The 144,179-nt window shown below is 40.6% G+C and overlaps 1 protein-coding gene across 8 annotated transcripts; it reads left to right on the top strand.

Moving 5' to 3' along the window:
• Window positions 1-70,208: 70,208 nt before the first annotated feature.
• CPEB2 (cytoplasmic polyadenylation element binding protein 2) lies at window positions 70,209-139,042 on the top strand. 8 transcript variants are annotated; one of them, XM_089524781.1, is made up of 13 exons: window positions 70,209-70,814; window positions 81,223-81,513; window positions 92,856-92,946; window positions 97,178-97,261; window positions 102,835-102,885; window positions 107,355-107,378; window positions 116,613-116,783; window positions 119,135-119,224; window positions 124,754-124,872; window positions 126,423-126,537; window positions 127,886-128,067; window positions 134,820-134,937; window positions 136,678-139,042. In XM_089524781.1, the coding sequence occupies exons 1-13, from the start codon at window positions 70,209-70,211 to the stop codon at window positions 136,749-136,751; spliced, it is 2,016 nt and encodes a 671-aa protein (XP_089380907.1). In that variant the 3' UTR covers window positions 136,752-139,042. The 8 variants fall into 8 exon arrangements, with proteins under 8 accessions (XP_089380907.1, XP_089380905.1, XP_089380904.1 ...); XM_089524779.1 differs by lacking the exon at window positions 136,678-139,042 and having other exon boundaries at window positions 81,223-81,504; window positions 134,820-136,159; XM_089524778.1 differs by lacking the exon at window positions 136,678-139,042 and having other exon boundaries at window positions 134,820-136,159.
• Window positions 139,043-144,179: the final 5,137 nt, after the last annotated feature.

Below are 144,179 nucleotides of genomic sequence, written 5' to 3'. Positions count from 1 at the left end.
AAAGAGCTAACCATTTGCTGACTTTTCATGACCATCTGGCCCCCACCAAAATATCTACTACCTGGCCACCTCTTTCTGATAAATGACAATGACAGGGCCAGCCCTGCCTAGAAGACACCAATCTGCTTTCATCACCATCAGAGGTCTTGCACACATACACACATAGACACACCATAGCGAGTGATATTTTGCAGATATAGGATAATTATTAGTCATCTATGCCACAGGTGTGCAGGCTTTTTGTACATTTTGCTATGTAAGAAATAGTCAACCTCCACCCTTGCTGAAATCACCTTCAAAGCCAGAAGTAGGAGCAGGTAATTTAGTTTCCATGGCAATGCAGTTCTGGACCATTCTCGGGCAGAAGCTGCCAACTATGACAAATGGTAGGCACCGTTTCTTCTTATGTGAACAGCTATTCCACTGGAATTGAAATGAGATTGCCAAATTCACTTTCCTCGGGATCCAAGCGAGGGTCAAAAGCTAAGGTTACATTAACTGTAGCTTTCCTTTTTTAAACAAATGGAGATTTAAGCTATCCCATTATGGAATACAACACATGGAATTAGAGATTTCAACAAACTCCATAAGAGAGGCATCAAATGTTTGAATTGATTTATATCAGGCATTTCTAAAATTTGTTGTATTTATGCATTATGATCCATTTCTTGCTCTTTCCCTTAGGACGAAAAATACAGTTTTAAACACTGCAGTCTTTCATACCATTTCTTTTTATAAATCTGCAATTACTACAAGTAATCTTTGGAATAAGAATTCATTTCTACCTCTGGGACAGGATCACAGTGCATGGTCTAGAGGGAGGGTTAACATGGTTTTTGGAAGTTTTTGACAGTTCACAGCAAGTATTAATAATACAGTTATCATTTTCCATATCCCATTTAATTCTCATGTAACTGTGAATATAGCAGTCTATGCATTTCAGCAAGTGGACTTTAATCCACTAAAATGCATACTCATATAAATCTGAAAAAAACCAGAAGTTGATAGCTTGAGTTTTTGTAGACTTCAGCCTGCTTCTTCAGGTGCATGCCTCTGAGTATTATGAACTAACAAAATATTAGGCTGCAGTTGTCACAAAGAAACTGCAGGGGTACCTTTACTGCTCTTACAAAGCCTCTGAGCAGACTGAGCCCTGGATTTTTCATATATCTTGAAAGTCTGCATACTGTTGCATAGGTTCAGTTTAGTGTGTTTAATAAGTATGAGCAGTTATATAACATTTTATGCAGATCACATACTCTACTGTCCTACCCTACTACCTCTATCCATTATCATCAATACATAAAGACTTACAACATAGTCCTGTGCATATTTACTCTGAAAGAAGTAGAGTGGGGCTCACTGCCAAGTAACCATGGATAAGACTGTAGCTTTAATTCTTAGTTTCATTTTATTGTTATTGTTGACCCTCCTTATCTATGGATTCTTTATCTATGAATTTAACCATCCACAGCTTGAATATATATATGTATATATATTCCAAAAATCAAGCTTTGATTTTGTCATTTTATACAAGAGCCACTATTTTACTACGCCATTTTAGTATCACAAGGGAATCTGGTACCAAATCCCAGTGGATACGAAGGACCAACTGTATGTCCATCTGTAAAGTGCCAAGTACATTAGCTGTCCATTAGCTACTGAGCCTCAGAATCAGAATGGCTAGCAGAATGCTTTTCAGTATACATTTTCTCAGCCAAACCTGGGATCCTCACTGGAGGCCTTTTTGGTTGTTCTTCAGCTAAAAGAAAACTGTCATGTAAGATCACATGTGATTCAGTTTTGTCAAGCTTAAAATGCCTGTTCAAAATTGAATTTTTGACACAGGCCAGTATAAATGTATTTACTTCTCTACATTGATTTTACATTATACAACATATACATCTTAGTGCAAACTGGGTAGAAATTTTATTATGCCAAGGGGTATATAAGTCTTACAATTAAATTTGAAAATAATAAAATAATAAAACAAAACCTAGACATACTATATTGTCTGATGCTGATGTGTGCTTTCAAGTTGTTTCAGACTTATGGCAACCCTAAGAAGGCCCTGTCATGGGGTTTTCTGGGCAGGATTTGTTCTGAGTGGGTTTGCATTTGCCTTTCTCTGAGGCTGAGAGAGTGTAACTTGCCCAAGATCACCCAGTGGGTTTCCATGGCTGAGCAGGAATTCAAACCCTGTTCTGAAGTGATCGTTCAGTGCTCAAACCATGACACCATGCTAACTCTTTCTATTTTGCCACTGTACACACACACACACACGGTGTTATGGGTGTGCATGCACATGCATGCAGAGAGAGAAAGAGAGAGAGCACTACTATAAATAATAAACAAAATCTCCCCAAAGAATTCCTGGACTGTATCCTGGAAACTTCATGGGAATGCATCAAAATATTTTTATTCCACTACATCTTTAATCTGTAAGGCATTTGGAGCCAATATTGTTTTGTTTTGTTCACAAATGTTGCCTTCTATGTTAAGAGTGATGATTTATTGCTTTATATATACATATTGCGTTGGCAAACTTAGTGGCACTATTAGAAATTGGAGTATAAATTTGGAAGAAAGAAAATGAACAATAATATGAGATGTCCTTGCATAAAGAGGTCTTTCTTACAGTCCTTATCGGGACTGAGTGTTCTACAAGAAGTTGGATAGCCGTCAGTTGGACTCTGTCCACCAGAAAGTCTTTTATACTACCCACTTTCATTTCAAAAGCAGCCACAATCCTAATGGCTGTGATCCGAATGGAAAAGATTTTAAACTGTATATGTTGTTTCAACACCTGATCAACAAGTGACTGTGCTCTAGTGTCACAAGAGCACAGATGGAAAAGAAGGAGGCATCAGTCTCAATAACCATCTGAATGCAAATGAACAACAGCTATTTAACAACTGATGCCAATTAGAAGTCTCAATACCACCAATCACTGTTTGATGGAAACTTTCAGTAGTGGTTGCAATGAATCATAAGAGACAATGTATGTTTCTTCCCTATGCTTTTTAACCACTGTGGATAATTGAAAAATGTTAACAAACTGGAAGAGGAGAATGCACAGAATTCACAACAATGAGGAAATAGAGATGGAGGGGCTAATTTAAAAACTTAAAAATACAAAAATGCTTAACCAACAAAATGAATACCAGTAAAGTTGTATAATGGAGCTCAGTATAATGGCGATTAGATAGAGCACAGGAATACTGGCCAAAAACAGATTTGAAAAACTTCCCTTGAACTTAGGTGGACTAAATATTAAGAACAATTGTCAGTTTTATTTTCTGACAAGGCTGCACAAATAATTATTTTCCCACAGACACAAGGTTTCCAGTCATGTATTTGGCTAATGAAAATACCAATTTTTAACTGGGTTAAAATGATATGTGTGTCCCCTCACCTCAATGTTCTTTCTTTATCCCCACCACCAATGCATTTTCTGTTTCATCGATCCTTCTACAGTCTTTAGAAATTCTTTTGCCCCTCTCACTACAATATTACTTCTCCTCACCCCTCATTCCTTTTTCCCACTCATTTTTCTTTCCATCCCTTCAGTCATTGTTCAGCCTTTCTCTGCCTAACTCCAGATCATCCTTACAAGGCACCAGGAGTATCCTCCTCCTCCTTCTCCCCATCTTCCATGTTATTTTTGCACAGAAAACAGCATTTTCTTTTCAGCAGAAAATGATGTATCCTGCATAGAAAATGCTGTACAAAATTCATATGTGCAGAAAATGTTGGCCAAGATTTTAGATCAGCTACTAGGGCTGTGAGCAAGTGGAGAGGGAAAGACTTGTGAGGAGAACATATTGTTGTTAACTGCCCTGAAGTCAACCTCAACTCATGGTGACCCTATGGATTAGACATCTCCAAACCCCCCTGTCCTCTACTGTTCTGTTCAGATCCTGCAAGCTCAGGCCTGTGGCTTATTTGATTGAGTCTAATGATTTGCCATGTTGTTTCCCACTCTTTCTATTTTCTATTTTCTACTACCTCTACTGGCATCATTGTCTTTTCTAATGATTCAGGCCTTCCCATGATGGCTGGATGGCCCTCTGTCAGGGGTGCTTTGATTGTGAGTTCCTGCATGGCAGAGGGTTGGACTGGATGGCTCCTGTGGTCTCTTCCAATTCTATGATTCTTCTATGACTCTATGATGTGGCCAAATTATGATAGCCTCAGTTTAGTCATCCTGACATCCAAGAACAGTTCGGGTTTGATCTGTTCTAGAACCCATTTGTTTGCCTTTTGGCCATCCATGGTATCCTCAGCACTCTTCTCCAGCAGCACATTTCAAATTAGTTGATTTTATTTCTATTGGCCTTCTTCACTGTCCAGCTCTCACATCTATACATGGTGATGGAGAATACAACATCTTGGATGGTCCTCACTTTGGTATTCAAATTTATATCTTTTCACTTTAGGATCTGAGTCCAGTTCTTTCATAGCTGCTCTTCCCAATCCTAGACGTCTTCTAATTTCCTGACTGTAGTCTCCATCCTGATCAATATTTGATCCAAGGTATGGGAATTCTTTCAATTCTATTCTATTTCAGTTTTCTCATTATTTAGGATGAATTTTTGTAGATCTTCCATGGTCATTATTTTTGTTTTCTCAGAGGAACTTGGTACCTTCCTGATTGACCTCCTTCAGTAATTGCTCCAGGTCTTTCTTGGTTTTTGCTAACAGTATTGTGTCATCTGCATTTCGAAGGTTGTTACTCTTCTTTCCTCCACACTTCACTTCTCTTGCCTCTGAGTCTAAGCCTGCTGTGCATATGATATTTTCTGCACATAGGTTGAATAGGGTGATAGACTGTAGCCTTGCTTGGCCCTTTGCCAACTGGAAACCATTCTGTTTCTCCACATTCAGTTCTGACAGCATCCTTTTGTCCCAAGTACAGGTTATGCATCAGGACAATAAAATGTTGTGGGACTCCCATTTCTCTGAGAGCATTCCATAGCTTTTTGTGATCTTTGCAGTCAAAGGCTTTGCTATAGTTAATAATAATAATAATAATAATAATAATAATAATAATTTATTTCTATTTCCCACTTCTCCCTGCAGATCGAGGTGGGATTACAACAATCAACAAATTACAACAATAAAACATGTCAAATACTGTACATAGCTTAAAAATACATAGCATAAAAACAAAACGCATACAGATTTTCTCTGGTTTGCTCCATTATCCATTATATGTTTGCAATGTTTGCAATGTGATCCCTACTGCCTCTTCCTTTCCTACATCCAGCTTGCACCTCTGAGATTTCTCGCTCTATATATGTTAGTAATACTATATAATAATAAAAAATAACAGAATTAAAGAATGCCTGCAAGCCCTTTTACTCTGAGAAAGCAACTGGCTTCTCTTTTCAAAAATGGAAATGATTTTTTGATCAATTGAGGATCCAAATATCTCAAGAAAGATTTCCAACACTGGCATAAAGTTACTTTCTTTTAAAGAAGTCAGTTAGTAGTGCCATTTTATGTATTTCTACTCTGAAGTCAGCAACACTGAGTTTCTGAGACCTGAGCCCTCTTAATTATATTTTCCTTATTGTGATCCAACGATTCCAGGTAGTTCCAGTCAACAAAATGCATCAATACTCACCCAATATGTCTGGATAGTCTGTTGGCAGTGACAATATTTTTTTATAACCTGAGTCAAGTTTGCCTTCTTGGACTTTTATGACATTCACATAGCCCACAAGCTCCTGTTTCTATACAGTTGTTAATGAGGGTGAAAATGTACAGTTTATTCCATAGCATTTACTGAGGAGGCTGGGAGACATATTCTTTAATTAGGCATAATTATAATATGTGGTGGAGTATTTAGTATGTATTGTGACCTGAGGGTTACCCTTGGGCTGCAATCACACGCACCTTTACTTGGAAATATATCTAGTGAATCAGGCTCATTGCTCTTGGATCGCTATGCTTCCCACCAGTACACAGCATTCTATTAAAATGAGAATTATATTTAGGAAAGAATATTGTAATGCAGTCAAATACAAAAAAGAGCAAATCATTTGCCCACAGTAGTAACCGTTTGTCACATAGAAATGTGTATGTGTATATGAAATCATTCGTCCCCATCTGCTAGACAAGGATCAATGCTTTCCTTTCCCTTTGAATATAATGTGATTTTACGAAACAGTTGTATGCATGCATTTTGGTAGTACAGTTTATGGCTTGTTAGTAGGAAATTCTTTTCTCAGCTGCATTAGAAAGATAAAGAGCTAGTACTTATTCTAGTTACAGAATGTTAAAAAGTTCCTTTTCCAAATTTCAGTTTTACATAGAAGCTCTGCATAGCCTACACCTGCTGTTTGAAGATGCCAGTGAAATATGGCTCCCTGGTGTGTCTCGAGGAGTTGCATTTACAACTGCCTGCAGTCTACAGAATTTTGCTGTTCATACCTCCATCTTTTCTTTGGTATAAACTCAGACACTGAAAACCTCTTAAGCCAATAACTTAATTAAAGTTTGGGCATGCCTTTAGGCTTATGCAAGAGCTGTAGAATATAATAGAGGTGCATATAATATATGGCACGCAATCTATTCTTAAGCTGGTTGTGATGAAAAAGGAAAGTAGAGGCTGAACATTAGAGGTAAAGCAAATACTGGCATTCCATGCTGTGATGATTGCTAGATTCAGTGAGGAAAATTTCTGTTCTTGCAAATAAAGTGTTTTCAAAATGGAACCCAGAGACGTTTGACTGTGTAAGCCTTTATAGTCAAATGTAACAATAGTGTTTTATTGAAGCAGTCAGGTCAGTAAGACAGAGGCTGCTGAACTCCCACTGACTTCAGAGGTGATTGAAGCAATCTCAGAATTTTTGGAACTAATACTCAACCAAACATTTGACTTGCAAGAGAGGAAAAGTTATTTCTAGAAAGTAGAACAGAGGGAAAGGGCCCTATTCAAACAGGGAGAGACATTCTTTTAGTGGCATGTGCAAGTGTAGGTCCACCATATGCATGTGTATGTATTTGGATGGGGGGATCATTGGAGAGACTGGCATTTCCTCTCTCTGCAGTATCCAAAGCCCCTAGCCAGGACTCATGGTTGCAGGGACATAGCCAAGGGGGAGGGGGGTTCTTGGGGTCCGAACCCCCCCTTCCATTAGAAAAATGAATGGTGTGTGCTGCTGTGCCGCCACACTCAAGCCCCATTATAATGGTGGCACTTAGTCTGGACCCCCCCTTCCTAAAATCCTAGCTATGTCCCTGATGGTTGTGCTGTGATAGTCCCCCACTATGGCCATTCCATTGCTGGTAGGCAGTGAGGGGAATTGCAGAAGTGTCTGACTAAATTCCTATAGCCAAATGAAGACTGATAATGTATCTGCTGAGACATTTGGAGAACCCCAGTGGAACATGTCTTCAATCTGCATCTGGCAGTGGGAACATAGTCAGATGCTTCTTCAATTCCTGTCCCTCTCTACAACAACAACAGATTGGCTGTGGAGAGGGGCTGTTGCAGTGCAATGAGTCCTGAGATTGGGTAGGCCTTCCCAGAATAGTTCAATCTAATTTCTGTACTTTCCCTAATTTATGTAACCACTGCCTCTACTAGAAAACTGCTGTCATTTTAACAGGTTGGATTTTTAAACTGTATTGTATTTAATCCTGTTTTAAAGGGGGGGGGATCAGTATGAATTATTCCAATATATTCTAGTCATGTAAGCCTCCTTGATTGCTGCAGCAGAAAAGCAGGGTATAAGAATAAAGATTATTATTATTATTATTATTATTATTATTATTATATAAAGGCCATGAGTATAAATTGAAAATCTTTGAGGATGACATGGCTGTTATTTTAGATGACCCTGTATAGCTCAAGAGGCATTTTTCAGCAGGTGGGGAGGGGGGGAATAAAAAATGGCTAACCTACAAGGATTTACTGATTAAAGGAACAGTCAGAGATACAAGAATAAAATCAAGAGAAGGACTCAGTAAAGATAATGTTAAATTACACTGATTCCCATACATTCAAATAAAAAAGAAATTTGCTGAAGATGTGATGCAAGGAGGCTTTGAAGAAAAACCCAATCAACTAGATAAGATATTGTGGAAACCATACAAAAATAAAATTGTTCAAATGTACAAATTACTACTCTCGAGGGATCTAGAACAATAACTCATAAAAACATTGATGATAAAGTGGGCCTAAGATATTGAGCATAGTATACTATTTGAAAGATGGGAAAACGTGTGGTCTAAAACAAATAGATGTACAGCATTGCAAGGTCTAAAAGAAAATTATCTTAAAATTGCAAACAGGTGGTACCTCACTCATTGGAGACTGAACAAGATGTACCAAACAGAATCAGCTAAATGTTGGAAATGTCAAAAAGAAAATAGCACGCTCTAGCACAGGTGAAAAAATTGTGGTCAAAAATTCACAAAATTATACAAAAAATGCTTAAAGGAAACTTACCCCTCTCATCAGAACTTTATCTTTTAAATATGACATCAATACTAAAGAAGGATGAGGAATCCAAACATTGGAGCATATTACTAGATCTAATAATGGCAGCCATTTGACAATAGCTAGAAACTGGAAGACAAACGACTGCCCTCATTCTGAAGAATGGCTACAAAAATTCATGAGATGGGGGAAATGGACAGATTAACATACTGTATTTTCTGGCTTATAAGACTACTTTTTAACCCAGGAAAATCTTCTCAAAAGTCAGGGGTTGTCTTATACGCTGGGTGTCATCTTATAGGATGGGTTCTGAAACTTCCGAGCCGGACTGGAGAATCTGTGGTTGCCGCATATGGTGAGGGGAGCTCAAAAACGGCCGCGGCCACATTCCCTCCATATGTGGTGACCGTATGAAAGCAGCCAGAGCAGTGCTGTACAAGTACGGTAGAAGAAAATCTTGGAGACAGGGAGGGCTGGGCAGGCAGGGAGAGCTGACCAATCCAAGCAGGCTTTGTATACAATATGTTTTCCTGCTAAGTACCTGCATGTCATAAGCACTGGAATTAAAACTACCATATTGAAATCAAATCTGATGGGGTTTTTTAATTTTTATTTGGTGTGCGTTGGAAGAGGGGTAGTCTTATACAGCAAGTATATCCCAAACTCTATATTTTAACTGGAAAAGTTGGGGGTCATCTTATACGTCCAGTCGTCTTATACACCGGAAAATATGGTATTTATTGAAGGACAAACCAATACAAAAAGTTGAAAACGGATGGCAACCAGTTCTGAAATACTGGACAGATACTTGCAGAGTAAACAAAAATTTGATATAAAAGCTGACATTTAGTCGGAATTTTATTTTAAATTTGAGACACACCAAATTATAAATGAGGAAAATAAAAATAAAGGAGAGAGTTGATGATAACTGAGGGAAATTGGACAATAACAAGGGATTTTAGAAAAGAACTACATTTCACATAGAGACTATTTTGCTTTATTATTTTGTCATAAAGACTAGTGGTGAGAGATGAGTTTTGCATGTAAAAACATGGTTAGGTTAACTGAGATGAAACAAGTATGATTTGTATTGCTATGTAAAGGGAAGAAGAATGGGAAGCCAGAAAGAAGAAACCAGACTGAATATAAGGAAAAATAAGAATGTGTATACTGGTTTTGAAAATTTAAATAAAAAATTGAAACACCACCACCACCACCACCCCCGTCAAAAAAGGATTTCAGTATTGTCATAATGACCATAAGCCTATCTGAAATAACATTGAACTTAACACATACAGGACCAATCTTGAACCTGTTCCTTCATTTAAGAGTCAGGAATGGAATCCTATTGGTAGGTGAACTAGAAATGCTTCCTTTGTAGTGGTCAGATCATTGCCTGGTCTAACTAGACTTCCATCTGTCTGCAATCTCCGCAGGGGTGTTGAGCTATTTTCAGTCACCCACCCCAGAGATTAATGTATTCCTTCTAATATTTCTAGTACGATTTTCTACAGTCTTAGCCAGCAGTGCTATCAATTCAACAAAATGACATAACAAAAGAAATTCCCACTGAACCTAATGGGGTATTACATACCAGTTCATGTATCTAGGATTGCAGCTTCAGAAAGTCTAAATTAAGAAGAGATAAAATGCATCCCTCTATATGATGGATTACATCTCTTAGCTTTCCTTATCATTGGCTAGGCTGGCTGGTTATGATGGGAGGTGCAGTCAAACAACATTTGAAGCAACACCGTTAGCCACTCCTAGCTTAAGCAAAAAGGAAATCAACTTTGAGCTAAATTGTGAACATAATCATGAACCGCCATCCCCAATCATAATCCATAATGATGAACTGCAATTGGAATGGAGGGGGTTGATATTCATATTTTCACTGCAAAAATGGACATCATTCATTTTCATCGCTTCCACAAAAGTTCTGATGTTCCCTTTTTCTTTTCCAAAAGAGAAAGAAGCTATATAATTTATGACTGTGAACGAAGTCATTTTATGGTGTTTCTCCTTGTTGACAGAATGATTGGAATAAAACCACATTCTGTTGACAAAAGTGTGATGAAGGGCCTTTTGTGAATGTTATAGAGTGAGAAGTTTGACAAAATGCATTTTGCCGATGGGATGAAATAAAGGTTTAGACTAAATGAGTCTCGTCCATCTGCTGTGTGTACTAAGAATGATGTGTGGCATTTCAGAAAACCATTTTGTGGGATTCTGAGTGAATAGTCTTATTGAAATTATTTAGACATATAGAGTTAAGGGATATCAAAAGAAAAATATCAGTAGTATAAAGTGTTATATTGGAGTTTGAAAGAAAAAAATCCCTTAAAAACAGAGCTCTCCCAAGACACTTTGGAGCTCGGAGCAGAGCAGAAAATGATACTCTTTTAAAACCAAGATGCAGGATAGTAGGATAATAGGCTCCCAAAGCAGAAAATCCCACAAGCAACTCTTCCCTTATTGGAAACAAAATTGCAATACTAACGAAGTAAATAACTGATTATTTTCTGCCCTTTCATGGTACTTCCAATTTATGCCCTGAGGTATATGCCTCCCTTGAACAACCTTGAAAAATCCCCACCATTGCCACAGAATGCATTGTATTGCATTATAATTTTATTTTATATAAAATATTTTTTATATTTTTGACTTTATTTAATATGCATGTTAATTAGTGACTGAGGCTGCTCCATCTGCACAGTTCTGCCCAGGATACTGCTGCTCTACAGCAAAACCCTGTTTGAAAAGGCAGGGATATCCTCTATCAGCCATATAGTGGTTAGGGAAGACTCACAGTGCCCAGTCACAGTGTTTGCACTTCAAACAGTGGCTTGCAGCATACAACAGTTGTCCCCCTTCCTGATCTCCAGAGAATGTGCTGTCCCTAGTTGCTGCCCAGACACCCTGCATCCTCCCCTGGCCATTAAATGGATGAGGAAGAACATACCTGCTCTTTTCTACAAGCTTGTAGATAAGGGAAGTGTTCTGCAAGGAGCCAGATAGACAGATAAATCTATGGTCACCAGTTGTAAACACCCCCCTCACACACACACATACACACTTGTATGTAATCCTAGGTTAGGCACATGTATGCCATCAACAGCATTCTGGCCATAGTGTTATAGGTTGTTGTTGTTAACTGCCCTCGAGTCGATTTTGGCCCATGGTGATCCTGTGGATGAGACATCTGCAAGAACCCCTGTCCTCCACTGTTCTGCTTGGTTCCTGTAAACTCATACCCATGATTTTTGTGGGTTTTTCGGGCTCTGTGGCCATGTTCTAGAAGAGTTTATTCCTGACATTTTGCCAGCATCTGTGGCTGGCATCTTCAGATAAGATACCCATTACCTCCTTAATAGAGTCCATCAACCTAGCACGCAACCTTCCTCTATTTCTACTTTCCTCTACCAGCATTATTGTTTTTTTCTAATGAATCCTCCCTTCTTTTGATATGTGCAAAGTATGACAGCCTCAGTTTTGTCGACTTGGCTTCTAGGGAGATTTCTGGCTTGATTTGCTCTAAGACCTATTTGTTTGTATGTTTGTTTGGGTCATAGGACAGTGTTTAAATTCAAGGGAGTCAACTTTAAAAACAAACGTTTTGCAAAATTCCAAAGAAGTCTTATTGGTGAATGTTTCTCTGAGAATATGAAGAATAAAATGCCAATCTCTGTTTCAAAAGAGCTTGCAGTATATAAGAAAAAGACTATGGCAGGGTACAGACCACCCAAAAAGAGCGGTCTGCTGGCGCCTTATTTTGCTGCATGAGGGAGCTGTAGCGGACAAACGTGTGGCTCCCTTGCGCAGCAAAAAGAACGTGAAAAAGCAGGTTCTTTTTCCGGCGCACTTGTGATGCCCAAATGCGCCAATTGCACACTCGTGACATCACAAGTGGGCTGTGACATGTGGACGCTAAGTGTCTATCGTGTCAAAATGGCGGTGCTCATGTGTACAGGGTGCCGCCATTTTGATGTACAGAATACGTGCAACCCTAGCACGTATTCATTACGTGCTAAAAGGGCCTATAATAACAAGAAATACATAGCACCTGTCTAAACAAATGTTTCTGAGGGAGCAGCCCTTTTATGCTGCCTATCTAATCTTCTAGTGAATTTGCAATACAGAGTTACAGCATTTTGATATCTCTTTAATTGTCATGTCAGAATTCTGAAGCTACTTTGAATTCTTTGCTGAAGAGCTGTAGTCATCTACCCTGAAGTATAGCATTAAAGCTTTATAGAGCAGAAATCTGAGGACCTCATCATACTACCAATCCCAGGATTCTGTGCAAATTACTGTCACGGTGTACTGTGGATATACTTGTTACTTTTTCTCAATTGCCGATCAACAATGTAATTGCTTTGTACAGTATACCTGAGAAAACAAAATTACTTGCTGCTTAGTCACAGACAATATATAGATCCGTTTAGCATAAGGGTCAAATCCTGCAGATGCTTTTCAGAGACTGCCAGTCCTATGGACCCAATATCTGACCACCAGATCAAAGCTGACCAGAATGAAAAAATAGGCTTTCCTGAGGCTTTCAAGGTGAGACAGTATCTATAAAATAATTTCCCCTGATCCATTAAAGTCAGGAAGCAAGGAATACCACAGCGATGAAGCACAGCAAGACAGAGCAATTAAATTTTCCTTTCAGTCTATGGTACAAAAGCTGAAGACATAGCAATTTGGATATTCCTCTCCAGTTGAAATATTAAAACAAAATTAAAGCAAATCGCATGAATGTCATTACGACTTCCAAAATATGTGAATGATGATGGGCAAGGGTTATAATCCTGAGCATCTTTAAATATTGCCATATATGTCAGTAATAACTTCCCAGTGATGCGTTCTTTGACACTGGAAGAAGAAGGTTCTATACAGGAGACTTTTTGCACTTTAAGGGGGGGAAAATAGGAAAAAGCAACAAGATCAAACATTATTCTGACTGTCACTCGAAAATGTAAGGTTATACATGTAAAAATGAATGGCATATAAAAGTAGGGAAATGTTAAAAAGCAATCAGAGTGAAGTGTTATACATAAAATAACAAATTACATGCAAAAACTATGCTAATGGAACATTCAGGTTCAGATTCTAATTGCCCAAATGCAAGAAACTGATTGTTATGTTTCTCCTAGGCAATCATTGCTTGGGTCCTTGAAGATATTTGGAATTCTGTCTTCAGAATTGTACAGCATACAAAATAATATTGCATTCTATTAGAGACAGAAGGGAAATAAAGATGGAGGAAAGAAACTTTGTGTTCCATTTGTATTCTGTAATGACAATGCTAAAGGTAAAGGTAAAGATAGTCCCTTGACATGAGTATCTAATTGTAACCGATTGTAGAGGGCAATGCTCATCTCTGTTACTAAGCCAAAGAGCTACTGTTGTCTGAAGACAACTCCAGTGGTCATGTGGCCAGCATGACTGCACCAAATGCTGTTACCTTCCTACTGAAGTGGTACCTATTTATCGACTTGCATTTTTAAATGCTTTTGAACTGCTAGGTTGGCAGATGCTGTGAGTAGTGATAGCAACAGCAATAGCAAATACATTTCTATACCACTTATCAGTGCACTTAAGCACTCCCCAAGTGGTTTACAAAGCGTAAGCTAATTGTCTCCAACAATCTGGGTACTCATTTTATTGACCTCGGAAGGATGCAAGCCTGAGGCAAGCTTGAGCCCTGGCTGTTATTGAACTCACAACCTTATAATTTCTGAGTGAGTGGCTGCAGTACAGGCATTTAACCACTGCGCCACCAGGGCTCCTACATGATGGAGTTCATGTGGCACTCTGGTCTTGAACTGCCAACCTTCCGATCTTGCAATAGTCAGAACTGGCATCATAACCACTAAACTACCACAACTCCTAATGAAATGCTACATACATACATCATAAATACACTGGAGAAATTGGATTACGAAGAGTTAATTGTTTCTAAAAAGCCAAATGAAAACATATGCAACCACCACCCAATCATCCTCTTGTCTGTATTAATTTATTCTGACTATTACAAAGTTAATGGAGTTTGGACACGCCAGCTGAAAAGATTTTCAGAGCAGCCTTATCAGAGTGCTACAAATTATATCCAGGCTAAAAATACAATAAAAGTGCCATGGACAGAAAAGAGAGGTTTTCCCTTTCCACCTAACAAATGGTAACTTATCCTTCCCAGAGAGGTTATGAGAATGACCAACAGCACAGATGCTGTTGTACAGTATAAGCCTGAGTTCCACACAAGTTTCATTTGGAAAACATTGTCCTCACTTCCCTAGTAAGCCCCAACCAGCTGTTTTCAAAGCCAGGTTAGGAGACACCAGTTGAAATCCTATTGAAAGCCAGTGTAACATAATACTTTACTAACATACCTCTGCATAGAGAACTGAAGTGGACAGACTGGTGGGGAGATGCCAAAGCTGTGCCCACACAGCTTTGCAAAGTTAACATGGATGGTTGCACCAGACAGATTACTTGCCTCAAGAAATGTTGGGATTTATGCATATGTAAAGTCTCAATGAGATTCCTGCCAATACCTATCCCTCCCTCCCAAAGAAATCTGATCCAGAATGTCCTTTCTTCTCTTCTGGAGCAGCTCCTCTTCAAAACTCAGACTATTTCTTTACCTAAATCATCCTTTTCCACTGTGTTGTATAAAGGCAGGACAGAGAGGACCCTGCCTGCCTGCCTGCCTGCCTCCCTCCGGTGAATGTGAGGAATGGATGAGGGTGTAAGGGAGAAGCAAAAGCAAAGGGAGGTAAGACAAAACCAGAACTATGAATGCAACTGTACCATGCCTGGTGTGCAAGGATAAAGAGAACTACTAATGATCAGTGCAGAAAAATAGAAGAAACAACAAAAAAGGAAGAACAAGTGACCGCTTCCACAAAATCCAGGAACTCAAAGGGAAGTTCAAACCAAGAAAAAGAACTTACTACAAGATCAGGAAGAAATAAAAATATGTTGGAAGCAATATGCAGAAGATTTATACAAAAGAAAAACGAATGACACATACGAAGACAAACCTCAAATTCTAAAACGTGAGGTGGAAGCTACAATAAGAGAAATTGGGAAGAATAAATAACCAGGAATAGATAATATTCCAACTGAACTGCTATAATCTGCACAGAAAGACTCAACTCTAGTGTTAACTAATATATGTCAAAAATATGGAAAACAAAATGGTGGCCTATAAACTGGAAATAATCAATATAAATATAAATAATAAATAAAACTTATTTCTACCCTGCTTTTTGTGAAAACAATCAAAGTGGCTTACAATATTAAAAGAATACACCATATATACAAAATATCCCCCCTTTAAAAGAATTAAACAGTTTAAGGTTAAAAATACATGAACAATTAAAACAATAATGGTGAGCAGAATCATCAGATATATGTATATAAATAAAACTTTACATCCCCATCCACAAAAAAAAGGAGACAGAAAAGACTGCAGCAATTACATGATCATAGTATTAATTTCCCATGCAAGCAATCTCATGCTCAAAAATCTGCAGCACAGACTCCAGTCACAATGGAGAGATAAATCCCAAAGATGCAAGCGGGGTTAAGGAAAGGAGGAGGCATTAGGGACTACGTTGCTAACATACAATGGTTAATGGAGCATACCAGAAACAAATCAGCATGTGCTTTATAGACTCCAGCAAAACGTTTGACTGCATAGTTCATGAAAAGCTATGGATGACTTTTAAAGAAACGGGAGTGCCACCACAACTAATTGTCCTGATGAGAAATTTGTACTTAAGACAAGAGGCTGTTAGAACATAATATGGAGAATCAGAATAGTTGACAAAGGAATCAGGCAAGGTTGCATTCTATCAGCCTATTTATTTAACTTGTAAGCAGAAAATATCATACGAAGAGCAGGCTTGGACTCAGAAGAAAGAGGAGTGAACACTGGAAGAAGGAACATCAGCGTTCTAAGATATGCAGATGACATCATACTGTTAGTGGGAAAATCACAGACTTTAAACAATTACTAAGGAAGCTCAAAGAAGAAAGTGAAAGTGCAGGCTTACTTATTGCCGAACATAAAGAAAACAAAAAGCATAGAGGAACTACATACATTTAACATAGACAATAAGGAAACTGAAATAATCAAAAAAATCCCTTTTTTGGGGGGGTTCAAACACTGAACAGAATGGAGACTGCATTCAAGAAATCAGAAGAAGACTAGGAATGAGAAGGGCAGCTATGAAAGAACTAGACAAGATCCTAAAGAGTAAAAATATACAACTGAGCACTAATGTCATCCAAGGCATTGTATTCCCATCACCATGTACGGATGTGAGGGCTGGACAGTAAAGAAAGCAGATAGGAAGAAAATCAACTCATTCAAGATGTGGCTCTTGAGAAGAGTGCTGAGAAATACACAGACATCCAAAAAGACAAACAAATGGGTTCTAGAAGAGATCAAGCCTGAAATCTCCCTGGAAATTGAGATGATCAAACAGAGATTGTTGTCCTTTGGCCACATCATGAGAAGGCACGAATCATTAGAAAATATTTCTAGGAAAGATAGATGGTAACAGAAAGAGCGGAAGACCACACACCAGATGGATAGACTCAGGGAGATTATGGCCCTGAATTCAAGCAGAGCAGTTGAGGACAGGGGGTCTTGCAGATGTCTCATTCAGACAGTTGTCTTAAGTCAGAGTGGATTCAAGAGCAGTTAACAGCAACAAACAATAGAGCGAAGTAAATGGGATGCTTAAACTGCTTCTACCGTTTTCCAAACAGACAATCAATTTACAAAGCTCTCTATTGCTTTTTTAAAAAATTACCTACAATTAGAATGAAATAATAGAATCTTGTTCATTGTGGGGCTTTTGAAGAGTTTACACAGGAGGTATGATGGCATGATTTCATGCAGCCAGTCAGATTAGATTATGTGTCATGAAATCAAATCAAAGTTAGGGCAGAAAGCAGTTCTCCCACTCTGGAAATGCTGATGATAAAATTTGGCTTCACTTGACGTTTCAGTCAAACCAGAATGAAGGCAAGTATTTCTTCCCAGCCTTTGAATGAGGAAACACGTTCATAGTACACACCCACATCGCAACAGTCACCACTTCTGCGGAATTCACCACTTCTTTTGAAATGAATGGATTCAGTGCAAGTGTGAACGAAAATAGTTTTTTTGAGTCAAATGGATGAAGTGATTTAGCGCCAAACAGACATTCACACTATTCAAGCCATGATCGAACCTACCTGTTTCAATTTAATCCATTTTGTGTTCACATTCAGCAAAGGATTGATTCAACCTGGAGTCATCTCTCAGGGGTGACTGCATCACAGGAACCAAATCAAATAAACAGCACGTTCACACTTGCGCTGAATCAATTCATTTCAAAAGAAGCTGTGAAGTGCGCGGATCCTGGCACAAGTGCAAACAAGGATCACTTAAATCAGTTCAGATCAGTTTGAAAATCAATTTATTATGCAGTGGGAACAAGGCCATTTTTTAGTGGGAATGAGGCATAAGTGGGCTGGACAAATATTTAACATGACATTGTTTGGTATTTGAAACAATGAAAACTAGTTGAAAGCGGGGGGTGCAGATGGGGGGGAAATTCATAGCACTTACAAAACTAGTTCCATATTCTTTGAATTAGCTCTGACTTACTGTTGTCTTTGTCACCACAATAACATCCAAAACTACTGCAGAAAACCAATAGGTTTTGTACTGACTTGTCAAAAAGGCTGGAAGTCACTAACTCACTCACTAACAATATACAGTGGGCCCTTGGTATCCACTGGGATTTGGTTCCAGGACCCCTGTGGAAACCAAAGCTTGTATTATTCTCTTGTGGTATCCTAATAACCTGTGAAGAAAGGCTTATAAGATCCTGCCCACACATTTGTCTGACATTTTTGGATGGACCTTTGAAATGGCCCATCCACCTATCCTTTGCTGCATCATGATCCGTAGTGGATACCAATAATAATAATAATAATAATTATTATTATTATTATTATTTATATCCCGCCTTTCCCTTTCAAGGATCTAGGTGGGTAACAACAGTCCAATATAACATTTAAAAACAGTAGTAACATGATCCCAATGCCCTAGCCCTCCCTCCTTCTGCTAAAATACAAGTAAAACATCATACTATATAATAACAGTAGGAGTATCACACATTACACCCAGTTGCATAGAGAATGCAGTTAAAATTAGGAGCACAGGAAAATATTTAGAGGAGTGATCATAGGGAGAGGGTAGGTGAGCAGTTCAGGTTCTCATTTTGGAGGTTAGTCTGGGAAGGCTCACTGGAAGAGATCTGTCTTTATTGCCTTTTTAAAGGCCTCTAAAGATGTAATTTGGTGGATCTCCTCCAGCAGGTTGTTGCACATTTTCAGAGCGGCAGCTGAAAAGGTCTTCTGGGAAGTTGCCACCAGCCTGGTTTTCTTTGGCTGTAGTAGGTTCCTCCCAGAGGACCTGAGTGTGTGGGAAGGATTGTATGGGGGGAGGCATTCCCTCAAGTAGTCTGGCCCCAGGCCATGTAGGGCTTTATAGGTAATAACCAACACCTTCTATTGAGCCCAGAGCCTAATAGGCAGCCAATGTAGAGATTTTAAGATAGGTGTAATAGGGTCGTATTTCGATTTACCTACGACCAACCTGGCTGCCATATTTTGAATTAATTGCAGCTTCCAAACACGGCACAAGGGCTGCCCCATGTAGAGCGCATTACAGACATCAAGACTAGAGGTTAACAGTGAGTGTACAACCATTTCTAGGTTTGCCCGTTCCAGGTAGGGTCTCAGCTGGTGTATCAGCCGAAGTTGATAACAGGTGCTCCTGGCCGTCGCGTCAATCTGAGAAGTCAGCTGAAACGATGAATCCAGAAGTACCCCCAGACTGCGAACACAGTCCTTTAGGGGAAGTGTGACCCTGTCCAGGACTGATGAGCTTATCTCCATACCAGTTCAGGTTTACCTATAGCGAGTACCTTCATTTTGTTTGGATTCAGCTTAAGTCTATTTTCCCTCATCCAATCCATTACTGACCTCAGACAGTCATTCAGAGGGGAGATGCCTTCCTTGGTCACTGAAGCAGTCCAAAACATGGAGAAGCATATTTGGGTGCCATCAGCATACTGATAACACCCCGCCCCATGTATCCGGATGACCTCACCCAGCGGCTTCATGTAAATGTTAAACAGCATGGGAAACAGTACGGTGCCCTGAGGGACACCAGATACAAACTCTCTTTTAGAAGAGCAACTGTCTCCCAGCATCATCATCTGGAATCTACCCGAGAGATAGGAATGGAGCCACTGCAACGCAGAGCCCCCAGTTCCCAACTCTCTCAGGCGTTCCAGAAGGATACCATGGTCAATGGTATCGAAGGCTGCTGCAAGGTCCAAGAGCACCAATAGGTTCACACTTCCCCTGTCGATGCCCAGACAGAGATCCTAGACCAAGGCAACCAAGGCAGTCTCTGTATCCTGATCTGAACCCAGTTGGAAATGGATCAAGATAATCAGTGTCATCCAAGGCTGCAGCTGGTCAGCTTTGGGGGCCAGGAAGGATTTTTCTCCCCATGTTATTGTAGCATGGGATTTTTTCTCAGGGGTTTTCTCAGTGAGAAAGCCCCAGAGAATGCCAGATGTAGTGGTATTCCCTTGGGCTTTCTCCCCACAGCATATGGGACTGAGGCTTTGTATTAGCTTTTCCACTTTGTTTTTCTGATTTTAATTGTGCACTCCTCTGATCAGAAGTGTTCATTGCTTTCACTGCTTCATCACAAATGGTGGCTATGGAAGGGAAGAGGGGACATTGGACACAAGTTAAATTTGGGGGAGGAAAGCCCTGAGGTGGCTAGAGGTACAAAGTGTGTGTGGGAGCTTGCAGTTGGAGCAGATGTAAGTGATCTCACCTCCCACTGACCATGTGGGAATGCCATATAAACTGGATGTTGTAGGAAAGCCCTGACCAGAAGTTTACCAGATGTACACAGCTGGCAGCCCTACTTGGAGCATTTGCTGTTCTTGAAACCATTGTGCCTTGTGTCCCCCTCAACTTTACTTTATCTATATATTGTGTATATAAGGAACATGTTAGTTGTGACTATAACTGATTTATGATTATGTTATGTGCATTAAAATTGTGGCCATCATATTTACCCATACTATGGTGTTGGACCTCTCCATCTCAGTGCAACTACAGAAACAATTCTTGGTTTTGATCATTAAAAGGATATGGTTGAGAGTCCACAAGGGACCCAGAAACTCATAAATCATATTGGAGGTCACATGCTGGCCAGGGGCTAGATAATTCCCATTCTTGACAGGGAGTCCACTCTCACAAGATGTGATCATGGCAACAGGTTTAATACATCTCTGAAATGTGCTGCCGTAGGTATAATGATGGTATGTGTCTTCAAAGCAGGGTTTGGTCAATTCATGGAGGACAGAAATAATCACTGAACATTAGCCATAATATAAGATAATTAGGGGCTGTACAAACAGCCCCTTCTCCAGCCAGATCAGGGCCATGGCAACCACATACCACAGCACCGATCCAGCCTTTCCAAGGTACAAAAAGGAGCTGCAAAGGGTGTGATAGCCATGGTGTTGCAGCTATACAGTGCTCCTTGCAGATGCAGCACCAGAGAAGCACCATGATGCCACATGTCGTGTGGAGTAGCACACAGTGTCACAGAACCCTGAGGGGGGGGGTGGTATCGGGGCATGCATCATGTGGACATGACGCCCCGACTCCACCTCTAGGCCAGCCTTAATGGCCTGTCTGAAGAGCCCCTTAGCCTAAACGGAAGGTCCTGGTCCAGAGAAAATATAGCTTCAAATTCCAGTTGCCGGGAAGCAACAGTGAATAAGTACTTTTTACACTTGGCCAATGCATCTGTAACAAGCACACAATTGTCCTGATCCATTAAAGCTGGAGATAAAATTAGGGGTCTTTATTGCAAAAATAAGAAACAAGCATTCATACAGATGTCTCATCCAATTGCAAAAGTTCCTCCCTTTACAGTACAAAAACTGTTCATGTTCCAGCAGGAAAATAGGAAACAAGTACCTACAAACAAGAGACAGGTCTCCTAGGCATCACTTGCTACTTACTTGTAAAACCTATGACTCAGCAAAAGCAGCTTCTCCTGCAAACCAGCAAAACTGCCTTCCCTACATTGCATGCATTCTGTCAAGTACATAATTGTTATAAATACTATGCTGGATGTTTTGTTTAAAAATAAGATGTCTGTTTCTCTCTTTAATTGGTGCATCCCTCCACTCCCATTATTATTTTTTAATTAAAAGCTTTAAAAGTTATCCCAAAAAATGTATATTTTATCATTTAGAAGACATTTGATTCAGTTAGAAATCCAGCAATACAATATGCTGCCAAGCAGGTTGCTCTAGAATCTTAGCACTCTGTGTGCTTTCCTTGGAATGACTCTCCAGAAGTTCCTTCCAGCAATAATAACCTGTTTGGTTTCTTCTAAACTGTATCTTCAAAAACTATCTATTAATAGGGCAAGCCTCTGTCTCCCACAGAGTTCTGGTAGAACCAGCCTGTTGATTTCCTCTTTACCAACACCTATAACAAGAGGAACCACTGCAAAGCAAACAAAAAAATGGGCGGCTTTGTTGGTTCACTTTGTTTCTGAGTCACATAACAGAATTCTTGACTGCTGTTGTTTTCTACCCAATTCCACCACACCCGGCGAGTGTGAATGATTACATATTTTAGTGTAGGTATAACATTTTAATAGGACATGTAAAAGCCAACACACATAGACACAGGGCCTTTATACATACCTATAGTTCTAGATTGCCGTTTAGCTGCCAAGGCAACATCCTATGGAATTTCAGGATTTGTAGTTTGGTGAGGCAGCAAAGCTCATTAACTGAGAATCCAGTGTGCTCCTCCCTCTCTAAATTGGATGTTCCAAGATTCACCAAGGATGCTGCCATGGCAGTTAAAATGGAATCACAGCACTTTTATTGTGTGGTGTGAAAGGGCCCTTGCCTTCCAGTTCCCACGTTTAATCCAGGAACTGACAGATGATTTGAGTTTCAATGTTTTAGGAAAGATTGCTATTGGGACATGGCAGTTGTACTTTTGACATGCTTGCTTAAGGAAGTACCTGGTACTCCCTTATGCAAGGAGTTCAACAAGCCAACAACAACTACAACAACAACAATAGAGGAGGAGGAGGAGCTGTCCCCTAGTACTGCCTTAAGGTGCATCTATGTTGTAGACATAATGGAGTTTGACATACTTTGAATGTTATAACTCCATCCTACAGAATCCTGGGCTTTGCACTTTTCTGAGGCACCTGCATTCTTTGGCAGAGTTGGCAAAAAAAACTTGTAAAGCTACAGGATTGCATAGGATGGAGCTACAGCACTTAAAATGGTGTCAAACTGCATTATTCCTACAGTGTAGCTGCAACTTCAAACAGGCATCAGAATGTCCTAGCTGCCTCCACTGTTCCAGGGCATTCACATAAGGATCTCAACCTTCAATTTCTCACACCTGCACCCTATGAGAATGATAAGCTCATACATGGGTGCTCCACAAGATAGGCTTGCCCAGTGAGCAGTGCTGAAAGACATGTCCGTATTCTTTTCTCACACGTAAGAAGACTGGAAGAAAGCAAAACTGATCCGTTCAACAGTATTACATTAGACATGTTATTTGAAATTTTTATGACACAGTTGCTCTACACAGGGCAGTCTTCATTTTTTCATCATTGCTAAGCAATAACCATCAATCAGATGAAAGTGTATACCTTATGAAATTCATTTCATGTTTTGGATGTTTGATGGGTTGTCATATTACAGCCTAGAGATTTCCTGGTATTTTGACACTACTTGCAAAGCAGAACTGGATCCACTCAATGTTTCTCCTGATCATTTCTTTTGCCTCAGCCTCTGCCTGCTGTGCCAAGGAAGAATCAGAGAAAAGTTCAAAAAAAACTTCTTACATATTAAAAGCTGCACATAAATGGCTTCTGAATATCAAGCAAATATGGGGACTGTGTGTGTGCTGCTCAAGTATCTCTCCTCAAGATATAGGTAGGTAGGTAGGTAGGTAGGTAGGTAGGTAGGTAGGTAGAATCTTTATTACAGTCATAGACCAGAGCAAGTTAAAAAGGGGAAACAGAATAGAAGAAGGTAAAAAAAAAAAACCAGGGCGGGATACATACCGCCATTTAGCTTCCGCACCCCCCTAACCCTAGTACGTATCCTATACGTACAAGATGGCGGCGCCCCTTCCACATGGGCGCCGCCATCTTTGCGTATCGGACGCTGAGCGTCCGTATGCGTCGCGCCGCTTGTGACGTAGCAAGCGTGCCCCTGGCGCCTCGCTACGTCGCAAACGCGACGGTAAAAGAAGCTCCATTTTGGAGCTTCTTTTTCGGTCCGCGCGGGAGTCGGGCCGTCTGAAGGCTCCGGCTCCCCCGCGGACCTACTGGCGGCGGCGGCAGACCGCCGCAAAGCGGCGGTCTGTACCCCGCCCAGGTTAACAACAGTATTTAAAATATCTTTTCAGATTCCAGTATAGCAAGAGAAGATTGCTACTAGTCTAGTGCGCAGGTCATTGCCTGGCAAATTTTAATTGCAGTTACACAGAATCTGCCAAAATTGTACTGTATGTTGTATCAGGGTTGATGTCTGAAAGCAACAGAGAGTGTAAAATTGATTGGTGTTGTCCTTGGTATTTATGCAATAAAAGTGAAATAAGGCAGAGGCTGATGTCGCTGTAGTATGAGCACTGGAGGAATGTATGTTCTGTTGTTTCTATTTGGCCCGAGTCACAGGAGCATAGTCTGTCTGAGAAGGGGGTCTTCTTATATCAGCCTTTGAGGACAACTGAGGGGAGGGCATGACCTTGTGCCAAAGTTAAGAATCTCCAGTGTTTAGGTTCTTTGAGGTTTGCTAAGTATGCCATAGGTATGCCAAATATCTATTGGAATCACTAGCAATAAAAGTTGGGGTGCTTACTAGATCCAGTTGTCATTCTATATCTACCATGCCTTTGTTTGATAATTGCTTTAGCCGTATCATATCCCATGCTGAGCAGAAGATCTGGAGAGAAGCCCAGTGATTAAATTTTAGTCATCACTGTCTGTTTCCACATAGACTGGAAATCATCAATCAAGGTTAGTGGAGCAAGGCCAGTGGGAAAGAAGGATAGTTTAAGATAGTAGCTGAGTATAGTCACCCACACTCTGGCCTCCACTTTCATAAAGCCTGACTCCAGTCTCAGAGTTGCATTAGAGGCACATTTAAACCTCTGGGATATTTGTAGCATCCCATTTCAAAGCCCACCAGTTTTCCCCTCATTTATTTGTTACTATTTAAACATCTCGTGTAGTCTAGAGATTCTTAGTGTGGCACCCAAGGACATCATCCACTCCAGACGACGCAGGCCAAAACCTCAGAGGCAGGAATGGGCCCAATTCTGTCAAACCAGGTGTGGATTCAGTGGATCCAACCCGATCCCAGGGTGAACAGTCATTACCCCAGGGTAATTTGATCCCTGGTTTGACAGTTTCCTGGAAACTCTGAAGCAAACTGCAGCTGTTCAGGCACCCACCCCCGTATTCCTTACCTTGCCAGGAGTCATTGCCCTTACTCAGAAAAACCTTGCCACCACATCTGATGTAGAAACAAGACGCCTAGACTTGTGAGTGCAGCCAGGCACCCCATTTCTGCATTAGACATGGCAATGGATGACTTCTGAGTAGGAGCAATGGTGCAGTAATGTAAGAAGTGCACACAGATGGTGGGTAGTGCAAACACCTGTCCATCCCTTTGCTTATCTGGAGACCAACCCAGGTGAGAACCAGGGCCAGAACAGCATGGGCTCAGCCCCATGTTATTCCAGCCAATCTGCTCAGCCCCTCAGTAAGGGAAAATGGTTGTAGTTCAATTCTTGTTGACTACTTCATATTTATATTGACTGCATGTTGACAAAGAAGCATAGTAGGCTTGTGTTTTTCAAGGGAAGAATTGGAAGCTCAAAACATTTGCAGGGCTAATATCAGCGAGCTTGGTTACAGACTGGCTTGTCATAGGGCCTCAACAGACTGGCATAAAGACGGTCCCTAACCTTAAAACGTGCTGCTGGCATCATCATGGCGGCGTCTCATCCACATGGGTGCTGCCATATGACATCACGCACGTGCTGCATCCAAACGGTGCAGCGTGGGGCGTGACGTCTCCACGCTGCCCCAGGCTGCTTATGGCAGCCTGGCAGCAGCACACAAAGTAGCTCCAAAATGAAGCTTCTTTTCGGTGCACACATCATTAGTGTAGCAACCAAATGGCCACATCAATGATGCAGAGGGGAAAGGGGCCACCCCTTTCTCCTCTGTAGCACTGGCCCTGCTGGGGTGCACTGGGCACCTAAGGCACGAGGGCACCCCTTTTCCAGGCCAAAGGGGCATTTTGCCGCTGCTCTTTGGCCTGGAAAAATGCTGGATTGGGGCCACAGGGCTGCCGGTGAGCTTGCCCTGGCCCCAATCAGCATGAACAGGGAAGGCTGCAGGCTGCCCCTTTGGGGCGGTCTGTACTGCACCATAGTCAGCAACCAAGTATTAATGAAAAATATTAAATACTGATTATGCAGATCAAGTCTCAGTATTTGTGCAGTGCTATAATATGTTCATAAATATAAACTCCCATGTCCTTCAGAACCTTCCATAGTTTCGCCCCTGATCTATACAGTCGAATGCTTTGCTGAAGTCTGTAAAACACACTCTGATTTTCTTCTGTAACTCCTTGGTGTGCTCCATTAACTATTGTATATTAGCAATATGGTTCCTAATGCTTTTTACTTTCCTGAGCCCCACTTGCACCTCTGGGATTTCTCTCTCCAGGTATGGTTGGAGTCTATGGTGCAGAATTTTTAGCACAGTTTTGCTTGCATGTGAAATTAATGCTATGGACCTATAGTTGTTGTCTTTTGTGTCTCCTTTTGTGTGGATGGGGATGTATATTGATTGTTTTCACTCTGTAGTCCACCATTTTGTTTTCCATATTTATTTACATATATTAACACTAGCATTGACTTTGTGTGGATTTCAGCAGTTTGGTTGTGGATCAGTGCTGATTTTAGCAGTTTGATTTAGCAGTTTGGTTGATCTGTTTCTGGTAACTTATTTTTCCCAATTTCTTTCATTGCATCTTCCAGGACACGTTTTAGAATTTGGGGTTCATCTTCATATGGTTCTTCATTCCTTGTGTCATTCATTTTTTAAATCGCTTTTATATAATTCTTCTGTGTATTGAATCCAATGCCTTTTTATTTCTTTTTGATCTTGTAGTATGTTCTTTTTCTTGTCATAGAAAACTATCACCCTTGGTTTAGACTTCCCTTTAATGCCTAGATCTTGTGACAAGGCCTCTCATTTGTTTTGTTGTTGTTGTTGTTGTCTTCTGTTTCTCTGCATTGATTGTCATAGCAGTTCTCTTTATCCTTGCACACTAGCTTTTGTATAGTTGCATTCATGGTTCTGGTTTTGTTCCTATCTCTCTTTTCTTTTGCTTCTTTTCTTTATTGCTTGAAATGATTTGTCTGTTATCCATTGTTTCTTCTCTTTCTTTTTGGCCACTGATAGTGTCTTTCTACATTCTTTCTCATTTATGTCCTTGGCTTCTGACCAGGGATAGGTCACTTTGAGCCTGAACAGACAGGCCAAAATAAAGCTGCTTCGGGTCACTTTGGAGCAGTGGTTCCCAACCTTCCTAATGCTGTGACCCCTTAATACAGTTCCTCATGTTGTGGTGACCCAAACCCATGAAATTATTTTTGTTGCTACTTCATAACTGTAATTAAATAGGTGTTTTCCAATAGTCTTAGGCAACCCCCATGAAAGGGTCATTCGACCCCCAAAGGGGTCCCGACCCACAGGTTGGGAACCACTGCTTTGGAGGTATGCTATTTAAATGATGTATGCATCCTAACGGCCTAAGAGGTTGGAAGCCACACCAAAGCCACACTCCAGTCCTAAAGACTGCAGTGTAGCTTTGGCGCAGCTTCTGGCCTCTTAAGATACGTGTGTCATTTAAACAGCATACCTCCAAAATGACCCGAAGCAGCTTTATTTTGGCCTGTCTGTTCGAGCCTTTTGTCTTAGATAATTACCCAGTGTTCTGCTCTTGAAATGAAAAGACACAAAGGAATGGAGCAACATTCATACTAAGGAAAGATGAGGCAAAAGCAATTAAAAGATACAGCAGTTGGACTCAATCATGTCAATAAGGCTTCATGGGAAACCTATAAATATCACCATAATCCAAGTATATGTGCCAACCACAGTGACAGAGGAAGAACCAATCAAGAGATTCTATGAATGAGTACAGGAAGAAATTGACAACATATCAACACAGGATTTCAAGCTAATCACAGACAACTGAAATACTAAAGTAGGCAGAAAAGAAGAATCAAAAATAGTAGGAAGATTTGGATTAGGTAAAAGAAATGAAGCATGTGGTTGTCTGGCAGAGTTTTGTGAGGCCAAGAACTTATTCATTGCACCTTTTTCATACAGATAAGACTATACACATGGACATCACCAGATGGTCAATACAAAAATCAGATAGACTGTATAATTGGAAGTAAAAAATTGAAAAGCTCCATTCTAGTGGTCAAAACTAAGCCAGGTGCTGAGTGATCATTAACTACTTAAATCAAAAATCAAAGTAAAGCTGAAGAAACAAACAAAACCAGTCATTATTCCAAAATATGATCTGAGCAATATCTTTAAAGAATTTTTTGACAATATAAGAAATAGATTTTCACTATTAAGCATAATGAACCAAGAACCAGAAGAACTATGACCAGCAGCCAAGGACATATTAAATACAATGGATCCTTGTTATACGCTGGGGTTTGGTTCCAAGATCCCCCGTGTATAACAAAATCCATGTATGCTCAAGTCCCATTAAGTATAATGACATAGCAAAATGGTGTCCCTAATAAAAAAATGGAACATCAAAGTAAATTTATACTTTTTTGGAACATTTTCAAACCGTGTATGCTTAAATCCGTGTATAAAAAATCCGTGTATAAGAAGGGCCGACTGTATTCATCAACAGTTAGCACATATTCAAATAATATTTAGAAAATCTAATATCAAAAGTCTTAGAGGAAAATTTCAGAGATGAATGGGGACAGGCATGAATGTAGACTGAGATCGGCCAGATCTGGCTGATTTGCAGTAGATAAGCAAGATTTCCAAGTCATAGCTGGCACACCAGCTGGTAAAAGGTACTCTGAGTCACCAACACCACCAGTAAAAAAATGGATTCATTTTACATGTTACATACCTGGTCTTTCAAGGAGTGTGTGTCCTGATCTACAACAGCTTGCATATCTAATTCCACACATGCAAATCCACTACTCATTGGGATTCTGTCTTTTGGGGATCTAACTTTGTTTATTGGCCTTCATTGAGTCCATTCTTGACTCCAGACATCACCTCAGCACCTGCACAGCCTTGCCTATCTATCATTGTTTATCCATTTCAGTATTAAGACTGAAGATGTTTACTCATTCTGAATGCTGACTCCGTTTATCTCCATTTGTTTGGCAGAACTCAACAGAGCAGCTATATATATTCTAACTTAAAAGCAGGCCCATGATGTTCAGTGGTGCTTACTTGCAGTTGCAGGTTATGTATCCATAAAATGTTAAACTAGAAAGACAAAACAAGCAAAATAGTAACAGTTCTTTACTTGATCATTTAGCATGATTAGAAATACAACGGGTGTATTACAGAAGACAAAATATCATTTATTAGGCAAATGTTCAATGTGTTTTACAGTGTTTTACTGACTGCATGCTTGCTCTGAAACAAACCCAATCTAGTTGAAATAAATCTCACCTATGCACTCTGATGTTTAGTGCAGAAGACTGCAGTTTTGAAGACTGCCAAGTTTTAAGAACAGTTGAAAGTTGAATTTCAAATTAGAATATAGCTATTTCCCACCATTTTTAAAAAAAAAGCCTTACATTTAAAATAAATGAAACTTGGACCATTCTGAAAATTTAACAGTTCATAAGATAGCAGCCTTAACAATACAACATTTGTGCATGCATACTCAGTGTGACTTAGACACAGGGCAGGTATATATGAAAAGTAGTGAAGTATTAGCTCCCCAGACCACTTTACACTGCCATGTATTTTCCATTTCAAATATAATATAATATAATATAATATAATATAATATAATATAATATAATAGCAGCTACTGGACAGCAGCAGTAGTGGAAGTTGACACTGGCAGATGATCTCTCGGAGACAATAACAGTGGTGCCATAACTAATACTTGTTAGTATTGCACAGAAGGAGCCATGGTAAACCCCCTTTTGTAGATCTTTTATCATGGAAACACTCATCACACACTCCTATCCCACAGAAAGATAAGACAAGCTGGGTTTAGGAAAGGAAGAGACACTAGGGATCATATAGCAAACATATGCCCAATAATGGAACATACTAAGGAGTTTCAAAAGGTCAGCTTCTGCTGTACAATCATTCATATTTACTTTTTTGAAAGAAGAGATTTGCATCTCCATGCTGATCCAGAATCAATTCAGAATCGGTTAGATGTTCCCACTACATTTACTGGAAGTGTGATTGGGGGGGGGGGGAGGGGGGGTTATTTCCTTAATTTTACAAAAGATCCATTTCCAAATCATCAGTGTGATGAATACTGCTACCACAAGTGTGTGATGAAGTTATTGTCTTCAGGATGCACCCATATTGAAATAAAGTTTCTTGAACATGCATATCATTACATATCAATAAGCTGGTTTGTAATTATTTTCAGTTAAATTATTGAACTTAATTCCTTGAGTGCATCTACACTCTAGACATAATGCAGTTTGACATCACTTTTAACTGTCACGGCTCCATCCTACAAAACCCTGGGATTTACAGTTTTGTGAGGCACCAGCACACTTTGGCAGAGAAGGTGAAAGACCTTGTAAAATGACAAAACTCAAGATTCCATAGGATGAAGCTAAAGCACTTTAAAGTGGTGTCAAACTGCATTATTTCTACAGTGTAGATGCACCCCTTGTCAATATTGCCACTCATTTTCTGAACCATTCTCCTACAAATCTTTCTTCAACTCAGCAAAATGACCATGTTATCAGTAGAGTTACCCATTTAGTATCACATACCATTTGAAAAGCATCTCTTGGTCTGGATCCTTAGTTACTTTTGTAGAATTTGTTTGCTAATGTGGCTTTTCATTTGCATTGACATAACTGAAAATATTGATAACAAAAGAAGTGTTTCTTATTCCTTCTAATTGATAGGGTAGATATTTGATTGATCAAAGAGCCCAGAGAACATTGCAGTAAAAATTGAGCAATCTTTACACAACTATGACTTCTCATGGAAAAGGTGAAACCCAATTGTGTCTTCAATGTAATTGACAATTCAGTGTAACCTATAATTGCCTGAATATCATAATAATGTTGGCTGTAAATGCTGCTTTTAGCTCACTCCAAAACTTGGAATAAAATATTAAGGCTGGAATCCTGTTAATTCCAACTAGTGTAGACCAATTCAATGAGCTGCTGTATAGTGAGTCACTAGCTACATAAATCCAACTGATTCGATGTAATTAGGCTTAGCAACAGGATTTAAGCATAGTATCTCCTTTCTCTTCTGCAAATTATACAATTGATTTGGAGTAACTGTGAAAATGATTTCACACCTCATGTTGACTCACACCTTTCACATTGACAATAGATTTACAGCAGAGCAATAGATCTATTGGGCAATGTCTGTCCTCCACAATTTCCATAATATACCATTACTGGCCACTGGAGTGTGTGTGTGTGTGTGTGTGTGTGTGTGTGTGTGTGTATCAAGGGCCACAGACCTGATTTATTGGGTATCTCACTTGAATTCCCTTTTGCTCCTGATTTATGATCTTCCCATAAAGCCTCAGTGGTGTGTATATATTTTGATCTATGTTAATATCACCAAAATAATAATAACATCCTTAGCCTGTGCTCTGTAAATAAGCATTAAACTTTGTCACATTAATCAGTTCTACCTGAATTCTCTCTGTCCCAAAAAGTACACATGTATTTGAGATTAGAGTTTCATGCCACATTCTACATACATATTTTGAACCTCACCCACTCAGTATTTCTGGATCTCATTGCATCTGGGTTATATTTATCTCATCAATTGTGCTTTATATGTTTGAAAAAACTATCAAGAGGCCAGACAAGCAATGGTTTATCAAAGGACAGATGCTGTTATATGCAAAAGCTGAGACAAGCATCTTTTTAATTATGAGTGTAGCTAGTTTACTCTGTTTTCATGCCACATGTAAGTACTTGTATTGTAGTTAATGCAGTAAAACCATATTGTGTAACATTGTGCCTGATACATTTGGAAGTTTCATAGACTGGGAGTAGTGTGCCCATAATTTTGTGCAAGAGTACATCCTACATGAGGCTATAAATCTATCAAAGCCTGTCCTGTTCATATTTAATTAAGCTCCCACCAAAGAAACACATTATAATTATTCCTATTTTACAGGTAGTAGGTTTCAGTCTTAAATACTATGACTTGCTCGGGATTACCAAATGGGCTCATAGGTGAACTGGGATCTGAATTCAAAAGTCCAACCCTAAAATCATCAGCTTGGTGTAATTTCTTTTTAACTGTGTAATCAGCACCACAGACCAATTCATGGTTTTAGAAGAGTTGGATAGTGATGCTAAGCATGTCTATATACCTGTAAAAAAGGTAAGGGCTCCTGGTTTAAGCATTATGTCAATAGAATTATGTTGAGGATAGATTCCTGTCTAAGATTTTGCCTTGGAATGATTCTGTCAGATTGTTTTACCATTTTAGTGATTTAATTGATCAGTGGTCTAGCTCTGTACAACATAGCAATAACCATGCGCATGTTGCATAGGTACTTACTTTCCACCATAGCTTCTCCTCTCTCCCAACAGCTCTCCAATCCCACCACTTATGAATTTGTATGGAAAACATGCACTTGGGAGCTGGGCCAGGGAGTAAGGTTGCTGTGGGAAAACCACTGACCTTAGCACTGGTAAGGGTTATGCTCCTGCTTGATCTGTTCTAGGACTCATTTGTTTGTCTATTTGGTTGTCCACCATATCCTTGGCACTCTTCTCCAGCACCACATTTTATATCAGTTGATTTTTTCTTTCTATCATCTTGTTTCACTGTTCAGCTCTCACATCTGTACATGGTGATGGAAAATACTATGGTGTAGCCAAGGGTCCGTTTAGGGGAATGTTATTATTATTGTTATTAGCTCAAATATTGCAAGAGGGGGGCCTGCTACGACAGCCCTTGCAGAATCGTCTCCCGATATGTATACGGAGTAGACCAGGGTATCCCAATAAATGGAGCTGAGACAGACTTCTAGAATTAATAACCAATTTATTTATAAGGGGAAAAACACATACGATTCACTAGCATACACACACACACACATACAAGGCTCAGGAAAAGCATAGGTTAGCATGGAATAGGATTTTAGGCATCACTGGGGTGATACGTACCAGAATGTAGACTCCCTCCAGGAATCCAAATGGAATATGATGAGGATGGCATGAGGCTCAGCCATGGAATGACTGGCCAGGAATCAGGGGACAGGAGCCAGGTCAGGGTTCAAGGGGACAGAGCTTCCCCCTGAAATCCAGACTGGCCCTGTCCCCTGATTCCTGGCCAGTCATTCCATGGCTGAGCCTCATGCCATCCTCATCATATTCCATTTGGATTCCTGGAGGGAGTCTACATTCTGGTACGTATCACCCCAGTGATGCCTAAAATCCTATTCCATGCTAACCTATGCTTTTCCTGAGCCTTGTATGTGTGTGTGTGTGTATGCTAGTGAATCGTATGTGTTTTTCCCCTTATAAATAAATTGGTTATTAATTCTAGAAGTCTGTCTCAGCTCCATTTATTGGGATACCCTGGTCTACTCCGTATACATATCGGGAGACGATTCTGCAAGGGCTGTCGTAGCAGGCCCCCCTCTTGCAATATTTGAGCTAATAACAATAATAATAACATTCCCCTAAACGGACCCTTGGCTACAATTTGGTGGAGAAAGCTTGGGCATAGAACTCTCCCCCGAAATCTGGACTTTCCAAACTGATCACTTGGGCTGTCTAGATCTCGGAACGTAGGGAGAACAGGGATTCCAAAAAGGCCGCTGCAGACAGGAATAAATAGGGAGGTGTGTGTATGTGTTCTTGTGCGCTTGGCCATAAGGGCAAAAGGGCTATCTTGGGTTGGCTGATCCCATTTCTGGCTTTGGCTGGATGTTCTGCTCATTGGCTCTGGTACGCCATCCAGTGGTGGGCCCCAGTCACCCCTGGGCGTGTTTGTCGGAGTAGGCTCCCGACGCCCTATTTTTGTTTTCACTCTCCGTGGGTTGGAAAAAGTTACTAGGCATCCTGAAAACTTTACAGTTAAGAGTTGGAGCAAGGAACCACTACAGCCAAATCCAGGCATTTGGGCTGCAGTGCAAAAGGAGTCCCAAGGCAAACCTCCAGGTTGAGGCATCCCTCGCATGGAAGAGCCTGTTTTAAAATGGTGAGCCAAGGAACCCTTAAGGTCTTGGCATGTTTGTTTTGAAGCCAGTGGGTCTTAACTCCTAGCTTCCCCCAGGTGTGTACCTCTTAAAGGTCACAGCCCATCCAGCTAAGTGGTTTTAAAACCCAGAGCTTTCTTTTTGGTGTGCCTTTTAAGGGACACCCCATCTGGCTGCATTGGTTTTAACCTCAGCCTGTCACCACTAAAGCTACAGTATTGTGGGTTGGGAACAAACAGATCCCTTTCCATTGTGTTATCCCAAAACAGCCAGAGGAAAAAAAGGTCCCATAAAACATAACCCAAAAAATCACAGTCACAAATCCCCCTTGAATGGGTGAGGTAGGCAAAGGAAGGAGACGTCCTGGTCCGAAAGCCTAAAGCCCGGGGTCAAGGGAGGGAAAGGCAGCTCCAAGGAGTGCCATTTGTGGGAGCCTCAGGGAGGTCCCAGGAAAGGAAAACTCAGGCAGGAGTCTAGCTGGGGGCCAAAGTTTGGGCTGTTAGCCGGGCCACGCCGGAGTGGAGCTACAGCGTCTGAACTCCCCAGTGAAAGTGAGGCAGGGCTGAACTGACTTCTGACCGGGTCTAAACGGAGGATCACCCCTAAGTCGCTACCTGCAGGAGCGCTGGGCCCTCGCGTGAATTGGGCGGCGTCCCTGACCCAGAGTTACATTTAGGAGTTCTGTGGAGTCCTCAGGGAGGATCCCAGGACAGCAGCTCACTGTAGGACAGAGAGTTGCACCAGGTTTAGGTGGGAAAAGAGGCCCCGGTTCCATAACCTCCCCCCAGCCTAGGATTCAACATGGACATACAATCCGTGGCCAATAGACTGATTAGGGCAGAGCAGCCTCAGGACCGGTTGCAAAAATGGATCCTCGGAAAGGGACCTAATCCCTGGAAAGCGGAGGGCTTTCTAACTGAGGACCCCTTTGAAACCCTGCTGCAAGTGTACAATCTCCAAACAGAAAGGAAGGGACTCAAAAGAGTGTCCAAGGCGGAAAAGGACAGATGGGCATCATGGGGGATCTGGACCCTCGCCCATGAAGCCACTAGGGAATACAAAAAATTGGCAACAAGGGAGGAGACCAGACAAAAATTGCTGGATGAAGCGGTCGCCCGAACCCAGGAAAAGGTGGCCGAGAATGCCCTACACATTAGGGCAAGGGAGGAAGCAGCTCGACAGTTAGATACGGCCCTGCTTGAAATTGAGCTGCTGAAACAGTACAATAAGGATTTGGAAGAAAAGCTCAAGCAGGCAAAATTGGCGGCCGATTACGTATTGGCCCGCTACTCAAAGGGAGACCCAAAAGCTGACCACACAAAGTGCAAGCAGCGCATCCAGGAGCTTGAGGCCGCCCTAGATCTCAGGCACTCGGTGGTGGCCACCGTGAGCCCCCAGTATTTAAGGACCATAGACTGGGATGAGGAGACTCCTCTCCCCACCAAAGCCAAAACACTGCCACCCTATAATTCCCAGTGGGAAGGAAGTGAGCAGGAGCACATAATAACTCCAAGTTCTCCCAAAAAAGTCACCTCAGACACACCAGCACCAATAAACCCTGTACAAACCAGAAAGATGGTGGAAACCAAAGAGACCAATGACGATGGGACCGTAACTAAGACCGTGGTCGAGACTGTCTCCTGGTCTATGACCGAGGTCCGAGCCATTGCAGACCACTTAGGGAAATTAGACGCACAAACTGGGGTTCAATGGATGACTAGTGTGTACATATGCTATCCCAAAGCCAAAGGACAGGACCTGACCCAGGTTGCCAGCATGTGTTTAGATCCAGCATACATGGGAGCTTTCGAAGCTGCTGCCATAAATGTTGATCTAAGCAGCGTAGGTGTAAGTGAATGGATGTCCAAGGTTGCAGGCATCCTATGGCCAGGAACAATTCTGCGCACCAAATACCAACTCGAAAGACAAGCCCCAGATGAAGCCCCTGACACCTATGTAGCAAGGAAGAAGATGTTAGGAATTCTCTCAGGGGAAATTGGCCTCAATGCAGAGGGCCAGCCCATCCTTGATAACCGCGATTTTATTGCTGAAGTATATGAGGGCTTACATGTATCTGCCAAAACCTATCTGGGACCGGCGGCACTAAAATTACACACTTCCACGTGGGCCCAATTCATGGAAAATATCTGTGCAGTCTCAAAGGTGTTCTGGAGCACAAAGGCAGAAAGGGACTTGAATGCAGGATCTGGCAGACCCCCCAGGGCAGGAAGGAAAAGGGGAGGAAGAGATGGAGAACCAGTTCATACAGTCACCTATCACAACACAGGTCCCCACTTCCAGCCAGTGCAGAAAGAACCCAGGAGGTTTGGGATAAACAACCCCAGGAACCAGCCCAAAAGAACAGAACCCCTCAGACAATCGCTTCGGGAAATCCGCAACAACATCTGGAGACAGCTCAGAGAGTTGGGGTTTAGCAAACAACAGTTAGATGGTAGGCCCAATGCAGAATTGATGGATCTCTTAGACAAATTCATAAGCAGGCAGTACAAAGGAAAAGCCTTTCCAAGTTTCCAAAATTCCATGAGCTCCCCCAGTAGTATGGAGAGAAAAATTACAGAATTGATAGCCCAAGTCAACCTCCTCAAAGAGGAAAGTTCCACTTTGGCAGCCAGGATCCAGGAACAGAAAGGTCCCCCTTTCTCCTGGGAAAAATACCCCAAGACTTGGAAACCTTTCCAGCCAGGCATGCCAGAAAAAGGGAACCCTAGAGGTCATTCATCCCATCCCCGCGGTCCAAATTGGAATGGCACTGGGAGATGTGTCCCCCCAAGGAGACTCAGCCCAGTTCCTTGACCGAGAGGTGAGCCACACTGTCTCAGCCTCAGTTCCCCCATCCTCCACCGCATGGCAAGGAAGACAGGCCCCAGAAAATAGCTTTCGAAAGGGTATCTTAGAGACTGCCCTTTGAGAAACATAGCACCCTGCAGGCCCTCCAGGCATGTGCAGAGAACTTTGGTCAATGTTGAGATTTTAGAAAACAGGCAGTTTTCTTCTCTTCTATAGTTTGCCTAATGCCACAGCCTCATGGAAAATTTGGCTGCTAGAAGCCAAGAAAACCAAATCATGGGCAAAGGAAGTTGCAAAGCCCATCATCCTGGTTAGCTTAGAACTCAAATTCAGTTAATGGCAAATTGCCTTTGTTTCTCCTTTTGTGATTTACACCACTCAGGGTGTGAGTGGAGGATTTGTCAACATGGGAAAGATGGTTTATCTCTGTAAGGTATGCAACACCATGTTTGTGAAGGCTTGGAGGGAAAAGACTTCCCTCCCCCTCTTCTTTCCTGCTTTGCAAATTAGAGATTGATAAATGCCTCATTGTTTTCTTCTGCTTACACTCTGCATGTGCTCAGATGCAATGCAGAACGAAAGCTCAGAGCTGCAGGCTCAGGTTGTTTGCAGCACCCCCTGTTCCATGGAACTAGCCCATTCCCCATTGTGTTTGTTCTTTAGAGATCTCTTTTTGAGTTTCTTGGTATAGCTTGGTATAGTTAGGATTGTCATTTCCATGTGTTTTGAGGTTGTGAGATATTCTTGTTGTGTTAGTATTGGTGTTCTGACTCTACTTTTGGCAAGAACACACAATCTGTCTTTTCTTTAGTGTAGGTTTATGCTGTTAAGATTTTGTCTTTTGGATAAAGGCATGTAGTCTATGTTATTGTGCCCTTCCAGTTCTTAGGAACACATGGTTTGGACCCAGAGTGTATCTCTGCTGCCATGTGCTCGGGGCTGCATAGGTTTTAAGCTGTAGTTTCCTGTTTCAGTTTTTCTGCCCTCTTCACATGCTCAGAGGCCTCCTGCCACCCAACACCCCCATCTTTTCTTTTGTTATTCTTGCATTGTTGGAGAGATCTACTCCTTTGTCTTGTCTTCAGTAATCAGTACTGTGTGTAAAGTTTTTGTAGACCTTTTGCTCAGCCAAAAGTTTTTCTTTTGCTCGTGTAAGCCCGATCTGGTCATCTTCCATGAGTCTTGTCCTACATCCTCCTTCCTGAGAGTAGGACTCAACAGAGTTACACTGTCTCAGCCCCAAACCAAAGTTTTGGTCTTTTCCTCAGGTGTTTTTAGCTGATTTTGTGTGCCTTTCTTCAACTCCCCCTCTTCTAGTGAGTACAACATGCTTTCAGACTGTAATTTGGATGTTACTTGGTTAGACTATAGATCTCTTCTGTAATTATGGAGAAGGGACAGGACTTTCTAGTTTTTTCTCTTGACCCAAATTTGGGTTACTTTTGTTGTTTTGGTTGTGATAAGAGAACATAGCATTTTGTGAAATAAATCTGGTACTTAGGTTCTGGAAAAACTAGACTTTCCACAGTCAGGCTGCTCGATCAGGAAAAGGGAGCCCCATTTGTCTCCCTTGCCTTAATTTGCATAGATTTGGCTGGCAAGCAGGGTCAGGCATTGTAAAGTTGTTCTTTGTTTGTTTGTTTGTTCCTTGACTGCCTGGGATTCAGGAGTTTGAAGGCAACTTCCTCTTGGTCTATTCTAAATGTCTTTGTTTTTCTGTTAAGTAGTTATAAAGAGCCTCAGGTCAGCATAGTCTATCTGGGAAAAATATCTTAACTGCTGACTCTCAACCAAAATGCAATCCTTCTGTCTGCTTGGTGCCTCCATACATGAATTGGTATTTGTGCTTGTTTAATTGTTTGTTTGAGATTTGGGAATGTGAAGGAACTCCCTCCACTCTGTTTTCAGAGCCTTGGAATTCATAGATGAGCCTCACTGGCTGAGCAGTCTACCTTTCTTGTCCTCCATAATGTATGTAGGACAGGGCATCCACTGTTTAATTTCTCTTCCCTCTTCTCTTAGCAATTTGAGGTGTGTTCATACCACCTTGCCTCACAAATGCCCCCTGTCAGTCACAAGTTGTTGCTCTCCTGCTTTTCTCCTTCCATGCTCAGAGACTATGCACTCTAAGCATGCTCAAGAATCCTCTTCTTTTCTCCTAGGAATTGGGAAGGATAGATTTCTTCATAGTTGCTTCATTTTTTTTTTTCTGTGAGTGTCATGATGCCACTTGGCGCCTCCTAAAGGTTTTGCTTTGCTCTCTGCACATGATCAGAGGCTAGGATCATGCTGCAAATATACCCAGTTTTGTTCTGCTTATGCTCAGAGAACTGAGTGATTTCTTCCACAAGGTGGTGGTGTATTTTTATGTGTGTCGTTTTATGTCCATTTTGTTTTGCAACTTTGAGACTGAGTGGAAGTCACACTCTCTCAGCCCAAACATTAGCTGTGCCTTCTCATTTTTGTTATTGTTTTGTTCTATTTTTGCTGTTAGCCCTATGCATTTACGGCAACACATTTGTTTTGGATTCCACATTTTTGGCTAGCAGAGTTTTGGTCTTTTGATCGGTCTTTTAATGCCGCTTCCCATACAATGTTTTGGTAACAGCAGGCCTAGTGGTCAAATCGCCTGACTGTGTGATCGTGTTTTCGTTTAGAGTTATTTTCCAGTCAAAGTACTTTCCAATGATGCAGTTGTTGTTTTTGCTTTTCTTTTGCCTTTTTCATTGTTGCCAGTCAGCAAGCCCAATGGTTAGATATTTCTGCCAAAGTTAAAACTTCCTCCAGGGCTGCTCCAGCTTATTTTCACTGTTTAAAAGAAAGGGTTCTAAAATGCACCCATGGCTAGACTCTGTTCAAATGGTTCAAGTATACCCAGGCACTGGGATCCAGCAAAGGAATAATTTGGCTATTTTGGAGGTGGTTTTGCTAAAAGTTGGACTAAATTTCCACATCCTCACCGCAGCCTTGGTCAAGCCTGGAAACTGACCACAACCAAACAATGCAGTGCCCCCAGTCCATTGCCTTACAAATCCCTTGGTTTTCTTTTATTAATGTTGTGTGTTTCTATACTCTGCATGTGTATGCCAGTCCTACCCCTGGCCTCTATTTACTATCTGTCTGCCTATTTAAGTGCCGGACAGTGGCCTCACTGAACTTCTCTGCCACTGCTTTAAATGTTGACCTCTTCCGCATCCTTTACCTATCAGGATTGGCTCCAGCGGGGAGCCAGGGAAAAATTCCTATGTTTTTCAGTAATTCCCATGGCACATAGACATAAATTGGAGGTCCTATCCTTTTCTTACAAAACTCCTATGGCAAAGCCAGCCTGGTCTCTGCGGGAAGCCAGGGCGGGGAGAGAAGAAACTGTCCTCTTCATCCTCCAAGGCAAGTAAAAACCATATCTCTTTTACACTCCTTCTTTTAAAGCTGACCCGCTCTGTTGGGAGCGAAGGGGGGGGAGTCTGTCTTCCTTCATCCCCCACTGCATGTAAAATTCCATCCTGTCCTTGCTCTGTTCTCCTATATCCTCATGGGGAAGGTAAGCCCCAACATTCCTTTCCAAAAGCCGGACCAGACCCCACAGATGTCATTCCATCGATGCCATGATACAGGACTCTCCAAGCTGTTTCCCAGCCTTCCTGATGTTCCCCGCTCCAGGGTTGAGACTCTTTTGCCTGCATCCTTCCTGTGATGTCCTCCATCCCCTGCTGCCATGGACATCCTCCAAAGGCTCATTCAAGACACAACCGGTGTCCTCACACTCCTGCTCCTGTTCCAGATGGTCCTCCATGGCCCTACCTACATCCAGATGCCTTTCTTATTGCTGTCTGTCCCGATGACAAGCTCCACAGACCTATCGCTGTTAGCTTTCATCACTGTTTTCCAAAAGCTCATTGCCTGCATTCAAGTGTTCCACATGTGGAACTACTCACCACTGGACTTAAACTGCCATCTCATGGACATTAGCCCACTTCACTATGACAAATGCCCGCATACAAGAACTATGGCTCATCCTCTTGCCAGATGGACATTGGCTGCAAAGAAACTGTTTTTTACAAGACAGCTATACCTTATGCCCGCATTCTCATATCCATACTGAGCCATCTGGCTCCCGCTGGACAAAACTTAACATGGACTCTGTCATCCCATATACAAACCACCAACTGTTTGGACTCATGTCACATTCATTTGCTCTTTTCAGTCATTGGACTCATTTCCACTGGTTGTTGCTTTTTCATACTATATATTGATTGTCTATTGCTTTTCTCTTGGCCTATTGAAGGCTTTTTCTGTTGCTTATGTTTCCCATAATTCCTTTTTTCACCCCCACTTTTGACTTTATATAATCTTTGGTATGTATGGTGTATGATTGGGTTCCAGACAACCAAAACCTACCTGAGCATCATAAGTGTGATACTTCCCTTAATAGGATGCCCTCTCCAATATTCTCACACCAAAATTTCTATGGCAAAGATTAATTCGGAAAATACTCATGCTCACTCACCTGTGAGTCCTCGTAATTTCCGAAGGGGGGGGAACCACCAAATTGTAGCCAAGGGTCCTTTTAGGGGAATTTTATTGTTATTGTTATTAGCTCAAATATTGCAAGAGGAGGGCCTGCTACGACGGCCCTTGCAGAATCGTCTCCCGATATGTATACGGAGCAGACCAGGGGATTTGACCAATAAATGGAGCTGAGACAGACTTCTAGAATTAATAACCAATTTATTTATAAGGGGAAAAACACATACGATTCACTAGCATACACACACACATACAAGGCTCAGGAAAAGCATAGGTTAGCATGGAATAGGATTTTAGGCATCACTGGGGTGATACGTACCAGAATGTAGACTCCCTCCAGGAATCCAAATGGAATATGATGAGGATGGCATGGGGCTCAGCCATGGAATGACTGGCCAGGAGCCAGGAGCCAGGAGCCAGGTCAGGGTTCAAGGGGACAGAGCTTCCCCCTGAAATCCAGACTGGCCCAGTGAACAGGCAAATCTGATGATATTTATAGGCAAAATCTTGCCTCTGGCAAAGGTGCTTGATGGTGAGAACAAAGGTGTTTAATTACTTGCTTTTCACCTGGATGTCCCTGTCTGATTGTCTTAGTGGTCTTAAGCTGCTCGGACAACAGACCCTGGGGAGGCAAGAGCCTCAGGCAAGGCAAATATTTGCTCTTCCTGGTCCTATGATAATCCTCTTATGCGACTCTCTAGATATGATGATGTGGGTACCCCTCAGGGGTGTATGTACATGTCCTCATGCCTTGCTGGCAATGGTGGACAGGCTGTTAAGAGTTCATCTAGGGGTCATTAAGGGTTATCATTTATACCAAAATTTATATGGAGCAGCATGGGTAACAATGGCATGGACAATCCTAACTTTAGTGTTAAGTTTTATATCTTTGCACTTAGGGATCTTGTCTAGTTCTTCCATAGCTGCAATCCCCAGTCCCAATCTTCTTCTAATTTCTTGGCTGCAATATCCATTCCGATCACTATCCATTGATATAAGGTATGGAAAAATTTTCAACTGTTTCAATTTCCTCATCATTTAGGTTGAATTCGATCTGGCATAGCATAGAATGCAGACAGACACTTTCAATAAACAAAAAGAAAGAGAAAAAAACCATGGACGACAGCAAAAACGCTACAAGCAATGAAGAAAAGAAGAGAAGAAAAACAAAAGGGAGATAGGAACAAACTAAGAATTATGAATGAAACAGTCCAATGGCTTGTGCAGAAAGATAAAGAAAATTACTGCAGTGACCAATGCAGAGACATAGAAGACAACAACAAAAAGGGAAGAACAAGATCCAGGAAATCAAAGGAAAAGTCAAACCAAGGACTAGGATGCTCTATGACAATAAAAATAACATAATCCAAGACTTTGATTTTTATTGTTTATTTAAAAAATACTTAACATTACTAAGTATTAAGTATTTCAAACCCTTTCACTCCTGGTGTTGAAGGCCTTTTTGTTTGCAAGATTGAATGTACACCCCTTGAATGTGACATGGGGTAGATATTTGCAGACCCCATTTTTGAATTGTGTATGTCACTGTGATCAAGCTCCAGATGTTCTCCATTGTATTGTATTGCTTTGTCCATTGTATATAATTCCGAGGGGAAAATTGTTAAGAAGGTTATTGGAGATTAATATCTGTTTGGATGGGTTATCAGTGGAATACTTATTGGAAGTTCAGAACCCGCATATTACCAGGCTAATGGCCAATTTTCTGGTGAAGACAACAAGATTATGACTTAAATTTTAATAATGATCCTGAAGATTTATTGTAAATGTATGTTGTTGTATGCCTAATAAAGGTTGACTGACTGACTGGCTAAGTATTAAGATTGTCTAGAAGGCCATACATTCATCCTTCCTGTGTTTATAGCTAAGGGATTGGACTTTGCAAGACATTTCTATTCACAAGGTGAACAGGACACTATGGCTACAGAATTCAAGGCACATCCATACCTGTGTTCCATAACTGGGATTTTGGCAGTCAATGCTCACAGCAGAAGGCAACCTAACCAGTTTTCTGAGCACAATGAAGTCTGCCTGGATTGGAAAAAAATGTAGGCTGGGTGTGATCTCTTATTCCTTTTAAGGTGGCTTCCCTTCTGCAATTTCATGTTCACACTTTTTCAGTATCATCCTCATACACCCACTAATCTTAACAAACTTAGGCTGTAGAGTCACAATCAAGTCTTTGATCTGGCTCTTTTCATAAGCAAAGAACTATGAGTCCCAGTATTCTGTTCAAACTGCTGAGCAGAGGATGGTCAGTTGGGACTGAGTTTTTAGGTCACCACCCAGCTCAGATTAAATAATAACAACATCAACAACACCCCAGGGACCAACTATGAATGCCATCTTTTACTAAAAGATAAAAGGAAATGAAGTTTAATAAAATATTATTTTAATGATTCTATTTTTTTTACTGCTGCTCTTAGGATTTGTAAAACACCATGAGGACTTTCTTTGGAAGGTGAAGTATATAAAATAATCTTCTGGGTCAGGATAACTGCGCATGCAGTGTTGTGTTGAAAATGTAACCCATGTTTGACTATTCATATTCATATTGACAGAAAAGAAATTTCTTTTGTTTAAATGAAAAGAAAAATAAAAAACTCCTGTGAGTGGAACTTGGTGTTCCCATGCTTATTTTACTTATGATGTTTAGCCTGGAGAAGAGAAGGTTAAGAGGTGATATGATAGCCCTGTTTAAATATTTGAAGGGATGTCATATTGAGGAGGGAGCAAGCTTGTTTTCTGCTGCTCCAGAGAACAGGACCCAGAACAATGGATGCAAGCTACAGGAAAAGAGATTCCACTTCAACATTAGGAAGAACTTCCTGACAGTAAGGGCTGTTCAACAGTGGAACACTCTCCCTCGGAGTGTAGTGGAGTCTCTTTCCTTGGAGGTCTTCAAGCAGAGGCTGGATGGCCATCTGTTGGGGATGCTTTGATCTGGATTTCCTGCATGGCAGGGGGTTGGACTGGATGGCCCTTGCGGTCTCTTCCAACTCTACAATTCTATGATTCTATGATTCTATGTGGCTGTGGAGTGTGCGTCTTTCATTGCACTATCATCTTTCTGACAGATTGAGGCTGCATCTACACTGCAGAATTGATGCAGTTTGACACCACTTTAACAGGCTCAGTGCTATGAAATCTTTCAATTTGTAGTTTGTTGTTGGCACCAGAGCACACTGACAGAGAAGGTTAAGTATCTCTCCAAACTACCCAACCCCACAGGAACATTTCCCACAAAATCTCAATGCTTTTGGCCAGTTCGGATGAGTCCAAGGTAAGCTTACCTGCCCCCTCGCTCAACGAAAACTTTAAAGAAATGGTTTTTGGCAACACTCTACCCCTCCACTTCTTTCCAGGAGCTGGACAAAAGATGTCCTTCCCCTCAAACCAGTTCAATGTTTGTAGAGTATCATATGTACCTAAACAAGTAAGCTTCTTCATAAGAGGGAAAGATATATGCACAACCACTCCGCAGAAATGTAGCACCTCAAAAACACTCATGAAGGTGTTGAATGCTGAAGGACAATTTTTTTAAAAATCCTCAAAAGACATTTAAAAAAAAACAGTTCTGGGATTTGTCCCCCAACCCCAGCATGAGAAGTAGAAGGACACTGCAGGATTTTCTCCATATTTTGTGCTCCACTTTTGTTTTGTTTTGGCAGGCTCCTTTTCCCTGCCCTATGCCCTGTACATCATATGTGGGGCATTGTAAAGGCTCCACGGCAGTTGAAACAGAGGAAGGCATTGTTAGATTCCTGTTGGTGTTCCTTTTCTTGCAATTAACTTGGATTGCAATTATCAGTCCTAGAATTCCTTGCGGGAAACTGATGGTGGTCAACAAAAACACAACAGAAAAAACAGCTCCAGATCCTTGAGAATGCTCCCTTCTTCCTTCTTCTCCTGTAAAAATATTGTGAGGTTGGCTGAGGTGAAAACAGGCAGTAATTGATCCTGTTCTTCTTCCAGTCCTGCTAGCAAGCATATGAGCAGATGCATGGCCAAAGCTTGGGAGTCACATAAGTAACAATGGCAGTTACAATACATTACTATGGGGGCTAGTGAGGGAATAATAATGTTATGTTTGTAAAACATGGTAACTGCTGGCTACTGCTGCTTTTTCATCTAATGAGTTACACTGGCTTGTTACTTCTGCTAATTTCCTTTTGGGGGTAAATTGCTTTTTCTCCTATAACTGGGTATCATTATGAAATGATCCATCCTCCAGATTTTGTAACAATATATTATTATAGACACCCAAAGTAACAACAGAAATAATGATTAGAGCAACAACTCAGATAACAAATTACAATGTAATGAATGGGTGTATGTTACACAGAGTCAGGGATGGGGAGGATCTGAAATAAGTTATATAATGACTTAAGTCTAAAAAGTAAGTCCATGCTTTGATGCACAGTTGTTCCGACATAGTCCTCAGTGCTTTTAAAACCTTCCATCCCATTCATTAGACAATCCAACAACTTTGAAGTCCCTAAGGTGCTGTACATTCCTTATGCTTAATTTCTCTTTTGCATACAATAACACAGGCTTCGGAGTAACCTGAGAAACTCACATGACTTAATGAACCCCTTCATGTCTAAAATAAGATGCAGAATTGAACCTCTCCAAGTTTGCTTGCTGCCAAGTGACAAGACAAGTGAGATAGATAGATAGATAGATAGATAGATAGATAGGTAGGTAGATGATAGATAGCAAATTAAGAGGTGTCCCAGAAATGAGTGAATTGAGTATATTTTCAAAAATATGCTATCCGGGTGTGCTATTCTGTGCTGTGCGCCTTCAAGTCATTTCTGACTTACAACGTATAATGTGATCCTATCATGGGGCTTTCTTGGCACACTTTGTTCAGAGGGGGGCCTTTGACTCTCTCTGAGGCTGAGAGAGTGTGACTTGCTCAAGATCACCCAGTGGGTTTCCATGGCCAAGTAGGGATTTGAACCCCAGTCTCCAGAGTTGTAGTCTAACACTCAAACCATGCTTGTTTCCTCTACTATCATCTAAATTAGTCCTTTTCAGCTTTTTGGACTCAGGTCTCATCATCAGCACCAAAATTTTATATAAGCATTTATTTTCACTTTTCCCTCCCTTTCTCTCACTCTCCTCATATAGCAAAGTAAATATTTGGCTATTTAAACCAATGTCGTCCATATTATTTCGTCCTTATGACCACCATTTCATGCCTCAAATCTCTCTTTAAATCAGACTCATTTGACATGTATGGGAAAAAATAGCGTTTCTGCACCAGTATCTCATTTCCAGGGGAACTCTGAAAATCACCCTTCCCTGCCTCCATAGCTTTAAATGAAGTGTAGAAACAAATTATTTAAGGACTGATAGTTTTTTAACTGGGTGTCGTAACTCCCCCTCCCTCCCAAGAAATTGCTGTGTTAACATTTGTATTTTTATGCTGCTGTTCTCAATATTTTTTCTTATATTTATATGCTCAACTATCTTGGGTGAATCTTTTCTAAAAGGTCAGGCACAATCCATACATAAACTATAAAAGGTTAAGTAGCTGCATTTTTAGAAACCCTACCTCAGCTGGTTTTGCTTCTTCTTTCTCTGCATTCCTGACAATCACACCAATCAGCAGCAAAGAAAAAGAAACATTTAAAAAATGTGACCATGGCACAAATGTGACTCAGCTTAAGTTTAGTTTGTGATTCATATTTGAGTCACAACTAAGGATGGATGAAATTCCTGCCTATGTTTTGACAGTTCTGGTGCTTCACTGAGTGAGTTTCTTGAATTTTTCCCCACTTGAAAATTTGGCACTCAAATAATACACAATATAATATGCATTTTCTTTGGACTATAGGGCATTTTATGTACATAAATGTGCTTTGTAACTTTCCCTGTGTTCTTCTATTTGTATCTGTTTTCTCATCATGCAAGAGCAGAGGGGGTGATGGAACTGGCAAAGATAAATAGTCACATTAGTACTGTGCTGGATAGTGTGGGAGGCAGGACAAGCCCATTCTCCCTGCCTCCACACTGGATGGGAATTTGCAGCAATACAGCAATCTATGAGTTTCAATGGCTGTGGATCCTTCTCACCCACCAGCAAGGGGAAAGGGCTGCAGTGTCACAAAGAATAGACTGAATTCCACCCCTTTGGGATCAGCAGAATCCTTTGTAGATTTTGCACCAGTTTGGACTTCAGCTCGCAGAAGCCCAGTCAACTTGGCAAACAATCAGGAACTATGGGAGCTGAAGGCCAAATCATCTGGAGAACCAAAGGTTGGATATCACCCAGATCAAAGGAGGGTAACCATTGGCTTTCCAAATACAGTTGGCCCTTCTTATCCACTGATTTTTTATATACAGATTCAAGCATCCACAGTTTGAAAATGTTCAAAAAAGTATACATTTAAAATATCAAACCTTGATTTTCCATTTTATATAAGGGACACCATTTTACTATGTCATTTTAGTTAATGGAACTTGAGCATCCATGGATTTTGTTATCCACGGGGGATCTTGGAATCAAAATCTAGCGTATAACAAGCATTCACTGTATTTCAGTTCACAACTTCCACAGTCCTTATCGTTGTTCATACTGCTTGGGGCTTTGGGGAATTAATGTTTAAAACAACTGGAACACCAAAGGCTCCTCAGACCAATCTAGACAGAGGTTCAACTACCAGGTATTATAAAACCACAACTCCCATCAGAATTTGTCTGCATAGACAGTGTTGTGTTATCATAGGAGCCATAGAACACAAACATCCACTCATGCATGACCTGAGGAAATTGAACATGATTCGGACCATCAACCACTAGACAGTGCCACTCTGTTTTCAATTATCCTTGGATGTAACGGTACTATCTAATTTACCCTATGGTTTTATCTTCACTTTTCCAACTCACAAGAGACCATGAATTGTGATAGATTCTTGAAACCAATTTGCTCAGACTTGCCATTAACATCTAGGTCAGAATCCAACAACTGCACAGCTTATTCATTTGTACATCTATGTGTTAGAGTCTGACTCATGGCAGTTATTCATGGATTGGATCATGAATGGACGGAGGTTTCTATGTTAATAAAAGTGTGCATGCTGTTATGAATAATATCTAAAGTTTTATGTAGTACTTAATTGTATGATTCTCATTATTCTGGTAGCCAAACGGAATTGTCTGAATTTGGCATTATATAAATAAACAAACTGTAAACTATTGTCACACATTATGATAATATGTGTAGTTATCATTGATAAGGGCTATATCTAGGATATAGGTCCAGGAGATATATATTGTGGACAGACATTCCCATAACTAATCAAGGGAACCCATAGATATTTAGGCCCTCCCTTGCTTCTATTAATCAGAGATAAAGACAAAAAGTCAATTTCTGGATTCTACTAAATTCTAGCTTTCTAGCTTTCCCTTCTTCAGCAATACTACACAGATTTTTCACAACAACATGAGATCAGAGGAATCAAAGTGTTTCTGGGAGTAGTTACCTGGGGAATGGGGTTGAAGGAGGCACCAGTTGCAGAAAGAGCCACACCGTGTTAACTTTGTTTGATCCACATTTTAGTCTCTCATGGCATTGTATAAAATTTGCAGCGCTGAATATTATCATACATGAAGCAAGAGGTAAGTTCAGACTAACTTTCCAAACAAGACTTGCAACCTTTACTCTGACAACCTCCAGCCATGCCAAGAAGCTCCACAGTGACTCCTTTTCCTTTTCAGTTCCCAGGGACTACGGCAGTGATGGTGAACCTTTTAGAGGCTGAGTGCCCAAACTGCAACTCAAAACCCACTTATTTATTGCAAAGTGCCATGTCCCTTTGGCTTTCTAGTAACAAACTCTGGCAAACTCTGTGCTGGGGCGATGGCACATGTGCCCACGGAGAGGGCTTTGAGTGCCACCTCTGGCACGCGTGCCATAGGTTCGCCATCACTGGACTAGAGAATCATAGTACTTTCTTCCAAATAAAAAATTACTTCAGAAGAGACACTGGCTCCCACTCTTGAATGGTGGTGGCACATCATCCAGTGTCAGGGCAGAGTTGGAGTTAATGATTTATAAATACAGTACTGGGTTCCTTGTAATTTTTACTATATTCCCCAGTAACTAAGGCTGTAAAGGAATGAAGGACAACTTCATAGTGTGACTGTAACTGTTTGCATCATCATCATCATCATCATCATTGTTATTGTTATATTTCTTTATATTCTGTCTTTTAAGTCCAAGACTCAAGACAGCTAAAAGTTTACATAATACGAACATTTAAAAATGATTCAATGATTTACAGAATTAAAAGCAATTTATAAGCATGCCCATTAAAAGAAAAAGAACAAATATGGACAAAATAGCACATTATTGAAAGCTGTTCCCCATGAGTAAATAGTCCTTTAAAAACCCATAAAAGTGTGTATCTGCTTCCAGAAGGAGAGCAAGTCTCAAGGAAGGCAGTTTCAAACTGTAAAAACCATTCCCAATATTCCTAACAAATGTACCTCTGAGGGTGATGGGACAGAGAGAAAAATATCCCATGAACATCTCAGACCATGAGCAGGATCATATAGAAAAATACAGTCTTTCAGAAAACCTGGACTTGAGTCATAGAATCATAGAGTTGGAAGAGACCACAAGGGCCATCCAGTCCAATCCCTTGCCATGCAGGAACTCTCAATCAAAGCATACCCGACAAATGGCCGTCCAGCCTCTGTTTGAAGATCTCCAAGGAAAGGGACATCTAGGCCTTTATAACTCAGCAGCAGCACTTTGAACTGTGCCCAGAAATGGATATGCAGCCCGTGGAGCTGCTGCAAAAAGGAGCTATCTTCTTCTGTAGCCTGTAAATTGATTTTATACCCACAGGAGTTGTGTGTCCTCACTATTTAGGTGTATTTTGCACTGTAGCCAGCAATGGTAAGCATTCTGATGTGTTTTTAAAGTAACTAAAAGTTGCTATCCCAGTTACTTCTAATAACAAAAAAGTGATGTTACTTTTAAAATTGTAACTGTAATGGTAACTAGTTAAGAGGTACTGGCACAGGAATGGTGACATTACTTTTGAAAAGTAACTTGCCAAGCTCTGCTCAGGAACATTTTTGCCCCCAATCTACTTGCCCTCCAGAGTAATTTACCACCCTCCCATTGTTACTTCCTACAATACAGTTAACTTCAACTAGTGACAATAACATGAACCAACATGGTATAGCTGTTTGAGTAATGGTACAGGACACTAGAAGGCCAGTGTTTGAATTTTCACTCAGCCATGGAAACCCACTGGATCACTATGAGCATGTCACACTCAAGAGTTTATCACATGAGGTAACTAATACACAGTTACAGTAGGATAATAACATCTTTAGCAAATACTCACTACATGGCACTATTATCCTGATGTAACTATAGAGTGCTAGCTTTGTGTGATAAACTCCTCAGCCTCAGAGGGAGGCAATAGCAAACTCCCTCTGAACAAATCTTGCCAAGAAAACTCCATGATAACTTCACCTTAGAGTCATCATAAATGAAAGAATGACTTGAAGGCGCACAATAGTGATAATAACAGAAATGAGCCATTGTAGCTGTTATTAACTCTTTGCTTACTAGTAGCACCATAGGAATAAACAACAGGATTCTACATGGATATTTAGGTATTTTTGTTTTGCTGTACTGCAAGCTTCTAGGCATTTAGAGTTGTCAAGCCTGTTCTTTGTTCATGTGTGTGTTAAATAATATTATGTTATTTATAGTGACTAATGAAGTCTGATGAGTGTGGGGAAATGATATAAAATCTCTGTTGTTAAGGCCTTAGATACAGTTGATGTTGCTATTCCAGCTACCACTCCTTGAAGACTCCAGTTTTAGTGCAGAAGAGACTAGCCTCCTCCCAGTCCCTGCAAAGGAGGAGAAAGAGAAGGGAAGGGTACCTTCACTGGAATGTGTGGTAAAGAGTGGCTTCCCATTAATGCCCCTTCATCCCTAAATATGTAGCACTGCAATAATGTGAAACTTAAGTTTAATCCTTATATATACAGTTTAGGCATCTAAAGAAAAGGGGCAGACAAAGTAACCAGGGAAGGCAAACACAGCAAAGTGCCCCTTTTCTTTTGATGCCTAAACTGTATATATAATGATTCAACTCAAGTTTCACATTATTGCAATGCTACAAATTATCATGGAGTTTTCTTGGCAAGATTTGCTATTGCCTTCCTCTGAGGCTGAGGCGTTTATCACACAAGGCAAGTAAAGTACATGCATGAATCATTTTCAGTGTCTCGTTCTCTGCAATGCTAAAAATTTGGGAATAAAGGCACATATTATGAGGGGGGGGATTCTTATTTTGGAGAAAATGCCCTCACTTTGCCCACTTTGTACCTACCCTGCTGCATGTTTCTTCCTGCACAGGCACTTCTTCATTCACAATAAAGCCTGTTTCTTTTTGCATAGGCCCTTCTTTGTTTCTCTTTTTAAAAAATACCTTTATTCAAAATATACAACTGACATAAACAAGCAAACAGACATAATACTAAGAAAAAAATAAATAAACAAGACAGAAATATTTCATTGTCTAAAAAACAACATAAGAATCATGGATCATCCTTAACCTTAACACATACCATTTTGGGACAGACTGGCTGACTGTAATGAGGAGGACATATGACAGGGGAAAAGCAGCAGCAAAAAGGAGCATTCAAATTTATTTATTTATTTACTTACTTAATTTCTATGCCACCTTTCTTCCAGAAAGGGAACCAAGGCAGCTTATAAGATAAAAACATCTAAAAATAAAACATCGTAATAAAAACGTAAAACAATTAAAATCCTCTATTTAAAACAATATAAAATTCACAATAAACATAGCAAGTTAAAAAATTACTAAAATGCACCCTCCATATAAACCACCTCTCTTGATAACACATTTAAAATCTTGCTTGAATAAAAATGTTTTTGCTTGCAAGCTTCCACTACATTAAATCAAGACCTGTCTATAGATGTTTGATAAAGATCCTTTTGATCTTGTCATAAGTAAGCCCATCTGGTCCGAGTCAACTTTTATCCATGCACCTTGTGAAGCCAGCCTAGCCTCCTGTGAAAGGGAGTTCCAGAAGTTGGGAGCAGCCACTGAGAAGGCTCTCTCTCATATCCTCACCAAACGAACCTGGGATTGTGGTGGGACCAAGAGAAAGCCTTCCCCCTAAGATCTTAGGGCTCTAGCTGGTTTGTATGGGGAGATATGGACTCTCAAATAGTCTGGATCTAAGCTGTGTACTTTGAATTGTTCCCAGAAACAAACCGGTAGCCAATGAAGCCGTTTTAATACAGGAGTTATGTGATCCTTCTAACTGGCTCTGGTCAGCATTTTGGCTGCAGCATTTTGAACCCGCTGAAGTTTCTGAACAGTTTCCAAAGGCAGCTCCACATAGAATGTGTTATAGAAGTCTAAACAGGATGCAGTTAAGGCATGTGTCACCGTAGTCAGATCTGACATCTCAAGGAATGGGTGCAGTTGGCACACTAGTTTTACCTGTGCTAATGCACTCTTGGCCACTGCTGAGACCTGGGCATCCAGGCTCAGACTGGAGTCCATGAAGGCACCCAAACTGCGAGCGTGAGATTTCAGGAGGAGTGTAACCCCATCCAGCACAGGCAAGGCCCCTGTTACCTGATCTGCCTTACGACTGACCAGGAGCATGAGGAGCAAATTTAGGACCCTGCTTAATCTTTGTGAGCTTTACTGGGAGTTGACCGGTAGGCAGGAACTGTGCTATTGCTCCTGCTTTCTTTTGTTGGACAGGCTGAAAGAAGAGGTAGCAGAAGAAACAATGTTTGTGTGTGTATGGGGTGAGGGGGGACACTTGAAACTGTGTGAGGAAGACATTCTCTGGGGAAAAGGGGAGTATCTGGGGTCAATTCTTGGGGAAAGTCCTTCACCTTGTACTTAACATCTCTTCGAACCTTATCGCACACTTTTTTAAAACGTTTGTGGAACTGAAGGAGGATACTCGTGTGTGCATGCGTCCAGCAGAAAATGGAGTTTACCGCACATGAATACGTCCTCCAACAGGCCCCATTCCGTCCCCCGGCATGCACCCGTTCCCGTCCAGTTCTGACGGGTGCCATTTTTGCCTGACGAAAGGTAGTCCATCAGGCAAAAATCGTGCCCTTCAGGACTGAACGGGAATGGGTGCGCGCCGGGGATGGAACGGGGCCTGTTGGAGGACGTATTCGTGTGCGGTAAACTCCATTTTCTGCCGGACACGCACGCACACGAACGTCCTCCTTCAGTTCCCCAAATGTTTAAAAAAAAGTGTGCGATAAAGTTCTTCCTTTACCTGTTCATGCCAGTCTCCAGTCCAGAGCATGTGGCCTCTGTTAACCCTCTATGCGCACACCAGCTGTGCTCCTCTCTTCCCCGACAGAGAAGGACTGAGAGTCTTACCTTGCTATGGAGTGGCTTCTGTTCACCTGTTCACCATGAAAGTAACAACCGAACAGCTGACTAAGCAATGACCAAAAAGCTTCTTGCCTGCACTGGCCTTTGTTGCTAGGCCAGCATAGGTAAGAAGCTTCTCATCACTGCTCAGCCAGCTACTTGGTTGCTGCTCCCAAGGTGACAGGGTGCAAAGCAAGCAGCAACCAAGATTAGCTGTTTTGAATTTGCAGCAGAACAGTAAACCTAAAATCAAGAAATATGCATGGGGGCACTAAGGTTGTCGCCCAAGAAGAAAAGGGACAGTAGCCTAAAACTGTTTGGAGAACACCGTTCTAAGGATAGAGGCTTAGATTTTCCTGATATTGCTCTGTGCTGTTATGCTTCTATAGACTGTAGCAGAATGTTTTTCAGGAGATGTAATATTCCCAGTGAAAGAAGTTAGAAGAAATGTATTTTGACATCTCCATAAGGGTTTGTTTGTTTTGGGGAGGGGTTTTTTGTGGACTAATGAAACAGAGTCAGTGCTAAAGTCACACAATACATTTTTGAAAGCCTTTTGACAGTTTGGCAATTGTGGAGATCAGAACTGAGTCCAGGCATATCTTCATTGGCATGGGTTCTGTTGAACGTCTTCAACAAGAATGGTTTAATAGGAAATTTTGACAGATGGATTATTAGAGCATCTACAGTCAAATGGATAGATTTGTGTGTAAGCGGTCAATTTAAACACTATCAAGAATTGCACCTGGATCACTCCCCATTTACAGAAAATATCTCCACATCCCTCCCTATTCCCAGTTTAGCCTTTATATACAAAACAAATATTCACATACATACAAAATTCCAAAAAGCAAACTTTGATTCCCCCCCCCCCCCCCCCATTTTATGTAAGGGACATTATTTTACTAAACTATTGTATATAATGGGACTTGAGCATCCATGGACTTTGGTATTCATGGGGGATCCTGAAACCAAACCCCAGAAAATACCAAGGGCCCACTACACTGCCCAGCCAAGAGATGGAAAGTATAAGTGTTATTATTCATTCTCGTGTTGGAAATGGGGATTCTGACAGTTGAGAAGCTCCACTGAGAATAATAATAGACTAACAAGAATCTTGCACAATTTGCTCCCCATATTCCAACATCCAGAAGTGTTGCAGTGGAATTATTCTGTTTTTAAAAGAAGCAGGGTCCCTCAGAAAAAAAAATAAGCTTTCATAGAAAATCTCCACATGGTTTTCTATACAAAATAATTCCTCCAAAACACTTTGTGATGTTGTGGAGAATACTGTGGAGGAATGTTCATTTTCTCCTGCAGAGTGGAGAAAACTACTGTAATTATCTATGAGGACACAGCTGAGGATTTGTATCCCTGACCCAGCCCTTCAAAGATATGTTTATCATGATGCAAATACCATTCACTTTGATCTAATTGGAGAGTTGCCTTCTTCAGATGGATGCCAACTGATGATTTGTACAAGTTGTGCGGGACTAGCTCAGAGCAATCATTCAAGATGTCATAGTGCTGTAATTTACTTCAGGGTATTTCTTACCAACAAGGGAAACACAACTCCTAAGAATCTCTTTCCACCAAAACTTATAGATTTGTCATCTTGCAACTGGGCACTAAGTGTAGTCCTTGAAGTTACAGTGGCGGGATACATACCGCCATATAGTACGTATAGGATACGTACTAGGGATAGGAAGGGGCGGTGCTTCCGCACCCCCCTAACCCTAGTACGTATCCTATACGTACAAGATGGCGGCGCCCCTTCCACATGGGCGCCGCCATCTTTACGTATCGGACGCTGAGCGTCCGTACGTGTTGCAGCCTTTATGACGTAGCGAGTGCGCCCCTGGCGCCTCGCTACGTCACAAATGCGACTGAAAAAGAAGCTCCATTTTGGAGCTTCTTTTTCGGTCCGCGCGGGAGCCGCGCCGTCTGAAGGCTCCGGCTCCCCCACGGATCTACCGGCGGCGGCGGCAGACCGCCGCAAAGCGGCGGTTTGTACCCTGCCTAATAAGAACAAAATGGGCTATATGTGTGTACTTTGGAAAATTATTTTTTAAAAGGTAATGTTGGAGGGAAATACACTATAAGTAGTGGACAATTTCAATGTGGGTTGAAAAAATTAAGGCTTAAATCCAATTGATAAACCCAGCTGGAGTCAGCATATTGAATCAACTGCTGAATGGTAAGTCAGCACTTACGTAAATCACAATGATTCAGTGGTTCTATTCTAGCTGGAAATAGTAATTGGGTTTAGGCCTTAAAGAACCATGCCCAATAAACAAAGTTTATTTTATTTTATTTTTGTTAATTTTTGTTAATATTTTAACATTAAAAATAGCCAGGACAATGTGGTTTGTGCTAAGTAAAATATTGATTTTTTTTTAATGAGAAGGTAATAGTATGGTGCCTGCAATAAAGGCTGTTTAGATTAATTTGTCTTTGAGATGGCTGCGCTACTCCTCCATCCAGTTCATCCATCCAAGTGGAGCTTTCTGTGACAAGAAAAAAAGGGGGGGAGGAGAGAGAGAGAGGTGTCATATTGAGGAGGGAGCAAGCTTGTTTTCTTCTGCTCCAGAGAAAAGGACCCGGAACAATGGACGCAAGCTACAGGAAAAGAGATTCCACCTCAACATTAGGAAGAACTTCCTGACAGTAAGGGCTGTCCGACAGTGGAACACACTCTTTCCTCGGAGTGTAGTGGAGTCTCCTTCCTTGGAGGTCTTTAAGCAGAGGCTAGATGGCCATCTGTTGGGGATGCTTTGATTTGGATTTCCTGCATGGCAGGGGGTTGGACTGGATGGCCCTTGTGGTCTCTTCCAATTCTATGATTCTATGATAGAGAAAATCTCTGGTAAAATATGGGAGGATTGTATACAGAGGATAATGTCATGTGGGCGTCCCATAAAGTAGGTATGTGACGTGCAAGCTACATGTGCCCCCTGCCCATTTTGTGGCTACCCCACAAATGCCACCATTTGAAAATCTCCCGGAGTGGAAATTGGTTTTAAAACACTTTACACACTGTTTACACTTCTTGATTTAAACCAGAACTGGGGGTGGAAGGTGGGATTTTCTTCACTGCCCCATGTCCTTGCACTGCCAGATTTTGGCTGTAGCAATGTGCAGTGGCCCACAAGTTCCAGAAGGGCTATGAGCTCCAGATGGATAGAGGTTGCCTACCTCATTCTACAATATGAGTGATTGAGGTTAAATGGTTTACATGGAACGAGCCAGGCTATCTTTCAAACACACATTTTAAATTTATTTTTCCTTCACATTGCTCCTTTAAAAATGGAAGAGATTCATAAAGGGAGGAAGAAAGTACAGCATATGTGATGAATTGTTGCCATTGTTGGGTGGCTTTCTTACTTTCACACCTGTTTACTATTTCCAATCTGAAACACTGTCCTTCACATCTCCCATCTGTTGACACAATTCAGTTTGTATTGCCTGCATAAAGTCCAGCTGGCATACACAGAAGATGAATACATTCAGATCCCCTGAAATTGTGGGTTTAGGTTTTAGAGAAATATCGAGTGGAGAGCATAGCTACTGAAAAAAGTCCTGTTCCTATATACTGAGAGACCCTGAATTGAGAAACCTATCATTGTAATCAGCGATAGTGCCAAATGTTCAATGCACAGGCATCCTTCTGCTCCCATCACACTCCACTTGTATGTTGTAATCACAAACAATAGAAAATGCATAATACCAATCACAAAGATAACAGCTGCACTCTGGGGTCAGGCTTTGCATATTCCTCTCTTAACAATGGCAATGTGTAACTCCATCTCAGCACCCAGCTCTGAATAATTTATTTATAGATGGCATATCTATTTCTATGGCCTAAGAATGCCTTTTCATAAATGGAAGGTCATTGAGATCATTCTACACAACCGTCTCAGAAGATTACACATATCTGTTCTTAACAGATAGAATTTGAATTGCTCCAGGAAAATGTTGCCAATACAAAATAAAGTGCTAACTCTGGCATGGGTATGTTTTTTTTTTAAATGTCAGGATGATAGCCCCTCTTTATGAAGGAATGGGGGCAATCAAATAAGAAGAAGAATCAAAAATGAAGCTGCCAGTTTTAAAAGGATCATTGTAGATCTTTTTAAATAGGATGATTTATGGAAAATTATCTAATTCAATGAAATATATCATTAAATGGCTATAAAAACTGTGCAAAGTTTCTATTTAGCTTTCAGAAATGTTTTTTCTGACAATTAAATAAACATGTTTTACATTTTTGATTGAACATGATTGTTTTAGGCCTGTAATTTAACTTATTCTACTAAATTAATTTTACTTTCTTTTTTGCTTCTTTAATGAAATACATTTAATCTACTTGCATAGCATCATATTAACCAACACGTTAATACTGCCAGTTTGCATGAGTTGGTTACATCTTAGCTACTGAAAATGTTGTTTCTCTCAAAGGTAGTAAATTATTATTATTATTATTATTATTATTATTATTATTAACCTTTATTTATGAAGCGCTGTAAATTTACACAGCGCTGTAAACAGAACTTTAAGCTGCTCCACAATGCAGCAATCCAGCTATTGTTGGGAATCGACCAGTGGTTGGAACATGTTATATCACTTTGAAATGACCATTACTAGTTACCATTTTGTTTCGCTTCTTTCAAGGTGGTTAAGATCCCATATAGTGCCTGGACAGAGACAGTGTGGTGTAGCAATTTGAGTGTTGTAATATGACTCTGGAGGCCAGGATTTGAATCCCTACTTGGCCATGGAAACTCACTGGGTGGCTTTGTGCAAATCATACTCTCTCAGTCTCAGAGAAAGGCCAAGGCAACCCCCCTCTGGACAAATCTTGGACAAAAAGGGTTCTTTGAGAGGGCCTTAGAATTACCATGTTAGGCTCACCAAATGACTTGAAGGCACATAACAACCACATAGACCTGCACTTGGACAGTTGTGGAATCATCTTCGCCTACAATAAAAAGGTTGGGATTGGAAGATGCCATCCCTTTCAGAGTTGAGATTGGTCAAAACTATGAATAGAACTTACTTCAGAGTGGTCTCCTCTCTGTGGTACTTTATGACTGGTTTACTTGATCAGTTCTTTTGAAGACAATGTTTTTATTTCATCACACATTCAATTTGTAGGAGCTGGAAAACTCTTATGGAGAGTTATGCTGATGATGACTATTTCATAGGTCTGGTGCTCTGCAGCCACAAACAGCAATGTGCAGACTGTCGTTCCTTCAATAGAAACAATGATCAAGACAGCCATCAAGATATAAGTTAGTTAGTTAGTGAAGGAAATCAACAGGCCTTTATTGGCACTGATAGTGGGGGACAGGAGCAGGCTGAACAGAGGGAAGCTGTGTAGCTGTTCCATTCCCTAAATTAACACTTGAATGAATCTCCTATATAGTGGGTGTCAGTTTCCAGCTTTTAAAGGCAAGACCTTTCTGTCTTTGGGTTACAGGTGACACTATGACAGTGGTGGTGAACCTATGGCACGCGTGCCAGAGATGGCACTCAGAGCCCTCTCTGTGGGCACATGCGCCATCATCCCAACACAGAGTTCACTAGAGTTTGTCACTAGAAATCCAGAGGGATGTGGCTCTTTGCAATAAACAAGTTGGGTTTGGGCTGCAGTTTGGGCACTCGGTCTCTAAAAGGTTCTCCATCACTGCACTATGAGGTTCATTTTCAGTGAGCCTTAGAAATCCCAGCCTAATGGTCAGATGAGCTTCCGCTGAACCAAATGAGTGAGACTTGAGATGCCTGACTAGAAGGGAGAAAGATCAGTACTTTATCCGTTGAGGTCCTTTTCTACCACTGGACAAATTCTCCCTGCACATTTGGTTAGTGAAGACCAGAAGTCTGGCTGTTGTGGGTTCAGTTTGTTCTTTATTTATTATGCTACAGTGTTTTTGAGCAGTTCTTAATTGTTTCTTGTAGGGGATATACATTGCTATGTCCTCACAGGTAAAACAAGTAGATCCTGCAATAGTTTATCTGCTGGATGAGAACACAAAGATATTGAGAACACAAAGACTTCTAAACAGTGCCCAATCGCTGTTTGTGCTTTGGGAAATACTTGTCAGCAAAAATGCATTTTTTTCCCCTACGCAGAAACACATTTTCTGTGCAGAAAACATCCTTTGTGCCGAAATACATTCTGTGTAGAAAATACATTTCCACTCAGCAAAAAGAAAAAGAAAAAAAAGGTGTATTTCTGCACAAATAAATTTCCTGAAAAACCTAAGAATCTCACAATAGCTTCACAGCTGCATATATTCTAGTAGGGTTTCCCCAGTGTCAGGAAACTAATTTCTCAGCTGAGAAATGAAGAATAAATATGCTTTAAATCCCTAATTGCTTGGAGTTTACAAACTGCTTTAGAGGAAAAAACAAAATTCAGAAGCAAATATTTTAAAAACTGGGGGAAACGCTAGACAAATTAAAGAAGCTAAAAATTGTATTTTTTTTTCTTTATTGTGATAAAAAGTCATTTGTACCAAGGTAATATAAAAAAAATACTTTTTCGGGGTTCAAATAAATGTATTTTTTGTAAATAAGAAAGGAATGGTTTTTCCCTTACTCTCCTCTCCCACCGACCAGCAGCTGGCTGGTTCCCTATTATCTGTGTTTGTGTCCAGTCTAGCTAATTACAACCTATGATTACCAATCCCTGAGCATTACTGTCACCAGCCTTAGTTTGACAGGATTATACCATCTGTGCCACATGGCCAGGGTGTGGAAGGCTGGTAAAAGGTCACAGAAAGGGGCAAATAATTCTTAATGGGTGGTAAGTGTATATTATAGACGTGACAGCTGACTTTCATTAGTGTGTACATATTCACAGCGTACGATGCTCTCTAGGGAAAGAAACTGCTTTGACAGCATGACTTAACCTGACATTGTTCAACCTCTATGTGTTGACAGTAGGCAGTACAGAGATAACTAGAACACAGAAATCTCTATATACATAAAACAGAAATGCATAATGTCTTTTAAATAGGCTTGGATGGTATTTACTTGGGCTGTATATTTTCATATGAAGATTATTCAACCAACAGTGCAGATTGGTGGCAGCTGGTGGGGTGAAACGCAGGGTCACCAGGTGAAGCAGTCTTTGTAACTCCAGCAACACATATGACAGAAAGGAGAAACGGAGGATGTGAACCTATCCCCCCCCACCCTCCATGTGTGCTTGGTAGTCCTAAACAGAGTCAGCAATATTAATGCCTGCAATTTTTAATGGCTAAAGTGGTCCATTTGATATTGCAATAAAATATAAAACACAATTTTAAATAAAAACTGCAGGTGTGGGTTCTTCAATCTGGACTGAGACCACAGTGGGAAACAAAAGGTTAAAATCCCTACTTTATACTAGATTACTGATCCAGGTTGGGTCTCTTGTACTTCCTGCAGACTAAGGAGTTTATCACATGGAGACAATTGGAAGTGTAAACTAGGTTTATCTTGTGAAAATCGTGCATTCGCGATTAAGATTTTCACATGACGTCGTGATTAAAGTACCATTATCCTGGGAATATCCTGTAAAAATTGTGCAATTGTGTGCATTCTCGATAAAGGTTTTCACATGTCACGATCAAAAGCGATTAAAGCTTCATTAACGCAGGAATAACCAGGCAACAAACAGCAACAAATCATTCACAGGAAAATCCCGTGAATGATTTGTTGCTGTTTATTGCCTGGTTATTTCCTGGTTATTCCTGGGATAATGACGACTGTGTGTGAAAATCTTAATCGTGCTTTAATAGTAATTGTGTGATTTTCACAAGGTAAACCCCTTTTAAACTTCCAATTTGGCCCCATGTGATAAACTCTTAGGAAAGAAAAAAGGCATGACTGCTAGCTCCATATTTCAAGTGTTGTCTAGTTTGGCTAAAGCAACTGTTCTCTGAATGCTACTGCAGTCGGCCAGATTCTTGTTATCCCATTTGCTTTGCGCAGTCAGATCCATGGTACATTACATTTTCATATAATATGCTCATAAAACCAGCCAGCACCAGAATTTCACTGCTATAAAACAATAGATGAGTGAGTATTGTCTAATTGGACTATTATTTTTCACAAGGGGTTTCTTCCAGTTTTAGATGTGTGAAGTACCCATGTATATACACCCAACTCCTTTCCAGGCAAGCATTCTCTGAAGATGCCAGCCACAGATGCTGGCAAAACGTCAGGAATAAACTCTTCTAGAACAAAAAACTACTACCAAGTATGAATGGACCATGGGATCTTATTATGGGACCTTGAAGATAAGCTATGCAGTGGCACTTTTTCTCAGATAACTTGTTTGCCATGCCTATTGATCACATATAGGCACAGGAATTAATAATTTGAATTGCAGCTGATACCTATCATGCACCACAAAAGCTATACCTCTCTTGGATCTCCATAGGCAACCTTTCTATATATGCTAAGGCACTGAAATGTCTTGATTTCAGTAGAATACAGGACACAAGGAAGGCTTTAACAAAAATACTGGCAGCAGTGACCAGTGTGACTTCAGTAGGCCATAGCAATGTTTTTCTTTTACCTCCAAGTGCATCGGGCAACAAGAATTTGTTCCTTATTTTCACATTCAAATCATTACCAAGCATTCATCTGTAAATGATATAGCTCTTATCCCAGCTGTTAGTTACAGAGAACTCAATAATGCATTCTATCTTCTTGCAAATGCAGTATGAATTTTTCCCCCAAGAAAGGGATCTAACAGACAAGCAGATAGCTTGTTATAAATTTTCTACCAGTATGCTTTTTTCATACTGCACACAGCCATGTATAAGACCTTAAAATTCATTTTAAAAACATAAATCAGCTTTACTTGTGTGCAGTGCCATCACATTTTGTAGGTAACTATTCAGCATGACCTCAGAAAGTCTCGAGAAACCCAATTTTCATATAAATTGGCCAGGGCTCGAAGAATATATCTGACAGCTATATGGAAGAGCATGCAGTGAAGGAATCCTAATTTATCTGCAGTACAGCAAAATGAGAGAAAGGTGGTTTACTACTAAGCTGCAGATTACATAGACACGGCTGCATACTAGCTTGCCAGAGAAAACACACTGAGTTGTATGACAAAGAAGTCTTGAATTTTTCCTGCCATTTCTAATTATTTAGTATATTCACAATGCCTGCTTGGTTCCCGCTCCTGCACATTCAGTGAAGGTTGGGAGCAGGTCTTGACCATCCAAATGAAATAACAGCCACCAGCAATACTTGAGGGGGGCAGAGGTAGGTTCCGTCTGCCTGCTAGCTCTAGGCCCTTGGTGAATTGTATAGTGCCCATTATGTATTCTATCATCCAAGTCACTGGTAAACATGTTGAATAGCACTGGGCCCATGACAGGTGCCTTTGGCATCCCACTAGTCATTTTTCTCCAGGATGAAAAAGAGGCATTGGTGAGTACCACCGCATACATACCCCAAAGTGATGTCACTGCACTACACTGGCTCTAGAACTGATAAAATAACAACAACAACAACAACAACAACAACAACAACAACATATTTATATTTATATCCTGCTGTTCAGCCAAAAGGCTATCAGAGCGGCTTACAATTTATTAATTAGACATTTCCCTGTCCTTATGCTTACAATCTAAAAATCCAGGACACAAAAGGAGAAGGGAATGGCAATGGGGAAGGGTGAAAGCCCATCAGATCTTCTCTCCCTTTGATGCCTGGACCACATCAGATGGACTGGAGGGAGGGCCCTTCTTCTTACTCTGATTAGGCCCAATGGAGCTGGCCTTCCCTTTTCTCCCTCTGGATTGTAGATGGAGGGAGAGCCTTCTTCTTTCAGGCAAGGCCTGATGGAGCTGGCTTGCTTTTCTCCCCCTTTGGATGGTGGATGGAGGGAGGGTTGGAAAAGAGGTTCTCTGTGTGTGGAGGGAAGGTTATAGTTTTGACATACTATTAACACTGACACTGGTATAATGGGGAGGAGATTGTCTTACTCCATTTGCGTATAAGCAGTGTCTGTAGTCAACTAGATGTTCAACAGAAGATAGTCAAGATGCAAGTATTATAAGTGGATGAGGTCATATACCCTAAGTGATTCTCAGGGACAACGTGTGGTACAAACAGGGGGAGATTGCATCCTGATATTTTGGGGTGAAGTGCCTTCCTGGTTCAGGCTATGAGCCACTAGGATAGTTACAACTAATCTGTTCTGCATGGGGTTGACAAATAAAGCTGGCAGTTAGGCAGGCTATTAGACAGATGTAGGTTCCAATTATAAGAGGTCTGAGAGGTATCTCTGGCAAAAAACCATATGGCAGCAATGATGCCCTGCTCTGCTCCTGCCCCCACCAACATAACCTAAGCGCTATTATCCACATTCTGGTTTGAAGTATTGCAACACACTGCATATTCTACTGCTCAATGTATTTTGAGACAATATTCAAATATTCAAGTGAATCCCGCCATCCTGCAGAAGGCGGAATGGGAAAGTCCAAGGCAAGCTTTGATGTCTCATTATCCTGGATATATTAACTCATCTTTGTGTTGTACTGACAAATGGGTAGCGATGGCAAAGGTATGCCAGCTGCCATATAAAGAAGCTTCTCTCACTCGGCTCTTCTCCCACTCTGGTTTCCTTCCTCCTCAGGAAAAATGGTGATGTTGAAAAATGAACGCTCAGTCTCTGAGCTCTCGTTGCGCATGTCAAATGGTCGGTTTTGTTAGAAGCTCTCATTCTACAGTTGTGTTGTTGTTGTGTTGATAATGATGATGTTGTTGTTGTGTGTCTTCAAGTCGCGTCCAACCTAGGGCAATCCTAAGGCGTTTTCTGGGGCTGAGGGTGTGTGACTCACCAGAGGTCACCCATTGCGTTTCTATGGCCAAGCAGGGAACTGAACCCTGATTTCCAGAATCATAGTCCAAACCACTACACCATGCTGGGTCTAAAAAAAATAAATAAGTAAGTACTACACTTCATAAAAGCATTAGTCTTCATTTATAGTCACTTTACCAGTGAAAGAGTGATATGGCCTACCATATGTGCACATATGTTTAACTATTGAAAGAAGTCTGACTAATGAGAAAGTAATGCCAGATAGTGGATAACCTATGACTTAATGAGAAAGGTTTTGGAGGCAAGACCAAATTGTAGCAGCTTCTTAGTAGAAAAGGGACATCCAGTTCTACAATGAGCAGTCATTTTCAACACATAGACATAGCTAGATATTATTCATGAACACTATAAGGTTAGAGATCTCTGTGGAGTTGAGGTCACAGCTTGGATTTTGCTCCTGTTGAATGTTTAATGGAACTGAGCTAAGGAAGAAAAAGATATTTTAGAACAACAGGAAACTACTCTGAGGCTGCATCCAAACTGCAGGAACACTCCAGCTTGACTCCATTTAACTGCCATGGCTCAATCCTATGGAATTCTGGGAATTGTAGTTTGTTGTGGGACCAGAACTCTTTGGAGTTTATCAAACGGGAGGAATTTCTCCTCAATTCAAATGAAAAGAAAGTGGGGCCAGAACGCATTCACTTAAAGTCGATAGTTTAGCGCAGTTACGTGAATGCGCATTGCATTTGAACTGGCTCCCCATTGCCCGAAAATAGCATGCCATTGCCCGAATTTGCGTGTGGCAGTCTATCACGCAATAACGTGAAACCACATGATTGCGTTTGGACTGACTTCCCATTGCCCGAATTTGCGTGTAGTGGGTTATCACGCAATAACGTTAAACCCCATGATTGCGTTCAGATTGCCATTGGATTATACTTCCAATTTCCCTTGTCTGATTAAACTCCTTTGACAGAAAAGGCTAAATGTCTTACAAAACCCTTCTCTTTTGTTCGCTAACAGAAGAAGTCAGACTTTCCACAGTTGTTCAGCAATGCTTTTCACTGAAGGGCTAATCCACCTTGGACACTTTTTCTTTATACAATAGTTTATAAAATAGTTTTCACAGACAGATGTGTCTTTCATTCTTGCCTGTTTGTGTGCTCCACCATTTTGTGTGTCATAGCTTCCATGAGATGCAGTGTGGGATTTAGGAATTGATGCAGCTAGTTCAAAAAATGATTTTTCTGGTGTCTCCTTGGTAGTAAATCTGACACATCATTTGTAAGGCTTGAATTAAATCTTCTACCAGTAAACAAAACTGTTTTAACTGATGAACCATTAATACTGCTATAAACATTTTGATAGCAACTAAAGCTTTAGCAAACACAAGGGTAAAAGCAAAGTCATTTCTATCCCAAACACAAGAAAATGAAGAGTGAACATTTTGTTTTAGATATTTAGTTTAGTCAAACTAGATGGGGAATGAAGCTGTGACCTCTTGTGATTGCTTGGCCTTGTGGTTCTTTCTGATGATGACACATTAGTTTCCATTCAAGGACATATCTTTTTCCACTAAAAGGAATTACGCTTGTATGCTGTTTCCATGAACTCTTCATCAACAACTGGGACTTTAGTCTCATTGTTCTTTACTTTGCCTTTTTTCTCATTTGCAGTTGATGCTCTCTCTGTTCATGGCATGCTCCACATAGCCAAAATGTGGTAATAGTGGAATAATAGCACTATAACAGTGTAGTGTTCATCCTAAATAATGAGAATTCATCCTAGACAATGAGAAAATTGAAATAATTGATTTTTATTATCTGAGGTATGGGAATTCTTTTAAAGCTTAAGTCAGAATGGAGACTTCAGACAAGAAATTAGAAGATGACAAGGACTGGAAGGGGAGCTATGAAGGAACTGGACACATCCTAAAATGTTAAGATATAACTCTGAGTACTAAAGCGAGGATTGTCCAAGCCATTGTAATCCCTATCACCACGTATGGATGTAAGAGCTGGACAGTGAAGAAAGCCGAGAAGAAGAAAATCAATTCCTTTGAGATGTGTTACTGGGGGAAATTGCAGTGTCACATTCTCACATACCAATGGCATATACATAATGTAGATAGACAGACAGACAGGTCTCTCCCTGGCTTCCAATCCACTAAATGCATCTGAGTTAGTTACCATATATACTTGCGACCTAATAGAATCGTAGAATCATAGAGTTGGAAGAGACCGCAAGGCAATCCAGTCCAACCCCATTCTGCCATGCAGGAAATCTAAATCAAAGCATCCCCAACATATGGCCATCCAGCCTCTGTTTAAACACCTCATGTATAAGTCGAGGGCAGGTTTTGCGGGCAAAATCACAGATTTTGATATGACGCGTGGATAAGTTGAGGGTCAAACTCAGGGGCATGTAACAAAGGATCTAAACTGAGGGGGAGGAACACCACATCGCTCCCTCCTTCTCCCTCTCTGGACCTCTCCCAAGGATCACAGTCTGGGCATGCAAAATATGGATACAGACCTCCAATTTCCTTTCCTTCCCCACAACTTTCCCCAAGGCTGATGGCTAAGAGAAAGGGGGACAGAGTCCTCCGATTTCCCTCCTCTCTCTCCTCCCTCCCTTCTCCACAGCTTTCCCAAGGCTCATGGAAAAGTATTGCCATATTGACCCATATATACATCTGCCTAGGATTTTGGAGCCCATTTTGGGGCTTAAATTTTTCAATGCATAGATAAGTATATACAGTAGAGATGTTTTAAAACATTTTAGAGATATTTTAATCAAGTAACATTGCTTTAGATTGTACGTCACTTGGCAGGGTTGGTGTTTTTTCTTATCTTATTTGACCCCTACTATGTAAAGCCCTGTACAAACTTTACAGCGCTCTATAAATAAATGTTAATAATAATAATAATAATAATAATAATAAGACTGAAGTCTAGGAAAGTTCATGCTGCCAAGTACTTTCTTTCAGTTAGTCCCAAAGGTGCTACAAAACAGTGATTCCCAAACTGTGTGCCTTTTAAGAGATGTTGGACTTCAGCTCCCAGAAGCCTCAGCCATGTTGGCCAATAGCATGGGATTCTGGGAGCTGAAGTCCAAAATCTCTTGAAGGGCATAGTTTGGGGACCAATGCATTAAAAAGATTTTGGACTCCAGGTCCCAGAAGCCTCAGCCATGTAGGCCAATAGCATGGGATTCTGGGAGCTGGAGTCCAAAATCCCTTGAAGGGCATAGTTTGGGGACCACTGCATTAAAAAGATTTTGGACTCCAGGTCCCAGAAGCCTCAGCCATGTAGGCCAATAGCATGGGATTCTGGGAGCTGAAGTCCAAAATCTCTTGAAGGGCATAGTTTGGGGACCACTGCATTAAAAAGATTTTGGACTCCAGGTCCCAGAAGCCTCAGCCATGTAGGCCAATAGCATGGGATTCTGGGAGCTGAAGTCCAAAATCTCTTGAAGGGCATAGTTTGGGGACCACTGCATTAAAAAGATTTTGGACTCCAGCTCCCAGAAGCCTCAGCCATGTAGGCCAATAGCATGGGATTCTGGGAGCTGAAGTCCAAAATCTCTTGAAGGGCATAGTTTGGGGACCACTGCATTAAAAAGATTTTGGACTCCAGCTCCCAGAAGCCTCAGCCATGTTGGCCAATAGCATGGGATTCTGGGAGCTGAAGTCCAAAATCTCTTGAAGGGCATAGTTTGGGGACCACTGCGTTACAAGTTCTATCTCTACATATGCCAGAGATTAACACTGCTATATCTTTGAACTGTCCCTAGGACAGTGGTTCCCAGACTTTGGTCCTCCAGAGGCTTTGGACTTCAGCTCCCAGAATCCCTTTATGTTGACTAAGCTTCAAGGAGCTTCTGGGACTTGAAGTCCAAAAACCTGAGGGACCCAAAGTTTGGCATCCACTGCGTTTCAGGAGACAGTGTAGAATAGGGAGAGAGACTGTTTTATTAATAGAGCACTGTAAAGCTTGCACAGGGCTTTACATAGTAGGGGGTCAAATGTTTGTGAATGTTACTACTACTGCTACTAATAATAGTTAGACTGAAGACTATTATTAACCAATTCCCTTTATAAAGGGAATATTCAAATATTCAAAAGGAACATGGGCAGAAAATCCGTTGGCCACGCCCACCGCTGAGGGGCCGAGGGGCGGCATTGAGAGGGGCGGGGCATTTTATGGATTATCAACAGGGAGGCGTGGCCTCATGAGGCGCCGCCGGACACGTTCACAGGCAGAAAAGGGGGCGGGACGTGGGTTATCAACAAGGAGGCGGGGCTTCCTGAGGCGTCGGACACATTGATAGGCAGAAAGAAGGCGGGGCGTTTGTGGAGTATCAGAAAGGAGGCGGGGCCTCCTGAAGCGCCGGATACATTGAGAGGCAGGAAAAGGGGCGGGGCGTTTGTGGATTATCAAAAAAGGAGGCGGGGCTTCCTGAGGCGCCGGATACATTGATAGGCAGAAAGAAGGCGGGGCTTCCTGAGGCGCCGGATACATTGAGAGGCAGGAAAAGGGGCGGGGCGTTTGTGGATTATCAAAAATGGAGGCGGGGCTTCCTGAGGCGCCGGACACGTTGACAGGCAGAAAAAAGGGGGCGTGGCTATTGTGGATTATCAACAAGGAGGCGGGGTCTTTTGAGGCACCGGACACGTTGACAGGCAGAAAAAGGGGGCGGGGATTGTGAGGTGTGACGGCATGCAGTGACGACACTTCCGGGGTTGCGAGGAGGTGTCCTCCGGCGCAGCTGTGCCTGCTGCCGCAGTCGGACTCGGGCGCTGCTCGAGGGAGGAGGCGGAAGAGAAGGAAAGGGCTGGAGGAGAGGCGGAAGGCGAGCGGGACAAGCCCCGGCTTCTCCCCTTGATATTTGTATTACTGAAGAGACATGGAGGCGGGGGAGGGCGCTTTTTGATAGGAGAGACTCTATATCTATACACACACACATATATATTTATATAGAGATATTATTCTTATTGCCACGCCTGAAGGGTATTAAGGAAAAGGCTGGACGTCTGAAGAGGTGGCAGCCGGGGCTATAGGCAATAGATGCGGGGGATGGTTTTGTATTGGAGGAAGGAGAATAAAAGCCTCAGGAAGACACTTCTTCCACCCACAAAAACTGATCTTGTTTTGTTCCCATCATCCGGATCTTTACCGGTTTAAGTTTTCCAGCGGCTGCTTCAGGGGGACGAAAGGGCTGCCAAGCGGGTCTCTTCCTCCTCCTCTTCCATCGGTCCTTCTGGCCATTCCGGCCGCCGGGGGAGGTGGACCTTGGCTGCTGCTGCTGCTGCCCTGATTGCTCCTCCTCGGAGCTGACTTCAGCCGGAGGGAGACCAGCCTAAGGCTTCCGTCGAGGGACCGCTTGGCTTCGGACTCCGGCGGCGGAGCAGCTCAATGTGGCGCCTGCTGTTCTCGCCTCCGTCTCCTCCTTCGCCGCCTTGCGCTGCTCCTATTCGAGGCTGAACCGGCCCCCTCCGCTTCCCTATGGAGTCTCCCCCCAACAACAGCCACTTGCTCCTGGGCTCCGGCTTCGGCGGCCTCCAGAGCCCCGACCAAGGCGCCTCGTCCTCGGCCTCTTCGCCGCCGCCGCCTCCGCTGCCCGGCTTCGGCACCCCTTGGTCGGTGCAGACCTCCTCTCCTCCGCCGTCTCAGCAACAACCGCAGCCCCCTCCCTCGGCCCCCAGCGCCGCCATGGCCCCGCCGCCCAGCCCCGACTCCTCCGACGGAGGCAGCAGCAGCAGCAGCAGCTTCTACGCCACCAGCGGCGGCGGCGCGGGGATCCCGTCCTCCATCAACCCGGCTTTCTTCCAGAGCTTCTCTCCGGTGTCGTCCCACGCCGCCGCCTCTGTAGGGCCCTTCAGCAGCCCTTTCTCCAACGCGGCCCCTCCGCCTCCTCCTCCGCCGCCGCCTCAGATCAATTTACCTCAACAGCAGCAGCAGCAGAACCGGCGCTCTCCGGTCAGCCCTCAGCTCCAGCCCCACCAACATCACCACCATCAGCAGCAACAGCAACAACACCAGGCCGCGGCGGCGGCTGCTGCTGCTGCAGCCGCATTCCTCCAGCAGAGGAACTCCTACAACCACCACCAGGTTGGTATTGGATGGAAAGGGGCGGTTTATGACCGTGAGACTGCATCCGCATTGGAAAAATAACCCGGTTTGGTTCCGCTTTAACTCGTCTGGCTGAAGGCGATGGAATTCTGGGAGTTGGAGTTTGTTGTGGGGCCCAGAGCGGAGCTCTGCTCCGCTCTGGGCCCACAACAAACTCCCAACTCCCAGAATTCCATCGCCTTCAGCCAGTCACTTCCTATGCTTTTACCTGAGAGGACACCGCTCTAGGAATCTCTGGGTCCTCCAGTGCAACTCTATGGTCAACACCTGCTAGATAGACATTTCGACCATAGAGTTGCGCTGGAGGAGCTACCAATGCCTCTCTAGGTCCTACACTGACCATAGAGGAACTGCAAGTGCCTAGTGGAGTGTTCTCTCTAGTAGTCTCCTTTTTAGCTGAGGGGACACCTCTCTAGGAATCTCTGGGTCCTCCAGTGCAACTCTATGGTCAACACCTGCTAGACAGACATTTTGACCATAGAGTTGCGCTGGAGGAGCTACCAATGCCTCTCTAGGTCCTACATTGACCATAGAGGAACTGCAAGTGCCTAGTGGAGTGTTCTCTCTAGTAGTCTCCTTTTTAGCTGAGAGGACACCTCTCTAGCAATCTCTGGGTCCTCCAGTGCAATTCTATGGTCAACACTTGCTAGACAGAGATTTTGACCATAGAGTTGCGCTGGAGGAGCTACGAATGCCTCTCTAGGAATCTCTGGGTCCTCCGGTGCAGCTCTCTGGTCAACTCTGTCTCTTCAAGAACACGGGTTCATAGCCCGAAAGACCCACAAAAAACTATGGATGCCAGCCATGAAAGCCTTTGGATTCACAATATAATGTATTATAATATAATATAATATATATGTAATATGTAATATAATCTATAATATAATGTTATAGATTTTTGTGGGGTTTGGGGGGCTATGTGGCAGTGTTCCAGAAGAGGGTTTTTTGCCCTCCTGATGTTTCGACAGCAGCTGTGGCTGGCATCTTTAGAGAGAATATAAATAATTATATTCATTAAATAATAATAATAATTATTATTATTATTATTATTATTATTAATGACAATAAACTGTCATCCCCAGGATTCCAGATCCAGGCACCATCAAGCGGTCTCAAAACCTATTATCTTGCCCCCTGCGGATAGGAAACAGCTTGAGTGTTGAAAGGGGAAAAAAGACACTGAAACCCATAGGGTTTCCATTTCCTTATAAACAAGTTGACAAATTACCCTCCTCTTTCCTTTTCAGTTCACCCGCTTGCCCCTTAACTCCATAGTTGTTAAGGCCTCTCAGGTTAAAGGAGAAGGCCCATTCACCTCCACTTGATACAAGGCCATCGATTAGACAGCTTTGGAAGGAGGGTTTATTTATCAGCAGCTCTGAGCATCCAAGTCTTTTGTTTGCAAGCTGACTTGTTATGGTGGTTTGCGTGCAGGACTACGACTCTGTAGACCAGGGTTCAATTCCCTTCTCGGCCATGAAAGTCAATGGGTGACCTTGGGCAAGTCACTCTCTCTCAGCCTCAGGGGAAGGCAGTGGCAAGCCTCCTCTGAACAAATCTTGCCAAGAAAACCTGGGAATAGGGACATCGTAACTGAGAAAGGACTTGAAGGCACACAACAACAACAACAACAACAGAAGCCACTGGGTTATACTAGCTTGAGTGCTGGGTTGTGACCCTGGAGACCATGGAGACCCTCTGTGTGACCTTAGCTGAGTCACACTTCCTCACCCTCAGAGGAGGCCAAAGGCAAACCCATCTGAACAAATATTGCCAAGGAAACCCAGTAATAGATTTTCCTTAGGTTAGTCACAATTTGGAAACAATTTGAAGGCACACAGCAATAAAAGGCTAGGATAGTGTTTGACTCTGAAGGCTCATTTTCTGCTGCCCTGGCCTCCTCAGACCTCCTTTTTTTTCTTGCAGCTTTAGGAAGCCTCTAGAAGCCGCATTTCAGCTTTTAAATGGGTCGCAGGACCTCTCTGCCCTGCTGAACATGTTCATTTAAAAGCCATTTCTCAAAACCAGAAGTGGATATCTATCCACCTTTAGTGTGTTTGTTTTTTTCTTTTCCCATTTTTGGCAGACTGTAGATCCCCCTGATGGGTTGGAGTGGCAGGAAAATGTTGTGCAAGTTACTCTGTTGTGTGGAGACGGGTTGCCAGAGCCCTGAGCTGGAGCAATCCCAAGAGGGAAGTTGCAGAAAGGGGAACTGTGGTGGAAGGGGTTAAAGATAGCTGACTTGAGGTATCAGTCCACTAAAGCAGGCGGGTGTATCTGTGTATGATTGACTGATCTTTAGTGTACACACTTGTGCCGCAAAATTTCACAACAGTGACACTTTGTGCCATTGCTAATGCACCTTGAGGTCGACTGCAAACAGTCACAGGGTTTTCTTGGCAAGATGTATTCAGAGAGGGTCTATCATTGCCTTTCTCTTCGGGGGAAAGAGTATGGCTTGCTCAAGGTCACCCAGTGGATTTCCTTGGCCGAATAGGGATTTGAACCTTGGTCTCCTAGTCCAACACTCAAACCACTACGTCACACTGGCTCACGGTGACATTCTGCCAGCTGACTTGTGTGTCATGGTGGGACCCAGGGTGCTTTGCTTCAAGACAGCCCAGTTTTCTCTGGAGTTGGAAGCAGACAAGCAGTGCTCTTTCCTCCATATCGGGCCTCCCTGTCCCATGTACTCACAAGGGAGCCCTTGTGACAATGCAAGTGACTTTCCAGCACAAATGGTACCTCAGTGACGGGACAGAAAACCAATCCTTGTATCAGAGGGCAGATCCTTTATCTTAAGTATGTTATTTTAGCAACAGAGGAAGGGGCATTCACAGCAATAGTAACAGTACTCTGCCTGTAGAATACATACATTCCTTAAAGAACCTCTTCTGGAGCTTACATTACTAGGGGAAAAAACACCCATCCATATTTATTCAAACATTTTAAGGCCTGTTACAGACTGCCAAAATAAAGCTGCTTCGGGTCTCTTTGGAGGCATGCTGTTTAAATGATGCATGCACCCTAAGAATCCGGAAGCTGCACCAAAGCTGCACTCCAGTGCTTAGGAATGGAGTGTGGCTTTGGCGCGACCTCCGGACTCTTAGGACCCATGCATCATTTAAATAGCATGCCTCCAAAGAGACTCGAAGCAGCTTTATTTTGGCAGTCTGTAACAGGCCTAAGTTACTGTACTTCTAGTTTTAAGGATTTTTATACACATCCCTGAAATCTTGAATAGGATCTCTGGTTTAATTCAAATAAATATAGTAAATTCTGTGCATAGATCATTGAGTGTGGGTCATCTTAGGTTCATTTGCTGGTACACTTGGTAATCCACCACAGCCTTCCTGTGTGTAGACATCATCTTGACATGGGTATAGGTTGAGTCTTCCATATCTGAAATTTTAAATCTGACATATTCCAAAATTTTCCACCTGAGTGACACCTTTACTTTCTGATGGTTCAGTGTACACACACTTTGTTTCATGCACAACATTGTTTTAAAACGTTGTGCATAAAATTACCTTCAGCCGGTATATAAAAGGTGTATACATCTCCAAAATATTCTGAATGTGCACATATTCCAAAATCTGAAAAACGCCAAAATCCAAAACGCTTCTAGTCTCAAGCATTTTGGCTAAGGGAGACTCAACCTTATTTATCATGTCTGACTTGGGCTTTTGTGACTGGATAAATGGAAGTGTGTTCCTTATTGTATAAAATAGGCCTGGAAAGACAAAACAGGTTTTTAAGATAAGGCTATAACTAAAAGGTTGGGCAGCTGTTATGGTCTGGGAAACACTTTTCAGGTTGACAGGTAGTTGAGGGCTGTCTTCTGTTTGTTTTTATAGGGTTTGTTTAGTTTAAAAATGCATAAAAACTAGCTACATGTATGTTAAATTAAAAATTAATTAAAGTTAATTATTTCTTTGTTAAGAATTAAATTCATTACAATTTCCCACAGTTGTTATTAACAGATATAATCTCCCATTCGTTATTTACTATTAAATTTATATTTATATATAAATGAAGATTAAAAGTACTTAAATTGACTTTACTATGATATTTACGTAATTGATTTGAAAGGAAGTTAACCGGCAATTTTATCTACAGGTATTATTAAATGGACTGCAATGCGTTTAGTTCCTTTTCCCATTGATTAACATTTCTCATGGCTTTTTTACATAGTTGTTTTTAAAATAAAGTTTCATGGGAGCATTGACAAGTTGAAAAGGGGGCTTAAGAGCCACTTGGGGCCCACAAGCCAGAATTTGCCCACTTCCAGCTTTTGGAGAATGGATGCAATCATAGAGTTGGAAGAGACTGCAAGGGCCATCCAGTCCAACCCCATTCTGCCATGCAGGAAATCCAAATCAAAGCATCTCCGACAGATGGCCATCCAGCCTCCGTTTGAAGACCTCCAAGAAGGGAGACTCCACTACACTCCGAGGGAGTTTGTTCCACTGTTGAACAGCCCTTACTGTCAGGAAGTTCCTCCTAATGTTGAGGTGGAATCTCTTTTCCTGTTGCTTGCATCCATTGCTCCGGGTCCTAGTCTCTGCAGCAGCAGAAAACAAGCTTGCTCCCTCCTCAACATGACATCCCTTCAAATATTTAAACCATATTTGGATTAAATCATATGCTCTTTCTTGGCAGTAAAGCTCATTGTATTCAGTACACTTGCACTTAGATAAGTATTCATAGAACTGAAGTGTAAGTGGGTAATGAAGCTGATTAAGTTTAGTTGAGAAAATGTCAAGTTGGTTTTGTTTAAGAGAGATTCATTGCATTGCTGTATTGACTGTAGGTCACTTTCATTCTATTTCCCCCTTTCTATAAGAAAGTTTAATTTTTAATGAATTTGATAGCATTGTTACTAATATCATAACTGCCCAATGAACTGAAGAGCCAAAAAATCGAATAAGCATAATAGACTGATTTATTGTGGTCTTTTAAATATCAAGTGTTCAAAGACTTGATGTTGAGTAAGCTCAACACAAGTAACAGATCGAATCTGACAAACCAATCAACACTTCAGTACTTTGGGTTAAAGCAACTTAAATCCAAGTATCTTGACATACCTGTTTTTAAATAAGTCTGCAAACAAATTTCAGTTTGTATTTGATTTTGCAACTTTGAGCTGTGTGCTAAGTAGCTTGCATAACCAACCATAATGCAACCTGTGGTATTTCAGGTTGTCCCAGTCTTCCCGGATGCAGCACTTTACTTTTTATGTGCTGTTGTTGTTGTGTGTCTCCAAAGTAGTTTCTGATTTATGGTAACCCTAAGGCAAACCTATCATGGGCTTTGCTTTGAGCTGTGTGTCTCCAAGTAGTTTCTGATTTATGGTAACCCTAAGGCAAACCTATCATGGGCTTTGCTTTGAGCTGAGAGTCTGTAACTTTCCCATGGTCACCCAGTGGTTTGCCATGGAATCAAACCCGGGTCTCCAGACTTATAGTCCAGTGCTCAAAGCACAACACCACACTGGTTACTTTTTATTTACTGCTACTTTATGGGTGAAATGAGATCTTTTCTACAGTTGGCTGGTAGAGTAGTGTTATGGTTTTTATTTTAATTGAGCCTTTTAAGGAATATTTAGTAATATACTAACAGTAAGGTAAGTCTACAGTTTCACATCGTCTTCTGTAACAGAAGATTCTTGTAACAGATTCTTCTAACAGAGGGTTGGTCATAGACAGCCTACATTGTTTTGCTTTTGTAATGAAATTATGCTTTATATGGTTATATTTTAGGCTGGAATGTTTCCCCCTCAATCCTATTATTGAATCCTTACAAAGCTGCTTAATCTGAAATGTGTCTTTCAAATGTTTCTCCTTGGAACGGCATGGCCACATAAATTGCTATTTTATAGATGCTTATGGAGTCAGTGGTTTTGCATGGGATTGAAAGTGGATATAGGTCAAATGCCACATACTTGATTACGATTAGTCTTTAGAACCAACTGCATAACTAGCAGTAGTTTAAAAATGAATTATGAATAATATTTAATAGCATGATCACAATAAAATTTTAATTTTCAATTTCAGTTTTTAATGAATGAATCCAGTTGTGAACAAACCGAGAAATACAGAAGGGATATCCAATCCCACCCCCACCCCATCAAAAAATTACTCTACTGCCTTCTAAATGATGGTTATTTTGGATGGAAAAAATAGTCATATTTATTTGTTCCCAGGTTGAAAAACTGAATTTTAACAGCCTGGAAATAAACCAGCAAAAATTATGTGATTTTTTTTCTCCAGTTATTCAAACACCCCAAAATGTTTGTGAGAAGAATTACTTTGTAGAGGAAAAAATGCATTAGTGGGTGTGTGCAAAAACCCACAACAATGAAAAAGCCAACATGTTTTTTTGTACATAAAATGGGTTTCCTGCAGAGAAAACCTGGTTTTATTTGCAGAAAACAGGGTGTTATGGGAAACACCCCTGTGTTTTGCAATCAGTGTTGCCAACAAGCCCCAAAGGTATTCCCTGGAATATTTTACTAACATCCAAAATCCCCGGAATTCCCCAATATTTATAATGATTATTCAATCAAAATCTCTGGAAAGAAATTAATCAAATTCCCCAGATTCTGGGGAATTCTCCGGAAATTGGCAACACTGGCGGGTTACAGACGGGCAAAAAGGGGTGTGTTCATGACGTCATGAAGGTGTAGCCTTTAGACGGGCCTTACCTGAATGCTGTCATGAACGCGCCGCCCGCACGCCCCAAGCGGGAAGAAGCGGCATTAAAAAGGTGCCGCTTTTTCCCCGCTTCTTTTTGATAAGCGGCGTACGTGCGCATCTCCGTATGTAAGCTGCTGCACCGATACGCCAGAATTGTTACGCCGCTAATTTAAGTTGCCCATTTAAAAGCTCCGTGTCTGCTGCGTCGCATAATGAGTCGGGGTCCCGGGACATGGACGGTTTGCAGTCAGGCTTTAATTGCAGCGTCAGATGCCAGGCAGCTGTGGAAGCTGCGGCACAGCTGCACTCTATTTTAATGCTCGTAACCCTAACCCTAGAGCAACATGTATGCATGCGCTGCTAGAATTGTGGAAAGTTTGGAATTTAAAGTGAACCCCTACACACATTCCTGCGCCATTTTCACCTAACAATAAAAAACCATTAAAACTTTAAATATTTACATATGTACAAGAGAGGTGATGGGGGATGGCAGGGGGACAGCAGTGGCAGCGGCGACAGCTGTGGCTGTGCATTGCAGATTCAGCAAGAGCATGGGGAGCAAAGGAGAGGAGGCATCCATGATGCCAGTGAGACTGGCAACGTGCAAGCTGGCAAGGATGCCATCACCAGCTGGCAGGAGGCCACCTTTGTTCTTGGGTAGGGCGGGGGAAAAAGTTTAAAGGGGCCTGGGCACTTTAAATGTGCACATACGCTTTCTGCCGCCGGTGCTGACCGCCGCAGCTGCGCAGCTGCACATCCGCCAGCCGGTAAAAGGAAAAAAAAGCCGCGTTTTTGGCCGCCCGTGTGGAAGCTGCCTCTCTCTTTGCAGCGTCCTGCAAGGCGGCGGTATGGAAGCTGTGGGTAAGAAACGGCCCCAGGTGAGGCGTCTTCGCTACCCCCAGTGTGGAAGCCCCATCCACCTTAGCCACGCCCCCGGGGCGGGCGGTATGGAGGCTCCGTATTCAGGGGAAGACACCTTCAAGACGTCTTCCCCTGCCCGTCTGTAACCCGCCACTGTTTGCAGCATTTCCTCTGCAACACTGGGATATTTGAAAATGGGGACACTATTGCCAAAGGAATGTAAATTCCCAAAGTGTGGAGAAAATGATAACAATTATATCCGCACATTCTAGGGTGAAGTAGTTAAAGATTCACAGCAGATCAAGATGGTAGTAAATCTTGGATACCTTCACTGTTTCTGTTTGTTGTAGGTTACAGATATTTCATCTTTTAAACTGAATACAAAATATTCAAAAGTGTCCATGTAATTCTATACAGAATATCTGCAGAATATCTGCTTAGCTATCCTACCAAAGTGGGTTTGGATTTTAATAGGTTTTTAAAATTAAAGTTACTTACAAATCTGCTTTTTTTCATGACACATCGCACTTTTGAATTGAAGTATAGTGTACTTAATTTTTGAAAAAAACAAGTTAGAAGACTTTTTGCTGCTGTTGCAAAATGTTCATATAAATATATAAGCATATATTAGGACATGGTTTCTTTTAAATTATGAGTAGGCAACTCTTCAGATGTTGCTGGACTAAAGTTCATTTGGTCATGATGGCTGATAATAGTTATAGCCAGTTGAAGTTTCACAAGTTGCCCAGCTTTGAAATGTGAGAGATTTTTTGAAAACTATATGTTAATTTGACATAACTTTAATTTTGTAAGCTGACATGTTGTATAGCTGTCGGGATTCCTATATTGGTATTGTTGAGAAGCCATTTTGTTCCATACCTTATGATGATGTAACATAAGCTGTAAAAAACTTTTTTAAAACATAAATATTGAATATACTTTAACATTTTTTTTACCTTGTTTTGTTTCTTTTTTCATACTGTAGTATGAAAGACCTCCCTTTTTGCTTTTCCTATTGCAGTTGTATAATTTTAGTTGTGTCTTCAGAGTGCAGTCCTAACTGGCTAAGGTGGCCAAAGATTTGACTTGGTTACTAGGCTTCTGAAACTATACTGAATCTTTCTTTCTTTCCAGCAAAAATGTTGGAAATGATTACTTACATGCTGGCCTAGGTTTGTGGTGGTCTTGTGAATGTGTCCCTGAAGTAAAAGAGGATTGAATCTGTTATAGCTCAGTTCTTCCCTCATACCACATCTTCTCCCCCTATTTTTGGCCTTTCTGTTGAGCAATCTCAGCCAGCAGATCTCTGAAATTGGTCAACAGAAGGGAATTTCTGCTGCCAGAAGAGATTTGTGGTTAATCCCAGTCTTCTGTATCTGGTACTGCATTTGTAAATTAAAATGGCACTATTTGTTGTTAATTATTCATTCATGTTTTTATTGTGCTCAGTATATGTCCAATACATTATGCTTCTATTATGCTTAATTTGTTTGGAAACAGAAATTTGCTAGCTTGGTTGTGATGGTTAGGAATATCATGCAGGTGACTAGGTATCAAACTGGAACAAGAATGAATACTCATCTTGTTGTCGTGTGCCTTTAATTTCTGATTTAGGGCAACCCTAGCATGAACCTATATTGGGTTTTTCTAGACTCGCTCAAGATCACCCATCCATGGCTGAGCAGGGATTCAGACTCTGGTCTCCCAGGGTCCTAGTCTAGCACTCAAACCACCACAACGTACTGCCTCTTGAATATACATGACCTTCATTATATATTAGATTTCATATGTTAGATGCCACAGATTTAAAGTTAATTGATAGAGGTAGAGATGAAGGACAGTGAGATTCTGGATTACAGTTTCAACAAAATATTCTAGTTCAGGAAACAAGATATGTTCCTTGATTTGAGAGCCAGTGAGCCCACAAGTTTATTCCTGCAGAATATGAAAAATATGGACTACGATTAGCTTTGATATTTTCTTCAGAAAAATATTGTGAGGCAGGCAGTGACACATCTCAAACCAGATGCATTTCTATCTCTTTTTACTCATTAAGATTGAAAGAAGGTGTTGAAACTATGGCCCCATACAGACAGGCCAAAATAAAGCTGCTTTGGGTCACTTTGGAAGTATGCTGTTTAAATGATGTATGCGTCCTAAGAGTCCAGAAGCCATGCCAAAGCCATGCTCCAGTCCTAAGGACTGGAGTGTGGTTTTGGCGCAGCTTCCAGTCCCTTAGGACGCATGCATCATTTAAACAGCATACTTCCAAAGTGACCCGAAACAGCTTTATTTTGGCCTGTCTGTATGGGCCCCATATTAAGCTAATCAGTTTATACAAGTTATTTATTGATTTGTGACTCTTTGGATCAGTTCCATCTTTAATTGTATTAACATAAGAGTACTGAAATACTGGTCAGAATAATGTTGTTATGCCAGTGTGTGTGGTGGCAGGAAGCAGGAAAGGGACACATATGCAATGGGAATAAATGAAGGAAGGCACTGGAGCTGTTCAGAGGTGGCAGATTCTGTCTCCCCTTACCACCATTGTGCAACCCTTGTGCATCATAACAGTACCTCAGATGGAGACAACCTCAGCCAAGATGGCCTACTCTTTCTAAATCTGTACAGAAATGAAAAGAGGTTTTGTTTATTTGTTTGGCCTGAACTCACCATAGTACATTGGTAAAAGTCCCTTGAACTTTTATTGCAAAACATACTTCTTTAGGAGTAAATGTTACTGAGTAGCTATGTATAGGATTAGACTCTATTATTTCACTTTCATCAAATATATTTTAAACATAACCTTTTTCTTATATCCATCCTAGCCTCTTCTGAAACCATCACCCTGGAGCAACCATCAGAGTAGTGGATGGAGCACAGGAAATATGTCTTGGGGAAGCATGCATGGCAGAGACCATCGTAGAACTGGAAACATGGGAATGCCAGGAACGATGAACCAGATCTCTCCCTTAAAGAAGCCGTTTTCCGGTAACGTCATAGCTCCCCCTAAATTTACTCGTTCTACTCCATCACTGACTCCAAAAACTTGGATTGAAGATAATGTTTTCCGAACAGACAACAACAGTAACACACTCTTACCCTTACAGGTAAGAATGGTATGTAATTACTTTGCCTTTTATTTTTAACTTTAATATTGTAAATAGTATGTTGGCCAAACTTTTCTCTACTTGAAATAAATAAAATGACTGAAAGTGTATTTGCTAACTAAAATTACTTCTAATTTATATCTCATATAGTTAAATTTAAAAACTTGTAGGACTTTTTAATGTCACTGAATGAACCAGAAATTAGTAAGTGATTAAATTTAAGATCTCTGGTTCAGTGTTGCTCCACAACTGTAGTATATTCTCACAGGTATTATTCTAGATTATCAATTTTAAACAGTTGGGCATCCAAATCATTTGGACTTCATCTCTTAGATGCCCCAGCCAGCATGACTAATCCAGAGACTCTGGGTGCAGAGGTCCCAAACATCTATATAACCGACAGTTGAGAATCATTGCTCTGGGTATTTCAACTGAATTCTGCTTATGTATCAGGTCCCACAAAAGACAACAAATCTTGCAGCTTGATTCTTAACACTTGCCTATGAAGGTGAATAGTTAGAAGTATGGTGTACCTATGATTGGTAATATCAGCGCAGCAGTGGTTTTATGTTGCTTTTAGAAGCACATTACTGCAAAGGTTTAGAATAGGAATGCCTATTTCCCCTCATACTTCTTAAACAGCATAATTATATTATTTGAGTTATGATGCTGGAGAAGAGTGCATGGACAGCCAAAAAGACAAACAAATGAGCCCTTGCTGATCTAGCCTGAACTTTCCTTGGAAGCCAAGATGATTAACTTGAGGCGGTCATACTCTGGCCACATCATAAGAAGTTATGATTCATTGGAAAAGACAATAATGCTAGGAAAGGTAGGAGGTAATAGAAAGATGGCTAGATTCAATTAGGGAGGTCACAGGCCTCAATTTAAAAGACCTAAGCAGAGCAGTGGAGGATCGGAGGGCTTGAAGGTATCTCATACAATGGGTAGCTAACAACAGAATTTACAAAAGTAGATGTTGCAGCTGAGACAAGGATTGCAGTAGAACAGGATAGTATCCAAAACAATGTAAAAGAACTGGACAAAAGAAAATTCAAACACACAAAAATATGGAGCTAATAGCTTAGACAATAAAATAGCAGTAGCAATAGCAAGTACATTTGTATACTGCTTATCAGTGCACTTAACCATCCCCTACAATGTGTAAGCTAATTGCCCCCAACAAGGTGGGTATTCAGTTCAGCAACCTCTGAAGGTATTAAATTAACAACATTGTGGTTCATGAGTGAGTGGCTGCAGTTCAGACACTTAACCACTGCACCACTAGGGCAGTATCTATGCTGCAACTGCCATCTGTGTATCAGCTCTGTTAACCTGTAGCAATAAAATAAAATAGAAGTCAGTGCATATTTTTTCTGATCAAAGATATAGGAATTAATGTTTTAATTGAACCTAATTATGCCTCTATTGGACGTAGTTTTATTTTAAGGCTGGAAGCTTGTATAAATATATATGTAGTACAGCTACTGATAGAATCATAGTAAACAGATATGGCTGCACAAAATACAGTGATAAAATGAGAAATGATGTAGAGTAAGATGTCTTCTTGTGAATCAATTTTCATGCAGCATTTTATGTGTGTATAAAAAACCAATCATATTATTATCATTTGACCAGTTTTCCTTTAAGAGTTTGAATGGCCTACAAACTGGAGATGCATACTTGGCAACAATTGTAAGACATTTTGTTGCTTTTAAAGGATTATTGTGATTTCTCATAGCTTATATTGTGTGTGTCCTGCTTTTGCCAGATTGAAGTGGATTGTCCATTACCATAGGAAATTAAGTCATGTCTCTCAAGGAAGACTAGTTGTTGTGGGGTAATAGCATTTTCTTAGCAATTTATGAACATAGTGCTTTCCTGCTAGGAAAATGTAGAATTTGTTCTTTCTACTATAGTAGTTAAAAGTGCAGAGCTTCATAGATGTGTTGCTCACCTGTGACATCACTGATAATAACTGGTTTCATTCCACCTTCATATTTGCTCCATTTTATATAATTTTGAAAGTTGTTTTACTATTTAGATGCGGAGCAGTTTGATGCTACTAACACTAAAACATAGAATTGATTGTATAGTTATTTTAAGAAGAAGGAAAAAAATTTAAAATATTTACCTAATATACTTCTGTCTAGAAAAGCCCTGCCTTTTAAAGAGCCATTTTGCAAATAGTGTCTTTCCTAAAGTATAATCCACATGAGAAGTTTGGAGCTCTAAGGTTCTCTTGTTTGATTAATATAGTAGAAACATTTCTCCCTGTTGAAGTTCATTTTGTTAGCTTTGGCCCAGCTTTCTAGCCTGTTCAGGTCATCTTGAATTTTGATCCTGTCCTCTGGGGTATTAGCTACTTATCCTAATTCGGTGTCATTTGCAAATTTGATAACTATGCCCCCAATACTGTCATGCAAGTCATTAATAAAGATGTTGAATAGCACTGGCCCCAGGACAGAGCTCTGTGGGACCCCACTGGTCATTTCTCTCCAGGATGAAAAGGGCCATTGTTGATCACCTTTTGGGTTCGGCTGGTCAATCAGTTACAAATCCATGTAAAAAATACCTTGTCTAGCCCACATTTTACAAGCTTGTTTGCAAGAATTGTCAAAGGCCTTACTGAAATCAAGATATACTATATCCACAGCATTCCCTTCATCTGTCAAGCTGGTAATTTTATCAAAAAAAAAAAAAAAAAAAAGAAAGAAATCAGATTTGTCTGGCATGATTTCTTTGAAACCCATGTTTACTTTTTGTGATTATGGCATTGCATTCTAGATGTGCACAGACTCTCTGTTTAATGATCTGCTCTTAAATCTTTCCTGGTATTGATGTCAGACTAACTTAGGCTTGCCATATCCCACCAGGGGGCGGGACTTTCCCGGTTTGGGGCAGGTCCGCACGGTCCCGCCCCGGTTTGGCCCCGCCCCCGGGCCACACACCAAACCACGCGACGGACACCAGGCAGGGAAAGGAGCCTCGCCTCCGTTCCCTGCTTGGCCTCCTCCGCCGGCGAGGGAGGCGGCCTGGCTCCGCTCCCTCCTTCCCGGCCTCTGTGGAGGCTTGGGCCTCCACAGAGGCCGGGAAAGGGAGTGGGGGCCGCCCGCGATCGCACCGATCACAGGCACTCTCCTCCCTCCTTCCCGGCCTCTATGGAGGCCCAAGCCTCCACAGAGGCCGGGAAAGGGAGTGGGGGCCGCCCGCGATCGCCGCGATCGCACCGATTGCGGGCGCTCTCCTCCCTCCTTCCCGGCCCCTATGGAGGCCCAAGCCTCCACAGAGGCCGGGAAAGGGAGTGGGGGCCGCCCGCGATCGCGCCGATCGCGGGCACTCTCCTCCCTCCTTCCCGGCCTCTATGGAGGTCCAAGCCTCCATAGAGGCCGGGAAAGGGAGTCCTACATTTGTCCCGGTTCGGAGCTCCTCAGTTATGGCAACCCTAGACTAACTGGACGATAATTGTTGGGATCCTCTTTTTTCCCCTTTTTGAAGATGGGGACAACGTTTGCCCTCCTCCAGTCTGCTGGGACTTCTCCTGTTCTCCAGGAGTTCTCAAAGATTATTGCCAATGGCTCTGATATTACATTTGCCAGTTCTTTTAATACCCTTGGATGTAATTTATCTGGTCCTGGAGTTGTTGAAGTAGGCACAGTCTTGACAGTTATAAATAAACAGTGTACAGTCTTGAAAATTATACAGCTGGATCCTTAATGACATAGATAAATGATATGCAGAGATTCCAAAGTCTCCCCCCCCAAAAAAAACCAACACCCAGAATACCAAGATTCTCAGAACTAGCAGGTTCCATTGTTCTTATTATAAATCTTACATATTTTCCTAGCTGTGAGATGCCATTGACTTGTCATTTTAGAACATTTTCCCTTTACTGTTTGACACTGCATTAATGAATAGGATACTAGTTTTTCCCCAGATAACTTTTATATTTTTTTCCCTTTATCACTGATCACAATAGACTGTAAATTTTAGATTCAATGTTGTGGTACAGTGGTAGATCTGTTAGGACTTGTGAATAGGAATCCATACTCAGGTTGCATCCACAATACAGAAATAATCCAGTTTTACATCCCTTTAACTGCCATGGCTCAATGCTGTGGCATTCTGGAAACTGTAGTTTCTTGTGACATCCGAGCTGTCTGATAGAGAATGCTAAATGTCTCACAAAACTACAGTTCCCAGAATTCCAAAGCATTGAGCCATGGCAGTTAAAGTGGTGTCAAACTGGATTATTTCTGCAGTGCAGATGCAGCCTCAGTTAACTTTAGAACCTGCAATTCCAGAAAGAAATTATTTGTCTTTATTGATATCTTAACCCATGTTATTGTTGTATTCTGGAAATCACTTCAGTTCTTTTTGCATTCTTCATGTATTCTTGATCATGATTTTATTTGTCCCTATTGGAACCACTTGCTTATAACTGAATTGGAGTATCTGAACAGCAATTGTTGTACATTTCACAATTAATTGTACAGTAGCCTCTCCAAACTTGCGGATCTCAGATCTGCGCCCTCAAATATCCATGGAGAGTGACCTCCACTATTTCCAGGCGCACGCGCCCAGGGCTATAAGGCTTGAATATGCACGAGCCTCCGTTTTTGTGTGGGGATTTGGAATGGATCCCCTGTGAAAATGGAGAGCCAACTATATAATTATGTACTGCAGAAAAAGATTAAAATAATCTTTTGATACCTGAAAGACTGATTTAACATGGCAGCTGGTAAAGTGGGTTTTACTCTGTGAAAGCTTATATTATTAATTTTTAAGATACCACAAAACATATTTTGTTGCTGAAGTCGAAAACATAAACCACAGCAGTTTCTGATCACTTCTTAAAATATTTTTACAGTGCTCTGGCGTCTATACACTGAAAGACACACACCAGAAGAGGCAGTGGTGTGCATGCCGTGCCGCAGGCACAAGCCCCATTGTTTTCAATGGGGCTCCAGCATACGTGGTATTTCCCTTATGTGGGGGGTGGTGGTGTCTGGAACCGATCCCCTGCGTAAGGGAAGGGCGCACTGTACTAGATTTTAAAAATGTAAGGGAAGGGAAGAAAGTAAAGAAGGGGCAGTAGGGATTAAAATACATAGGATATGAATGTGAGTTGGGCTGTATTACTATCAGATGACTATGGCTGCATCTGCACTGCAGAAATAATCAGCTTTCACCTCACTTTAACAAACATGGTTTAATGCTATGGAAGCTATGGGTCTCTGGTACCACAACAAGGTACTTTTCCCAGAATTCCATAGCACTGAGAATGTTAACATGGCGTCAAACCAAATTATTTCTGCAGTGCGGATGCACCCATATGTCAAAATAATATTTACTTGAAGTATGCATCTGTAGAATATACATCTTAACATAATGCATAACAAAGTCATTTTGTCTGGGGGATATTATTAGAATTGTACCGATTGTTTTTAATGAATCAAAGACACCCCTGCTGGTTCATGGGTCAAAATGAAGTCCACAGTTGACAATGGGTCAAAATGAAACCCACAGTTGGCCAAGACCAACTAAAATGAAACAGAAGTATGCATGCTTTTAATTTCTCAAGAACTCTTCATCAAGCTAGGTGGAAAAAAAAGGGGGGGGGGGAAGCAGTTGGAAAGAAATTGATACGTTTCAAAAATTAGGGTAGATATTGTATCCACAAGGTCTGCAATCGAACTTCTCAGATGGACACTGCAGACAGAATTAATGGGTGTCCAGTTTTCATGTTGTACTTAGTAATGGATGCAGTGATGGACCACTGGCTCCACTGTATTTCTAAGTACACAAGGTTGACTGTCACTGAGATATGCCTGTGGCCTACAGCAAAACGTACAGAGACCTAATTTCTGTTTTTGTTCTGCCTAGAATAGACCCATTGAATTCTTTAGATTTGCTTATGTGTTGATTCACTATTCAGCAGTTGCTTAAACTGATCTGCTCTAGTTCATATTGTCCAACGGAATGCCAGCCCAAATCTGTTTTTGATTGCCTTGCATGTGAATGACTGAATAGCTGAAAATATAGTAAACACTCAAACTAATTTGAAGAAACAGTGACATCAGATCAACAAAACTCTTTTAAATATCTAATGTATCATAACTAGTACAGTTCTCAATCAGTAAAGAATAGGTGAAAGATAAGAATATAACGTATATCTACAGTACTCAATTAAAACACTGTGGCCTGTTACAGACAGGCCAAAATAAAGCTGCTTCGAGTCACTTTGGAGGTATGGTATTTCAATGATGCATGAGTCCTAAGAGTCCAAAAGCCACACCAAAGCTGCACTCCAGTCCTTAGGACTGGAGCGTGGCTTTGGTGTGGCTTTTGGACTCTTAGGACACATGCATCATTGAAATACCATACCTCCAAAGTGACTCGAAGCAGCTTTATTTTGGCCTGTCTGTAACAGGCCTTTGACACTACTTTACTATTACTCTAACCTATAGAATCCTGGTATTGATTATTTCATGACATACGTAGGTATCTGTGATGGAATTCAATAATCCTGTTACAGAGGGGAGAATGTTAGAGTTCTCTTGTAGGGAACTCTAAGTCATGATGGTTAAAGTGATATCAGAGTGCTATATCATGCAATGTGGATATGTCCCCAGACTCATATATACAGAGAACAGTAATTCTTCTTTGTAGTCTCTGGGCATTCTGTGCCTGTGCAGTGATCTTCAAAACCTTCTAGAATAGCTGGGCAAGATTTTTGACAGTAGCTGCACCCACCCTCAGCTCCATCCTTCACTGTTCCCACTCATTAACCTCAGTTCCTTTTAATCCACCAAGTAAGCAGCATCTAAGAAACTTTGCTAGTGTTTTTCTCTTCAACGATTTGACTTGGCGTGTTTACAACTTCTCCTTTCTAAAATCCTTAGCTTAATAGTTTTTTCACAGCTCATCTGGCAGCAGTTTTGATTATTTACAGCTTCTCTTTTCCAGATCCCTTGACTTGGTTAAACTTTGACTCTTCTGATTATGACCTCAGATTGTTCTCTATGTTATTTCTAGATTATAGGGCCATCTTCCTCTTTTAAGATGTGCAGTGACTGTGGGGCAAAGCTTCCCAGCTGCAACAACCATTTCTGTTGCCTACCTCGTTTGGATGAGGGGCACAACATCAGCTCTTGTCACACCCCATGCAGTGAAAACCTGAGAGTTGTACTTAAAGATTTTACTTTATGAACAGGTCCTGAAACCCATGCAACCACCAATGGCGACTGTTTCCATTCCACCCAGATCCATTTCTGAACTGGCATGTAGCTGTTTGCTGACAGAACACTATTTCAACTCCAATGCTGCTTCAAAATCATCCAGGCACAAGGCTTCAGCTTCAAGCCTAGGTACTAAGAAGGCAATTCACAGGGATGTTGCACCACCTGCTGCTCTACCTCTGGGAGACATTCTACCAACACTGGGACACTCCCTGCCTCTAGTCTAGAACCTTCTTCTCATCACTCAGGAAAGAAAAAGAAAAGAGGAAACATTTGAGACATTATGCAAAGAGTGATGTTCGTTCCAAGATGGTGCAAGCCTAGAAGTGTCCACTGTGCAAGCCCCTCTTCACTTACGGAGTCTCTTCAAGTTATTCAGATGCAAGTTGGATCTGTATTTGAAGGCAAGATAATCAAATTCCTTCAGAAAAGTCAACAACTCTGCAGACATCTCCTCCTGCTCAAGCCTCAGGTCACAGTGCAATGTTTTCTTCACCTGGCACACCACTTGAGATTCTTTCTCCTCTTTGTCAGATCATGGGCTAATAGTCAGCCTCTTCTTCTTTTACATCTCCTTCCCCATGGTATCATAGTAGACCATCCTCAAGACATGACCTTATATCCCACAGAAATATTTGATATTTTCAAGACTGATGGCACCATAAAAGCCATTTTAGACCTGGCTGATACTTTCCCTACCGTCACCCTGAACTATGGAGAGATATTACATCAGGGAATGGGGACGTTACTTAATGGTTTAGGTCTCCTTTTACCATATTGTTTGTGATCACCTCCACTGATCACTGCCTTTAGCTACAAGGTTGATTGTTTTGTCATCTGTGCCTATTTCACATGTTCATCATTCAGCCATCGCACATATGGTTGTTTCACAACCTCAGCTGTCTCAAGAACTCTTTCATGAACTTTGTGCGCATCTACCACCAGTTCCACCACAATGAAAATTGCATCAACAAAAGCCACTATCCAAATCCCTGTGTCACTCTCCATCTCCTACTCTGTCAGCTACTGGTCTGACACGATATCATCCATCCATTATGCCACCAGATGGATTGCCCTCTTGTCAACTATAGTGCGCCCTTTTTTTACCCGGGGGATCCGTTCCAGACCCCATCTAGAACTTTTACTCATTGTATCATCTACCTTCTCACATTGCTCTTGGATTCAGGGCTCTCCTTATCATCACTGAAATGCTACCTCACAGCCATCTCTTCGCTACTTCAGCTTACTGGTCAGCTCTCCTACTTCCAGAATCCACTGATTGAGAGGCTACAAAAATCTCCATTCTTTAGTATCAGGCCCAATATCTGCTTAGAGTCTGGAGCTTGTTTTCTCACAACTGTCCAGCAATCCTTTAGAGCCAGTGACATCCTGTAACTTACCTGGGAAACTGTCTTCTTGGCTGCTTTCACCTCAGCAAGAAGAGCTGGTGAACTGTGTGTATTGCAAGTTGACCAACCGTACCTGTGATTCTGTCTTGTCAAAGTTGCCCTCTGTCCTAACATACCATTTTTTGCCTAAGGGTGTCTCTTTGTTTCACTTAAATCAGTATATTGTTCTACCATCCTTTGTGCAAAATCATACCTCTGAGTTTGAATGGGCCCTGCATTCACTCAACATCCGTAGAGCCCTTGCCTTCTATGGTGACTGGATGTCAAATTAAAGATAAAATACCATAGTGTTTGTATGCTACTTGGATTCGAAGCTAGGCCAAACAGTGTCATAACGATTTTCAAAGTGGATGGTTTCGATGGACTGGCTAAAAATGAACTGCCCATTTGATTCCAAGTCCACTCTACCAGAGCAGTAACTGCTTCTTCTGCCTTCCTCAGCAGCATACCAATGGATGATGTATGCAGGGCTGTTGAGTAGTCACAACCACTGACTTTCATATCACATTACAAACTGGATTCTTGATCCAGGAATGATGAAATCTATGAAGGCAGTATTGCTTTCAAGTTTAAAATCAAAGTTAGTACCTCCAGTGCTCTCTGTGTGAGGGCAGTGTTGCTTTATATTTAATAAGTTCTTATGGTTGAACTGTTAAATGTGTATGTTTCTGACATACACTCCTGCCTCCTTATGTGAGTAGCTTGTTAGTCTCCCAGTTCATAGAATAATAGAATCATAGAGTGGAAAGAGACCCCAAGGGCCATCCAGTCTAACCCCCTGCCATGCAGGAACTCTCAATCAAAGCATACTCGACAGATGGCCATCCATCTGAGACTCCACCACACTCCGAGGGAGTGCATTCCACTGACAATAAGGGCTATCCGATTGTGTGAGTCACAGAGGCCACAAAGAAGAAGAACAGGTTATATACCTGTAACTGCAGTTCTTGGAGTGGTCACCTGTGAATTTACACAAACCCACCCATCATCCCCTCTTATGTGTCCTGCATATCTGGTCCTTGGGATGCTGCCATGTGGTGTCCCTGGAAATTGAGGTACATTGGAGGGAACAATGAGGAATGAAGATTAAAATCTTGGCTAGCTATTCTAGAAGGTTTTGAAGATGCATTGCACCGGCACAGAACACACCCAGTTGTGTGAGTTTATAGATGACAACTCAAAGAACTACAGTTACAGGTATACAACCTGTCCTTCCTCATTTTCTCTTATTCAGATTTCTTCATGTGGATGTTATAGGAGTAGGTGCTGCATTGCCTTTCATTAGATGACACTGTCTGCCACACAGAATAGGTCTTTTTGGATGAAAAATAATATCTTGTCAATTAAATCATTGTGAACAGTGTAGAGGTGACATATTGGTTCTAATAATTTCTACATAAGTTTGCTTACCTTCCCATGAATGGTGCTGTAAAACAACTGTTGGTTTGATACATTGGATGCTTATTGTGCTTGCACATTATTTAGCAAGAAGTACAAAACTAAGCATATTTACTCAGAAGCAAGTCCCATTGTATTCAGTGGAATTTACTCCTTAGTGAGCAAAATTAGAACTTTGTTTTCATTTCCCTTTTCCTACTCATCCCTCATCCTGTTGTGGCCAGAGTTGTTTGGCCAGGACTAATGTATTGACAAGAATTCAAAGATATAGCTGTGTTAGTCTGTAGAATCAGTATGTAGAGAGATCTTGTAGCACTTTTGAGACTAACCGAAAGAAAGAAATGGGCAGCTTTCGTAGACTTCAATCTACTTCCTCAAATACATTACACCTGAGGAAGTAGACTGAAGTCTACGAAAGCTCATGCTGCCCATTTCTTTCACTTAGTCTCAAAGATGCTACAAGATCTCTCTATGTATTGACAAGAACATTAGGGTTATACTGGGAAGAAAATTACATTGGGAAATGTAAAAAAACAAAACCAAAACAAACAAACAGAAAACAAAGAATGCCATTCATAATTCAGGAGGAAAATTTAAAGTAGATGGTTTTGGTTAAGCCTTTTAGGATTACTCCAGTGCTTTTTACTGAATATCTTTTGATGTATCACTGGATCTGCGGAAGAGAAAAACTTATTTTTTAAAAATGTTAGTCTTTTATAAACATATGAGGACAAAATTAAAAGGTCTATTGGGACTATCTTATGAACAGAACTGGGTGCTTCTCACTAGTCTAACCTATATAGATATAATTTTCTGCAACGATATTTTGTTTCCAATTTGTGTAGTGAAGAAGACTTATTTGTAATCTATAACTAACGTCTGAATTAGATTAATTAGATGCTTGTAACGGTAAAATACTTGTAAACAAGCTAAACTTTTTAGTGGCATTTATTGCATAGTAACCATGGCCAATTTGATATACTAGCCTGAGAGGATGGTTCTGATAGTGGAAAAAAAATGTTTCTCTTAATTGTAACAGAAAAGGAAAAGTTTAGAAAATGCTTTACGACAGTGCTTTTGAAAAATATAAATGTTACTTTGTATTTAAAAGATGTTTATATATCTTTTCTCCATAGTTGAAGTGTAATTCATGTATAAGTTCCGTAATTCGCTGATTGCAAAACGAAAGACTACTGTGACAGTAGTACATTATCTGTTATACTTCCTGAAAATCTGCCCATTTCTTCTTTCTTCGTATTTATAACAATTATATCTCTAATGCTAAGGATCTCTTTTCCTTTAGGATCGAAACAGAATGTATGACAGTCTGAATATGCATTCACTGGAAAATTCCCTTATTGATATAATGAGAGCTGAACACGATCCTCTTAAAGGTATGTTACTACACTAAGTTAATTACACAGGCCTGCAAAACTGAGAGTCATAAAAAAATTTGTATGCTGGTTTTATAGGAATTTGCATTCTAAATCCAAAAATGACCTCAGATTTGCTCCATCACATACAGTTTCTTTCACAACTCACTTCCAAATTTCTGTGTTAAATGAAATGAACTTGCAAATAATAAGAAAGGGAAGAAAGGGGTTAAAGTCCTCTAATGTACTTTCAAATAATTTAATTTGCTGATTTGAAAAACAAAAACCCATTCAAAAGAACAAAAACAAGTAGCACTTGGAATATCATCATCTGCACTTAATCAAAGCTGAGCAACAACTGAATTGATAAAAAATATTGAATTTGTGAAATAACTGTGTGTGGTATGACATTTTTATTGTGTTTTTTAAATTCAGTACCCAAATATAGACAGCTACGATACTGAAAAGATTTTTCATCACATGCCTCTGTTATAAATCCCTGGCAGAGCCCACTCTACGTTGTTGTTTTCCTACCTGCTTGAAAATACCTATGTATGAAATGATGTATATTTAACCTGCATAAAGCAACATAGGGTTTGTTCAGATGTCATTGACAGAAGGTATATTCTCTTCCGCTAATTTTTCCATATGGAAAGATACAGAAATTGCAGAAGAGTGAACTTTGGGCCTGAGTGTCCTCTTCCTTGTTCTCATCACCAAAATAAGAGGCCAATTTAACAAAAAAATTCTGCAGTAAAGTGACTAATTCAGATACATTTTCTTTCAATCATTATTGAGTCTGAGTAATCAGTTGACTAGTTCAGAAAAGGCAAACTGGTCATTCTTCAGTTTGCTATGATTTATTTTTCAATTTGTGATCTTTTCCCTCTTTCTTTTCGCTTTCATAAAGGAATGTTTTCATATTTGTCGTATATAAAGCCATTTCCTCGCCACTCACTCACTCACATTGTTTAAGTACGGTAATCTTAAAATGCACATCCAAGAATCATCCTAGCTGGATTAAAGCAGATTCAGTAATTATGATACATGTGTCACCACTGTAATGTATGTCTTAATGTAACTTTATCCATAACATACCAGGTAAAAGAGCTGCCTTAATATTGTACTTTATACATAACTGGAACAAGGTTCCAAACATCCTCTAATTTCCCAGAAAACATCTACTGCACATAAGGCTGAAGACTTCTTTGTACTATGGATTAGAGCCCGAAACAGATGAGCCAGAAGGAACGGCTTCCAGCCACTTTGGGGTGTGGTGTGCTGACGGCACATTCCCCCAATGCATCTGGAAGCTGCTCTGATGCCACCTAAGGCAGCCCGAAGCCACCAACAAAAGGAGTGGCAAAAAATTGCTCCTTGCCAGCAGCTCATTTGGGACCACGGCCTCAGCCCGCTTCGGAAGCAGGCTGTCCAGTCACCATGGTCCCAGGGTAATTGGGGACCAGTTGTGGCTGAAGCAGCCTCTGGCTGCTCCAAGCCACTCATCTGCTTCACCCCAATGTGTACTCGCTGTTGATAAACCTTGCTGTTCTCCAGATAACAAGATGAAAGGCACTATGTAATACTGCATTAGTAGAAGCTCACTGCAGACATGTTTCAAATTCAGATTCTGTCAGTATCTGGAGTATGACTGAACACATTGTTATGTTTTGTTTGCCTTGTAATGTTTTGAAAGTATAATCTAACAGATGACTGTGAGATGTAAGTCCCATTGGGTTCAGTGTTACCTAGTTCCAATAAAATTTGTATAGGACTGAAACCTAAATACTCAGGATTTAATACATTTACAAGAGAATAGGATCCATTGAGGTCAGGAGAAATTACACCTGAGTAAACATGGATAATATTGTTCTGCTAGTTTATTTTCTAGCATAGTTTGAAGATCAGGCTTTTAGAGAATAATTTGGATTATCCATATGGGTAATTACATTAAGTCATAAGGATATTCATTAACCAATAATTGTGTGTGTGTATGTGTCTTCAAATTGTCTGTTGATCACATGAATTTCCTAAGGTTTTCTTAGGCAAAGAATACTCCGAGATAATTAGGTTCTGATAAGCATCTTAAAAATTGGTATTTAAAATGTGTAATTAAAACTTGGCAAAAGTGTGTGTGTTAGAAAAGGTGATATGTTAAGTCTTATTATTTTGTCAGGATTTAGCACAGTCACGTAATAGAATTTTGGTGCTGTGAGGTAAGCAGTTTATATCTGTTAACAGTCTTAATAAAGATATAATAGTTTTAAATCTTTACTAATGAATATCTTTGAGAAAGATAGTATACCTTTGGCAGTGCCATCATTTATTATTATTATTATTATTATTATTATTATGTATATAGTGCTGTAGATTTGCACAACGCTGTACATAAAACAATAAATATATAAGAGTAAACCTGCCTATGGCGTATAATCTAAGAAATAATAGGATAATACATATAAAATACACAGGAATACAGGAAATGGTACGATAAAACAGGCAACAAAAGAACATCAAACATCAGCATGACTAATACTGATGGCCAATGCTATACATGTATTTTAAAATAGTTTAAGTAAGGTCGTGGTAGGTGAATTGTTTGTCATACAAAGTTTAAAAGTATCTAGTAATAATTGTTGTTTGGCTCATAGGTCTTATCCAGTAAGTCTTAATTGAAAGATTGAACTGTTCATTATTTTCTCAGATAACTGAGCAACTCCTCCACTAGAGGTAACATTACAGGGGCCCCTATATTTCATTAGTGTCTTGCATTCATCCTTTCATCATGAATGCAAAAGGGACAAATCCTGGAGAGGCATTCATTAAAACTGAGGGAGGAAGTGTAGAGCAGTATGGTGCTGTTCCTGTTCATTTTGTGGGAGTTTATCCAGAGAGGTCTGCACCTTGAAACTTTGCTGTGTCAACATAAATGCATTGAATGCAGCACATCATTTTCTGTGCAGTTGGGGCCTGAAGAGACAGGGCAAAATAAAGCTGCTTCAGGTCACTTTGGAGGTATGCTGTTTAAATGCTACATACGTCCTAAGAGGCCTGGAGGACTGGAGGTTAGCTTTGACACAGCTTCTGGCCTCTTACAATCAATGCATGTGTCATTTAAACAGCATACCTCTAAAGTGACCCAAAGCAGCTTTTCTTTCTAGAAGAAGGCAGAGGACTATAAATAAAGAGCACTGGGGATGTGACGTGAAAGAAGGAAATATATATATTGTATTTCTATGTGTCACCAGTTTTGGAGGATAAAACACAAAACTGAGCAATCAAATTAGAGGCTTGTGATCTGTAATGCTGTGAAGAATTGGGGCTGTCTTCACTTCAGCATATTTAAGAAACTGACTTCATTCACTAAGCTGTCAGAATTCCAATTATAAAACATCAAGGGTTGTTTCCATAAAATAAAAGAAACAGAGAAAGCTGTAGAGTTTTAATAACATTTGGGGCCTTAATATCGAAACAAAAGATGCCTGCTCACCAGGCGTTCTGTTTGCACAAATGTGGTGGGAAGATGGGGAGAGAAGAAGGGGAGAGTAATGGCTGAGGCTGTCTCTTACCTGCAGCCGCTGGATGTTCAGAGTGTCTCGGCCAGTCAAAAACTCCCATAAGATCACTAGGTAGGACTTCCCACAGATGAACTCACAAAAGTCTTCCTCAGGGTTCCCATTGAGAGAAGTAAAATTGTTCTTGCCATCTGACAGTGAGCTTTTTGTCATTTGACAGTTTTTCTGCCTATTCACTCTGTAAGTCATTGCATTTGCTTGCTGCAGATGAAGGTTGCCTCCAGTTGATGGGCCTGGGGTAGAATTTTGCCTGCCAGTGGATTGGCCTTGGCTGGCAGGAGTTTTTTGCCTCCCCTGGGGGATGGTCATCTCTTTCGCCTCTGCCTGCCTGTGTTCTCTGAGCAACAGCAGATGAGGACGGGCGAGTGGGGAAGCAACTACATGCCTTCCATGACAACCATGTATGTATCCCAAATAATATCTAGTGTCACCCTTGCTGCAGGTCACACTCAGTAACTAGTCTACAGTGTTGAATAGGATGATGGCAATTTTGATACAGAGGAACTTTCTATGGATTTTTTGTCATGGACAAATCACTATGTGATAAGGTTTAGACTCATTTAAATTCAGAGCCTCTTCACTGGTGGGGAACTGATTTAAGATGGTCTGTCCTAAGCAACTGATGGATCTGGGTAGACTCCTGACGGATCTTGAAGAGTTTTTTGTTATCTTGGCAGGTGATCCAGTTGAAGCCTTGAATGGAGAAAAGACCATGGCAGTGAACACAATCCTGAGTGTTTCCTCCCATGGAAGAGACCCAAGTGAGCGTCCTAGTTTACTCAGAAGTTGATGGTGATATGGGTGGGACAGAAATTAGAGCAACGATGGTGGAAGACTTTGAGCAAGCTCCTACTGGCCAGAGCCTTTGAAAGCCTATGATGTGGAAGCAGTGTCTGTGAAGAAATTATTCTTCTTTGCCATCATTGTATCTGCACAGTTTGTCAAGCGAAGCTGTCTTGAGTGTTCAGGGTTTTTTTATGCTGTGCCCCATAGGATCAGCATGTAGACACTCAGCAGCCTTCTGTGAACACAACACTGCAGATAAAATCATACAAACCCACTAAGACTTGGGAATTATTGTGATTACAGGTCCAGTAGATGTAGCCTTGGCTTCTGAATGTTATTGTATATGTTTCAATTTGTGCAGCCTGAGGATGTGGACAAGATCCTTGCAGAGTAGAGAGCCATTATATGGGTATCAGACCCATACCCTTCCTTGCTTATAAAAATAGGTAGAGGAAAATGGCTGTGTGTGTAGGAGAAGTGGTGAATGCCTCACTGAAGCACAGGGTTCCATCCTTTCTAAACTAGGCTGCAGTGAGACTGTTACAGTGGGCAGTGGGGATCCTTCCAGAACCCAACTACAATAGATAGCTACTGGCCAATCTCCAGTATTCTTTTTTGGGTCAAGTTTCTGGTATGGGTGGTGTCCTCTGATACCCAAAGGTTCCTGGATGAAATGGATTATCTAGATCCACTTTTGTCCTGGTTACGGGATGGAAATGGCTTTGGTCACCTTGTTGGATGGCCTGTGCTGGGAACTAGACAGGGGAGTGTGTCGCTATTGGTTCAGCTGAACTTTTGTGCAGATTTCATTATCAACCGTGGTATCTTTCTGAGATGTGTAACTGGGATTAGACGTGGGGTCACTGTTTAAGAGTTATTCCAGTTCTTCTTGGAGGGATGAACACAGAAGGTGAGGCTGGGGGATTCCTGTTTGACCTTGTGGCCATTGGTTTGCAGGCTTCTCTTGGGCTCAATTTTGTCCCCCATGATATTCAACACCTACATGAAACTGCTAGGGGAGGTTTTCAGAATTTGGTGGGTTAGGTGTTACCAATATAACAACAACGTATTTATATCCCGCCTTTTCCCAAAGGAATCAATATGCCGATACTATCCAACTCTATTTTTTCCTTTTCATCTAATTCAGAGAAAGCTGTCTTGGTGCTAAACTAGTGTCTATTATCACTAATGGAGTGGATGAGGTTAAACAAATCAAAGCTCACTGCAGACATGGACAGAGGTGTTCCTAAACAGTCAAAAGTAGGAATAGGGATTCAATCTGTGCTAGATGGGGTTAAACTCCCCCTGAAATTTCATCTTTGTATCTTGAGCATACTCTTGAATTCAGAGCTGAGCTTGGAGATGAGGTCTCAACCAAGAGGGGATTTGCAGTTAAAGCAAGTGTGTCTGCGGCATGAGTTCCAGAGGATGTCAAATCTGAGCCATTGTAAGACATGTCTTGATTGTACCGTTTGAATTATAGCAATACACTCTTAGTAGAGCTGTCTATGGAATATGTTCAGAAATTGCAGAGGGTCCACAATGCTGTGGACAGAATGCTGAATGGGGCTGGTTATGAGGAACATATAAACCTTCTGTTGAAACAGTTTTTTTGGACACAATTCAGATGGTAGTTCTGACTTCCAAAGTCCCATAGCGCTTCAGTCTAGACTGTCTAAAAGACAATAGTTTTAAGATCCTCAGGGGAGGGCTTTCTCTTGGTCCCAGTGCTATCATAAGTAGCATTGGTGGAAGAGAACCTTCTTCAGAGCTGCCCCCCCCCCCCGCTCTCTTTCCAGTTTATTTCGTTACTTTTTTACCTTGTATTGTTCATTATATTTGGTTTTAATTTACGTGATGAGCCTTCTTGGGTCTCATAATAAGAGACAAGTAGGGTATAAATTTGAATATAAATATATGCATACATTCATACATATATGTACATACAAGCTGAACATGAGTCAGCAGTGTGATGTGACAGCTAAAAAGGCCAATGCAATTTTAGGCTGCATCAATAGAAGTATTGTATCTAGATCAAGGGAAGTAATAGTGCCACTCTATTCTGCTTTGGTCAGGCCTCACCTGGAATACTATGTCTAGTTCTGGTCCCCACAATTCAAAAAGAATGTTGACAAGCTGGAATATGTTCAACGGAGGGCGACCAAAATGGTGAAGGGTCTGGAAACCATGCCCTATGAGGAGAGATTTAGGGAGCTGGGTATGTTTAGCCTGGAGAAGAGATGGTTAAGGGGTGATATGATAGCTCTGTTTAAGTATTTGAAGGGATGTCACATTGAGGATGTAGCAAGCTTGTTTTCTACTGCTCCAGAGGCTAGAACACAGAACAATGGATGCAAGCTACAGGAAAAGAGATTCCATTTCAACATTGGGAGGAACTTCCTGACAGTTAGGGCTGTTCGACAGTGGAACACCCTCAGAGTGTGGTGGAGTCTCCTTCCTTGGAGGCCTTTAAACATAGATTGGATGGCCCACTGTCGGGGATGCTTCAATTGTGAGTTCCTGCATGACAGGGGATTGGACTGGATGACCCTTGTAGTCTCTTCCAATTCTATGATTCTATGATAAAATGCTGAGTGTCAGTCTGGCTTTGGGGCAGATAGCCGCACCTGAGTGCTGTATGAGCTGATGTGACTTGTCTATACCTCCACAAGTCCAGAAGACCCATGTTGTTTCATCCTCTAGTACATGGGCTGATGGGCATCCATCTTGCTGCAATCCACTCTACACCCATGTACTGTAGACAATTATGGGTGTGCCCTTATCTCCACCCATACACAGTATTTCTACCTGTTTTTCCCATTCTTTTCTCCTTCCAACGCTGTGTGTATAAATGGTAATTTTCCCATGTTTTAAGAGAACAGGGAATTCCCATGATAATTTACTTGTAAATATTTATTTATTTATTTATTATTTTATTTATAAAATAATAATAATATTTGGAATTGCATAGCAAAGTGTTTTCTACTTTATCAAAGCAGATTATTTTCCTGGTAACATACAATAGCTGCTTTGTTTCATTACGATATGAAGGCTGCCTTTTTCCCTCAAATGCTAAGTAAATCTGCTATAATCTTTGCCTAAGTAACCACTAGCAACATACTTCAGGTTTAGAATCCTTATTCTGTCTTCAAGTTTTTCCTAACAAATGCAGAATTCAAGTTTTCTCTTCTTATCCTAATATTTTCTGGCTTTTACAGGCATGCCTCAGAAGTTCCTTTTTACAGTCTTTTTTTTTACAGAAAGCCCATCCCAACCCACGCTTTTATTTTTTGTCTAACTGGATATTGTTGTGTGTTGTTTTGTTGTTGTTGTTGTTTTTTGTAAGATTGGTATTGGGAAAAATGGTTAAGGAAGGCTACAGAAAGACAAACTTTCAGTGTTGGGTTACAGCAGCATATCTGCAGTAAACAATGCAATAAAATCTGACCTGAGAAAGTATGGCATTCCCTCTAGGGATTCTACTGTAGCTGTGTGTGTGGTGTACAATAGGCAAGGTAAACAGCTGCCCCCAGAATCACTTACTGAACATGTGTGTAGAGCAAAAAGAAAAAGGGAAAGCAGATTAGCCTGCCTAACCAGCTACCCTGGCACATTGAAAAACCATAGATCTGTAAGTATTGCCACCAAAATGGAAATCATAATTAAAATAGAGGTTGTTGAAATACAAAAAAATCATCCTGGGATGCATTTTGGAAGAAGGTTTCAAGTGGTCCCTAGAAGATTCAGGCAGCTCCTTCATTAACTGATGTACATCTGTACTAAAATGTACCATAGGAAACAATTACCGGTATACCTCAGTTAACAAAGTAGTCGTGTTCTTGGGCATTACTTCTTTAACAAAACATTGGTATGAGAGTCAGAAATAACATGGAAAGAATAAAAATAGGTTAGTACACCACAAAAAAAGAAGAGCAACTTGAACATGTTTCAACAGGTTTTTTTAAAATGAGAATTAAAGATAAGCACATCTGAAATGAAAAGGGCTGGTCACATAACCATTGCATGAGTAAACAAAAATATTTGGATTTTTTAAAGAGACCACCTCAAGGCTTTTCTCCAAAATGTATCTGGGGATAAAACCTTCCAGTTTACTAACCATTTCCATTTTTGGTGGCCAGACTTATAGATCTATACTTTTTAACACGCTGGAGTTAGTGAGACTTATCTGCTCTACTTTCATCTCTGTTTTGTCATCTATGCATTCTCAGGAAGGAGTTCCAAAAACAGCTGCTGTTTACTTTGCCTGTTGTAGGGAGGCACACATGACTACAGTTGGTTCTGCTAGAGCAGAATTCTGCTCTTTTCCAGGTCTTTGGCTTTGTTTTCCTATGACATGGTTCTGCAACCCAACATCAAAAGTTTCTCCATCCATTCTCCCAATGCCAATGCTGCAAAAAATCTAGCCAGACAGAGAACCAGAGAACTGGGCATGAATAAAAAGATTTTGTAAAAAGAAACTTCTTTCTCAGAGGCTTTATCAACTGAGGCTGCTGACACATTGCAGAATTAATGTAGTCTGACACCACTTTAACTATCATGGCTCCATCCTATGGAATCTTGATATTTACAGTTTGTTGTGGCACCAAAGCTCTCTGACAAAGAAACCTAAATATTTCACAAAACTAGAAATCCCAAAATAACATAGTATTGAGGCACAGCAGGTTTCTCTCTCTGGCTTTGCTTCCCGAACGAAGATTCAGGAAGGACTCGTCCGTGCTTTGTACAAGCGCGTTGGTGACTAAAAAGGCCAATCCGGGACAAACAGGTCCGGTTGCAGAAAGCACAGCGGAAAGTCTCCTTGGGTGATGTTTCCGGGTTGTGGTTCTTTCTGCGTTGTCGTTTCTCTTTGAGACTCGTTCGCCATGAGCTTTCCAAAAAGGCTGCAGCATCGTGGATAGTGCATCTCCATGCCTCCCGATGCGAGGCCAGGGCAGACCATTGTTGGTGATCAATTTGGCCGAGCCTGAGATGTTGTTTCAGGGAGTCCTTGTATCTCTTCTTTGGGGCGCCCCTGAAACTGCATTAATTCTACTGTATAGATGTACCCTGAGATAGGCCTCTATAAAGCTTCTATTCACATTTTTAAATTCTTTAAATATTTGTATTAAATGAAAATTGTACATATCAGACCAAATGCTGTAAAATTTTTGTACTTAGCTTTAACAGTTGTTTTTGAGTTCTAGCTACTTGATATCTCTACAGTTCAAATGAGTTCAGTAGAGGTCTTCAAAGTGAGCACAAAAGAGGTGGACTAGTCAGCTCTGCTACTGGATATTATGAAACAAAGAAGACCTTTATCTCTTGGAGCTGATTCCAAAGCACAGTCCAGATCTTATGACCCAGAGAATTAATGTCAAGAAGCTCTTTCTTTCAACTTTAAGTTGAATCAAGAGTGGTATTAGCTAATGGAGTAACATATTAGCTAGTTTTGTCCCTGATTAAAATAGAGTTACATGATACATATATACTAATTTTTGCCCTTTCATTTCTTAAGTCTAACAGTTAACTCTTGTATATTTGTTCTTAGGGCGTTTGAATTACCCACATCCAGGAACTGACAATCTTCTAATGTTGAATGGTAAGAGCAAGTCTACTAGCAGATTATTTGTATTAAGGTTGAAATTTTATTTCTCTGTCTGAATTGTCAACATTCAAAGAAGATACATTTTTAGAAAATCACAACCATCTTCCTATTTAAAAAAGATCTAACTTTACAACAGTTTTATACAGTCATATCATTTAATGCTTCTGCCATGTGAATTTGTGTGCTGTTAAAAGGTTTTATAACACAGAGGGCCAAAACACACACTGCTTTGAAGGCAGGGTGTTTAGATGATGCAAGCCTCGAAAGCGGCTGGAAACTGGACTGAAGCCACATTTCAGTGCTAATAATAATGGAGCAAAAAGAAGTCTGGATAGTCCAACTCAAGGTGGAAAATGCACATTTTCGTGCCTGCATATAAACGCCCCAACATGAGCGCGGGGCTGAAGCAAAGCAAATAAATGAAAGTGTGACAGCTCCGATGGATATTATTACAATATCCGCAAACCAGACAGTCCAACAGGGGGGCATGAGATGAAGTTTTAAAAGTTTTTTTTAAAGGATGAAGTGGGCATGTATGATGGGGGGGCTCCATGATTGTGATTTGCCAGTGGATCACTCGCACACCAATGCAACAGTGCCCTGTTCAATTGCACGTGCAACTGTGTGGCTGATCAAAGGGGTGGCCAGCCAATGGGATGGTATCTGGAGGTTGCAGGTGGTGTGTTTGTGCGATGATACACATGTATGCTGGGGACTGGGAGGCAACAAAGAATCACCCAGTGGTGCAGCTTGATGCCACGCCATGTAGTTGGGCCATGCGTATTTGGCCCACCTTGGGAGTGGGGCTTGTGGGCAGCGGGGTTTCAGCCTACTTTTGGAAAAAGCAGGATCAAGATGCTTTTTCTTGCCCATCTGCTCCAGCCCTTACTCAAAATCATTTGGACATCTTCATTTGATAACAGCAGAATTTTTAGATTTACCAAACCACCTCTGTATTTTTAAACTTCTTCCTCACATTGCTTTTAATAAGGCATGGTGGGTGGGGAAAGAAAGGAGGGATTGGAAGGCAGCACTGGCAAAGCCAAGCTCCCAGAGCCAGGCATGTACTGCTTCTTGCTCTCTTTTAAACTCCTTTGTAGGATTGATTTCAATCAGATGGGGTGGGGATGGGGATTTCAATAAGCCAAGAGGAAGAGGGAGGCAAGCCCCGAGCACCATGCCTACACTCCTCCTGCTTCCTGGGAACATGCCAGCTGCCCCTTTGGAGCCAAATCACAGCAGAAGTAGGAAAAATGTGCCCCTGGTGCTCAGATCTTCCTATCCCATCCTCCCTTTTGCCCTGAGACTGCTGCTTATCCTGGCTGCTATCAATCACAGTCAAATTTATTTTTTAAATACTGACTTGAACATCTGCTTTTTTTAAATCCACATGGGTTCTTGAAACCAAGCCCCTGTGGATACCACCTATCTGTGGCCTGAAGAAGTTAATCTATTTTAATTTTGGCTCCTACATAGTATCAAGTTGTGCAGGCCTGCTCTGAAGTGATACAGTGGACCCTTGTTATACGCTGGGGTTTGGTTCCAAGATTCCCCGGGTATAACAAGATCTGTGTATGCTCAAGTCCTATTAATTATAATGACATAGCAAAATGGTGTCCCTTATAAAAAATGGAAAATCAAGGTTTGATATTTGAAATTGATATTTTTTGGAACATTTTCAAACTGTGGATGCTTGAATCCGTGTATAAATGCCTGTACTGCAGCCACTCACTCAAAACCATAAGGTTGCGAGTTGAAGACCAGCAAAAGGGCTCAAGCTTGACTCAGGCTTGCATCCTTCTGAGGTCACTAAAATGAGTACCCAGATTGTTGGGGGCAAATTAGCTTACAGTTGAAGCAGTACATAAATGAAGCTTGTTTGTTTGTAAAAAAAATCCGTGTATAAGAAAGGATGACTGTACTTAGATAAACTGGACTGAGTAAACTGATAGGATGAAGTACAATGGGCCCTCCCTTTATGCGGGGATCCATTCCGGATCCCTCCGCGTAAGGGGAAATCAGCGTATGCTGGAGCCCCATATGAAGTAATGGGGCTCATGCCATGGGTGCGTGCATGCCTGGTTATTTCTTCTGGGATGCGCGATGGGCTCTTCCAGCACGGCTTTCAGCATATGCTGAAAGCCATGTATGGCGCACCCATGTTTTGGTTATTCTAACTAGGGTATCCTAATGAATCAGGTTCACTTCTTAGGAACTGTGTCATTACAAACCAAAGTAGATCCAATAGCTTGGAGTGCCTATTACCAGCTATGGCTGGTATGTGAGTTGTTGCCACTTCAAGGCAGAGATTATGCATGACCAGTTATTTATCACTGGCAGTTTCCGTGTAGAACATTAACTTTGAAGACCCTCAGAAATTGCAATTAGTACAGAGTGCAACTGGTAGAATGAAACTAACTCTGGATATTAGACCTAGATCTCCTTTGTGCTTGAACTGACCTATGGACCATTTCTAAAGAAAGTTTAGACATGAACAATAAGTATAATTTCTAAGGATTGATATTTATCTACAAAGTCCTCTTTGGTTTGGGTTTAGGTTACCTACTTCTATGTCAGCCTATTTGTACAGTGAGTTAATCTTCAGAGATCTTCCTCTGCATGTCCCCTACCATTTGAAGTGAGGTGACAGATGATTGGGAAAGGGGCCTTTTCTTTTGTGGTTTCCCCATTTTTGAAACTTTCTCTTCAAGGAGACTTGTCTTAATATTGTGTCAACACTATACATAGACATTCTTCTTTTTCTGCGATTTTACTGTGTAATGTTTTACTGATACTTTCATGTTGCTGTTTTTATGATTTTATTCGTTTCATTATGTGTTTAATGTATTTTAACTTTTGTAAAATGCACTATTATATATTGAAGGCTGGTATAAAAATCCGGTTGGTAAATAAGGCGGTATTCTCCCTGTGTAAAGGACTGTGGCAGCTGTTATCACTGAACTGAGAAAGCAAAGGGCAATGCAGATAATAGGTGAAACCAATGAGTTGTAGTAGATTTAGCCAGAAACAGAAGCAAACATGTTAACAACAAAATCATGAGTTCAAAGCAAGTTATGGGCAGATAATAAGTACAAAGTTTATGTATGGAGATGTTTTCTACTATCTATTCTAATCAACTAATGTTTGGGGATTTTGTAAAATTTTTATCCTCTATAGTTCTTTTAAACCATTGCTACGTTGAGATTTGCTCCAGTGGTAATTTAGACCAGGCTGATAAATATTTTACACATCAACATTTACTAAAAATAAAACAAAATATATACACAAAAACCAGAAAATGAGCTGCATATTTTTACTGGTGAAATGGGGTGGAAATCGCCATCTGATATCAAAGATCGAGTATTCATAAAATACTTCAGCTAGGAACTACACGCTGATACAAATGACAAAGTTACTCAGTGTGAAGTGTTCGCTCTCTGGTTTTCTTAACTTGTCTGTATTAATGAAAACATAGTTAATTGTTTTTATTGCTGTGCAATAAAGGTACAGGGCCTTTTCAAATGGTACGCCTAAAATGAACATCTGTATTAGTAATCTGTGGCAAGTGGAAATATAAAGCCTAAAGCAAGGAGTGGAGACCTCTGGACAATCAGAAGGTATTGGGTCTAAAGCTGCTGGAAGTAGGGAACCCTAAACTAGATCCAATATCTTGGTGCTGTTCTGGCTACTTTATGTTCCGATGCTGCTTTTTCAGAATCTTAAAATTCTCAGAAAAGAGAGGGTCAGCGACAATATTGGCATGTTCAAAGGGGCCAAAAGTAGAAATGGGATGCTGTTTTTGCATATATGTATACAACATTTGAAGCCTTTATACTGCATAAAATCAACTTTGTTTGGGCACACTAGAGCCAAGCTGCCACACTCTGGTGCCAGGCAGAGGATTTTTTTTAAAAAATTATCTGCAAAACTAATCTATGATCAAAAGGAGTCCTTTGTTCCAGACAAAAGCCTTTGAGTTAATTTTCTTACAGCTGTTTCATGGCAAATGAAGGTCATGGTTTATAGTGTTCATATTACTACAGCTAAGTACAAAATGTCCCAACAGCTAGGACATTTCTCAGATTGGTTTTTTATTTGTTTGGTCCATGAAGAATGAAAGTGCTCTCTGTTGTTTAGTTTAAATACCATCATGAGAACTGAAAGCCCAAAGTGTGAGATGCAAAATATTGACATGCAGTGTTAAGTTTATTACAAGTAATATGAACATTCTTGCAAGGTATTAATTCTTGCATGACAATTTTAATAAAATTGTCAAAACCAAATTCATATTTAAATACAAAGTGTTTGATATAATTTTATACAATGAAAATAAAATTGGACATAAGCAAGAATTCACAAATGTGGACTAAGGTTGTCTAGTATACCCTCAGAACTTGTACACACTTGTAAGACATTTGTATAGTTCTTTGACATTTTATGATTTGTCCTTTGTTTACATGCAGCAAGGAGTTATGGGCGAAGACGAGGTAATTCCACGTTGTTTACTTTAATAAATCAAATGCTGAATGGAGTTGGGGGCGTTATACTAACATACTCCAAATCAGAGATTCGGAAGGTGTCAATTATTTCATGTTAAAATTGGTGATAAACTATGAATCTAATTATTAACAACAGATTTTTCCATTTATTTTTCATGATCTTCTGTAAAATCTTACCTATTTCTGATTCTGATTTTTATATGTTACATGAATATGAAATCCTGAAATTTGTGATTCTGTTTACAATTCCATTCACATTTACATCAAATACTTCCTGAAAATTCTTAAATGTTTTTCCCACGACAAAAAGTATTTTCATTTCATTGTCAGAGTTCAGATTCAGTATATACTGTATTTTCTGGCATATAAGACTACTTTTTAACCCAGGAAAATTTTCTCAAAAGTCGGGTGTTGTCTTTTACACTGGGTGTCGTCTTATAGGGCTGAAACTTCCAAGCCAGACTAGGGAATCTGCGGTCGCCGCATACGGTAGGGGGAGCTCAAAAACGGCTGCGGCCGCATACTCTCCGTATGTGGTGACCGTATGAAAGCAGCAGGGGCGGCACTGTACAAGTACAGTAGAAGAAAATCTTGGAGACAGAGAGGGCTGGGTGGCAGGGAGAGCTGACCAATCGAAGCAGGCTTTGTATACAACAGGTTTTCTTGCTAAGTACCTGCATGTCATAAGCATTTGAATTAAAATTACCATATTGAAACCAAATCTGATGTTTTTTAATTTTTATTTGGTGTGCGTTGGAAGAGGGGTAGTCTTATACAGCAAGTATATCCCAAACTCTACATTTTAACTGGAAAAGTTGGGGGTCGTCTTATACGCCCAGTCATCTTATATGCCGGAAAATACAGTAGTTAGACAGTAAAACAAATATTAGAAGTTTAAGCATGACTCTGTAGCTCCAGTTAATAAGACAGAATTGTAGTTCAGCTCTCAAGACCTGGTCTACAAAGGTATAAATCCCCAGCTTTATTAATATACATCCATAGTGTAGTGCTTGGCTTGCTGTAGCAGCTTGGAGGCATGTGGTAAGAAAGGTAGGCTCATATAGTTATGTTCGGAGATTCATCATAGATGGATTTTATTTACATTTGGTTAATGAGAGACACAGCTATGGAAATATCAGTAAACCATATATAATTGAAACTAATGTAGAGTTGGGGAAACGCAACAAAACGAGGTACTAGTTTCCATGATCCAAAAACCATAGGCTATATTTGTATTAGACAAACTGTCAAAAATACAGTGCGCCCTTGTTTTATGTGGGGGATCCATTCCGGGCCCTCCCACGTAAAACGAAAAATGCATATGCTCGAGCCCCTTTGAAACAATGGGGTTCGTGCTCATGGTGGCGCATGGCGCCGGTGGCGCACACACCACAGGCACATGTGCTATTGTTTCTTCTGGCTCAGGGCGCCGGAAGAAGCAACACTGCTTTCAGCATATGCTGAAAGCAGCGTATAATACGCCCACGTATGATGCAGGTGCACTGTAATAGCAAGTCAAAACGCTTCATTAGGTTAATCGAGAGAGAGTAGCTGTTGGGGTTTAAGGGGCCGCATTGGCCCCACAGGAGATATCAAGAGGTCCATGCACCCTATGCAATTTTAACAGCCCCCCCCCCCCAGCTGCTTTAGGCCCAGGAGAGACCTGTTTTATAAGAGGAAATACCCAGAAATTAATCTAACCTTGGATGCCACAAAAATGTTCCTAAGGCAACTTTCCCCATTTCTGGGCAGCATGTTAAGCAAAAGGGTAGGGGGAGTGGGAAAAGCATGATATTTGGGATTCAGCATCATACTATAACTGTCCCAAGATGACATAAACACATTAGCCTGTGTCAGGTTTTCAGGCTGCAGTAAGAAGAAACAGTAGCCCTATTTGACATCTTTAATTGGTGTTTTCCCCCATTTTGTAAGGATTGGGGAATTGGGATGCTTAAGTTTTGGAGAAGGATGGAAATAACCTTCAGCCTCTCAGAGATTGCCCACCCTAGCATAAAGTCACACTTGTTTTAAAAATATTGTATTAAAAATAACACTTTCCCATTTGCAGGATTTTTCTCTGGGATAGCTGAATTTGGTATACTCTTAAGGGAAAGGTTAGGTTAAGGTCACTGAGGCCCTGAAGCTGTTCCAAAAACAGCTCCTCTTCCATGCAAATCTATATACATGGAGTGGCTTAGTGCTCCAGCTGTTTCATTTAAGATAGATAGATAGATAGATAGATAGATAGATAGATAGATAGTAAACCAGATTTAATTAAAAAACAAATTAGTAAAAAAAGAACAGCTGAAAGATATTATGAATATTAATTTTTCAACTTCTGATTATGTTGATGAATATGCTAACTATAGTTTATGGAGACAGGAAAATAACCTGATTAGTTCTGTTCTGCACAAGCTGTACATGACATGCTCATACACACACTCTCTTTCTCTGACCCTCTATGACCTTGCCTCTCTCTTAAGTGCAAAGATACAGGAGGTCAGTGGACAAGGAACATGAGCAGCTGGAATTGATCTGAATAAGGAGGATAAAGTGTGGATGTACAATGCAAGAGATTCCAACTTTGATGCACTGAAAATTAATCTGATAATGATTCAAAATAATTTTTGATCATGTACCTATTTTCTAATGAAACCTAGATCTCTGTGGATGTATTAAGGTTATATTAACAATTATGTATTTCTACTAAAATGTTTAAATAAATTTTTTCCGACTAGTGCTTTAAACTGTAATTCAAATCTTTAAAACTGAATCTGTCAGAGAAGCATTTCAGCCATGACTTAAATCAATTTCATATAATTCAATTGTGTCCAGAAGCATCTTTTTCTTTAATAACAATAACAATATTATGCACACCAGCATTTCTTGTACCAGAAGCATCATGGGCCCCTAGATGCTAAGGGGCCTGGAACATTTGCTCCAGGTGTTCATTGTTCTTAACTGCCATCAAGTCAACTTTGACTTAAGTTGATCCTATGGATGAGATACCTTCAAGTCACCCTATCCTCAACAGCTCAGGTCTTGCAGATTCAGGGCCATGACTTCCTTGAATGAGTTCATCCATCTGTAATCCATTGTCCTCTTTTTCTTCAGCCTTCTGATTTACCATGCATTATCATCTTTGCTAGTGAGTCGTGTATTCTTTTTCTTTTCTGAGTGCCCAAAGTTCAGAAGCCATAGCAACAAGAGGTATCCAATGTCAAACAGTCCAAAGTCAGAAGCTGTAAATCAGAACAGAGTACCAAAGTAGTAGTCACAAAATAGTTTGAGAATCATAAATCAGTAGCCATGTCAGGTCAGGAGCTAAACTGGCGATTGTCGGCTAAAACAATGGCTGAGATATCTTAGGAATGCATTAGGTTTATAATTCATGAGCAGTTGGCTATCAATGCCAAAATGTTTGAATTCTGAACAGAAACAAAATCCAGTGGATACCTCCAGATTGATTTTGCAGCATTTTGAGTGATCTAGAGATAATGTTTTGGAACAACTTTTCACTGTTGAAACATGTTTACATCACTATTATCTGGAGATCAAGCAACCGTCCTTGCAATGTCAGCACTTAGGTTCTCCACAGCTGAAAAAAATTGAGGTTTGGAGGTCAGCAGAAGAAGTCATGGCCACAGTTTTTCAGGAATCGAAAGATATTTTGATGACCAGATAGCTTCAGAAGGACCAAACAACTTGCCGTGCAGATTAAAGGAGGCATTGGGAAAACAGTGAAGGAAGCAGCAGAAAGTGTTCTCTTTTTGTAGGACAATGCACTTGCTTACAGGATTGGCAAGACAATGGATGTTTTGAAAAATTGGGGGTTTGAGTCTAAGACTTTTATTTTAGACCACCAACCCTACTCACCAGATCTTGCTCCACCTGGCTATTTCCTGTTTTGAAACCTTAAAAAGAGGTGACAGCAGCAGCAAAGGAATATTTCTCTGTCCAGACATCACCCAAAAACAAACAAATAAATACTTGGTCATGAAATGTGTTTACCTACTGGTCACATAGCATCTCCACTCTTGGTTTAAATTTTCCCTGATTTCTAAGATGTGGAAGAGGTCTCTTGTTCTTCCTTTTGTGTCACCACTTTCTGTTTGTGTGGATTGATTATTATAATAGTTCTCCGTGTTCCTGTGCACAAGTCACTGAATGGTTGCATTCAGGGTTCTGATTCTGTTTCTGTCCCTTTTACTTTTGCTTCTCATTGGTTTTTAACTGCTTGAAGAGTTTCATTTGTCATCCGTAGAGGCTTCTCTTTCTTTTTGGCTATAGATAGTATCTATTTGCATTCCTCCCTGGCAATGTCCCTGATTTCAGTTCAGCATTCTTCTGGCTGCCACTCAATTAGGCTTAATAGTTCAAATCTATTTTTTTAACATTATTTAGATATTTTATGAGGATGTTCTTCAGGTTGTATTTTGGCACGATGGATAGTTTAGCATTCTTCTTTAGCTTTATTTTTGATTTTGGCAGCTCATGGTCTTTGCCACAATTTGCTCCTAGTCTTGTTCTTGCATAGAGAATGGAGCTTCTCCAGCTTCTGCTTCCAATGATGTAGCCTATTTGATTTCTGCATTGCCCATCAGGTAATGTCCATGTATACTGTTAGCTCTTTGGTTGCTTGAAGAATGTGTTTGAAATGAACAGACTGTTGGCCTTGCAAAATTCAGTCATTCACTGTCTTGCTTTGTACCTTGAGCCTAGGCCAGATTTTCCTCTAATATATTTCATTCTGTTCTGTTTCCTATTTTTGCATTCCAATTGCCGATGGTTCACAAGAAGTCCTGTTCGGATGTGTAATCAAAGCTAGTTTTGAAATACAGTCAGCCGTCAATGTCCATGGAAGCCAAAATATTTTCTTCAGCTCCTTGCAAAATTTGCTGGAGTTTGTGGAAGCCAGGAGGTGCTTGCTCTCATGTGTTTTTGTTTTTAGGCAATCTCACATCTAGTTCTGCTGGGTTCCACAATTCCGGTCAGAAGTCTTCATACAGTACCTGTCTTGAAATTTGTTTTTGTGATAAAATACTGCCCAAAATTAATTAGGTATATTCTGAAATAATTTTGTCTCCTTTAGTTAATTTTGAACAAGTCTCTCAGGTACTCATGCTGCTCAACCTTACCTTATACTGAATGTACTTTAGTCTTGAAATGCTGGCGACAATTCAGTCATGACTTCAAGCCATGACTTAGGTTTTATATTTAATAATAATAATAATAATAATAATAATAATAATAGGATTTATTTATATGCCGGCCAATCACTGGGCATCCGGGCGGCTTACAACAGAGGGGATAAAAGATATTTAGTTTGAAGACTGTCAAAAATGAGCTAAATCAGACTGGTTTCATAATAGCTTTTTAGGATGTTTTAATGTATACTAAAAGCTATTTGTTCAGTTTGAAACATCCGTTGAAACAATTGAAATTGAAACAATTTCAAACAGTTCCAATGAGGAGGAAAAATGAGAGATATCACAAAAAACCAGGATGGATGGCTAAAGAACTTTCAACTGAGCTAAGTTTTAAATGAAACATGTATAGGAAATGGAAAAGAATGGAAATTACCAAAGAGGAGTTCAGACAAATAGCTAGCACATGTAAGAGAAAAGCAAAAGCACAGAATGAGCTATAAGGGCTTTTGGGGTATGTCCATAGCAAAAGGAAGCAGAGGGGAATGGTAGGGCCACTGCATGGAGAAGATGGCAAAATGTTAAGACAGAACTACTCAACATCTTCTTTGCCTTAGTCTTTTCAGAAAAGACAAAAGATGTTCAACATTAGGAAAATGGAATAGAGAACACAACAGGGGGAATGAAGCACAGAATAAGTAAAGAGGTAGTATGGGAATACTTGGTAAATCTAAACGAAATTAAATCTCCAAGACCAGATGAACTACATCCAAGGGTATTAAAAGAACTGGCAAAAGTAATCTCAGAGCCATTGGCAATAATCTTTGAGAACTCCTGGAGAACAGGAGAAGTCCCAACAAACTGGAGGACAAACATCCCCATCTTCAAAAAGAGGAAAAAAAGAGGATCCCAACAGTTATCATCCAGTTAGTCTAGAGCAGATAGTTAAACAGACACTCTGTGAACATTCAGGAGGGAACACTATAATCACAAAAAGTCAACATGGGTTTCAGAGAAACATGTCATGCCAGACTAATCTGATCATTCATATATATATATATATATATATATATATATATATAAAATAACAATGTGCCCCATCATACATGGGTGCGTTTTACGCTGCTTTCAGCATACGCTGAAAGCCATGCTGGGAGAAGGGGCAGAGCATCCCATTGGGAATAAAGGAGTGTATGGTCATGATGCATGCGTGCCACCGCATGCACAAGCTCCATTCATTTAAATGGGGCTCGAGCATAGGTGGAATTCTGTTTACACGGGGGAGTCCGGAACAGATCCCCCGCATAAAGGAAGTTGCAGACTGTACCAGCTTGGTAGATAATAATATTAATAAAATTTATTTGTATTTTCCTGCCTCTCCTGGGTGGATCAAGGCGGGATTACAACCCAGCAGTAACAATAAAATACAAGAATAAAACATGTAATTTCAAACATTAAAACAGTTTAAAACAGTGCAGTCAACATTTATAAGATAAAATGTTCTGATCCTGGATAGAAGAATGAATGGAATGCTGTGGATATAGCGTATCTTAATTTCAGTAAGGCCTTTGACAAGGATCCCCAAGACATTCCTGCAAACAGGCTTGTAAAATGTGGGCTAGATGATGCAACTGTAAAATGGATTTGTAATTAGTTGACCGTCCGAACCCAAAAAGTGGTCAAGCAATGGCTCCTCTTCACCTTGGAGAGAAGCGACTGGTGCACAAGGTTCTGTCCTGAGCCCAGTGGTATTCAATATCTATATCAGTGATTTGGATGAAAGAATGCTCATCAAATTTTCAGATGACACCAAATTAGGAGGAGTAGCTAATACCTCAGAAGAGACAAACAAAATTCAAAATAACCTTAATCGATTAGAAAGCTGGGCCAAAGCTAACAAAATGAATTTCAACATGGAGAAATGTACTGTACTGCTCTTACGGTGGAAAAATGAAATGCATAGATATAGAATTGGGGACACCTGGCTTAGACTACGTGTGAAAGGGATCTAGGAGTCCTAGTAGACCACAAGTTGAACATGAGTTAACAGTGTGATGTGGTAGCTAAAAAGTCCAATACAGTTTTAGGCTGCATCAATAGAAGTATAGTGTCTAGATCAAGAGAATAGTGCCACTCTATTCTGCTTTGGTCAGGCCTCACCTGGAATACTGTGTCCAGTTCTGGGCACCACAATTCAAAAAGAATATTGACAAGCTGGAACGTGTCCCGAGGAGGGTGACCAAAATGGTGAAGGGTCTGGAAACCATGTCCAATGAGGAACGACTTGGGAAGCTGAGTATGTTTAGCCTGGAGAAGAGAAGGTTAGAGGTGATATGATAGACCTGTTTAAATATTTGAAGGGGTGTCATACTGAGGATGGAGCTAGCTTGTTTTCTGCTGCTCCAGAGAATAGGGACTGGAACAATGGATGCAAGTTACAGGAAAAATTATTCCACCTAAACATTTGAAGGAACTTCCTGACAGTAAGAGCTGTTCAACAGTGGAAAGCACTCCCTTGGAGAGTGGTGGAGCTTAGTTCTTTTGGGGTTTTTAAAGAGACTGGATGACCATCTGTCAGGGATGCTTTGATTGTGAATTTCTTTATGATAGGGAGTTGGACTGGATGGCCCTTCTGGTCTCTTCCAACTCTACGATTCTATGATTCTAGTATTAAATAGTTCAGATGATTACATTCATTTTATTTTCTCAATGCATGAGTATTTTGGATGAAATTAATTACTGCACAGTAGTATTACTCTTTTAAACCTTGCTCTTTTAAATTATTTTAAAATCAGTACACTTATTTTTAATGTCCGAATATGTTATATTTTGGTGCTGCTGATTTTTGTGCTTTGTAGTATTAGTATGTATACAGTGCTTTAGAACATTTGTAGCATTCCTTTTGCATGAGTTTAGTAACCTTTGACAAACTAATATGGTATGATACTGTTACTTCTTCATATTAAGGTTTACTAAATCTGTAAGGGGCTCAACTACGTGATATGTAAAGTAGGCAAACTTTTTTTTTGTATCTGTGTTTTTTTTTAACTTAAATGTAAACCACAGGAGCAGGAGCCATGGATGTAAGCAACACTCCTTCCTTTGTCATGATCCCAAATAATATTATTTATATATTAACAGAAACTTCTATTTACTGTGAGGTTGGGGAAACTAGCCTAGTTCATCTAATAAGTACGTCATGTTTAACAACAAATTCGAACTTGGATTTGCTGTCTTATACTAAATATATACATACATATTTTATTATTATTGTAGATATAGGAAGACAACAAAAATGCCTACCTCAGGCTGTGATCCTGATTCTCAAGTGTATAGTGTAAAGGTTGTGCATGTAGAGCTGTGCTGTCTCCTGTCTTATATCTCCAATACCTATTTTTTATCAGCAGGAGCCCCCACTCACAGTCATTCATTGACCTGGGAAGAGCAGGAGTTACTAGAGAAGAGTCTCATTATGTCTCTATAGCCAGATGCAGAACAGTGACATCAAAACCTAGAGCTCTTGGCAGATGATATGATTGCTCTATGTCTGGGGCATAGCCAGATAATTCTCAGATGCCCTTTGCTCTCCACCATTTACTAAATGGTCATGGATGTGCTTCTGAAGCTAATAAGTGGGTCAGGGATGGATTTTGGTCATTCATTGTACAAGGTCAGTTGAGAATTGCTGCCTCCCCTACACACACACACACACACACACGAAAAGAACTAACAAGATGTCAGCCAAAATCAAGATACATGCAATGACATATAGAGAGACAAATTTGGCCATTTAGTTATAACAAGGAATGGCAAGTACCTTTCTATACCGCTTATCAGTGCACTTAAGCACTCTCTAAGTGGTTTACAATGTGTAAGCTAATTGCCCCCAACAACATGGGTACTCATTTTAGCCATCTCAGAAGGATGCTAGGCTAAGTCGATTCTGAGCCCCTGGCTGGTATTGAACTCACAACCTTGTGGTTTGTGAGTGAGTGGCTGCAGTACAGGCATTTAACCATTGCACCACCAGGACTCCTTGCTCACACTTCTTTTTTTCTTTCTCTTTTCCCCTCAGGTCGTTCTTCCCTCTTTCCAATAGATGATGGCTTGTTGGATGATGGTCATAGTGATCAAGTGGGTGTGATAAATTCACCTACTTGTTATTCTGCTCATCAGAATGGAGAGCGGATAGAACGTTTCTCTCGGAAGGTCTTTGTTGGTGGTCTTCCTCCAGACATTGATGAAGGTGAGTTGCTTGATGTTTAGTTGAAAGAAAGGATGGTCTTGGTTTTGTCTGGAATTAAATTGAAGCTGAGGTGGAGGGTATGTCTGAAATCCATGCCTCAATTCTATTCTCATTTAACTTAGATTAAGTTCTGTTGTTGTTTTTGTTGTTATTTACCATTATTTTATGACTGAAAGACCTCTAAGATCCCTAGTGATCAACCAGCTCAGGTTTAGCAGACACAGGTCCTTGATTGGATCAATCCACCTTTAGTGCAGTTTCCCTCTTCAGTAGACACAGCACTACTCATACCTTTCCTTTGCTCTTCCCATGTACTTGGTTGAATGCCTTCTAAGCCGAGAGTCTCATCTTTTAGCTCTCTCTTTGATTTTGGACTATCTTATCAAAGGTTTTTCAAGGTAAAAGTTTTGAGGAGTGGTTTGCCATTGTCTTCTTATGTGAAGTACTAGTTAGCTATGTTGCCACTGCCATTCTCTTTGAGAGATCCTTTACCAACAACTGTTACTGCCTAGTAGCTCTTTGTCTTATTTAGGCTTCTCAGCAAAAGCCTGTCTTATTTGGGCACCCCTAACAACAGTAGTGTTACCACCAATATAGCCCCTTACTTCCCAGCAGTATGCCATTCCTCCACCATGGATGGATAGTGTCAAGATGGTTAGTTATTTCCCCATAGAAATGTGTAAAACCGAGTTGTGGATTGTGAATAATAGCAGCAGTACTAGTACAACAACAACGACAAAAGAGGAGGAGGAGGAGGAGGAGGAGGAGGAGGAGGAGGAGGAAGAGGAAGTATTAGTGGTGGTGATGGTGGTGGTGTTTGTTTTAATTGCCTTCAATAGATCCTCTTGCAGTCTTACAGGAGTCTTGGAGTGTGGGGGGTTAAATACAAAGCACATATTAATACATTGCTAGGGGTTGAAAATAGCCACAACTTTATTAGTTACAACTAGAGAGCCTTGGCACAGCATCAGGTGATCTGCCTGCCAATCAGTCACATACCACATTCTGCATGTGTGCATGGAAAATTTTGGAATAATAAAATATGAGTTGTATACCTAGCAAAACATGTGAAAGGTTTCCATTGGCTCCCTAATTAGGGTGTTTCACATTATCATGCCTGCCCTTTGCAAGCAATCCTGCAGAGAAGAACTACAGCTTGTCATTTAGGAGAAATCACATGGCATTTTTCTTTTCTTTTTTTCTCTCTGAGTGGTTTGTTCATAAAATTCCTTATCATAATTTATTGCAATGGAGTCTTCCACAACAGCTAGATGGCAAATGGGGTGCTCATCCCACTCCAAGAAAGCAAACTGAGGCGGGTTATAGACCGCCCATTTGGGGCGGTCTGGACCCGCCCCTTTCCCCGGAGTATCGGGGCTTCAGCGGCTACACCGGCAGCCGCTGAGGCCCTGATCCACCGCTTTTCAGGCTGCGGGGAAGCAGCAAAACGCTGCTTCCCCGCAGCCTGAAAAGGGGTGTCCTTGAGGCTTCAAGCCCCAAGGACACCCCGCGGCGGTGGGGAGGAGGAGAAAGGGGCCGCTTGGCCCCTTTCTCCCTTGCTTCGCTGGGCGCAGCCGTCTGAAGGCTGCGCCCAGCGAAGCAAAGCGGCGCCGCGGACCAGGAAGGAGCTCCGAAACGGAGCTCCTTCCTGGTCCGCGGAAAGGGCGCCCTAGGTGCCCTGCCGCGGATTGAGGACGTCACGTCCGCGCTGCCCTGTCTAGAGGCGGCGCGGCCGTGACGTCCTCACGGCGGCGGCTGTATGGAAGGGCCGCCGCTGTTTAGTGCCCTAACCCTAGTGTGTGCTCGTCACACACTAAAGTGCCGGTGTGTAACTGGCCTGAGTCATATCCATAAATACAATATATCTCACCAGGCAGTTATTAAAAGAAAACTTAATATTCCCCCCCCCCCAACTTATGTTTTCCCACTTATTTGGGCAACCTTTCCTGACATACTTTGCCTCAAGCTTCAGAAGGGAGAAGCTTTCCAAATAAATCCCATTCAAAACCCATTCACACAAACGATGTGTGGTTGTAAGAAGTCTTTATTATTTTTGCTTTTAAAGCAGGGTAACTTGCCAAAATGAGGAGGTTTGAAAACTATCTAGCCTTTCATTGGAGCCCCTTGAGAAGAATGCTTGCAAATCCCAAATGGTCTTTAAGTCAAGCTGGGAAAGAGTTCTCATGACTATTCCAAAAGTATGCATTTAATGTCATTTTTATGCTGCAAGATACTATTATTTTTGTTCAAACAACCACAGCAACTGTTTGATGAATTAGAAGTTATGAAAAATGTTAGGGAAGTAAATGCAAAGCAATATATTTACTGAAATTATTTATATCAATTTTTAGATGAAATTACTGCTAGCTTCAGACGATTTGGACCTCTGGTGGTTGACTGGCCTCACAAGGCAGAAAGCAAATCATATTTTCCACCTAAAGGTATTACTTTCTATGTTTTCCACTAAGTACAAAATATTTTGAAGAGACTTTCAGGGATAGTCCACACATACGAGATAGCTTTTTATTCTTCCCATAAATCCTCTTCTGTGGAGAAAATTCACTGTGACCCAGTGGGTACACAAAATAAGCTGCAGGAGCTATTTCTGTGTTCCTTGCAGTTGAAAGAAAATGTCAAAACATTTGTGGAAATGGCTTCTGGTCAGTATACAGCCTAGTATATCTATACTTTCTCCACACGTGCGCCGCACATGAAAGTGCTCCCCCATTAAAACAAAGGGGGAGCATACACATTTTCCCCATACACAGGGGAAGGGTCCAGAATGGATCTCCCGTGTATGGGGAGGGCCCACTGTAAATTATTTGAATAACATAAGCAGCTGACTCATGTGAGTGGACTAGCCCTCTAAACCTGCTTGTTATGTCTCTGTATAAGACATAGCATTGAATGCTACCAACTGGGTAGGAGCAAAAGGATGTACTTCATTCTTTATCAGAGCAGACAACAAATTGTATACCCCCAATGTCCAGTGCAGAGTTGTTTTCACTGATAATGATCCCCATGGAAGTTTATTTTTGACGACGCATGCTCTGAACCCAGCCAGAAGCTGGTTTCACACCACTTGGTTGCCCACACATGGGTCAGTTTGCAGGTACCCCGACACCACACAATGCAGGAGCACTGTAAAGGTACGGCAGGGCAGGAAAAACCAACTTTGAGTCGGCACAAAAAAGAACAGCAAAAAGGCAGATTGGGGCAACAGCATGCAGTTGCCACAGCCCCAATCCAGCTTTCTCCGGGGCAGCTTCAAGCTGTTTTTGTTTCTCCTTTATGTTTCAAGCTGTTCTGTTTCGCCCCTGAGTTTATTTTAGGTGTACAATTGTTGGCCCTAATAATATGATAGGAACAGTATACAGTTTCCCGTATTTCATGTGATAGAACTTTACAAGACATATTCTGAGCAGGCTCCAAACGTCTGGATAACGCATGAGTTGTAGCACAGTGACAGGCTTTCAAGACAGAGTGCCCCCCCCCCCCCCCAATTCTAAGTAGCATTTTTTAAAGTTGTCTCTTCTTCTTTGTCAGCTATTAGTAAGATTTATTATTAGACATTACACTTGGGTATAAAACATAAGCAGAGTACACCAAACTTCACTGCATATAACGTTCCAGTTTGGTGGCAAGAAAGCTTTTGCATTCACTACATGGGTCTTTAGGTTTTTGAGCTACTTGATCATGTCTGTTTTACCTGACAAACAGCTAAACGTGTTTTACATTTGACTTTGAAATTTCTGTTGCTGAACATACCGGTAACTTTTTTTTTCAGATTCTACTATAGTTTCTAATATAAAACATTAAATTTATATATAGCCCACTTTAACAACGTGAAGAATATGAAGAACAATGTTTAGCATGTCTTCAAAACAGATTGCTATATTAGTTTACATATTGATTGGTATGCTTAAACAATTTCTATCTAGATTCGTATGAAGTGTTGTGAAACCATTCTGTCCAGTATCCTTTACTGCTAATTTGCAAATCTGTTAGTTCAAATCTCACATCAACTGCATGAGAAATGTCAGTAATCTTTGGTTGATGGCAATTGAGGATTAAGAGATTAAAATGTCACACTTGGTCACTGTCTTAATAGCTCATATAGGAGTGGCCAGCTACAGTCTGAAATGTGCACCTTCATCCTGGGCAAATTTATGTAGAAGTAGGGTACCACTGAGGTTAGTTTGGCCCCACTTCTTAGGTGCGCCTTTTGTTTTATAGCCTGAGCAAAATAGTGTATAGTATACTTCACAGAGTAACACTGAACAATAGTTAAATTCTTGCCCAGAAATTATCATCTGAATTAAATGGGGGGGGGGGGGGGTTAGAAAGAGCAACGAGTGAGCATGTGCAAATACAATTACATGTACCTGGTCTTCCAAGTAAGGAAACCATCTACCATAGTATGACATATCAGGAATTCTAAGGGTTTATTGTTGTGTGGTTTTTAAGTTGTTTCTGGCCTATGGAGACCCCAAGGCAACCCTATCACAAAATTTTCTTGGCCAGATTTGTTCAGATGGGAGACTGAGAGACTGTGACTTGTCCAAGACCAGCCAATGAATTTCCCTGGCTGAGCTGGGAATTAAAACCTCGTCTCCAGAGTCATCAGTCCAAAACACACTGCAGAAATAATCCAGTTTGAGACCGCTTTAACTACCCTGGTTTACTGCTGGGGAATTCTGGGTACTGTAGTTTTATAAGTAATTTAGCCTTCTCTGTCAGAGAGCTCTGGTGCCACAATAAACTACATTTCCCAAGATTCCCTAGCACTGAGCCAGGACAGTTAAAGCAGCCTCAAACTGAATTATTTCTGCAGTGTGTTTTGGCTCATAGTCCAACACTCAAACCACACCACATTGACTCTCTATTGATTCTTAAATTCTGTGCTAAAGCAAATTAATATGCTGCACATGGGAGTGAAATGTGTGTTTACAAATTAATCCATCTATATGGATGCAGTCTGTACATCTCAAATTGAGGAAGACCCATGAAGTATTGATTCTTCCAATATTTGCCATTATATGGGCAGTGTATCATCCCATACTAAGAAATATATAATTAAAGTGATAGATAGATTTCTTGATACCAAATTAATATAATATCATACACAGTGTGCCCTTCCCTTACACGGGGGATCCATTCTGTACTCCCACCCCTGTGTAAGGGAAATACCGCGTATGGTGGAGCCCCATTGAAAACAATCGGGCTCGTGTACATGGCGTGGCATGTGTGCTATAGGTGCACGCGCCATTGCTACTTCCGGCGCGTGCCTTAGCTGAAAGCCATGTATGACACGGGTGCACTGTATGAATATCTAATACAGTAGGCAGTAGTAGTCTTTCTGCTATGGATTGAAAATAATAGTTTTCTCTCTTACTGTAGGGATTCTCCCACAGTCTAACACACACTGCTTTCAGCCATGATTGTAAAGATAATTTGCCTTTGTTTCTCCTTTTTTTGCATTGGACTACTGCTGTGTTCAAAAACAATGCTTTTCTGTGTAGCTATGTGGACTCTTCCCTTGCTCTCACTCTTGTTTGCTCTTCCTCCCTCTTCCCCTACAAAAAATATTTTACTTTGAAGTGTGATCTTAGGATGAATTTATTTCAGTGTTTTTCCCTGTGGATTTCTATATTCCATTTGCTAAATAATACCCCTGCACTATACTACTATTAGCATTTTTTAAAAATGCACAATGTTTCTGACCCCTGGGGTCCTCTAGCTGTGGTGGAAAAACCCTCTACACCACCCTAGAAGCCATTTTGGATATTTGGAAAATACATTATTTTGCTGGGGGGGGGATTATCCATAAGGGGCTACATGTGCCCACAGGCTGCACTTTGCCCACTTCTGCACTACAATAATATATAGTGAGCAGAAATGAAGATATTGTGGAAGAGAGAAGCATGAGTATTTGTTACACATACAATGTTATTTTGCATGTTGCCGAATAAGCAGAGATACAATTCTGCAGCAGTTGTTATTAGTTCTCTAGAATCAAGTTCCCTGTATGTACTCGACATTCTGATTTAATCCTGGATGGAAAATAAACCAAATAATGGGCAACTGTTTGAAATGTCTATTTTAAAGAGCATCAAAACACAGCATGTTAGTTGGCCCTCTGTATCCCTGGATTCAAGCAACCACGGCTTGAAAATATTCACAAAATACATTAATCCCAAAAAGCCAACATTGATTTTGCCATTTTGTAAATGCCCTTGTGTTTAATGGGACCTGAGCATCCATTGATTGTGGTATCCACAAAGGGTCCTGGAACCAAATCCCAGTGGATACCAAGAGGCCACTGTACTGCCAACAGATGTACACAAAATTTATGTTCAGGTATTTATGGGGGGAAATGTCATTTTTACCTTTCAGTGTGGCTAAATGCCAATTGATTATTATTTATTTATTTACAATATTTATACCCCACCCTTCAGCCCTAAAGGCTCTCAGAGTGGCTTACAATTATTCTTTTTATTTATAGTGTTTCTCTTTCATCTATCACTAGGTGATCTCCATGTATCTTAAAGCAGTGCTTTTCATGATATCTGATGAAGGAGACCAGCATTTTAATCCCAGTGTGCCAGGGTCCATTGCCATATTTATGTCCATTGGCTACAATTCTTTACAGTTTTTTCTTTCTCTCCTGGAAACTCTGTGGAATAATAGCCAAGTGGCTCATGGATTGGTACCAGTCCAGGGACCACCACTTTGAGTAGCACTTACAGTATAGTCTTAGAGTATAATACACTGAAATATAGTTAAAATAGTAGCAAAAAAATAAAATAGCAGCAAGCAAATAAAAACAGCCAGTATGTAAATGCCCACATAAAATGGCATGACTAGTAAATAAAATAATATCTAATACTGAATGTCGTGAAAGGAATGAAAGAACAGAATTAACTCTTCCAGGCACCCCAAAATTAGCAGGGAAACTATCAAATGAATATGTCTGAAGAGAGAGTTCCATAATGTGGTCACCAATGAAGATAAACGTGTATATTTAATTGAAAATACATGCTTTGAACTAGTCAGTCAATTGGCATGAAAGAAATACACAAATGCATTTGCATATTAGATTCTTCAATAAAAAATCTTTATTTTTAGCATCACAAGTTCCAAGATCAAGCTCTTGAAAAGGCAGGACAGTAATTCAGCACTATATGCTTTGTGTGAAAAAGGTCCAAAATTCATTCCCCAGCATTTCTAATTAATACTGTTATGAAAGATCTCAAAAAGCTGATTCCATTAAGAATAGATGGTGGGCTTGATGAAGAAGTACAGCGCGCCTACACACGGGCGCACCATATGCGGCTTCCAGCATATGCAGGAAGCCGTGCCAAAAAAACTCCTCTCACGCCCCAGAAGAAGTAATGGGGCTCAAGCATACTCATTTTTCCCTTCAGCAGGGAGGTCTGGAACAGATCCCCGCATAGGGGAAGGGCTCACTGTATTCCATTGTAAGACATCTAGCTTCCTGTTTTCCTGCGAAAGGTGTGTTGATGCTCACAGACAATGTGTCTACCCATCATATTAAAACAAGTAGTGTGGCATAAGATTAAGACCCTCCATGGAGATGTCTGATCTGGACAGTATGTCCCTCATCATCCATAAGGATGGAATATATCATCAGAGAGGCAGCAGCAGGTAGGCTAAATAACAAATCCCTAGACCAGTCAGAATGACAGATTCTTTCTTTTGGTCTCTCACAGACACAAAGCTAATTGAAATTTGACTGTAGAAGCTGCCCTGAGAATTCAGTGAGGGGCAGGGTCATAAGTGCTTAAAATAACATAAATAATAACATATATATAGCCCAGGTTTCAGGGTAACGTCCCATAAAGTGGCTTAATCTGAAAGGTGGGCTGTGAATATAGCAAACACAGTGCTCCTTAATGTTTAGGAGAACATTAACTATATTTATACCTGCTTATTACTTTGCTATCTAGGTTATGCATTCCTCCTATTCCAAGAAGAGAGCTCTGTTCAAGCCCTGATTGATGCTTGCATTGAAGAAGATGGAAAGCTTTATCTGTGTGTTTCCAGCCCCACTATCAAGGATAAGCCAGTAAGTAAACACAAGAGAGCCTTAGGGTCATAGCTGCCATCTGTCTGAAGGCAGCTTCTAAGAGGATGATGAAAAGCAATTTTTCATTGAGGGCAAAAACACATAAGATGTTAAAATTAGTGAATGTCTTCAGTGTGTCAGGAGATTTTCCTCCTTTAACAAAAGCAGTTGGGGGTTGATGGATGGGTGAGAAAATGGAACAGAGTGGTTAAAAACGGAGGATAGAGGAAATGGCTCATAGATATAAAAGATATTTAGAGAACTGTCGAGATAGGTGATTTCCTTGGCTCATCCCTGTTTTAAAATAACCAGGATTTGCACCAGTGTGTCTGCCTTCTCATCACTAGTTCAAAAAAAAAAAAATCAAATAGTACCAGCAAAGAAAAGAGCCCCTACCTACTCTTAAGAGGAGGGGGGGCATTTGGGACAGTGTTGAATGTGGATATTTTAATGCGTTTTGAGACGCTTTGATTGTCTTGTCACAGAAAAGCAGGATAAAAATAAAAGTTGTATTATTATTTATTATTTATTACTCTTTCTAACTCAGTATCTATTTAGTGTGGGGTTTTTTTTTAATTAAAAATAATAATAATGCTAATACACCTTCAAAAATAAATGCAAGTCATTTTCCCCATGCTGGAAGGAGATGTGATAGGGAGGGCCAGTCTTATGACAGCTTTGCAGTATAATTTATTCTGATTATTGTAATGCATGCTTTCGTGGCTTAAAGCAACCCTGCAGTGTTGTCCAAAGGGTATTATTGCATCCCTGTTTACAATCTGAAACAGTAGTTTAAAATAGCCCTGCAGTGTTATTCATTTATTCCCATATTACACTTTAGGCTGAAAGAGTAACGTTCAACATATTATGGGGTTTAGTTTGATGTTCCACTGCAGATAACAGTAGTTTACAGCAGCCATGCACTAAGATCCTTTGTTATTATTTGAGGATGGAGATGGAATCTAAATTAATTTAGATTCCTAATCATACACTCCACTGTGTCTGTCAGGTTGCAAAGAAGTTCAGGCAACCTTCTCCTGTGATAATTTGACATTCAGGTGCATGCTAGAACCTTATGTTTTAGAGGATGAAGACTGGTTGTGCTTTTAGATGTTCAAAAACTTTTTAAAATGCATCAAAAATCCAGATACTGCATGCCAGGGATGCACTAGCTGCTATTTTATGTAGAGTAATGAAAACACAGTTTCATTGAAGTGGTTAGGGGCTCGACAGACCGCCCAAAAATGGTGGACTGGAGGTTCCCATTTTAACTCTGGAGGGACGCCACAGCAGCCAAAACATGTGGCGTCCCTCCAGAGTAAAAAAAAACCCTGCTAAAAGCCATTGGCACATCAGTCCATACCTGTGTGTCACTTATATCAAGATAGTGGCCCCCGTATGGATGGGAGGCTGCCATACTAGGGCTCTGGAGCGTGCAGTTGCTGCACGCTCCGGAACTCTAGTATCAGCGGTGGCATGCCACTTTTGACTCGTCTGTCTCGGACCGTTAGACTCAAGCAATATGCCATTCTGTCCCTCTGTTTTAATAGGTTCAGATCCGTCCTTGGAACCTAAGTGATAGTGACTTCGTGATGGATGGTTCACAACCTCTTGATCCTCGAAAAACCATTTTTGTTGGTGGTGTCCCCAGACCACTGCGAGCTGGTAAGTTTAGAATGTGTTACGTATTATGGTCAGTTGTAACACTGCATAATTTGCCGCCAGTTCTAATACACAGTTCTTTTCCTGTGTGGATAAATCAGGGCACTTTTATTTCAGACAAAATAATTATTTAGAAAAAGTATATACTCTTGCCATTCCTGAGCTGATGCTTTTCATTCTTTTCAGCTTTTTATTATCAGTGTTTAACCAGCAAAACTGGGTTCTAAAAGGTGATTAAAACAACAACAAATATATATTGACAGTTGCTGATAACAAGCCATCATGGATTTTTAGGGGAGGGGATTATCAGCAACTGTCAACACTTGTTCCCTCTGATTTTAGCTGTGGTGTAGCATAGACTAATATAGAGCAAACAAGAGTTGTGTAGTAGATCCATGGTTTGATTAATATTGGACATAATATAACTTATTCCTCCATAAATTATTACCCCCTCTAAGGAGTTGGTGTGTATGTGATATTAACTTGGATGGTGTAGTTGGTACAGGTCCAGTGGATGTAATCTTGGCTCCTGATTGTCCCAGATTGATGGATATGTTTTAATTTGTGCAGCCTGAGGATATAGACAGGATCCTTGGAGAGGCGATCAACTGTATGTGTACTGAACCTTTGCCCTTCCTGACTTGGAAAAACAGCCAGAAGGGACTGGCAGAGTGGGTAATGGGAGTAGTGAATGCCTCACTGCAGCAGGCCAGGGTTCCACACTGCCTAAAAAAAGCTGTGGTGAAACCTGTACTAAAAAAGGGGAGGGGAGCCCTCCCTGAAAAGCAGCTACACTGAGGCAAGGTTTTGGACAGCATGCCATAGTGTTGTCAAGCTCTGTTGTACATCTGGCAACAGCAGAAACCCATATGAACTACTGTGGCATAGATGCATACTCAGCCATCAGTAGTGTTGGTCCTTAGCCAAAATAACCTGAAAGCAAGGGATATAACTATTGAAAAATACTTGACTATTGCCTGAAAAAAAGTCTTGGTGAGGCATTAGAGAATATGAATTATTTTTATATTATTATTATAGAGAACATTCACACAACCTAACAAGTGTTGTTTTATCTTTCTTTGGGATATGAAGAAGATCTTTTCAACAGATCTTAGGAAATAGGCAAGCAATTTTGGTAGATTATTTCCTTTAGATATCTCAGGCTTATGACATTTAGGGCATGCAGATGCTAATAGCATGAGGGACAAGATCAAGCTCTTTCAGACTCCAAGATAAGGCATTCCAAGATTGCATATCCTTCCTATGTTGTCACTTTTTAAATATTTTTCCTATATAAAATATTTGACCTTAATGTAAAGAACTACTTGTAATGTTTTTTGTTCCGTCACAGTGGAATTGGCCATGATAATGGACCGTCTCTATGGTGGAGTTTGTTATGCAGGAATTGATACAGATCCTGAACTAAAATACCCGAAAGGTGCTGGGCGAGTTGCTTTTTCCAATCAGCAGAGCTACATCGCTGCCATTAGTGCTCGTTTTGTTCAGCTTCAGCATGGTGATATTGATAAACGAGTAAGTTAAATTTGTTTCATCTACTTTTCATATATTATACCATGCTAATATACAACGTTACATCCTGATAGCAACTGTTTCTTCCTGTGGTTTAAACATATTACACACTGGAAAGCTGATAAGGAAGATGGACCAAACATGTGGGAGGAAGGGCACCCTGGCAGTCCAGGATGGGTCAGCCTTGGCTAAAAGCTAATTATCATAATGAAAATAAATTGAGCCTAGATGTAAATGATGCTTGTATGTCATTCCAATATTTATAAGGGGTGTCCAGACACAAACCACATTCTGAACTCTAGAACAAGAGGAAAGAACCTCTGGCCCTACAAAGTTTGGATAACAACTCCCATAATTGGTTAGGTAATGAGGTTTTATGGGAACTACAATCTGATAGCATCTGGATAGCGTTAGGTTCCTCCTCACTTTTTCAGAACAATGACTGCATGCCTGTCTTATTCAATGGTCAGATCACTCAGAAATGAAAGGGATTTTTAAAAAGTGCCTTAAAAAACATGAAGAGCACAAATTAATTCTCCAGTTTTTGAAAACAGGCAAGTATTTTTGTGGTAGGCAGGCAAACCAGTGTTCCATGCTCTGGGACAGAGAAACTATGCTTGAACCCTAATTAAAGGGTGAAATGTGCCCACAAAAAGACAACTTCAGTGTCTACAGTGGAAGGCTTCTGCTACCTATCCAAACTGACTGCTATAGGTCATAACAGTGAAAATAATAACTTGTATAGAAAATCACACAGTTTTACGCAGCTTCCAGCATACGCTAGAAGCCGTGATGGAAGGAAGGGAGACGCGCACCAGAAAGAAACAATTGCGCGTGCTCCTGTGGCGTGCACCCCGCGGGCAGGAGCCACATTCATTTGAATGGGGCTTGAGCATTCGCATTTTTCCCTTACGCGGAGGTTTCTGGAATGGATTCCCCATGTAAGGGAAGGGCGCACTGTATAACAGTTACACATCAGGGTCACGGTTACTTTATTTTCTAAGAGTTAGCTCCATACACCTACCTGTGGGGTGGGTTAGTAGTGGTTGCCTGCATTGTTATGGGGAGTCCCTATCCTTCTTTGTCTTTCTTCTTGCCATTGCAGAGTAGGCAGGAAACCTTACTATCTTGCACACTCACAACCATTCACAGAACTCAAAAAATATTAGATTTAAAAATTAATTTGATAATGTTAAATTTTAGACATTAGGAATGTAATTCATTGGTAAAACTAGTAATGACTGGCAATAACAGTAATTGTGATAATTCAATTAATAATAAGTCATTAATAATTTAATTACTTAAATTATTATCAATCAACTTGTTAGTTAAGATCTTAGTTTTCAAGACAGGAAAAGTCGTTTTAGGGAAAATGATATAGAAGTTGTCATTGTTGACATATTTCATTATTGGCCCCTTCAGGACTGCTCTTTTTTCATTTTAAAGTTATCTTCCATCAATATGGAATTTTCCCTAACAATAGCTTCTTTCATTTTCTCATGTGTTCTAATTCTTCTTTTCTCTTTCCTCTTCTTAATTTTATACTGTGTTCTTTGTTTCTTGACTAAAATAAAAATCTTTCTCTATACTTCAAGAGCCCCTCTCTTCCCTCCCTTCGTATGGCCTCTTCTCTCTTCTTCCCTGGTTACCTCAGTGGTTCATTTGGGCCTGCTTTCATTGATTCATCCAACAGGGCATCCTACTGAGTCTTCGTATCCATACCCATCTTCTCACCTGATTGACCAGACAACGCCAGTACCCTCTATATCAATGTTCCCGGCCACTAACTCTTGTACTACTGCTTCCATTCAGAAGTCTAAAGTTCAAGCAGTTACCCATACTCACCATGAAGAATCAGCTTCTGATTTCCCTGACACTGAGTACGAACCTGAATCTTCTTCCTTGAATACTTCTTCACCTGGCATGATTTCTCCATCAGCGGCAGCTGAGAACACAACACCAACCTCCCTGCTGGCGGATGTTAAGCTATTTTTCAATATCATGATGTGAATTATGAAGGCTTTTGGACTCAGTGTAACTGCCCCACCTCCACCAGTATAATCTAGTATTTCAGATTGTGAATGCACGGTCTGCAACATCTGCCACTGTTCTACTCCTGGCTTTAATGAACCTCATCAAACAATCTTGGGAGAGCTATCTTCTAGATGTCTCAAAACATCTCTATCACACAAAGTAGGAAGGGGCAGTTTTCTTATTCACCCACTTGCCCCCTATCTCCATAGTTGTTAAAGCCTCTTAGACTAAAGTGGGGAAGAAGACACATTCAACTCCACTTGATCAAGGCCATTGATTAGACAGCTTTGAAAAGAGATTTTATTTATCAGCCGCTTTGGGCATCAAAGTCTTTGATTTGCAGGCCAGTGTGGCACAGTGATTTGTGTGCTGGACTACAACTCTGGAGACCAGGATTTGATTCCTAGCTACACCATGAAACCTGTGGGTGACGTCAGGCAAGTGACATGCTCTCAGTTTACGGAAAGGCAATGGCAAACCTCATTTAAACAAATCTTGCAAAGAAAACCCCATGATAGGTTGGCCTTAGAATTGCCGTAAGTCAGAAACAGCTTGAAGGCACACAACAACAACGGTAACATATGGATTAGGATACTTAACTTTATTCTGTCACTCCCAGATGAACAGGGAGTTGCCATCCTTCAGTTGCAACATGAAGCCATGATGATAGCAGTGAAGCAGATTCAATATGCTTATCCCTCTGTAGATTGTGCTGTTAAGGTGATGTCAGAGACATTAGCCTTGTATCTATATGCTTGGCTGCTCTTGGCTGGAGTAACCAAAGACTTTGCATTTCAGCACAGATAAGGCATGGAGAATATCAACAAGGCAAGCTTAACCATCCAGAAGATGGGGCTCAGTCACGATCAGCAGCATCAAAGGCCATTCTGCTCTTCTTGGAGATGCCCACCCCCCATTGAGGCAGTCTAGGACATCATCACAACCATCATGTTCATACTGTGTTACCCTTTTGGCAACAGTGATATCAGACATCTTCAAGAAGTTGCTTACCTGAAACTGTAGTTCTTTGGGTGGTCATCTGCGCCCTCATACAAACCCTCCCTTCCGTCCTTTCTTTCAGGTCTATGTCGGACATGGAAAAAAGAGGGAATGGTAGCATAGTGGGCTGGATCACACACAGTAGATGCAGAGGAGGAAGGGTTTGCACCAAGCTCCTCACCTCTAGAAAGTTCCAAATGAGGTTGCTGAGCAAACGCAAAATCCATTTATGTGAGGGCACATATCACCACTCAGAGAACCTGTACATAGTTAAAGGTAAACGACCTGTTCTTGTCATCTTTCTTCTCATTAGGCCTTCCTCTATTATTGTTTTACTGAGTTTGCCAGAGAAGAGCCATGTATGTTAAGAATTCTAACATTCTAAAAATAATTAACTCATCAAAGTGTGGGATTAACTTCAGTGTTAATGAGGGAATCTGACAATTTGGATTATGCTAAGGACAAAAAATGAAAAGTTAATAGCTTTTTGAGTTTTTGAATTAATTGACGAACCGTTTCCAAGCTCTGCACACACTCAGACCCACATTCCTCTCTGCAGCCAGCATCTTCACTTTCTGCCTCTCCACACATCTATATAGCTCCATTCCCTACATACAGTGCAGCCGTGTCATATGTGGGCATGCTTTACGCAGCTTTCAGCATATGTTGAAAGCTGTGCAGGGAGAAGGGGTGGTTCATTTAAATGGGGCTTGACCATAGGCGGTATTTTCTTTACACAGGGGAGTCCGGAACGGATCCCCAAGTAAAGCAAGGGTGCACTGTACATATTCCCATTCATCTCATTGCCCTTGGAATATTTTAATGTTCTGCTTCTATTTTACCTGTTATTGTAATAAGGCTAAAGGTCATATTGGATGATATAAGACTGGATTCCCTGCATTTTTAAGGAGCAGAGGCACATAGGCTTTTCCGAATCCATGCAGAATCACTAAAGGCAGCAGAAAATATTTGCTTAATGGGCATTGGGGTCCACTAGGGTAATCCCTTCCCTTCTATCTCAGTCACTGGTACCTTACAAATAGGACTTACTGTTAACTGGTAACTTTTAAATTAAGTTCATGCATAAACACCTGATTCAAACAAATATGCTACATTTTTAAGCCTCTGGGTTACTTACTGTCTTTGTTTTTATCAGATACCTCTTGTCTGTAAATTTCCCATATCTTCTGATTTTCATCAAAAATTGGTTCAATGCTTTCCAATTTTTTATGAGTTCAGATCTAGCTGTAGAAGATGACAGGTTTTTGTAAACAACATCCTTCTCTCAACTAATTGCTTGCCTGATAAAGTGTAGCCTGTGTTCTGTAAGATCTCTTATAACCTAAATGTTAGTGTCTAAGAGGACATGCATCTAAGTAGTACATATTAATTCACGTGCCCGCGTGGCCCCTAGAGGCATCCACACAGGCCCGAGGAACACCTGTGCAGCCTCTAAGCACCTGCATGGGCTAGAGTAATGCCTGCGCAGGCCAAAACAGCACCCACGCGGCTCCGAGTGGCACCCGCATGAGCGCAAGGAGTGTGCGCACAGGCCCAAAGAGTGTTCACTGGGGGCCAACTGGGTGTCACACACCACTTCTGGGCTGTCACCCCCCTCCTTGCGTGTAATTCGGTGTGCTTCGCACCCCCCACACCCCAGCAGTGATGCTATTGGGGGCAGGCATGTATAGGAAGAGGTACTCCTTCAAGTATCATATCATGCTGTTTAGAACTTTAAATGCCATCGACCCAGAAACCTATTGACAGACACTGCTACTTATTTAAGGCCTGTGGTAACACAGTTTCTCTGTGTTCAGGTCAGCAGTCTAGGACAGCCCAACATGCATGTTGTTGTAGTAATCTAATCAGGAAATTACTAATATAGGAACTCCTGTGTCTAGGTTATCCCTGTTGAAGAAAGCTGCAGAGTCTTCCTGGGTCTCCATTGATAGAAGTGGATTTAAGATTACTCGCAAGCTGTGTACTCCCAAACTCAAAAACCATCAATTAATACAGGCACAAAATCCCCCAGATTTGCAAAATCATTGAAAAATATACAAAATCTCACATAATCTCTCCCAATGGGGAGAAAACACTGAAATTCCTTCATTATTTTATGCATGAATGCAGTAATATCCCTCCTGATAAGTGAAATGTAGATTTGCTTTTACATGTTTCATAACCCTTTGTATCTGAAGAATGTCCTTTGATGACATGATCATGCTGACCACAATCATATAAACGTGCTGATCTTGATATGTTTTGTAATAGTTTTACTGTCTTGAATGCTAACTGAAAAGGTTTTTCTATAATCTATATACCTTTTTTTAAAAAAAAAATATGATTAGTGCTTTCTTTATTTTTAGGCAAAAAAGTGGTTACAAATTGATCACAAATACCATTTCTTAGAAATTTTAGGATACTTGACTAATTTTTGCAATGATTTCTAAATTTGATTGCAATCCAGAGTGGGAAGACACTTCCATCCCAAGTCAAAACGTTTTGCGTCTTTTGGAAACACATTTCCAACAAGATTTTTAACAAAAGAAAATACTGATACGAAGATAATGAAATTGAGTCTTTCTTATATCTGTGGCTCTTGTGAAGTCAGTACAGCTATGAGCCAGACATGAGAAAGTGGAATGACAGATACTCCAGCAATTTACACATCACATGAAATCTGCATATATATTTCACTAATGTGAACAAAAAATATTTTTTCCTAATTTATATTCCCAGACTAGATGTAAAAGTGTGAATTTCTTAGAATAGAATTTTGTTGCACACAAACTAAATGGATACTGCTAATGACCAGAAATAGGGAGATCTTGTTGAAAAGATTTAATTAGCAATGTTGTTTAGAAGACTGCAGAAGAGTTGTATTTTATGTATTTAAATGAATGATTACAAATATCCCTCCCCCATAATTTTGGTACCATGAAATGAATGGCTTTTTGGCGGGGGGGGGGGGGGGGTTGTTGGTTTTCAAAACAAAGTATTCAGATGCTGAGGGGGCAAACTACTACAAGTTTGATGATGACGATGATGATATAGTATCTCAGAAAGAAACAATGAATTAAAAACAGAACAACTATGAAATGTTCCCCAATTTAGCTGATTATTTCCAGTTTGGTTATATAAACTGGAAATAATCAGCTAAGTTGGGGAACATTTCATAGTTGTTCTGTTTTTAATTCATTGTTTCTTTCTGAGATGCTATATCAACATCATCATCATCAAACTTGTAGTAGTTTGCCCCCTCAGCATCTGAATACTTTGTTTAATATTATAAAACAATTGCAAATTTAATATCTATAAAAGCAAATGCCTGCTAAACTGAGCATTAGAGGAAAGATCAGTGGCAATTTTTACTTCAACACTGAAACCTTGGATTTAGTAGTAAGTTTCTAAACACATTTTGCTATTACTACTACCCTCATTTTCCATCAATAACTAAATTTAAAATAACTAGTGAGCCATTGAGCTACAGTAAAGAGATTGACAAAGCTGATTGAAGATAACTTCCATTCACTGCCATCTTCAGTATGAAGTTATTGGGCTAGTTGGTACCTCTCATTACTTCATTGACATGGAATGGGCTCATGGGATAAAACAATTTATGCCATCCTGATATTCCAAAGTATAATGTTCTGAAGTATATGCATTCAAGCTAATCATCTCTCTCTCTCTCTCTCTCTCTGTGTGTGTGTGTTTTTAAATAGGTGGAGGTAAAGCCATATGTGTTAGATGACCAGATGTGTGATGAATGCCAGGGGGCACGATGTGGTGGAAAATTTGCTCCCTTTTTTTGTGCCAATGTCACTTGCCTGCAGTATTACTGTGAGTTTTGCTGGGCAAATATCCACTCTCGGGCAGGACGTGAATTCCATAAGCCATTGGTTAAGGAAGGGGCTGATCGCCCACGTCAGATCCACTTCCGCTGGAACTGAGCCTGGCTCTCCAGCATCTCCTTAAGGAATGAAGGGTGCATGTGGCTTACTGTATTTGAAGAAATTGACATGCAGAAGAAATAAGTGCATTCTTCTGCTTCTCACCCCAACTCTCAATACATGCATCTTTTTCAGCAGTCAAAACACTACAAAGCCTCTTGTTTTTCACCAAAACCCTACATCTCAGGCTTACTAATTTTTGTGATATTTTCATGTTAAAATAAAAAAAAATGTTTTTTTGTATTTCTCCAACTTATTTTTATATGTAAAATTGAAACTAGATAAGAGAATGTTTTTTGCATAGGGGCACATTGTCTGCTGCTATATTTAGAGGGTGAAGCGTGCACTTATTTCTAAACATGGGTTTTTAACTTCAAGATCTGCCCCAGTAATTTACCAAAGGTAGCAAAAATAGTGAAGATGGGATATGTCTGCTACAAAAAAAGCTTATTTTTTATTGTTGTTGCTATTTTCAGTGTATACATCACTTAAAAATAAGGTTGATTTTTTTGCTCTCCATTTTGACTTGCAAGAAATAATACCTCAAGATAATCTGATTTATTAGCTATTTTTAAACATTTATAATCACAAGCTGAATTAGCTTTGCTGCTATATAGGTGTTGTGTGTAATGCCACCTATTAATACGGGATTGAAACGTTTTAAGATACACTGCATTACAGATTAAAATGCAGGCAGCACAATATGGCGTAAACTGCCATAGTTTTAGAATGTGAAAAATTGCATGTTTACTTAGTTGTGTACACCATATGCATGCACTAGATCTAACAAGAAATGCGTTTATTGCAGATGTTTTTAAGGCTCTCAGAGCTAGGTAGCATGAGCAGATTGCAAAAATTTGTAACAAAAGACTTGCATGCGTTATTGTGACTCAAGTTTTTTTCCCCGAAAAATGTTCTACATGTGTACAATATGCAAATTAGTTTTAGATTAGAACGTGCAGCCATTTTGTGACCTGGTTGGTAGTGGAATTCGATTTTCGCAGACTGGATGTAATATTGTAAACCCTGTGCAACTTTGTGGTGTGTGGTTCTAATTAGTGTGAAGTGGTGTAGCATAGATACAAGTTTGAGGGGGGGAAATTAGTTTTTTTTATAAAAATTATTTATTTCATCCCCTTTAATTAAAGTTAAAACTCCCTCTACAAACCAAAGATGGCCAGCCCACTGCTAACCAGTCACCAAATGGGAAACTACTGAGAAATGAGCGTGAAAATGTGCTCATGCAAAAAAAAACAACTAAATCTAAATAAAGTCAAAATGGAGATGGTGTAATATACAGACCGCTAGTTGCAAAAGTTGTATGTTACCTTTAAGACAACAGTGAATCTGGCTTAAACTATGTGCTTGTTTGACCTTCGGCATGTTGGAGTCTTCTGTCAAGCTGGGTCACTGTTGCATGAAATGTAGTTAATTGTCTGACAGCCAAGCATAGTGTTTTAATTTTGATGAAGGAGTTCTAGGTAATGACATTACTTGCAAGATATTGGAGTGAAAAGTGATGTTGATGCAAGAAATCCATTAGCAGTGTTTTAGTCCATCCCAGAACATTTTAATAGAGCTAGCCCTTACCCTTCAATAGAAAGAGCTACCCTATAATTTTATGTTTCAGCAAGCAAAAGCAGAACTGAAAGTCTTACTCCAAGAGAGAAATTTAAAAGGGTTATGCTCTTGGCAATCCCTTGAGGACAATCCTTCCTGTAAGCAAAGTGTTGCTCTTATACTGGTTGTCTGCAATGTGCTTTTTGTACTGTTCAATATGTGGTTCTTGTCTAATTCTGCTGTTATGTTGTGGCTGTGGCTCAAGTTTTTAAAGTTTTAAAGTTGATGCTGTTTTAAGAAGAGCTTTTTAACTGATTTATTTGTCAGTGTACCCTATTTGTTACTTAACCATGATCCTCCAGATTTTTTGGAGTATTCTTTTCTAACCTTAAACCCTGCCAAACCTTGATCCATTTTTGACATTTGTTATGCACTATTTTTATATCTCTGTGAGAGATTTTTTTTCCAACTAGTCAGCTATTTTAAGGCACACTTTTTTTGACTGATGACATTCTCCTTTGCTATACCTCAATTTTTGGAATTTAGAAAAAGAAAACAAAATCAATAGTTTTGCAATGTTAATTAGTTAGACATAATTTAATTTTGCAGATCTTTTTAACTTTATTTTCATATTTCTTGCTTGAAGTTTAAAAGCGCCTTTACCTGTTTTAAATAATGAAAATGAATATGGAGGAAAAGTACACAATTGAAATAATTGGAGATGTTGAAAAACCTTCCCCACCCCCCCATAAAGATTTAAGAGAACACAAGAATACCCTCTTTGGGGTAAACTAATTTAAATATCAGGCTGTGCTTGTCACTTCGTTTCTGGAGCCGTTGATAATCTACATTGCCTCTTTTCCTTTAATCTACATCTCCTCTTTTTCCTTACTTTTAATTTCCATGTTTGGGGGGCTCAATCCATCTCTAAGGTCTCCTGCATCTGCACCTTTTGAAATGAATGGCTCTCCATGCAAGAACGGTTGTGTTCTTAGCTCCTGTTCATTTCTCTGGAGGCCAGCACATGCCGCTTTCATGTGCAGCTCCTGTTTATTTCTGTATGGGATGATGCTAGGGTCCTCCCTTGTGGATTGTGCCCTTATCCTCTTAACTGCTCAACACTGTATTGGCTTTTGTTTTTATAAATCATATTTATTTTACTATTTTTGTAGAAGATTATTAATTTTATTGTATTTTTGTATTTTTAAAGCTTCTTTAATTTTGTTACCCCAAATGTGCATATTGCTGTCCAAACGTATGACTGTGGAGGAAAAAAAAATACTTTAAAAGTCCACATTTTTGTTAAGAAGGAAACATTTAGCATTTATATATTTGTGTATGGAAAACACTTGATATATTATTCCCTGTTGCATCTGGCTGCACAGAGCCTCTCCTCAAAGATGCTACAAAACTTGAATATAACACATTTTGGAAGGCTGACTAACCTCGATTCTGTGTTGTGACGTGCAATACTGTTTCTAATGTTTGTATAAAAAAAAAAGAATAACAGTGTAAACCTTTTTAATGCAAATTTTATTTTTTTCATTGCATCTTTTGCAAATTTTATCCACAGTGTCATTTTTTACTGTCAGAAAAAGAAAACCCCTTTTGTCATTGCAAATATTTTTTAAAATCCAGAAATCTTTGTACTGATGTAAATGATCGTAGTTATTTTGGATAGTGTTTTGCTAACAAAAGGAGAGACTTTTTTCATGCATATTTCTATTTTGTTGTCATGTTGGGTTTTGTTTATTTTATTTCAAATAGTAAAAAAAATACTTGGAATAATTTTTCATATTCTTGTCATTAATATTATTTTGTATTTTTATGTGAAAATATATAATTTTATGACGCTAATTGCTAAAAGTTTATTTTATGTTGAATTATTTTTGGAGCTGAAATCTTTGTAATATTAAAGCAACTAGTTTCTAAATTCCGAGTTTCTGTAAAGAATCGCACAAGTGGTTTATGGAGTGTTTGGATTGTAATTATAAATGGTTCTTTGATATGCAAATTAATATTTTCAGTTAATTTTATTTTGTATTCCTAATGGGGTGTTAAACAATTTTTATTTTCTAAAGAAAAAGAAAACCCATGCTTTTTATAGACACAAAGAGAGCAACACACCAAAGCACCACTGCTAAGCTATTCACATTGATTTCAGGGGAGCTAAGAAGAGCATCACTGAAATAAGGAGGTGATTTCTGGCAGTAGTGCCTGGTGGATTGCTCCCTGAGTTAATCGCCTTCAGCTTAAACTCTTCTGTTAAAAGCTTTTAGTTTATTTTACTGTTATCTTCCAGGTGTCTAAATCTCCAGTCTGTCTGTTGTACTGGTAATTTAACTCTGTAATGGAATAGTTTGCTGCCAACTATTTATATAAGTAATTTTTAAATATTTGTAATATTGTTGACTGACTAATAAACTATTAAGTTATTGGCATATTTTTCTCTGACTTTTATTATCTTGTACTTGAGTTATAGACAAGAATTAATAAGATTAAGGTGTTTGGTTGTTTTACAGTATTTAGATGTTTGGTCACTTGTTCAGGGTTCTGTGCCTGTGCTGTTACTGTGTGCATCTTGTGTGCCTTCAAGTCATTTTTGACTTATGATGACCATAAGGTCATGATACTGAGTGGGTATCATGAGGCTTTCTTGGCAAGATTAGTTCAGAGGAGGTTTGTCACTGCCTTTCGCTGAGGCTGGGAGAATGTGACTTGCCCAAGGTCACCCAGTGCATTTCATTGCCAAGCTGGGAATTGAACCCTGCCCTCCAGAGTCATATTCAAACACTCAACCACTATGGCTGTCATGCTCACTAAATTCAAATGTCTGCTTCTATTTAATAACCAAAAATTAAAAACTGAGGAAGGTACTGTACATGTTAAAATTTCATAGCTGAAATGTACATTTAAATATAAAACTAAGGTTTCTGTATTAAATTTTACCCCAATATTTGTCTACAAGTGCTGTTACTACTTATTATTTCAGTCTCCAAAAAAGCATAATTTCTTTGTTGCCTGAATTCAACTTAAATTTGTAAGCGCTCTTCCAGGTTAGCTCTCATCCACCACAGGAGACATTGGTATTCATTGTGGTAGTTATTGCCTTAAGGCCAGACTTGAGAACCTGTGACCATCAACATATTGGTCTCCCTGTCTCTATCAGCTGAACATGACCAATAGTCAGACAAGTTCAAAATCTGGAGGGTTTCCATCTTTGTCTTAAAAGTGCTGTTAAACTGGATACAAGGTACACTTAGAACAGATGTATTCCCTGTGTAACGCTAACAATAACTGGGATGAGGTGAAGGTCAGTTTATTTCCAAATGTAAGACCCTGTGGATTTCCATTAACCTATTCTTCTTTTTTGACAGTTCAGCTCCAGGATTTTGGCACCTCTCAGGAAAGGCACCTTCTTTGTTCTCTCTTAATTTGCAAATGTTAGAGCCTTCAAACCAAGAATTGTCTCATGCTGCTTCTGGGTCAATGGGCCCTGGCAATTTCCCAACATCACTACCCCCTTCTGTCAGTCACACACACACACACGAAAATACAGTCGGCCCTTCTCATACACAGATTTTTTATACACGGATTCAAGCATCCATGGTTTGAAAATGTTCAAAAAAAAGTATAAATTTCAAATCTCAAACCTTGATTTTTCCATTTTTTATAAGGGACACCATTTTGCTATGTCATTATATTTAATGGCACTTGAGCATCCACAGATTTTGTTATCCACGGGGGATCTTGGAACCAAACCCCAGCATATAACAAGGGCCCACTGTATATATTGCTGGGCCACATATTTGAAACCATTCCATCTCAGAAGGGGTTAAATTTCATATGCGTGAATGTAGTTTTGTGCTACATGGATTAATTTGCAGTTCTCTTCCTAACCCGTTTGAATGGCACAGAATTTTGCTGTCTGATACAACATCTGGAATTGGAATCAGATTCATCCTGTATTTTATGGACCTTTGCATAATTTTTACAACTTGCCAGGTGGATGTGGGAGATCATAATCTGTATTTCATGAAATTCACTCTCCTTGAAAGATTACATGATCAACAAACAGAGATTGGTATGTGTTCACCTACATACATACATTATGTTTTTGAAGCAATGGTATCTGTAGAAATATTGTGCTGGTGAATGTATTGTTTACTGAAAAGTCCTGATGTATGATGTTTAAGAAGAACCATTTTAGACACTGGCAATGTGTCTAAATGTGTTTAAACAGAGGTTGGATGGCCATCTGTTGGGTATGCTTTGATTGAGAGTTCCTGCATGGCAGGGGTTGGACTGGATGGCCCTTGTGGTCTCTTCTAATGCTATGATTCTATAATAATTTTATATTGCTGTATTCATTCAGTAGTTTTATGCATACTTAACCCTCCCAGTAAATTGTGAAGATGGGTATCAGGGCATCAGTAAGAATGTCCCAATGTGCATTGGGCTCTACAGATGCACACTGGCACTCCGTAGCCTGTGTCCCAAAGCACATCAGTCCTATTGTGCATTGGTTGCTTTGTTGATTCTGCTATGTAGCAACATCTCAGCAGCCCTTTGCTTAATGCAGACATTGCGAAACGTCTCAGTTCTATTTCCCACAGATATAAATCTACTTATGAAGACACAAGTCCCATAATTGATTTAATCTGTATGGTCAGGTTTTTTAAAGGTTCCTTGGTATTCCAGAATGAAAATATCACTAATTGCAAACATGTTTTCTTGAAAGACAACTTACCTACTTTGCCTGTTCTTCCCCTACAATGTGCATATATATCAGAGGATTTATAATGTACATTTCGTCCCTATAGCATGAAGATGAGAGACCTCAAAGGCCTAGTCAATACTTCATGTAACATGAGTGCCTTAGAACATGCCTTCAAATCATCTATGACAAGCAAGTGTTCTTCTGTGCATATGTCAGTATACAAAAGTTGAAGGGTTGAAAAGCACTACTTTGTACAGCTTCTAGATGCATGATGATTAACTCCCCAATAGACTTTGATTTTTTGAAAAGATAAAAGATGATGATCGGCATGACATAGCTGGAGATGGCAGTAGAAGATGCAAGTCAATATTGATGCAAACTAGTAGTGGCTACTATTAAATGGATTTATTTTCAGCTGTCCAAAGGTATGTGTTTGGCAAAAATACTACAAATTGCAAGACTTAATACAAATAAGTCCACCATCTTATTACTAGGAACTGTAAGGGAGGCAGAAACATTGGTCTAATTACAATAAACCAGTGATAGTGAACCTTTTAGAGGCCGAGTGCCCAGACTGCAACCCAAAACCCACTTATTTATTGCAAAGTGCCATGTCCCTCTGGCTTTCTAGTAACAAACTCTAGCAAACTCTGTGCTGGGGCGACGGCACATGTGCCCACAGAGAGGGCTCTGAGTGCCACCTCTGGCACGTGTGCCATAGGTTCGCCATCACTGCAATAAACTGTGTGAAATATGCAGACCCATGCCCAATCTTCTAAAATACATGTGAGGCAGATGATAAAAAATGGATTTGCCTGGGCTATCTATTTAAACTGCTTCCTGTGTTGAATTTTATAGAGGAAATAAACTTGAAGTAAAGACTGCATTTGATTTTGGCAAATGCTGTAAAATAAGTTAACCTTTTTTAACACTTTCATTGAAATGACTTAAAACTATTAACAGAATATGGTAAATGCACATCATTCCAGTATTATACATTATTCAGTATTCCCAAAGTGGATCATTTTCGAAGAACTTGTATTAAAGAATCAGGAATGATGACATTATACTTTGAGGGTTTGTTTGTTTGCTGCCTTTCTCACAGAGTGGGACCCAAGTCGGCTCCCAGACAGAGTAAATTTAAACACCTTCACAGTAAAATTAAAATAAAAAATATCACATAAAATAGTCTACAGTTATGTAAAAGACATCCAGAAGTAGAAGATAAATAAATACCCTATTAAAAAGCTCTTCTTCTTACACATTTGAAGCCTGCTTTTAATAAAGCTCTTTGTCTGCAGGTGAAGGGAAAAGCAGGGCAAGCCAGAACAAATGAATTTCAACAGGGAGAAAAACATACATCACTTAGGAGAAAGAAAGAAAGAAAGAGATCACAAGCTGAACATGAGTCTAAGAGCCCTGGTGGCACAGTGGTTAAATGCCTGTATTGCAGCCACTAACTTGCAAACCGCAAGATTGCGATCAATACCAGCTAAGGGCTCATGCTCAACTCAAGCTTGCATCCTTCCAAGGTCGCTAAAATGAATACCCAGCTTGTTGGAGGCAATTGGCTTACACATTGTAAACTACTTAGGGAGTGCTTAAATGCACTGATAAGCGGTATAGAAATGTACTTGCTACAACAGTGTGATCCAGCAGCTAAAAAAGCTGATATGATCCTAGGCTGCATCAACAGGAGTATAGTGTCTAGATCGAGGGAGGTAATAGTACCACTATTCTGCTTTGGTCAGACCTCACCTGGAATCCTGTGTCCTTTTCCGGTCACCACAATTCAAGAGGGACTGGATGGCCCATGTGGTCTCTTACAACACTGTGATTCTGTTATTCTAGGGGAACAGCCTAGGCTCTTGCAGAAAGGAGTTCCATAGGGTAGAAGCGGCCACTGAGAAAGCTCTCTCTTGTGTCCTCACCAAGCGAGCCTGGGAAGATGGTGAGACTGAGGGAAAACCTTCCTCTGTAGACTTTAGGACTCTGGCAGGTTTGTATGGGGGGATATGTTCTTCAGATAGTCTAGAATCTTAAGACAGGTCATGGCCAGCAGTTTGAATTGTGCCCAGAAAGAAAGTGGCAGCCAGTGAAGCCATTTCAACATGGGACTCATATGCTCCCTATAAAGGGCTCCAGCCAGCATTTTAGCTGCAGCATTTTGAACCAGCTGAAGTTTCCAAAGAGTTTCCAAAGGCAGGCCCACGGAGAACACAATATAATACCGTAGTCCAAATGGAATGCAATCCAGTTATGTGTCACCATAGCCAGATCTGATCTCTCAAGGAATAGGCACACCTGACACACTAGTTTAGCTGTGCCAGTGCGCTCCTGGCCACTGCTGAAACCTCTGAGCATCCAGACTCCAAGTGGAGTCCAGAACCCCAAAGCCTGAGATTTCAAGTGGAATGTAATCCCATCTTGTACAGGCAAAGACATATCCAATAATACAGGAGAAGCAGGTGCCAAGATTACACCCATTAGTGAATACTTTGCAACCAACAAAATGCCAGTTTGTTTTTGTTTACTTAACTTTTGTGCCACAATAAAATTATTTTTACCTTCACAAGTGCTATCAATGCCAATTAAGTCTAATTCATTCCAAATCAGAACACAAGAAAATACAGAAAAGCCAAAGGTGGGTGTGAATACTTGTGCAAGGTGCTGTATGTAGGGCACAATTTAAAATCATATTGACAGTAATGTGATTCTACAAGTTCTGTATAGTACCACTTCCCAACACATACTTGCTGATCATTTACAAGACCCATTGCTATTGTCACCCATTACTTCTCTTTTCATAAATCAAGACAGTTTAATCCTCTTAGTGCTTAGATATTTTCTTT

This window comes from Sceloporus occidentalis, unplaced genomic scaffold (genome assembly GCF_023333645.1).
Source record: "Sceloporus occidentalis isolate IW3139 unplaced genomic scaffold, rSceOcc1.0.p SCAF_5, whole genome shotgun sequence".
Taxonomy (NCBI): domain Eukaryota; kingdom Metazoa; phylum Chordata; class Lepidosauria; order Squamata; family Phrynosomatidae; genus Sceloporus; species Sceloporus occidentalis.
Note: the sequence above shows the minus strand (reverse complement) of the source record. Positions and strands in the feature narration are given on the sequence as shown.

Excerpts from the sequence above, each read along its gene's own strand:
- CPEB2 (XM_089524778.1), top strand. The coding sequence starts at position 70,209 with ATGGAGTCTCCCCCCAACAACAGCCACTTGCTCCTGGGCTCCGGCTTC. Across the intron at positions 116,784-119,134 it reads TCCTCCAGACATTGATGAAG|ATGAAATTACTGCTAGCTTC; the intron begins GTGAGTTGCTTG and ends ATCAATTTTTAG. Across the intron at positions 119,225-124,753 it reads ATCATATTTTCCACCTAAAG|GTTATGCATTCCTCCTATTC; the intron begins GTATTACTTTCT and ends TTTGCTATCTAG.